The sequence below is a fragment of the Perissodus microlepis genome, chromosome 3 (assembly GCF_051167445.1).
Source record: "Perissodus microlepis isolate ML-2025 ecotype Zambia chromosome 3, ASM5116744v1, whole genome shotgun sequence".
NCBI classification, from domain to species: domain Eukaryota; kingdom Metazoa; phylum Chordata; class Actinopteri; order Cichliformes; family Cichlidae; genus Perissodus; species Perissodus microlepis.
In genome coordinates this window covers 5,591,344-5,735,522 of record NC_140463.1, presented here as the reverse complement: position 1 = coordinate 5,735,522, position 144,179 = coordinate 5,591,344, and the positions used below count along the sequence as shown (strand labels likewise).

At 43.0% G+C, this 144,179-nt stretch overlaps 4 protein-coding genes and 1 long non-coding RNA gene across 10 annotated transcripts in view; all 5 read right to left on the bottom strand.

The window, feature by feature from the left end:
* The window catches only part of LOC146389575 (uncharacterized), a 90,029-nt gene extending 84,845 nt beyond the window's left edge, over positions 1-5,184 (bottom strand). For all 3 annotated transcript variants that reach the window (XR_014797380.1, XR_014797378.1, XM_084910389.1), the window contains exon 1: positions 4,636-5,184. Coding sequence is in view for 1 of the 3 variants with exons in the window: in XM_084910389.1 (XP_084766515.1) it covers positions 4,636-4,672 (37 nt within the window). In the remaining 2 variants the exon portion in view is untranslated. The remainder of the gene's footprint in view (positions 1-4,635) is intronic.
* An 18,687-nt stretch (positions 5,185-23,871) lies between these two features.
* LOC146389574 (butyrophilin-like protein 2) lies at positions 23,872-32,249 on the bottom strand. 2 transcript variants are annotated; one of them, XM_084912238.1, is made up of 6 exons: positions 32,082-32,249; positions 31,817-31,921; positions 30,406-30,732; positions 25,190-25,516; positions 24,640-24,966; positions 23,872-24,565 (listed from the first exon to the last, which is right to left on the bottom strand). In XM_084912238.1, exons 1-6 carry the CDS (start codon positions 32,221-32,223, stop codon positions 24,474-24,476), a joined length of 1,320 nt encoding a protein of 439 aa, XP_084768364.1. In that variant the 5' UTR covers positions 32,224-32,249; the 3' UTR covers positions 23,872-24,473. The 2 variants fall into 2 exon arrangements, with proteins under 2 accessions (XP_084768364.1, XP_084768354.1); XM_084912228.1 differs by having other exon boundaries at positions 31,823-31,921.
* On the bottom strand, positions 32,224-35,291 carry LOC146389573 (uncharacterized). The gene is made up of 2 exons (XR_014797566.1): positions 35,019-35,291; positions 32,224-32,423 (listed from the first exon to the last, which is right to left on the bottom strand). It is a non-coding gene; the product is annotated as an uncharacterized LOC146389573 (long non-coding RNA).
* A 29,734-nt stretch (positions 35,292-65,025) lies between these two features.
* LOC146389572 (butyrophilin-like protein 2) lies at positions 65,026-104,015 on the bottom strand. Of its 3 annotated transcripts, XR_014797467.1 has the most exons (8): positions 103,786-104,015; positions 92,229-92,567; positions 91,952-92,050; positions 89,071-89,397; positions 87,131-87,457; positions 75,509-75,835; positions 69,848-75,418; positions 65,027-69,681 (listed from the first exon to the last, which is right to left on the bottom strand). XR_014797467.1 is itself a non-coding variant. In XM_084911146.1 (7 exons), exons 1-7 carry the CDS (start codon positions 103,820-103,822, stop codon positions 75,327-75,329), a joined length of 1,548 nt encoding a protein of 515 aa, XP_084767272.1. In that variant the 5' UTR covers positions 103,823-104,015; the 3' UTR covers positions 65,026-75,326. The 3 variants fall into 3 exon arrangements, 2 of the variants coding, with proteins under 2 accessions (XP_084767272.1, XP_084767286.1); XM_084911146.1 differs by having other exon boundaries at positions 65,026-75,418; XM_084911160.1 differs by lacking the exon at positions 103,786-104,015 and adding an exon at positions 102,780-103,772 and having other exon boundaries at positions 65,028-75,418.
* A 1,211-nt stretch (positions 104,016-105,226) lies between these two features.
* Positions 105,227-123,551, bottom strand: LOC146389571 (butyrophilin-like protein 2). Its single transcript, XM_084912261.1, has 5 exons — positions 123,292-123,551; positions 120,994-121,332; positions 117,487-117,813; positions 107,679-108,005; positions 105,227-107,576 (listed from the first exon to the last, which is right to left on the bottom strand). The coding sequence occupies exons 1-5, from the start codon at positions 123,434-123,436 to the stop codon at positions 107,485-107,487; spliced, it is 1,230 nt and encodes a 409-aa protein (XP_084768387.1). The 5' UTR covers positions 123,437-123,551; the 3' UTR covers positions 105,227-107,484.
* Between the last annotated feature and the right edge of the window lie 20,628 nt (positions 123,552-144,179).

Genomic DNA, 144,179 nt, shown 5'->3' with positions numbered 1-144,179 from the left:
GTCACTGGTCATGAAAATGTCCTGAGCCAGGGTTCCTCTTCAATTATCATTGATCATTAATAGGACGCGCAAAAGATTTGTTGCATTATCCCCATAAACAACATGCTTTTATAGAAATCATTGTGACACAAATATTTAGATTCTTGCTTCACAATGTGCACGAACTCAAAATCTTTAGTTTCATATTTATAAAGTATCGCAAAGAATACATTTATACCATTGTGTGAGCTACACTTCTTGTAAAAAACTGATTGGTAATGCGTTTGAGAAAAGCTCCTGCTGTGACCTTCCTTCTGTGAGGGCACTCACACACACACACACACACACACACACACACACACACACACACACACTCACACACAGAGAGAGAGAGAGAGAGAGAGAGGGGGGAGATCATTAATACAAAGGATTGGAGCCGTTTTTGGATTTTCACTTGTTGTTGGCTTTAATATGAACGGTCACATAAAATTCATTCCAGTTTTTTTTTGCCTTTGCTTCAATTAAGATGTTTCTTTAAATCTACAACAGCTTCCTTTTCAAAAAGTTTACTGACATAGTAAGGAAGTAGCTAGGGACCTCAGTAAGTATGAGCAACAATAGCTTAGGGACAGTTTCTACAATAAAGAGGATTTCATCATCTGCTGTTCGTCAAAAAGTGCCGTATTAAAAACAATTCAGCAGACCCTCAGAGTGCTGATACAAACTATTTTCAGCTGTAGAGGTAGAGGTACACTTCATGTACTTATCAACATACAGTTTAGTGGAGTGGATTAGAGTGCTTTGGTGCTTGGGCCTCTTTTATTTAGCACGGTTATACCATTGTGAATTTAGCTATATAAATATGCTCAAGAGTCTATCATATGTTTGACATGCAACTAAAAATTCGAAAATATATATTTTTTAAATCAGTAACTTTGCAAATTTAGAGGAATTGTTTTCAGACAACATATGTGTCACATTTTAAACAGGGTTTGAATAATCAGCACCAACATACAGACATTTATGCCCTGGGTATAACAGACGTGCTTACCTTGTGAAAGGCCCTCGGATTTCTTGGAGCAGAGAAACACTCTGTATTGTTGCTTTTCTGTATTGTATAAGCAGCGCCCGACTGTCAGAAACGCTCTGTGCGGGTAGCAAAGTCGGCTCCAACGCACATTCAGGTGAAAAAATAAAAAGTTAAAACGATATACCTTGCGGCAGTTGTGAAGTGCTGAGGAAAATACTGTGTGTCTGATGGGGTGTTTTTATATAGGTGGGGCTACTTTCAGTTGACCTCTGAGATGTAGAGATAAAAGAGCACAATGTAAGGAAGAAAGGTGGAAAGCCTTTGGAGACTCTGTTGGACATGGTTTCTGTTGTTGGCCTCTGACATGATAAGATAAGATAATGGAATTAACTGTTTGTTTGTAATTAAAAATGTGGAACGTATGGAACTACAGTTGGGATGGGTGCTGGGATACTCTTGATAAGGGTGCCTCTTTTGTTTGCTTCATGACTTCTTTTGCAGACTGTTGGGCGCATAAACCACCTCTGGCTAACTGTTACGGAGTGTTGGGAATTAACTGTTTGTGAAGAAACACCTTTGGGATGGGATACTCTTGATAAGGGAGCTTCTTTGTTGGGTCATACCTTTTTTACAGACTGTTGGGAGCCTAACTGCACCCCCTCTGTCTAACTGTTACAGTGTGTGACTATGTGTGAATATGTGTTTTTTAGAAGTATCACACTTTATTTCTAAAAGAATACATGTTGTTTTTTGGTGCTCTATTTAAAACTATTGGCCTGTGAAACTTTTAGAAAAGTGAAATGCCCCTAAAATAGTTAAATCATCTATGTGTTATCATCGAGTCTAACTGTTGCAGACTAGTAGATAATTATAAGACTAGTTGCATTAAAGCCGCATTGGGGTTGATACAGCGCTAGTGTGAATATGTACTTTTAGAAGTATCACAGTTTATTTCTAAAGGGATACATGTTGTTTGTGGTGCTCTATTTAAAAACTATTGGCCTGTGAAACTATTAGAAAAGTGAAATCTTCCTAAACTAGCTAAATTAAATGCTGTGTGGGAATACACTGCTTTTAGAAGTATCACTGTTTATTTCTAAAGGGATACCTGTTATTTGCGGCCCTCTGTTTGCTCCTAAATAGCACTGAAGAAAATGCAAAAGGCTCCTAACTAGTTAAAATACTCCTAAAGTAGTTAAATTAAATCATCTATGTCTAAATAACAGAACTCACTGACTGATGGGGGCTAACTGCAACCCCCTCTGTCTAACTGTTACAGAGTGTGACTAGGTGTGAATATGTGTTTTTTTTAGAAGTATCACAGTTTATTTCTAAAAGAATACATGTTGTTTGTGGTGCTCTATTTAAAACTATTGGCCTGTGAAACTATTAGAAAAGTGAAATGCCCCTAAAATAGTTAAATCATCTATGTGTGATCATCGAGTCTAACTGTTGCAGACTAGTAGATAATTATAAGACTAGTTGCATTAAAGCCGCATTGGGGTTGATACAGCGCTAGTGTGAATATGTACTTTTAGAAGTATCACCGTTTATTTCTAAAGGGATACATGTTGTTTGTGGTGCTCTATTTAAAAACTATTAGCCTGTGAAACTATTAGAAAAGTGAAATCTTCCTAAACTATCTAAATTAAATGCTGTGTGGGAATACACTGCTTTTAGAAGTATCACAGTTTATTTCTAAAGGGATACCTGTTATTTGATCTTCCTAAACTAGCTAAATTATATGCTGTGTGGGAATACACGATTTTTAGAAGTATCACAGTTCATTTCTAAAGGGATACCTGTTATCCGCGGCCCTCTGTTTGCTCCTAAATAGCACTGAAGAAAGGCAAAAGGCTCCTAACTAGTTAAAATACCCCTAAAGTAGTTAAATTAAATCATCTATGTCTAAATAACAGAGCTCTGAGACCTATACAATCCTTTAAAAAGAGTTTAATTAAAACACATAATAGTTTCATTAAATAACACGCTATTAAACACATGTAAACTCATATGACCCCAGGACCCACATGCACGTGCAAAAAGTCCGTTCTCGCGCACGTACACACGCACATGGACGCGGAGGGGGATAGGGGAGGGGGGGAAATGCCCGCGAGGGTGGGGGAGAGGGGTGGGGGGGGGCAAAAAAAGCCATAGGTATATTACTACTCAAGAGGCTTTATCACCTGGAATAAAACCCTGGGGTTGTTCATCTTTCTCCCAGTTCCCATCAGCTCTTCTGCTTTGTGTTTCTATATCTCTGCTGTGATCACTGAGCCATGGAGGGCATTATATTTCTGATGTTCCACCTTCAAAGGGGCGATGTCATCAAGGACAGATTTCCATGTACATATTGAAATGATCTAAGAGTCCCCGAGATCAGGGCTATGAGGGCAGAGTCAGCTAAGAAGCTGCTGCTGACTTTGAGTTTAGACGCTGAGATGGATGCAGGTTTGTGAGCAGGAAACAGAAGCAGGGATGGAAGATTAGATCCTCGTGACCACATACAAGAACATCAAGCATTTCAACATTACTCAGAGAGATGCCAGAGAACAGCACACGCTCAGATCACTGCAGAGTTTCACCTGCAGATAAAAATGTTTGGTGTCCACCAAAGGAAAAGCAGCAGTACTGTGATTTCACTGCATTTTTATAAATGCACTTTCATTTAAGCTTAAACACATTTGAGTTTGTCAAAGAGCCAAAATAACAGGAACACAAACAGACTGGTGTAAATTCAGCTCACACAGACTCTTTGTGTTTACTACATGCAGACCAGCTGTGCTCATATGTGCAGTTACAGCTCATTTAGAGGCAGGAATATCCTGCTATGTCCCTGTTAGGACCTGCTGCTTTGACTGCTCACCACTCAAACAGCTTCATGACATTAGCAGTAAGAGCAGATGTGGATCCACAGCAAACACGTATGTTGGTCAGAATCAATGAAAGAAGCTCAGAAAGCTCTTCAGTAAAACCAGTGTTAGAAATGAAACACACAGCACAGCATGCTGGGTAATTACAAGGACTCCCATCAGGCACAGGGAGGCACGTCCCCCTAACTACTCATGCTGATTAACACAACACACACATGTTACACTCACTTCTCTCCACGACCACTAGATGTCTCCACACTCTGTGCTGACTCCAATGAATGATCAGAGCTGCTGAGCCTGTTTGCAGACAGAGGAGGAGCTCCTGGTGATCCGTGTGGGACTAAAAAGCTCTGATAACGTCCATCCAGCAGCTGATAACAGGGACATTTGGTGCCATATCAGAGCTGCACAGTCAATCATCCGTTTGGCTCTTTAGTTTGAAGAGTTCAAAGCAGCAGCAGAGAATCTAAAGTGTGTCACAAAGCACCAAGTTTCCTTTGGTCACATATGAAATGTGAGTCAGAGCTTCAGCTACACAACAACACACACAGCAGCTGATTGTAACGTGAGCTCATCTGAAAGCCACCAAGAAGAATCCAGTGATTTGAAAGTTGCTGCTTTGGATTGTTAGTTTGATCTGAATCAGAATCCAGTGTTTGATGGAAATCTCCTCCTGCTGCACTTCAACACATTAAAGAGAGAGAGATGAAAGAAAAGCTGATGATGAGAGCAGAGAGAGGAAGGTGTACTTACCGTGCAGGAGGATCACAAACACCACAAACATCTTCATGTTCCTGTCAAACTCAGAGACTCTTTAAAAGCCCTTCAGGACATCAGCTCACAGCAGCTTCACTTTCCTCTGCTGATCATCTACTGACACTCTCACACTGCTCACACTGTCACAGCTCAGAGTTCAGCTTCACACTTTGTTAAACACATCTGTGGAATGAAGTCCGGCCGGCCACAGATCACTTCTGAGGAAAGAGGAGGACGTCGGCTTTCCTCATAGTTTCACGCCCGAGCGCTCCGGTTGGAGGCAGCTGCTGCGGCCTCACCCTGACACGCACAAAGATCCACCTTCAGTCCTGACACTGAAACATCCACTGTAGCTACAATGATGCAGATGTGACCCTCAGCAGCTGGATTTCCTCTCCATAGATGTGTTTCCATGCAGATCATGGACATAAAGCAGCTCCAGGATGAAGAGTGTGAAAGAACTTCTTCCACTACAGTTTTCATTACAGCACTGTGGCACTCCACAAACCCTCACACTGTCTCAATCCCTGTTTCCAGTTTGACTGAGAGAAGGCCTGAAGCTCAGCCAATCACAGGGCAGGAAGTGATCAGCTGACACAGTGATTTGAAACTGTCAGGGTGAGGCTGCTTCATGCAGGTGTGAAACTATGAGGAAGCTGAACGCCTCCTCTTTCCTCAGAAGTGATCTGTGGCAGTCTGCCATCATGTTTGGCTGCACACACTAAATGTGACTCACTGAAAGCTGACAGAGACAAACTCTGATTGTGTTTGTGCTGCTCACACTTTACTGGAACACACTCAGCTGTGAGAAAGTGTCACATGTGTTCAATGTGACAAACACAAAGCTTTGTCTTCGTGTGTTTGTGCTGTTTGAACAGGACCTCCTTTCTTAGTTCAACTCTTCACATGTTTTTTCTTTCATGGACAAAATGAATTTGTGATGAATGAGGATGATATTGAGTCAGAAGCTGTTTGACTGGATTCTGGCTTCATATAGTTGACTTTGTGTTTTTCTACACTTTGAACTTTGTGTGATTGTTGTTGTGATGTTCCACTGTGATGCTTCACACTCTCCTGCTTTGCGTTGGACTGTTTCCATCAATCACTTTGAAGCTCTTTAATGAACACATCAGGACTTTTTCATTAGGATCTGCTGTCAGTAATGGAGTACACTGGAGAACATCAGTCAGTACCACATGACAGGGTCACATGATCCACCTTCAGTGAGTGTTGGATGTCCAGCAGCAGTGAGTCATTTCCAGCACTAAGTTCTCAAAGTCATCAGAAAAATGAGGATCAAAGCAAAGGACTCACAGTTACCATGGTTACCTTCAACTCAACTCTGAGCACTGAAAGTGTGGAAAACATTTGAATGAAATCCAATCAAATGTAGAGGAAATCTCCTGAGTCTGAGTGTTTGTTAGTTTGGTCAAAATGTGATTCCAGCTCGGCTGATGATGCTTTGATGCTCATGTTTACTGAGACTCTGGACGTCTACAAGACTGAGTCACTGCTTTCATAAAGTTCTCTTTTATTCTAATCCCTGCACGGATTTTCATCAATCTGCCCTCCACATAAAAACAAATACAAAGACTCAAAGTGAGACTGAAACCAATCAAAAGGAAACATTTGAAAGAATCCAAACTAAAGTGAAAGAAGTGAAATCCTCTGAGGAAACTCACTGAAACTGAAGTGAAGCCAAAGAAAAAGTCCAAATGAAATCCAAGTAAAAGTCAGTAAAAAATACAAAGTAGAATAAGTGAGCTTTGGATGGCTGCTCTGGGACTTTGTTTAAAGAGGTTCAGTGTGGACTTGAACTCACTGATCCTCCAAACATCAAATGAGTGAACATCAGGAACACATCTGCACTCTGGCTCCATTTATGTGAGAAACAGTCTGAAGGTGTTTGTGCTCCTTCACAGCTCCATCTCAGGAGCTTCATCCACCTCAAACAGCAGGAACAACACTTGGTGAGGACACCAGCCACAGACTGAAGCACGGAGACGTCTGACTGAAGCTCTGCTTTTTGCTGCTTTCTGATAACTCCACATACAGATGCTGCGTAACAGCAGAGACTATGATGGCTCTGTTGGTCACTACAAACACTTTGGATGTTCAGAGTAGAGCCCTGCATTGGGACTGGGACCCAACGCCAATCTTACAAGAGCTGTAGGCGGGAACTAAAAATAGACAGCGGGTCCTGAGAGCCATCGTGTTCACTGTGATGTTCAGCAAGTTTGAATGTGTTTCTTTGAAATGTGTCTCAGGGTTTTCTTTGGTTTTTAAGCTGCTCTTGTTCACAATAATATGATATTTGCACATCTGATTATTGTTGCTGTGTATTTGTGATCCAGAGCTCAGAGACTTTTGTGTTTTTATTGATTCTTTTTTTTTTTTTTTTTTTTTTCTTTTTGTGTCCCGTTTGGATCTTTAGCCATCAGAATTGTTGTCTTAAGGCCAAGAAAGATGCCAAGCGGATTTATTTTACCAAGTGGATCATCATGGCCTTGCCATATTGGTCCATTTGATTGACCTTTATTATAATTATGAATTTATTTTATTTTCGGTTGCTACAAACGGGACAGACGTGACTGGGGGATAGGACAGGGAGAAAGAATGAAAGAAAGAGAGGGAGAGAAAGAAAACCAAAGGGGAGAAAAGACGGTGAGAAGGGGGGGAAGAAAGGAAAAAACAAACAAACAAACAAACAAAACACCTGGATCACCTGTATGGAGAAAAAAAAACAGAAGAGAAAGCAAACAACAAAGAGCAACATAATAAGAACAGCACCATCACAATAAACTAGCTAGCAGTAGATAACAGTAGATACTAAATAATAAACGATATTGTGCAGCACGCAAGATAGACAGCGCACAATGTGCTTTGAGGCAGCAGCCAAGAAAGGTGTAGTCCGCGTCTGTGAACACCCGTGTGTACACCTGTGTGCATACCTGTGTGGATCAGCATGCTTGTATTCCAAAGGTTTCTCCATGTAACGATCTGCTAGGGAGTGTGGGGAGCCATAGCCCCGTCCACCAGGGCATGAAGCAGGCATGGAGGAGATCCAGGCCCCAGACATCCAGAGGCCCCAGAGTACAAGGACCCGAGGAGGACCACCAAAGGGGGGGGGGGAACCGTGCCACCCTCCTGGGAAGAGCTGAGTAGAGCCCCAGACGAGAGGTCACCCCGCAGCTACGGAGCAGAGGCCAGAGGGGGTTGCAGTGGCGTGCCCGCGGGCTCTGCCGGCAGCCAGCTGTGCCAGAGAGGACCGAGCTTCAGGCCCAGAGGCCAGAGGCCTGAGGGCATCCCACCCCCCGGAAGGAGCCCAGCCGGGCCACAGGCGCCCGGCCCCGCCAATCGGCCACCAGGAGTGAGCCGGTACATGCATGAGCGCCCAGCCCCAGACGACAAGGACCACCAACACACCAACGTCTGAGGGCATCAGCCACCGGCAGGGAGTGTGGTGAGGGGAGATAGGCCTCCGTACTTTAGAGGGCCTGAGATGTACCCAGAAAGGTTGAGTCTAAGACCCAACCTGACATAGACACAGACGAACAGGCGCACATGGACACAGACGTGCATTCCCACCCCCATATGCACAACCAAATACTCGGCACTCACCCAACGTGTAGACAGACACAAATAGACACTGCACAGACAGTCGCACTCCCCAAACATACTCTATATCCCAGGTCCAGGTACCCCCGCCCCCAGAGGGGCAAGCCGCACCTAGACCCAGGAGATGTAACCCTTCTCTCTGGGTGGAGGCAAGCGGACCACCTCCTTATCTGCAGTAGCAGGGAGGCCCCGCATCCCAGACCCCAGTCTGACGGCCAGCACCTCCTCCCAGCCCCCCAGCCCTGACGGCTAACAGAACCGGGGTGAGTGAAGACCTCAAACCTCCCTACGCCCGCTCATATGTAGTGTTGCTGTGTGCTGTTCTAAAGTGCATTTAAAACTCAGGAGAGCATGGTACTAGCTTCCTCTCAGAGAGCAGCACGGCTCTTCCCGAAAACCCTTAGTGTCTAAATGCATTTAAAATTGAGGGTAGGGCACCAGCGCCAGAGGTGGGTTGGAGTACAACGACCATCCTCTGGATGCTGTAAAACGTGCCCACCCCCAAGGCCCTATATGTATGTGTTATGTGAGAGTGTGAGTAATGTGGATGTCTAGGTTGCAGAATAAAATTGAGGCACAGGCGGCCAGAAGGGGACAGAGGGGGAGTGCCTCCCCTGCACCCTGGTGACATACCTGCACCCCAAGCCCTGCGTGTGTGGGTGGGTGTGGTAGAGCGGGAATAGGGAGGCAGCTGAGGATGGGGAGGGAAGAAAGGGAGGGGCAAGCGGCCCCTCCCTGGGGCCAGCTCCCCCGCTGACCCCAGTAGGCACCCCCACGCTGTGGAACCCACCAGGGCAAGGGGGCCCAGGCCCATCCGGACCGGGGCCCGCAGCAGCAGCACCGCCCAGCCCCACAGAGTCCGGGGCAGCCCACCCGACTCCACCCCAGAGAAAACTGCACCCACCCCATCATCCAATCATCTCCCAAACTACACAAGACAATAGACACCCAGGTTGAGTTCATTCTCCCCCTCTCCTATATCTCTCCCCCCACCTGCAGAGTGAGCTCCTGTAGTGAGGAGACCACCTGCAAAGATATAAGATATTTTATTGATTCTGTCACGGTCCCCGTGTCTCTCTGGTTGGCTCACGCTGGCTACAGGTTTTGTTGTTGTTGTTCGTTTTTGTTTTTGTTTTCTTTGTCTCTCCTCCTCCTCTCTGCCTGGGTGGAGCTCGTTACGGGCTCTCGCTCTTGGCCCACGCACCTGTGTGATTGTGTCCACCTGCTGTTGATCTGGCTGATTTCCCCAGCTGCTATTTAAGGCAGTGGCACAGAGCAGCTCACTGCTGGAACGTTGAACCTCCTGAGTTCGTGCTCTCGGCATTATCAAAAGAATCCCTTGTATGTATTTTGCTGTGGAACTAACGTTAACTTCTGTGTGTAGATATCCCTCTTCTGGACCAAATCACGGGACCTGCCCGGGTGTGGCAGCGTGTGTGGAGTTTTGGAGCGAGTACGGCTGAAGAGGAGTGCATGTGTGTGGAGGAGCTGTGGCAGTGACTGTGTGTGGATTCCCCCCCCCCCCCCCCCCCCCCCCTCCCTTCTCTCCCTGGAGCCCTGGACCCCCCTCCCAACTCACTGTACATATATATAGCACTGAGGTGATCCCTGTTGTAAATAAATCTCCTTTTGTTCTCTAAGAAAGAACTGTCTGCGCGTGAGTCCGTCCAGTAGCCATGACAGATTCTCTTCTTGTTCTACTGAAATAACACATTCAGTGCATAGAAACATATTTCATCATACAGTATATCTGCAGGTGTGGGCGGGGTCACACACAAAAACAGCAGGAGTGGGATTTAAAAACAGTCCAGCACAGGCTCGAGTTCAGAGCAGCTTCCTCTCTCCTGGCCTTATCTCCTTATCTCCTTATCTCCTTTCCAAATCTCCCTCAACCATCTCAGCTGTCAGCTCTCTGACAACCATCTGTGGCCCTGAACCTAAACCAAGCTGAAGGACTTTCACTCTCTGCTGTCATCATCAGACGGATCAAACTCTCTCCTGGCCCCTGCATCCCTCTGCCCTTTCACTGTCTCCCTTTTCCTTTCTGATTGAATACCAAACATGTCCTGCCATCACAGGGCTGCCTGACACTCATGCTTTGGGCGTCTGTTTCTCAGACCAGCAGGCTGGCCTCTGGACCTGGTCAGGATCTTCCAGACCCTTCTTCAGTTTCTCACCCTTCTCTGTGCTCATGCTTGCTATGCCTTACCTGTGCCATGCATCAGCTTTAACGCTCATGTTCTTTTCCCTGTAGACCAGAACTCTGCTGTGGTGACATCACTTTCTCTCTTTGGGGTCCTGCTCTAATCCTCGTCACAGCTGGGTTCAGTTCTGCTGAGACGGGCCATCGGAGTCCAACCACCAAACATCTGTCTATATTCTGCTCATCAATAACTCGTCTTCATTCTTTCTATTGATCTGTCCTTACTGAAACGACTCCACCCTGATGACTCCACCTGTGGCTCAGCAGGTAGAGTAGGTCGTCTGCTGACTCCTCCCACTGGCGTGTCAGTCTCGTACCAGAAGAAGCTTTGAAAACAAAAATTTAAAAATGTTGAGCAACAAGTGTCACAGCTTTTTGAATGTATCAACTTCTTTAAAACATTTGGGCAACCGTCGAGCTTTAAGTTGCATTTAGTCGATACAAAGTTCCCACAGTGACAAACATGAGGTCGATGACCCCCTACGAGCAAACACTTAACTTAATCATTCAGACTTTTAAGTTAGTTTAACTGGTTTACTTCTCTTCATAATGTTTAATGAATCTTAATGTTTCTGAGCTCCAGTTGGCACAGCTCTCTCTTCTTCTATTCACAATATGAGCTCAGATTTTTCCAGTCACTGTTCTTCTCTCACAGTGAGTTAACCTGACATAGTGTTACAGTCGTCGCCCCACAAACTAAAGACACACACACACACACACATGTGATGGCAGTGAACATTTCTGAATCCCAACCATAAGACAACAAACAAAGTAAACACAGTGATGACATCAGAAGGTCCTTACAGACTGACGTGTCTCCTGTACATGTTCCATATTTGATACTGATCACTGATGTTTAATGACTCACGTGACGCTCTGACAGGAACAAAGAATGTAGAAAGTAGTTCTGCTGCCTGAACCTGACCAAAGTGTAACTGAAACACATTAAAATACTAAACTGACTCTGACTTCTGTGAGTGTTTGAAGAAAACGTCTGTGTTTCACAAAGCTGAGAGGTCAGTGGTCCCCCACAGGCTCTCTGTGATGGTCTGATCAGCTTCAGTCTGACACTACGAGTCTGTTACTGGAGCTCTTTGGTTCTCAGCACGTTTCTCCCAGTCCGACAAACCTTTGTGGACGGCCTTAAATGCATCCCTGTAGCAGGGCGAGGGCGCCCTCTGCTGGTGGACATCAGTGCTCACATAAAGACATTCAGCAGCTTCAGCAGCATCAGTGAAGACTTATTTAAATGTGTGTGACATCACACAGGACACACCTGGAACACTGCTGCTGCATTCAGAGACCGTGGGAAACACAGGACTTTCTTTTAAACGTCATGTTTCACAACACTGTATTTTAGACATGCTGAAAGTCCAAACAAGCTCATATAAAACACAAACACTAGTGCAGGATGCTGAGAAAAGTCCATTATAACTCATAAAAGGTATGAAAATACAACTCACAAGTTAGTTTCTGGTTTATTTTGGTGCTTTCTAGTCTTTAAGTTTTGTTTCTGTGCCTCTCTTCTGTCCCTTGTGTTACGTCCAGCTCGTCTTTGATGTTTGTGTATTTCCTGTTTTACTTTGACAATCCCGTGTCCTGTGTTAGTGCATCCTGTTTTGCTTCCTCTCTGTCTTGTCATGTGTGATTAGTCCCAGCTGTGTGCTGTGCAGTTCAACATTACACTAATCTAGAGAAACACCAACGTGCTAAGAAACACAAAGCTGTGAGCACTTTAAGCGTTCCAGCTGACCAGCAAACATAAAATCACAGTCTTCTGTTTGGAAGGGCGGCAACAGTTGAGAGCGTTGCTGCCTGAATGACAAACACTCAAGTTCAAGTTCAAATTTTATTCGCCACATGCAGGTTGCCCTGCAGCGGAATGAACCCGCCCCCCGACCTTACACACACGACACAGACATCACATGGGGATACAAGTCAGAGAACGGTTGCATTACAGAAAACCACTGAAATGTACACTACAATGGGAAAGTACAAGAGGAAAAAAAGAAACCTCTACTCGTGCTGGGCACTGAGCACTCCTGGGAGGACAGCATGAAAACAGGAAACAAAAAAAACAAAAAAAACCTCCTCTGCACAGAAAGCACATAAATGTCCACAGTACAACATTTGGAGCACATGACCAGCAACAGCGTTGGGTAGGGGGTGAGGAGTAATCCTAGGCAAACATAGCAGCCATCCAGCCACTGCGCCGTCTCTCCTGCGCGGGCCCAGACCCCGCTGTGTTCTCCAGGAGGGAACAAGCATCGAAGGCGTTTGGAAGGGGAGGGGGTGTGAGTGCTTATCAGTGTAAGTGTATGTGTGTGTGTGTCCATAGTTCAGCTGAGACAGTGTCCTTCGCCCTGCCAGGCTAAGTAAACAGTCTTCCAGCCAACCCAGGTGGCCTTGCATGGAATGGGAAGAACAGTCTAAACACAGTCGTTATCAGGGTGTTGTTGTTCAGCTCCAGCCTTGAGCCCACAGCTGGCGCCAAAGGGGTATCCGCATGAAGTGATGGTGGTTTTTACTTTAGTGCGAACAACTCATATGAATTTCAAAGCTGTTTTAACAGACCAACACTGGTCTCTCAATCTCCCGTTGGAGAGCCGCGAGCTTCTCCATGATGTTATCAACCTTGCGCTCTGTGATGTTGTCATTCTTGTGCTCAAAGAGCAGATTCTGAGAACTCATGCCTCGTCCCATCGTTTCAATCCCAGCGGGCAGCCTTGTGGGGGTTTGAACAGCTGGTTCTTAATTCTTCGATAAGTCAGGGCCAAGCCAGCTCCGATCAGCCAGAACCCTGTTACCATGGTTCCGAATAGGTAGATATCTTCAGCATTCAGGCTCACCCAAGCCCAAACTTCTCGTTGAGAAAGGGGTGTCAATTGCATTTAGGGACCAGTTGATCAAATCCATAATTCCTCTTTTAGGTTTTAGAGAACAGACTGTGAGAGAGTGTTCCAGGGAAAAGTAATACAAAAAACACGAGACTAGACAAGGACATAAGAGGCTAAGCAGGGACGCTAAGGGAGAGGAGGAGGAGGAGAGGAGAAAAGTGCGACCGCCTTCGCCAAGAGCCAAACGAGGTGAGGTGAAAGAAGATGGCAATCAGAAAGTAATGGGTATTATTTGCAGCAAACGATTTTCTGAGTATTTTATTAGTAATACTTGGTGTTGTGAATGGTTTCCAGCTCTCTAATAGCTTTTCTTAGAATATTGTTCAATGTCAGTGGAGCTAAAAGTAGAAACATTGTTTGCTAAAACTATTCAACATTCAGGGAACTAGTGAACATTTCCTCAAGGACTTCAACTCTAACTCTGTTGAAAAAACCATGGTAAACTTGTGATATGCAAACTTTAATTTTGTTTTTGTCAAAACTAAATAAAACAGTCTTTACAATCATTGACTCTGTGCTGCTGAATGGCAGCTGGTTGAAACGTTAGCTTGAATAAGAAGAACAAAGTGAATTTGTTTACTTCAAAAAGCTCTTTGTCTATTATGATTTTTGTCTTTTCCTGGCAGGGAAGAAGTTAAGGACAAACAAAAAGCAGAAGCTTGAAAAAGCTTCACCTTCTTTAGAAGCTCTTCTACATATTTTTCTACATACGATGACAGCAGCTCTGAGAAGCCTTGTATAGGACCAGTACAGTAACAGGACCCTGACCAGTTCTTTTCATTTAGTTTTTAACTCTGGTTAGCAAACAGCTTGTAGACGTCTTATTGCAACCTTCTGATAATAACAACCAGTGTTGGGTAAGTTACTTTAAATTAGTAACTTAGTTACATTCAGTGTTGGTCAAGTTACTTGAAAAAAGTAATCAGTAACTAATTACTGATTACTTCCCCAAAAAAGTAATCCCGTTACTTTACTGATTACTTATTTTCAAAAGTAATTAATTACTTAGTTACTCAGTTACTTTTTAAAAACACAATTTACAACCTGAATAGGTGATAAAGCGATAGATCTGTCAGGCCAATTCTACTTTTTCTGCATAATCCATCATACAAAATGTAATCAAATGGAAAAGTCTCTTTTTAAAACTTGTTTTATCAGTTTTAAGCTTTTAACTTTATGCATCAAGCAAAAATTAAATTATATGCACCATTCTCTGACTTGAAGAAATTAGTTTAACATTTAAACCTATTTTCTGCACATTCCAGCACATGAAATAAAATATTTTTTGTTTTTACACTCAGTCTTTCAAATAGATGCAAGTAAAACACAGCAGAAAATAAATAAAATCAAAGACTAGCGGTCCTTTTGCTCTATTTTCACCTGTATAGCAGGAGTGGCGTAGGCGGAGGTGTGCTCTGGTGCAGGTGTGCCGCAGCGGTCAGTTGAAGAATCCGCGAGTTTCTCTGTGAATTTCCCATTACGTCGTTGCGCACTCGGAGCTTGTTTAGGGGGGTTTTCGGTGTAAAAATAAGTTTTCTTCCCACGCACAACGGACGCTAATGTTTTTGTCACGTTTTATGGAATCAAACTCAAAGTAAGGTCAGTACTTCCACGCTTTAAACGCTGCACGCTCATACTCTCTCCCGCACTCGATATATGATCCTTTGTTGATCTGCACACAGCTGTTGTCACGCACGTCGCACTCGCTTACGTCACTGTCATGAGACATTCTCGCAAAAAAATCACGGTTTTAGTAACGCAGTAACGCAGCGTTCCTACGGGAAAGTAACGGTAATCTAATTACCGTTTTTGCAATAGTAATCCCTTACTTTACTCGTTACTTGAAAAAAGTAATCAGATTACAGTAACGCGTTACTGCCCATCTCTGGTTACATTCCTAGTTACTTCCATCAAAAGTAACTCAGTTACTTCAAGTTACTCGTTACTTTCAAAGTAACTAGTTACTAGGGAAAGTAACTTTGGTTTTACTCAGACTTCTCTTGTTAATGTGTTGCTAACTGGATACCCAGCAAGAGTGCCAGTCTTCTAGCTTGCTTACTTGCCACAAGTGCACTGTGCCACCTACCAAAGGAAAAAATAATGTGCATATTTCCACGAGAGAAATCCCACACCTGGACCGTCGCTGACCGCCACCATGATTCTAGCCTACGTTACAGCGCCATGTGCGCTTTTTACATCCAACACAAAAACTGCAGTCGTGGTGCTTTTGATTGTACTCAGAACTCGGAAATTCTGCCTTCTGAATAGGAAGATGTAGGTAACACCAGACTGCAGATGAGCTGCATACAGAGCTGGACTGGGACAAAAAATTGGCCCAGGCATTTTGACTAGAGACCGGCCCACCATTATAGCAAATATCATAAAGCCTTTGAATGAAAACAAACACTGTTGTGACAGTGATGTACACTGTTCTGATGGTATATATGCATCAATCTATCAATCGTTTGTTGTAAGACTCAGATAATTATTTATTAAAAGCTAGACATTTTAAATGAGAATAAGAAAGTATTTCCTTGTGCCCCCCTTTCCCTGTTAATGCCCTACCTGGCCCCCTGGCAAAACTTTGCTAGTTACCAGCACAGTTACCAGCTGTCAGCTACATAGAAAAGGATCCTGGTGTTATTTATCTCTCAGAAACAGTTCATAACTTCCCTTCAACTCATTCATGTGACCTAAAAGGTAAACCTGTTTCTCCATCACCTGTTCAGCTCTGATGATTCAGTAAGGACATCTCCTGGTTTCATCTTCATGTTTCCCTCTCACCACATATCCAAACCGACATCATGACCAGCAGCTTTACAGCTGTGGCTCCAGCAAACATCAGCTGATACTAGAAATTAATATTAAATAAATTCTAACAACAGCTGATCAAACGTGCTGCTGTTGTTTAACGCGACATCCGCTGGTTTCCTCTTTCTGGCGCAAAGTGGGCAATAAACAAACAAGAGAGAAAAGCCGATCAGCTGATCATTGATCAGTTTCATGATTAAAGTAGCAACAGGAGAGGGAGGGTGAGAGAATGAGAGAAGAAGAGGCAGCTGTGCAGCAAAGACACAGAATAACTCCAGCTTTGTGTCTTTTTCATTGTAGCTGAAGTCCGGGACAAACTGTTCCTTTTCACCTCAATACGAAACGCGTAATAATTTCTCTGAATACGAGACGATTCCGTTTTTTAGGGAACGGTTGGCAACTCTAATGATTAACCTATGAACAAAATAAAGTTCAACATCAGTAACATAGCACCCACCCAGCTGTATAGAAACCCCGTCATGCTAGCTAGCACGCAGTACGAAAAAGTCAGCATAACGAAAATAAACTCCAACTAAACTTGGTTTATATCTGACCAGATAGACTGCAGGTCATAACTTCTTACCTGAAGTTCAGTTCACCTGACACTCGGACGGGTGGCCGCTTCGGGTCTCTCCTCTTGCCTCCCCTTTCTCTCATCCACCTGCTGGCCTCCACCACTTGCTAATGTTACTGAATCTGTGGAAGCTCCGCGATGCCACCACACGAAGTAACGAATAACGAGCCTATCTAAATCCCAGTAACGAGTAACGCGTTCCTGATTTTGGCATAATAACTAGTTACCGTGCTCGTTACCACAATAATAACGTAGTTACTGTAACGCGTTACTTAATAACGCGTTAGTCCCAACACTGATAACAACACAACAACAAGTCTGAAGCCCAGGGTTTAGACATGACTCACACAGAGTAGAGACCAGTCAGGAATCATATTATAATATCCACTCTAGAGCGAACAAAGGCAGGTGTTTACTAACCAAAGAAATCTACAGACGGAGGTTAAGTTTGCATCATTTCTATACAGTCAAAGTCAATAGAAAATTATGTTAAATGATGATGAAGTGAGTGAACCAGGCCACAGAGAAATCTGATCCCAAACACTGATTCAGGTAGATTATAATAAACTGATAATACAGATATATTTCTCATTCTAATCCACAAATAGAAAGTACTTCATGTGTTGGTCTGTGGGGCATCTCTGATCTCTGGTGTCAAACAAAACCCTCCATTTGAATTTCATTTTGAAGAAGAACACAAAGCTGTAGAGACACAAATCTGCTGAGTCGGCGGGTAATAAGGGAAGATTTTCTCATCTAAATGTGCCAATGCTCGTCTGTCTCCATGTGTTAGGCCACCTGTGGATCACTTCCTAGTTAAAGGAAGACTCTTCTTAAATCTCTTGTTGTGAGAAGCAGCCCAGACCCACTGATGCACATGGGCACTCAGTCATGTATCAGAGTGGGTAATAAGGTGGAATAAGAAACCAGCAGTAAAACCCTGCATGAACAGACATCTGCTCCAAGCACAGAGACACGTTTTCAACAATGTATTAGCTATTATTGGTTTATGCATGCAGCTGCAACAGATGTTGTACAATGGTCATGATGTAACTGGAGCTGGACTGGACCCACTCAAGGTAACTGCAGAGAATCACTGGAAAAACTTATTTCACAAACTTCTGAATTCAAGCAGATCCATCAAATATACAGGGCTCCTTTTTACCAGCATGTTATAGAATAACTGTGGTCGGCCTGAAAAATAACTATGAACTCATCATTTATTTAAATGCAGACTCCCATTCTGCTTTTACAACATCTGATTATTGTCCACATGAACTGGACTGAATGTGATTGGTGTGAGTAGTTGGAACTGTGACATCAATGGTGTCTCTGCCTCCTCTCTTAAACACAATTAGTCTCTTTAATTCTGACTGAAACTGAAGTCAAGTAAACACAACTACACATATTTGTATAGAAAGCTCACACAGTCACTTTCACTTTAGAATGAAAGAGTAAACTGAATGAATGTGTCGGCTTTATAATGTGCATGTTTCTCACAGAGGGGACAAAAGCCACACAGGTCAGGTTTCACAGAGCTACAGGATGGAGCTTAATCCCAAACTAGTTCAAAGCACTGACATCAAGTTATGAAGAGCAACATGTTTCCTTGGTCCTCTGTCCCAGAGTGCAGTCTGTACCTCTATCCTGGATGATCCTTGTGGCCTTTGGGACACACTCAGGATCCAGAATGACTCCACCTGAAATGAAGCTCAAAGGGAAAAAAGGCTTTGACTGAGCAGCTCAACTTCCAGTTATGCTGCTCTTTACAATACATTATAAAAGTTCCCCCTTTTTTCACTCTTCACACAAATATTTGAAATATAATTTGATAAAAACAGCCGTTGGTTTTTCAGAAGATGGATTTGTAATTAAAACTATTTAACAGTTTGAAAAGATTTTCATATTTCTAAATGACACAGCTGCTCTTAAAAACTGCATTTCTTCTATTAAAGTTCAGTTTTATTTACACAGCGCCAAATCACAACAACGGTCGCCTCAAGCTGCTTTATATTGTAAGGTAGACCTACAATAATACATACATGAGCAGCACTTTGGCAACAGTGGGAAGGAAAAACTCCCTTTTAACAGGAGTTTGAAAAACTGCAAATCCTTTCATGAGTCTGCAGTTGTTCAGTTTGGATTTAAATCAACATTTGTTTTTATAAAATCAAATGTAAAGATGATGCCTGCTAATGGGCGAGGACGTGCTGTCTAGTGCAGCATTACTGTAGCTGCCTACGTGCCTGGAAGCTCAGTTTACTGTCTGCCTTTAATCCACAGGAATCAAACGATTCCAGGGAGATGCTGATTTACAGGTGAACACAAAGCTGCGTCCAATCTGCTGATGCTGATGTAAAACCATGTCAGGTGGAGTTTCATGTGTGAGTTTAGTGTGTGGGGTGATTACGGTCTGTGGGCTGGTGCGGCTTGGATGAGGAGGGAGGACATAGAAGACGATTAGAGAAGAACATGGGGGGAGCGTCACGTTTAGTTCAAATAAACAGCTGAACATTGAGCAGCTGAACAATGAATCATTGATGTCACACATTTGTTACTGTGGTTGGAGCTGTTTTTGCAGGCTAACAAATATTGCTGTAAATGCACTCGTGTCTTCAGCACTCGCAGAAAGAAGGTGTGCAGATTTAGCCGCAGGCAGCCATGACGTGATGTGCATCAGACAAACTGCAGTGACAGGAAATCTTGAACTTCCACTAGAAAAGGTCTCTATAAGCTGCTGGGAGGAGTTTTACCAAATGAACTCAGCAGAACGTCTCATGACTGGAATCTGCTCCAAGGTTAATAAAGATCAACTCTTTGTTTTTGCTGTTTGTGTTTCTGTAAGTGGACAAGCTGTTTGGTTTGACACAGCAGGGCTGAGCAGAAGGATCATCTGTGTGGAAAGAACATCAACACAAATATCTGCAGTTCTAAGGGCTGAAAGAAGAAAAACAATCTTTACAATCACTGACATGAAATGAGTCCATTCAACAACTTTTTGAACTCGCTGTATCAAAGGACCAAGTTGTGTGATGACAGGCCAGCAGTGCTGTGCACTACCAAGTAAATCCATGAGCAGTGTTGCTCATATCAATACTAATACTGCTCTGTTTCACTTCTAATGGCAGTATATGTATGTATGTGTAGGGGAGAGCAGTGTGTCAGGATTTATGAGATGAAGCATCATCAATGTTCTGAACACATTTTAATGACACTAAATCACTGTGATGTTCACATTCTGCAACAATTAGTTAACACAATAAAAACACAGCTTTGAGCTTTTTTGGACACCTTGAATATAAATGTGCGTCTCAGTAAAACACAACGTGCTGCAGGCTACAAATAAAATAGGTGTGATAGTCACACTAAAAGCTTCAGACAGTTTTCATTGTGCATGTTTGACCTACTTTGTTTTCCCCCCAAATATTGATGTAACACAGTCCAGTGTCTGTATAATGAACCTAGAGCATAGAAACAAAGTCTCAGTCCCATCACACTAGTATTGATCCAACACCAATACCAGCGTTGGTATCTATTCGCCACCTTTAAGCTCCAATTCATGCCTTTATTGAACAACTAATTCCTGCCTGTTCAAATGAAGTTCCTGCAGGAAGCTTTAAAAGGAGCAACATGTCAGTCTGTCACACTAACACATGCTGGAGCAGCTATTCATATTTAACATGCACATATTGTTCACAACCAAACAAAGCGCTGCAGTTCTCCCTCTCTGTGAAGCAGCACAGTTACATGGAAAAGATAAAGCCTACAGTGGACAAGCTACTGATCTCAGATCTGTAGGTGATGACAGAGAGCACATTTGGCTGTGCATTTATTAACACTGGGAACTGTGGGAACCAGTAGAAGAAGAAGGCTGCTTGATGATATTAAGGTAAGTGTGGAAACTTCTTCACGCTGAGCATTTAAAGCCTGCTCGCTGCTCAGGTTGTGAGTGTGTGTGTCCTCACTCATCAGGAGTGTGTGAAGCTTTCATGTGCATCCATCCATCTGTTCCTGCATCAGTGTGTGTGTCCTCTATGAAAAGCTTGAGAGCTCCTCAGACCGTGCACACACACACATGAAGACCAGGCTGTGTCACAAAGTTTACACGTTTGATCCGACTGTGTGAGGAACACAACATGTGAAGCTTCAGCTTCTCTGTGTTTAAACACACTCACAGGCAGCCATGTGATTACCAAGCTTCAGCCAATCAGAACAAACTGGTGCAAAGTTCAACATGTTAGAAGTTAGTTTGTGCCCAGTGTGCATGTTTCATGAGTGCTGTGATAACTCTGTGTGTGCGTTTATTGAAATGGCTTTAAGATGCTTTGTTTCACTTTATTGGCAGCAGTGTTGTGACTGCACGAGCTGTGACTGAAAGGATCAGGCTGAAGGTACGAACGCCATCCGTGAGCTTCCTCTGAAGGGCGTCTGGGTGAGGCGTCTGACTGGAAGGAGACCCCGGGACGGACCCAGGACACGTTGGAGAGATTCAGTCTGTCGGCTCATCGGGGAACGCCTCAGCGTCCCAGAAGAGCTGGAGGACGTGGAAAGAGGTGTGAGCGTGTGCGCTGAGACCGCCGCCCCCGTGAGCTCGACCGGGCCGAGCAGGTGTATGAAGAGGGGCGGGACTTAGTAAGGCTCTCTGAGTGGATATGATTGGCGTTTTACAGCCACAGCACCCTGAGCAGCCCCGATCTGACATCATCTCTGAAAATGAATCAATCAATAATCAGTCAGCGAGTTTGTTTGATTTTCACTGTGAACTTTGTGTGTTTCAAAGATGGAGGCCACGCTGCTCTCAGAGGACTGTGTGTGGTTGTGGTAAACGTGTGAGCTGCTGCTGCTTTTCCTCACATGTTTGACATGTTTCCACCTTTTTCACAGATGTAAACGGGTCCAAAAGGCTCGAGTGGTTCTGGATTCGACAGCACGAGTACTTTATGTCTGCTTCCAAACAGAAATGAATGGTGGCAGCAGGATTTCTGTCTCTACTTGGAGTTTGATTTTGGCTGTTTGGTTTGTGTTATGGTTTCTTTCAGTCCATGTCACAGATCCAGACACTGCACATCCCGCTGACTTCACTGAGCTACATGAGTTTGCTTATTTTACTTTTGTTATGTAACATTTTTGCTAAGCTATCATATCTGGCCTCCTCCCTTTGGTCCTTCCCATGAGCTGTCAGATATCAGGATTTTTCTATAAAACCAATTCCTGTAGAAATGACATCATTACTGTGGGAATACTGTCAAATATTCCAGCACGACTGGATTCACAGAGGAACACGAGGAGGAACTTTGTTTGCTGTGAACTCACCAGAACAGGAAACTGATGACATCCATGAGCTGCTGTAATCCTGAGAGCTGATTTCAAAAAGCGTGAAATGTCCCGACGCTCAGACCTGACGGGTCTGTGGACTGTTTGAAGGAAGCGTGGACTGTGATGTTCTCCTCACTGAAGAAGAATCAAACTCACATGGACACAGAACACAACCATGATGTCAGCGTGACCCAGCTCTCATTGCTGAGTGACATTTCCTACTGTTTAATGGTCAGTGAACACGCCACGGTGATGTTGATGTGGGCGTGGCAGCCACACACTGCAGTTGTGGATTTTCCTGTGTGCTGGAACTTTGTTTCAAAGTAGTTATGATGAGTTTGTAAACATGTGTGTGAGTGAAACTGATGAGTGTAATGTGCTGTCAGAGTGAGGAGTCACTTTGAAGCTGTGTCCAGGAGTTATTTGTGATCACACAAACTCCTCTGGTGAGTTGGTCTGATGCACATTCATGGTTAGTGCTGCCCTGTTATACCTCAGTAACAGAACTGCTGTGATGTTCACTGTCAGCCATCCTGTAACGTATGAGTGAGATTATTAGTAGATTATTAGCTCTCTGCCAGCAGATTAGAGGCTAAGCAGGCCTGAGCACTACAGCTGGCTGTGAGTACAGATGTGTAACAGCAGCATGAACACTTAAACATCATCAGATGTTTGAAACCAACCGTTTCTGCCACAACAGAAAATACATTTTCTTTGCTGGATTTGATTTGTTTCTAAATCTGTGTCAGCTCCAGTTATCAGTGATCGGTCTCATTGATTACTGATAATCGTCCACATCAGTCCGTCTTTATTTTTAAGGCTGCTGATATTATGATAAAGAAGCTCAAAGACTTACTGACACAGAGGCAGCTGTCACAGCTGTTTGAAAACCTGAGTTTGTGGAAGAACTTTGCAGAAACAAAAACACACCTCAGTCTTGGATTCAGATTTTGGCTTCAAAGCGACACTTTCATCGGGAAGTTGAAATGAGACGTGTTTAATAAACTGGCACATTTCTTTCTCCTGTTTGTACAAAGCTCTCATTTTGGTGACGTCATCAAAGAAAACACACCTTTCACTTCCCCCTGATGGTTTTTGGGCTCTGACTATTTCCTGGATCCTTTTAATGGACTTAAAGTGGCCACGTTGTGTAACACGGATCCTTTCAGCTCCTTCTGGAGGTGATTCCAGGAAAAAGATGGAGCTCATTGAAAAGACTCTGAGCACAAACATTAAAATCCTGTGAGAGCGAAGCCTGAACTGATTCTGCTTTTTCCTCATGAATGTTCACAGATAAGAGGAGAGATTCAGAGAGGAACCAACCAATGTGAAAGTGAAAGACAGACGGAGACAGCAAGGAAGGAAAGTGAAAGGTTTCCAGGATCAGACGAGTTCAGGTGGATTCAGAAAGAGAGATCAGCAATAAAAGGAATGAAGTGTTTCCTCAGCTGGAGGCAGAACCAGCAGCTGGATGTTTCCCCACAGGTGGACTCACAGGTGAGACACCTGCAGCTTTACTGACACCCAGTGGACGCAGCAGGAAACTGCAGCAGCTCAGACAGTAATTCAAGTGTTTATTCAGGGCTGCTGTGGCTCATTAAAAACTCTGATATTCAAATAAACGAAGGTCTTCAAATGTCTCATATTTCTCCAAAATCATTAAATGGAAGTTTTTTCAGACTGGAAGGAAAAATGAAGCCAAGAAGAATTCACTCACTCACTCAGCGTCTCTCCTCTTATCACCGCTGATCAGACACATTTATTTATTTGAAGATGCAGTTAGCGGCTGACACGCTGATGATGCTCAGTAGATCTGATCTTTGTATGTGGATTTATTTGACAGGGACAGTGTTCATGTTCATGGACATCAGGATAAAAACAGAAGATGGAAACCTGCCAGATTTGAGCTAAACTGCTCATTTCCATGTGTAGTCCATGGGCAGGTCACATGACTCTATCCAACATACAAAGACACACAGACACACAAGAAAAGCCAGAGAAACAAAGACAAATCCAAACAATCCATCATACTGAGTCAAAGTGATCACAGGTCTGCTTTGTTGGAGATGAGCCTTCAAAGTGGAACATGTGGACTGTTCCTTTATTACTACCACTGAAGGCCACGCCCCTCTGGTCATGTGATCATATGGTTTGTAGGAACGCTCCTCTTCCTCAGAGGATCCACCTGTGCTTCCTCTCCTCTCTCCTCCACCTGTTACAGTGAGGGAACGTCCTCCATGATGGAGGAGCTGCTGGAAAGTGCTGAGAGTTTCCTCCAGAGTGAGACCTCTGTCACAGTTCAGAGGATCTACGGCAGCAGAGACCTTCATGGACACTAAAAGTCTCAAACACACAACAACAACATCACACTGACTCCACTCTGACATCACTGATCAATAATCAAAGAACACACAGATCAAACTGATTGATCAGCCATCAGAGGAGTCGGATCAATGGAGCTGCTTCTGTTCCTGATGTCCCCTGTTTGATCCTGGACCTGAACTCTCCCTGCAGAGGAGACACAAGACAGTCAGACACACACATACACACACACACACACACACACGGATAAACAAACAAACCTTTGACGTTGAGCAGCACTGTTTTCTGTCTGATGATCCATATGCTCCTGACGACATTACACACATATTTCCCACTGTCTCTCTCTGTGGGGTGTTTCAGGGTCAGACTGAGGTCTCCAGTTTTCAGCAGGTCTTTATTCATCTTCGTTCGGTCTCTGTAAACCTGGTGCTGTTCTTCAGGCTGCTCAGAGCCGTTCTTATACACGTGGACCTTGTTGTTTGAACTGATGTTCCACCACAACACTCCAGCATCTCCAGGCAGGTTTTGTGTGGTTTTGAAGGGCAGCTGGACAGACTCCGCCCCCTCCTCCACCTCCACCTGACAGTCTGAGAGGACAACAAACACAACATGAGCTGTACAAAGTGTGATTGGTGTTCACAGAGCAGCATCATGTGACTCTTGTTCTGCACTAAATGAAGCGATGGAGTGGCGCCTCATCAAAGAATTTATTTTATTTGAATGAACTGAAAATAGATTCAAAACTAAAAGCTTTTAGAGAATAAACTCGTACATGACCTCTGACCTTTGACCTGTATCTAAAGCACTGACCTCTGACTTTCTGCTCCACTTTTCTATTCAACAGGATTTTTCCCTCCGTGCTGTAGACGTTGCAGGTGTAGGTCCAGTTGTCCCAGTCTGTGGGGTGTTTCAGGGTCAGACTGAGGTCTCCAGTTTTCAGCAGGTCTTCATTCATCTTCGTTCGGTCTCTGTAAACCTGGTGCTGTTCTTCAGGCTGGTCAGAGCCGTTCTCATACACGTGGATCTTCCTGTCATATATGGTATCGTCCTTCCACTCCACTTTAGCGTCTTCAGGCAGGTGAAGTGTGAAGGGCAGCTGGACAGACTCCACCCCTGAATCCACCTCCACCTGGGGGACTGAGAGGACAACAAAGCACAACATGAGCTTGAATGGAGACATTTGTGTTGACTCTAACAGGCTGAATGCTGCTGCTTCACTGGGAGCTCACTGTTAGATAGAAAGTGGTCAGTGTGAAGAGGAGACGCAGCAGAAAGATGAAGACTGACAGGAAGAAAGCAGTGAACAGACTGTTGGAGCTGCTGTTAGTGGGACAGGACTTTATTCAGTCTCTGAGGACCAGATTTGACTTGATGAAGCAGAGAAACACAGTCTGAGTGTTTCTGTCACACTCACTTCATCACACAGCTCAGTTTGACAACATTTGGAAGAATTTGATAGAAGCGTTCCTTTAGTAAAAGCACCAAGAAAACACCATGAAAACACCTCACTACACACAAAACTGCAGTACTGGCAAATTGTACATAAAGTATGAAAAGTCAAAGTACTTATTGTGCAGAAAAATGTTCCCATCAGTGTCTATGGATCAATATTACTGCTGCACATGTTTAAGGCTGAGCTCATTTCAAATCCTTTCTATTGTGTTGAATCTGCAGTAATGCATCATATTCTATAAAATCATATGTTTGTAGTGGCTGTCCTGTGAGGACCACGTCTCTCTAAATAAACAGCTGTTAATGAGCTCACAAACACAGGCCTACAGCTGGATTTGAAAAAGTCCATTCAATAGAAAATCAACAATCACAGCTGGATTCAAAGGCTTGAGCTCTGTGTGACATGGTTACCTGTCAGTATCTACAGGGGGATTCAAATATGAAGGAAACATGAAGGTGGTGCATTAGAAAAACTGCTGCTTTCAAGTGCAGAGCAACAAACTATTTGAACTGATCCAACTTTATTAACACAGACAAAGATTTGTGCATCAGCTGCTGTAACATTTGTAATGAGCATTAATATTAATAAGTGTGAGTGAACAGAGCTGCTGCAACAGTGAAACTCTCACTGACTGATGTTACGTGAGGCCTTGTTGGCTCATTGTTAGTTCGCTGCACTGAAACAGGAAAATCCAGCTGTTAGTCATAATGTTTGTGTTTGTAAAGCACTTTATAACTGAGGACAGTGTGGAGGAGAGTCTGTGTGAGTCAGCTGCACCAGTGCTTCATGCTTTGGTGTTTTTAACATAAAGTCGTCCCTGTAGACTGCTTTTAGTTTCAGTGTCCTTATTTTGCCCTCAGTTATTGGTTCTCACTGTCTCCAGATCAGGTTCAAACACAGAGGAGATCAGGGCTTTGCAGCTGCTCCTAAACTGTGGAACAAAGACCCACGCAACATTAGAGACCTTCAACACCCTCCATCCTCTTCCTCTTCTCCTTATCCCAGCTAACACAGAGAGACACTCACAGCACACAGAGAGGAGTGTCGGGGGAAAGGCCCCACTCAGGTGGTGGAAATGACCTCAGGAACTTGTTGCTGTGAGGCAACAATGATCAGCACCACCATACTGTTTGTTTCACTCATGGTTTCTCATTTTATGTTTGTTTTTAATCTGTTGAATTATTTCAGGACTTTGACTCATTTAAATGTGCATCACTTTGGTCAGCAGCTGTTTCAGTAACACTTTATAACACCACCTGCAAATTAGGGCTGCCACGATTAGTCGACTAGTCACGATTACGTCGACTATCAAAATCGTCGACGACTGATTTAATAGTCGACACGTCGTTTGAAGCTTTGTAAGATCCCAAAAGACGCAGGAATAAGTAGTAGGATTTAAGAGTGTAATAACGGACTGAAACAGAAGATGGCAGCACTGCATGTACAAGGATGCCAGCTGCCGTTAAACCCCGAAGAAGAAGTAGCTCTGTCCCAGAATTCATAGCGCAGACCAGCTCAGTTTCCAACAATGGCGGCAACTAGTTAGTTTTAATATTACTCTTATTATTCTTTCTGGGTCACAAAATAAACGTTTAATATATTTTCAGGCGAGAATGTAGTTGTGTAAACCTCAAATATCTGCTCAGTTTATCAAGACACCACATATTTTCAAAAGCGCTCCGACGTTTTCGGAGACGTCTGTTACCCACTAGCTCGATAGTTAGCCGGGAGCAAGGCTCACTACAGCCGTGAGAACACCGGACTCCAGGCAAATTGTTTTCAAACCCACCGCCGTCTTTCGCTACTCAGGTTAAACATATATGAGTCACTTAGATAACTTCAAAATGTTATTGTTTGGCTTTTTTTTAGTATTTTATTTGTTCCTGAGTAAATCAGTTTGGCTGAGATTAAAGTTATAGTTTTTACACAGCTGAATAAACGTCAAGCAGACAACTGATTATCAGAAGTGTGAGATGCTCGAGAATTTACTCCGGTGTCCTGTTATATTTTAGATAGCAAGGAGTTTATTAAACTTCACCAAACAATCTGCAGATTTCATTAAAATTTAATAAACTATCATCTTGCCTTTATTTTTAGTTAGCACAAACCTTAAACACTTAAAGCTGTAAGCTAATGATAGTTATATAAGAGCAGATGCTGCTGGTGCAATAAGCTGTACGTTTTACGTACAATGGATGATGATCTGATTAGTTGACTAATCGCAAAAATAATCGGTGACTAGTCGACTATCAAAATAATCGTTTGTGGCAGCCCTACTGCAAATAAGGCTCAAGTAGCCTGTAGTTACCTGTAAGTTTGTGTAACAAGTAGGTTTTGTACAGAAAGAATAAAATAACTACACTGTAAGTACATTTAAGTACAGCGTCAGTCATTTTAAGTGCTGGGTTATTTCATGGGAAATTTCCAGAGCAACAAACAATATTCCATCTTTGTACTTTCCGGGCCGCGGCTCATATTATGGAGCGACTCAGCCTCAGCCTAACATCCTGGTATTTTATAGCAAAGGACGCTAAGAAAGGAAATCCAGCCACACTGTAGCCGACTGTCTGCATTGTAATCAGGCTGCAATGTAGGGACGTGTCTACAAAGAAGCTCCAGCTGAAAGGATTACAGCAGGTTAGTGTGATGACAGATAGAGGTGTAAATGTACTGACATGTAAAGAGTGTGTTGAGAAGGTGGAAGAGTGACGTGTGAGCAGCAGCTTCATGACAAGAACAAGCACTTCAGATGTACCGAGAAGGTCAGGAGGAGCTGCACTGTTTCTGTGTGCATGGAAACAATGGTTGGTGCAGTACATGTATGAGGACAGAGAGACAGTGGGAAGGTTTGCAGTAGCAGGGAAAGATGGGTTCCTGCTGGGGCTGGGATTACATCAGAAATCCACTCTGAGCCCCTTCTTGTTAGCAGTGCTGATGGACAGGCTGGCAGATGAGCTCAGGCAGGAGTCTCAGCAGCTCTGTTTGCTGAGGACATTGTGATCTGTAGTGAGAGCAGGAAGCAGGTGGGTGGAAGAGAGCCTGCAGAGGTGGAGGTATGCTCTGAAGAGAAGAGTGTGTGTGAAGAAGCTGGAGATACGACAGTGAAGATGAAGGAGTCGAGGTGGTGATGGTGGATCAGTTTAAATACATGAAGTCCTCCATACAAAGCAGCAAAGTCCAAAAGAGGTGAAGTGACAGTATAGCAGGATGGAGTGGGTGCACACATGTATCAGGTGTGATCTGTGACAGGAGGACAGCAGCTAAAGTCAACATGAAGCTTTACAGCCTAGTGAGGCTGTGATGATGGAGACATGACACAAAGACAGGAGGCGACCTGGAGGTGGCAGAGTAGAAGATTTGAACAAGTGAGCAGAATAGAAAGGATGGAAATGAGTGGGTGACAGGGACAGCTCAGGCTGAGGAGTCTACAGGACAAAGATAGAGAGGAAGGCTGAGACTGATGAACAGCAAACGTGCAGAAGAGGGACGCTGGATATATCGATGCACCATGTTGAACCTGGAACTACCAAACATCAAGTGTTTGTATGGAAAACCTGAAACAGCCCAGGAAACGTGTTCATCCATAATATTTGTGTTATTAGTCTTTCTATAGTCACCTGAACAAAACACAAATAACACACAAACCAACAATCAGCAGTGTTTGTGTTGTTTTACGTTCAGTAACCATGAAGCACGACTGCAAACATTTAGTATCACAAGTAGCAGCTAAAGCATCAAATAAATGTTCCACCTGGTGTATTTACCCACAAATGTTGTGTTTTTTTTCACGTGTGTGTGATTTTGATTTTAGCCTCGTCATTGTTTTCCACAAATATACTGCACAGCATCATTTCCTGCTTCTGGTTTTCACACTAAATCTCTCAGCTTGAAAATAATTGGTTGTTATTGGTAGAAGTTATCAAATGAAATGAAAATGATGAACAGACTTAATAACAGGACTTCAAGAAGCTCAAATCTGGAACCTTTGGTTTGTTACTGGATTAAATGAAGACATTACCTGACCTGACATCTGATACTCTGTTTTAGTAAACCCATCTTTTCTCTACTCAGCAGTTTAGTTCTTTTATTGTTTGAATCAAAGCCTCAGGTGGGATGATGTCACTTCTGAAACTGAAAGTCTCTGTTAGCTGCAGAGCTCTGAAACTTCACACAGCTTTGGATGATAACATGGAGAAAGGATGTGGAGATTTTCACACTTCTGCTAGAAATCATCTTCTAGTTATTGTGACTCAGATATGACTGATTATAGATGAGGACCAAAGAAGGTTTTTACTGAGATTTGAGCTGACTTAGCTTAGCCTGTGTTTTAGCCACATGCTAAACAAACACATGTTCAGAAACTAGAAGATGTTACCTTTCAGATGAAGTCTCACACATGAACTTTGCTCCTACAGTTCATCTGATGAAGCTTTTACATTTGGGTGGAAATCAAATAAAAACCAAAACAGCCACAAACATCAGACATGCTAACACTGTAACATTATTGGAGGGAGCCACTGAGACTGAACCACCATCATGAGTCTGACCTCTGACCTGTATCTACACCACTGACCTCTGACTTTCAGCTCCACTTGTTTCTCCATCAGGATGTTTCCCTCCCTGCTGTAGACGGTGCAGGTGTAGGTGGAGTTGTCTCCATCTGTGGGGTATTTCAGGGTCAGACTGAGGTCTCCAGGTTCCAGGACCTTCCTCTTCATCTTCGTTCGGTCTCTGTAATCCCCATGTTTTTCTTCAGGTCGGTCACAGCCGTTCTCATACACGTGGACCTTCCTGTCGTTTTTGTCCTTCCACTCCACTTTAGCGTCTTTGGGTAGGCAAACTGTGGTTTTGCAGATCAGCTGGACAGACTCCACCCCTGAATCCACCTCCACCCAGGGGACTGAGAGGACAACAAAGCACAACATGAGCTGTAGTAACAACATCTGAAGCCTGTACAACAAAAAGCAGGATTTTGGCTTATCCAGGTAATTTGAGGGTAAACCCTGAGTTTTCTGCACTATGAAGGTTGTTCATTTCTTAGCGCAGTACATCGCCATGGTAACTTGTGCTGTGAACCTTGCCTACTCCAGATCATTTTAAGATCCAGAGATCAGCATTTATAAAATCACCTCTAACTGACTTAACAAATCTCTGGAAGTTTTTTTAATAGCATCTAACGTCTTTGCGTTTCTGTGATGAACATCAGTAAAATATATTGTCAGAAGGAACCTTATTACTTGATTTTTTCCCCTGTTGGCAGCAAAAGATTTTACAACAGTTTTGTTGTCCTATAATCTAATGTATGTATATATATATATATATATATGATCCTACAACAGGACAAGTGCACTGTACTTCATATCATGTCATGTAAACTTTGTATGTAGACTATGTTTGAATTCAGTTTTTATATTTAATGTTTACTCTGAAACCTTAAACACCAGTGAGTCTGCAGCGGAGAAAATAAAGACTGAAGTGTAAGGAGCAGCTGATGTTCAGGGTTCAGATTAAAATCAGCTGGCAGCTTTCACTCACATTTTTATTCACAGCATGTTTTGAGTGTGAAATGAATTTTCTGGTGTGGGAAACTGTTTTATATGTGCAGCACAATACTAAAAACCCAAAGAAGGACAAACACTGTCACAGGAACACCTGTGTATTAATTTAGTGAAGATAATGTAAAAATGTTGTTGTGCTTGATTTTAAACTGCTGCTGGTAAATGGACTGGTTCTTATTTAGCACTTTTCTACTCTCAGCACTCAAAACACTTAATACAACTTGCCTCATTCACACAAACATTTTTTTCTATGTGTTGCGACGTGCTTTTTATCTAACATTCACACACAGTCATACTCTGATGGATGCACCAGAGGTTAGCATGTTGCCCAAAGATATTTGACATGCAGACTGGAGCAGCCAGAGATCAAACTACCAACCAGAACTTCTGCTAACCATCGGCATTATGGGTAGTGTAGTAGGAGACACTCACCTGACATGAAATAGTGCCGGAAATGAAATAAAAGACCTCCAGAAACCACAAGAAGAACCAGGAGAACCAGGAGAGCTTTGGCCCAGGATGGAAACCGTTCTGTGGAGAAACACAAAGAACAACGTGACCTTTGACCTCTGAATTTAATAAATAGGCCTATACTTTAATCATAAAGCTAACATGGTTATTCTGACTGTGTTAAAATAATGTTTTATCTGACTGATGTCAGATGTATCTACAGCAGGTGTTTGTTGCTGACCTTTGACCTGCAGCTGTACATCACTCCGACTCAGTTCACCTATAAAGTCTCTGATGGAGCAGGTGTAGGTGGCGCTGTCAGACAGTTGGAGGTTGGTCAGGTTCAGGCTGAGGTCTCCAGTTTCCAGAGCGTCAGTCTTCATGGATGTTCAGCCGCTGTAACGCTGGTTTTGATCTTTCAGTTCGTCTCCTTGAAGCTGACGCTGGTGGACAGTTGGAGGACTGAGGTCGAAGCGACTCCACACCACCGAGGGGTTGTCTAGTAGAAAAGTGTTAAACTGACAGTACAGCAGGATGAACGAGTTCCCCTCATACGACTCCACAGCTGAGGCATGCTGGGAAACTGAGGACACACAGACAGAGACTCCATGAGTCAGTTTGAGGTAAAGATCAAGTTTAGACACATTTACAGAAACCAGGAGACAGAACGACAGAAACATTCAACATTTTAACAACTCACAGATAAAAACCTGAACAAATAAAGTGAATAGTATGACAGACAAATAAAAACAATAAAAAATAAAAACATCATCAAAGAGTCCAGTCACACATGAGATGGGGGAGGACTGGAGGACTTTTTCAAATGTGTCAGATAAAAACGGAGCTGGACTGAGGTGGAAAATGAGCCCTGGCATTTTTGCATTTTTCCTACAAAAAGTCTCTTTATCCTTTAAGCCTGGATCCTCTACCAGAGGCCTGGGAACTTAGGGTCCTGCGCAGTATCTTAGCTGTTCCTAGGACTGCGCTCTTCTGGACAGAGATCTCTGATGTTGTTCCTGGGATCTGTTGGAGCCACTCGCCTAGTTTGGGAGTCACCGCACCTAGTGCTCCGATTACCACTGGGACCACTGTTACCTTCACCCTCCACATCTTCTCGAGCTCTTCTCTGAGCCCTTGGTATTTCTTAGGCTTCTCGTGTTGCTTCTTCCTAATGTTGCTGTCATTCGGTATTGCAACATCTATCACTACAGCCGTCTTCCTCTGCTTGTCCAACACCACTATGTCCGGCTGGTTAGCCATCACTAGTTTGTCCATCTGTCCCACAGGATCTTAGCTTGGTCATTCTCGACCACCCTAGAGAGCGTCTCCCATTTTGACCTCAGGACTTCCAGGCCATACTCAGCACAGACGTTATTGTATGTCAGTGCTTCTCAATTATTTTCTGTTACTGTGAAGCCAAGTGCTACATATGCTTGGTCATATTTCCTTGTCTTAGTTTTTGGGAGACTTTTGTCTAATTATTTCTGCCTCTCTTTTCATTTTTTCATTTTTCTTGAGGGCTTGTTTACTGCACTTCATATCTCCTGCTCTGTACTGTGTCTGCACACATGCAAAAAACTCTGCACTCACTGCAGTGAATGTGCAATTACACTTTCTAGCACGGCTAAAAAAGCAAGTTCCCCTCGGTGCGCCTCACTATTTGAGAAGGACTGCTGTATACTATATATGCTGGCCACTTGGGTATGGTGTTCTATCAATGCCCTTGCTTACATCTTGCACTCTGCTGTTATGGAAAGTTTTAAGCCTAATCTTAAAAGTAGAGATAGTCTGTCTCCTGAATCCAAACTGGAAGCTGGTTCCACATAAGAGGGGCCTGAAAACTGAAGGCTCTGCCTCCAATATATATATATATATATAATCAAATACTCTACGATATAAAATACTCTACGAACAAGAAGTAAGCCTGCAGTGTTAGAGGAAAGTGCTCTAATGGGAAGGACCCGGCCAACATAGACTGCGAAGGCCGAGTCCTTTGAAGACCGAGAAGGCCCGAAGTGAGAGCCTGTGAAACTAGACGTGGAGTTTAATAAACTCAGCCGTCTGCTCCTTGCTGTCTAAAATATAACAGGACACTGGCGTAAATTCTCTACCATCTCACACTTTTGTTTAATCAGTTTTCTGTTTGACGTTTATTCAGCCGTGTGAAAACTATAATTTTAATCTCAGCCAAACCGATTTATTCAGGAACAAATAGAACACTGAAAAAAGGACACCGAATTTGGACAGCCTTCGTCGCGTCGCTGTGATGTAATCGGCCTACAAATGCAGCCTCGAAATTTGGACACAGCATTTGTGTTTACTACATGCAGACCAGCTGTGCTCATATTTGCAGTTACAGCTCATTTACAGGCAGGAATATCCTGCTATGTCCCTGTTAGGACCTGCTTCTTTGACTGCTCACCACTCAAACAGCTTCATGACATTAGCAGTAAGAGCAGATGTGGATCCACAGCAAACATGTATGTTGGTCAGAATCAATGAAAGAAGCTCAGAAAGCTCTTCAGTGAAACCAGTGTTAGAAATGAAACACACAGCACAGCATGCTGGGTAATTACAAGGACTCCCATCAGGCACAGGGAGGCACGTCCCCCTAACTACTCATGCTGATTAACACAACACACACACGTTACATGCACTTCTCTCCACGACCACTAGATGTCTCCACACTCTGTGCTGACTCGAATGATCAGAGCTGCTGAGCCTGTTTGCAGACAGAGGAGGAGCTCCTGGTGATCCGTGTGGGACTAAAAAGCTCTGATAACGTCCATCCAGCAGCTGATAACAGGGACATTTGGTGCCATGTCAGAGCTGCACAGTCAATCATCAGTTTGGCTCTTTAGTTTGAAGAGTTCAAAGCAGCAGCAGAGAATCTAAAGTGTGTCACACAGCACCAAGTTTCCTTTGGTCACATATGAAATGTGAGTCAGAGCTTCAGCTACACAACAACACACACAGCAGCTGATTGTAACATGAGCTCATCTGAAAGCCACCAAGAAGAATCCAGTGATTTGAAAGTTGCTGCTTTGGATTGTTAGTTTGATCTGAATCAGAATCCAGTGTTTGATGGAAATCTCCTCCTGCTGCACTTCAACACATTAAAGAGAGAGAGATGAAAGAAAAGCTGATGATGAGAGCAGAGAGAGGAAGGTGTACTTACCGTGCAGGAGGATCACAAACACCACAAACATCTTCATGTTCCTGTCAAACTCAGAGACTCTTTAAAAGCCCTTCAGGACATCAGCTCACAGCAGCTTCACTTTCCTCTGCTGATCATCTACTGACACTCTCACACTGCTCACACTGTCACAGCTCAGAGTTCAGCTTCACACTTTGTTAAAGCACATCTGTGGGATGAAGTCCGGCCGGCCACAGATCACTTCTGAGGAAAGAGGAGGACGTCGGCTTTCCTCATAGTTTCACGCCCGAGTGCTCCGGTTGGAGGCGGCTGCTGCGGCCTCACCCTGACAAGCACAAAGCTCCACCTTCAGTCCTGACACTGAAACATCCACTGTGGCTACAATGATGCAGATGTGACCCTCAGCAGCTGGATTTCCTCTCCATAGATGTGTTTCCATGCAGATCATGGACATAAAGCAGCTCCAGGATGAAGAGTGTGAAAGAACTTCTTCCACTACAGTATTCATTACAGCACTGTGGCACTCCACAAACCCTCACACTGTCTCAATCCCTGTTTCCAGTTTGACTGAGAGAAGGCCTGAAGCTCAGCCAATCACAGGACAGGAAGTGATCAGCTGACACAGTGATTTGAAGCTGTCAGGGTGAGGCTGCTTCATGCAGGTGTGAAACTATGAGGAAGCTGAACGCCTCCTCTTTCCTCAGAAGTGATCTGTGGCAGTCTGCCATCATGTTTGGCTGCACACACTAAGGCTACGTCCACACGTACTTTGGAAAACTGAGATTTTCTGTTTTTGTTTTTAAAGAAAATCTCGCCAAAAACGCAGTCAAACACAGTCAAGACCATGTCAAATCCACGCTGTGTAGAAATGTTGGCCAATCAGAAGTCTAGAAGCCTGGGAGGGAAAGAGTAAGCAGGGTTTGATGTAAACCTGAAGTACTTCTGAAAAGTTTTTGTGTTTTCGAGTGACTTCATCATTTCAAATGTTAATAACCAAAAACAGTACTCTGGCTGCTGTAGACTCACAACTTAGGAATGAACAAATACATACAGCATGCATAAATTTAAAGTAAATACAAATTAAATTCATTAAAAACCGACAACGACGTGGCGTCTGGATTTAGGTTGTGAGAGCGTCTGTGTTGACTCTGTTCACTCTGACGTCCCTGTCTTTGTAAATGGAGGGACAGTAACTGTGTGTGTATATGTACGTGTGTAAAAACTGCAGATAGTCAGATTAACAGCAACAGTATTTTGTGTATATTCACCATTGTAGAAATTAATCTCATGTAAACAACATGAAATATACAGCGGCACGTCAAAAAAGGCGCACACCCTTGACGTTGCGTGACTAAATCTCTGTTTTCCTCGTCAACACGTAAAACCAAAAACTAAGTTTTAAAAATCTCAGTTTTCAGTGATCGAAAACGCCGTTTACGTGTGGACGAAAGGTGCAAACACATAGAAAAATCTGCGTTTTCAAAAATACCCGTGTACGTGTGGACGTAGCCTACACGTCTCGTTTGGCTCTCAGCGAAGGCGGTCGTACTTTTTTGCTCTCCTCTCCCTTTTCTTCCCTGCTTAGCTTCTTATGTCCTTGTCGTGTCTTGTGCTTTTCTCACTTTCCCTGGACACTCTCTCACAGTCTGTTCTCTAAAACCTAAAAGAGAATTATGGATTTGATAAACTGGTCTCTGAATGCAATTGACACGCTCTTCTCAACGAGAAGCCCCGGGTCGGGAGAGCCCGAGTGCCCTGGAGGGACTTTCGCTGCCGAGTACATGATGGACGGGTGGCAGACATGGAGGGTCGTGTGCCTGGCGGGACTGTCGATCGAGGATGCTGAAGATATCTACCTATTCGGAACCATGATAACAGGGTTCTTGCTGATCGGAGCTGGCTTGGCCCTGGCTTATTGGAGAATTAAGAAAGCGGAACTGGCTGTTCAACCCCCCCAAGGCTGCCCGCTGGGATTGAAACGATGGGACGAGGCGCGACTTTTCAGAATGGGCCCACTGAGTGCAGCATGGTTAAGACCTTGGAGAAGCTCACGGCTGCAGTGAATACTCAGTCCAACACCTCTGCGCGCATATTAGATCAGCTCACTGTGGTCGTGAGGTCTCAGAATCGGCTCCTTGGGCACAAGAATGACAACACCACGGAACGCAAGCTTGATAACATCATGGAAAAGCTCGCGGCTCTCCAACGGGAAATTGAGAGACCTATGTCGGTGTCGGAGTGTTAAAGAACAGCTCTGAAATTCTCATGAGTTGTTCGCATAAAAGAAAAAAACACCATCACTTCATGCGGCTACCCCTTCGGCGCCAGCTGTGGGCTCAAGGCTGGAGCCGAACAAAAACTCCCTGATAACGACTGTGTTTAGACTGTTCCCCCCATTCCATGCAAGGCCACCTGAGTTGGCTGGTAGACTGTTTACTTAGCCTGGCAGGGTGAAGGACACTGTCTCAGCTTGACTCTGGACACGCACACACATACACACATACTGATAAGCACACACTCATCCCCCCTCCCTTTCCAAACGCCTTCGATGCTTGTTTCCTGCGGGGAAACACGGCGGGTCTGTGTGCCGCGCTGGAATGGTAGCGTTGGGCAGGACGGCTGCTGTGTTTGCTTCGGATTACTACTCACCCCCCACCCAACCCTGTGGCTTGTCATGTCTCTCATAATGTTATGCTGTGGACATTTATGTGCTTTTGTGCAGAGGAGTTTTTTTTGTCTCCTGCTCTCATGCTGTCCTACCATGGAAGCACAGCATGAGTAGAGGTCTCTTTTTTTCCTCTTGTACTTTCCCATTGTAGTGTATATTTCAGTGTTTTTCTGTAACGCTACCGATCTCCGACTTGTATCGCCATGTAATGTCTGTGCTGTGTGTGTAAGGTCGGGGGGGGGGGGGTCCCATTTCACTGCAGGGCAACGTGCATGTGGCGAATAAAGCTTTGATTGATTGATTGATTGATTGATAAATGTGAGCTCACTGAAAGCTGACAGAGTCTCACAACTACACGTGCACAGGTGTGTATCAGGTGACTCATGGAGGTGTATTTAATGTTAAGTTTGGATGAACATGTTTGTAAATCTTAGTTTGTGCCTGTTAAACACATCATACACAGCTGTAACCCTCAAGAGGCAAAACTCATTCAGGTCAATACTCTAATGTTACATTATTGGTGTATATTGATTACAAAGTTTCATAGTAACTGATGACAATTCTAACAGCTAATTCATTTATCAGGCAGGGATAGCTCAGTAGGTAGCCAATGGCTGCCCACTGCTTCACTGAGTGAATGGGTTAAATGCAGAGAGGAACTTACCCACGGGGATCAATAAAGTTTACATTATTATTTACATAATGTGAGTAATAAAAACTTCTCCTCTTCTCCAGAGTTGGGCAGTAAGTACTTAAGTACAATTTTCAGGTATCTGTACTTTACCTGAGTAGTTTTTTTTTTTCGAACTACTTTTTACTCCCTACAATTTTAAACACATATCTGAACTTTCTACTTCATACATGTGTTGGGATTTTCCCAAGTGCATCATTACTGCTTTTGCTATAATGGTCATATTTTATTAGAAATGTATTAGGAGTTTTTATTTTGAGTTATTACAATCAGAACAGAAAAGACCGTCTGAAGAAAAGAAAAAGAAAGAAATTAGTGAGGAAGTTTACAGAAGAAGAGGGAGAGAAAAAAAACACTGAGGGTCTGCTCCAAACCTGCCTAAAAACCAAACAAACAAAAAAAAAAATCAAACAAACAAACACACACACACACACACACACACACAACAAAACCAGGCAAACAGAGAAACTGCAGCCACAGTGCTGAAGTCACACGGGGCCTCAGCGAGGAGCCTGCAGGGTCCCAGCAGCCGGCTGCGCCAGAGCAGAGCGCGCCACAGGCCCAGAGATCTGAGACCCAAGGACTCCCTCACCCCCAAGCAGGGTCCTGACAGAGCCAGGGGGCAGGCCCCGCCAAGCAGCCATTAGCCAGAACACACCCAAGCACCGAGAACCACACTCTCTGTCTGTGGGGGTACCAGCCACAGACAGAGAGTGTGGTGGGGGGAAATAGTGTCTATTTTGATAGTTTATTAGAGATTTCTATCATGAATTCATTGTGGAAACTGAGCACAAGTTAAAAGACCAAACACAACTAAATGTGTTTATCATCCAAATATAAAAGGGTGTTAAAATAATATGTGTCTTACACGCCTGTTAAAACCTGCCTGGTGACAGATGACACTCACAGTAATCTGCTGATGATTGAACTGCAGATTTAATGCAGGGATATTTCCTGTTTGAACTCTTCAGGGACCCGTGTATTTCCTGAGCAAACACTCTTCTCCTCATGCTGCTGCTGTGCTGTCAGCTTTAAGATGGAACAATAAATATTTCTATTGATTTGCACAGAAAGCTTTTAAAAAGCAACAGAACAATAAAAGCAGCAGCAGCTCTGACTGTGTTAATACCAACTTAAATATGTCAAAGTCAGGTTTCTGTTTAAAACAGATCACTGAATATTTGAGTTACAAATACACAGATTTAACTACATTAACTTAACTGTGGTATAAAAACTGGATTCATTGACTGCTATGTAGCAAACATAGAGCTCAGTTTAACAAACAGAGTAGAAAGGTCTGTATAAGAATGAAGCTGCTGATGCAGGACTGTACACATGTTCCTGTTTAGAGGCAAAGTCGCCCTCTACAATGTAGCAACAGGAAATAGAAATATAGTTTTATTTTCCTTCTTTTTCTTCTGGTTCAAGCTGAATACAGTTAGAATAAAAGAGTTAGACTAAAGTTTGTACTCACATATACTGATATGATTTTATCATTATGTTAATACAGCACAAGGTTCAGTTAGCTTTGCACAAAAATACAAACATTGTTCAAATTTCCTGCTCTGACTTGGCCTCAGGATGTCTAGAAGCAAGAATCAAGCGCACCCAAAGGAAACAAGCGCACCAGTGGTCACGTGCTCAGCACACAGAGTGGGAATGACTGAAGGAGCTGCTGTAACGCAGCTATGATGCAGTTTTGTGTGATTGAGTGAGTTGATGAATCTGTAAGTGTTCTTACTTTGGCAGATTCATTAACATGATGCTGATTATAATCTGGCTGTAATCTCCTGCAATGACTACAATCAGCGGGATGAGGAATAAAGGACTTTTCTATGGTTTCCTTTAACTGTTGCTAGCTTGCCATATTTATGCCTCACTATTAGCAACTTGTAAGTCATGCACTATTTAGCCAATTCTGGGTCTGCAGTGACCCCTTGTGGACATTGTGAGATGTTGCTTGTGTTAAGTAGATGATGTGTTGTGATTGTTTTCCTAGTTATCTATGACTCTACTAATTATAAAATTGCCCATTTCTGTTTCCAGAAAACTATGTTTATAGTCACACGTGCTGTTTGCTATAAAACAAGAAGTTCAAGTTTGGCTGCACCGAACTCAGATTAAGCCTCACAAACATTTTCATGTAAACAAATCTTTTGTGGGACTTAATTTAAAACAATTAACCAAACTCCTGGACTGCTGCAGTCGTTCTGACAGAAGACTTAGACCAGACTTGTATCCCCAGTATAAATATATTTTACAAACATCCTTCAAAGAGCTACTTTTTACTTTCTTATTTTATTTTATTGCACACGGCCATAAACAACCAGAAGAGTCTGTTCAGTGACAGGTTGCTTCTCCCAAAGACAAGAACTAACAGACTTAAAAACTCCTCTGTCCCACACGCCATCAAACTGTTTAACTCCTCTCTGGAGGGGAGAGGGAGGGGAAACAGGAGGACAAAGGAGGGGGGAACAAGCAAGCTGTAGTGCCTCTTCACTTCATTGTGCAATACCTTTTGTGCAATACTTTTGTTAATAGTCAACGGTGCAATAGACTTCCATAATTGAAATGTGCAATTTCACTTGTATTTTTATTTTTTATTTTTATTCCTATTTATTCTATTCATCCCCTTTGTATATTTTATTTATATATGTCTCTGTATTTATATATGTGTATATATATATAATATTCTGTAACTCTGTAACTTCTGTCGGTGCTGTGCTTTTTGGAAACCGAATTTCCCAGAGGAACCCACCCGAGGGATTTATAAAGTTTTATCTTATCTTATCTTATCTTTAAGTACATTTCAGAGCCTGTACTTTTTACTTTTACTGGAGTAAAAAAGTTGAATCAGTACTTTTACTGGAGTATTTTTAATAGTAGTATTTGTACTTGTGCTAAGGTACTGAATGTCTGTACTTTTGCCAACTCTCCTCATCTTCTGATGTGTTTACCTGTCCAAGCTGCACAGGTGAGTCGGACTCTGTGAGCTCAGCAGGATTCAGCCTGAAGCCTCTGCAGTGAGACAGCACCCTGACCCTCACACTCAGCTTTTTATTCTGCTTCTTCTTACACTTAATGGTCTGATCTGTGTTTGATATGTGACTCACTTATATATTTCTTATTGTTTTAATCCACAGCTCAGACTGTTCTTTTAAATTAAACCAATCATTTCCCCCTCTTGCTGTCAGTGTGGTTACTGAACATGAACTCTGATCTCTGAGTGAGAGCAGCACAGACTGAATACCAGGATAACAAACTGACATACTGCTTTGTATGGATTTAAATGAATTATAATTATTATTCAGGCTGTCAGCATTAACTCGCTAACACAAATTAGCCCACGTTAACGCACTAGCCACTCAGCAAATACCAAAGCAGACCCCTGGATGGGGCTCAGTCAGCAAGGGGGGGGCTTTTGAAAAATGGACAAACTTTAGACAAACTGCCCAAAATGCATTGACAGAGACATTTCAGGGATTTTGAGTCAGTCTGCGCTCCAGTTGGGTTAATTGCAAATCGCGTTGGTTTTCATGATTGCGTTAACGCTGACAGCCATAATTATTATTATATTTCTCCAAAAGTTGATTCTGTTCATCTGGACGTAGCGTTTTGTGGGAGAAACGTTTCGTCACTCATCCAAGTGACTTCTTCAGTCTCAGCTGACTGCAGGTTTCCCCAAATCTTAAAAACAGTACATTTGCATAATGACTGAAACCAGCCCACTGAAGGAACAATGGGCTGGGAGGTCAGTTCCTTAATCATGATTATGCAAATTCTCATGACCATTGATCAACAATCACTGACCAAAACCCACTGATCAAAGCCCACTGATCAATGGCCATGAGTACCATTCACAGAGAGTTGGGGAATGGCTGCAATCACAGCATTGTAAGATGGCGAAAGATGTACCCTTAGGCCCCCTCCTCGATTCAGAGATGGTCTTTCCCTTTCCACGTAAATGGCCTCCTTGACTCTGCGCTCAAACCAGCGTTCCTCCCTGTCCAGGATGTGTACATCCTCATCCTTGAAAGAGTGTCTACTGGCCTGTAGGTGTAAATAGACTGCAGAGTCCTGGCCTGATGAGGTGGCTCTTCTGTGTTGTGCCATCCACTTCGCCAGAGGTTGTTTGGTTTCCCCGATGTATAAATCCCGGCAATCCTCCTGGCACTTAACAGCGTACACTATGTTACTCTGTTTGTGTCAGGGGACCCGATCCTTGGGTGGACCAATTTTTGGCGCAGCGTGTTTTGGGGTTTAAAAGCCACAGAGATCTTCTCTGTCTAAGATGTGAACATCGGCATCCTCGAAAGAGTGACCTTTGACCTTTAGATGCAGATGGACTCTTCAAGGTTCAAGGTTCAAGGTTCTTTATTTGTCACATGCATAGTTATACAAGTATAACACACAGTGAAATGTGGCCTGACACGCTCCTCGACATGTGCAAAAATGGGGGGGGGGGTAGAGGAAGAACATTATATATATATATATATATATATATATATATATATTCTCCCACCAACGAGGGAGGATAAGAAGGACAGACGCAACAACATTGTCATCCCCTATGTAGCCGGTGTATCAGAAAAACTTAGGAGAGTTTTCTCCAAGCATGACATCCCGGTGCATTTCAGACCCAGCAACACGCTCAGACAAAAACTGGTTCACCCGAAAGACAAAACGCCAAAACACAGACTTAACAATGTGGTGTATGCTGTACAGTGCAGCGAGGAATGCCCAGACCTCTACATTGGAGAGACCAAACAGCCACTTCACAAGCGCATGGCACAACACAGAAGAGCCACCTCCACAGGACAAGACTCAGCAGTCCATCTGCATCTTAAGGATAAAGGACACTCTTTCGAGGATGCCAATGTTCACATTTTGGACAGAGAGGACAGATGGTTTGAAAGAGGAGTGAAAGAAGCCATCTATGTCCACTGTGAGCGACCATCTTTGAACAGAGGCGGGGGTTTACGACACCAACTCTCTGCCATCTATAATCCAGTTTTGAGATCCCTTCCCAGACGCCTTAACGCCCGCTCACATCCTGGGCCATCTGACCTCAGGAATTCGCATGATAAGGTGGGGCCAGGTTTCACAATGAACACACCCGAAACTCTGGCTGATTGGGACCCACACCCAGTTTCACACCTTGGCTCAGGCGATTAGAAGATCATCAGGGGGTCCTTTTGTCCCTCTGTGGGGGGATACTCCCACTAGGTTTATATCTGGGACTCTCCACCATTTGACCTTAGAACTGAAGAAGCTTCTCGGATGAGAGGTGAAACGTCTTCAAGTAAACTTAAAGAAGTCCAGACGCTTTTCTTTGCAAGCTCCTTTGACTACGATGACCTGGATGACTGAGAACCTTCACAGACATTATATATATATATATAGTATATACATTGGGTGAATGTGCAGTAGCAGCAGCAAGCAGGTGAATTCTGTACATTAATATGAATAGACATCTGACTATTTTACAGGATAGACAATATAAACATATTTAAAATTAAAGGAATTTGGAAAGTACATTGTGCCTTGGTTTAGAGTGTCTGGAAGAGAGTCCTGTCTCAGTCAGTTATAGATGATGTGAGAGGGCGGGTGTGTGTGTTTAGGGCCCGGATGGCTTGGGGATAGAAGCTCCTCTTGAGTCTCTCTGTCCTTGCCTGGATGATGCGGAACCTTCTACCAGATTGCAGAAGTTGGAACAGTTTGTTGCCAGGATGGGACGGGTCCTTCAGTATCTGCGCTGCTCTAGTCCGGCATCTCCTGGTGTAGGTGTCCTGAAGCGGGGGGAGAGCAATCCTGCAGCAGCGTTCTGCTGTACGGATCACTCTCTGGAGAGCTTTTTGGTCCTTCACACAGCTGTTCCCAAACCACGATGTCATGTTCTGTGTGAGGATGCTCTCCACAGCGTCTGTATAGAAAATCCTGAGGATCTTTGGAGAGACCCTGAACTTCCTCAGTTGTTGTAGGTGATACAGGCGCTGCCTAGCCTTTTTGGTCTGGACCTGAATGTGGGCAGCCCATGTCAGGTCTGAGGAGATGTGGACACCAAGATACTTGAAGGACTGCACCCTCTCCACTGGAGCTCCATTGATGATAATGGGCTTGTAGTCTCTGTGCTGACCCCTTCTGAAGTCCACCACCAGCTCCTTGGTCTTGCTGACGTTCAGCTGGAGGTGGTTGTCCTGGCACCATGATGCCAGATTCTTCACTTCATCCATGTAGGCCGCCTCATCATTGTTGGAGACGGCACCCAACACCACTGTGTCGTCAGCAAACTTCACAATGGTGTTGGAGCCATGGGTGGCCACACAGTCTGAAGTGTAGAGGGAGTAGAGCAGTGGCGAGAGGACACATCCCTGTGGTGCTCCTGTGTTGATGGTGATGCTGTCGGAGACGCATCTACCCACCCTCACCACCTGAGTTCTGCCAGTGAGGAAGTCCAACACCCACGCACATAGACGGCTGTTAAGTGCCAGATCCCTGAGCTTTGTGAACAGTCTGCAGGGCACTATTGTGTTAAACGCTGAACTGTAATCAACAAACAGCATTCTCACATAGTTACCCTGTTTCTTGTCCACGTGGCTGAAGGTGGTGTGCAGGACGTGGGCGATGGCATCCTCAGTGGATCTGTTGGGTCGGTAGGTGAACTGGAGCGGATCTGTGGTGTCTGGGATGGAGGAGGAGATGATGTTCTTCAGCAGCCTCTCAAACACCTTCATTACTACTAAGGTCAGTGCAACTGGCCGGTAATCGTTCAGGGATGAGGGTTTGCTGTTCTTGGGCACAGGGATGATGATGGATCTTTTGAAGCATGTGGGGACCACAGACTTCGCCAGGAAGATGTAAGTGAACACACCTGCTAGCTGGTCAGCAGAGCAGCGCAGCAGACGGCCGGTGATGCCGCCTGGCCCCGCCGCTTTCCTTGTGTTCACTCTCCTCAATGCCGCTCGGACGTCATGCTCCGCGATGCTGGTCACCGGTCTCTCGCTGATGACGTCACTGTCCTCGGTAGTCAGGCGGTAGATAGCATTAGCCGCCTGGCTAACCTCGAAACGGGCGTAGAACTGATTCAGCTCGTTGGTGAATGCAGAGTCGGCGTTGATCGGCGCAGTGTCCCTGGCTTTGTAGTCCGTAATGGTGCGTAGTCCGTGCCACATACTCCGTGTGTCGCCCTGGTGGAAGCGGGACTCCACACGTTCCCGGTACCGGCGTTTGGCATCTCTCACCGCGCGCCGCACGCCGTATGAGGCCGCTTTGTAGGCGCTCATATCGCCAGTGGCGAGACCCGCGTTGTAGGAGGCGGTCCTGGCGTTTACTGCAGTGCGGATTGATCTGTCCATCCACAGTTTCTGGTTTGGGAATGTGGTGACTCTCGCAGTGGGGATAATCTCCTCCGCTAGCATATTGACGAAGCATACTGCTACTTCCATAAACTCGTTGATGTCGACTGCGCATGCTCTGAACATGTCCCAGTCGACGTCGTTGAGTGCGTCCTGTAGCGTAGCTTCTGATTGGGCAGTCCACCGTTTTACCTCCCTCGTGGTCACGTCTTCCCTCCGTATGTTTTGTTTATACTGGGGAATGAGAAAGATGGCGTTGTGGTCAGACTTCCCAAAAGCCGGGTGTGAGACAGCTTTGTAGCCCTGCTTGTATGGCGTGTAGCAGTGATCCAAAATTCGATCCCCTCTCGTTGGACACGAGACATGCTGGTAAAAGTTTGGCATGACTTGTCTGAGGTTCTCTTTATTAAAGTCTCCTGCTACAATGAGTGCTGCTCCCGGGTCCTTGTTTTGAAGCGAGCTCAGCACATCATGTAATTCGGACAAAGCCATACCTGTGTCCGCTTGGGGTGGGATGTAGACCACCGTGGCGATGACCGAGGTGAACTCACGGGGCAGATAGAAAGGGCGGCACTTAATGCTCAGGAACTCCAGATGTGGCGAGCAGCCGCTGGAAAGAGTGGAAATGCTCCTGGCATCACACCACTTTCTGTTTACCATGAAACACACTCCTCCACCTTTGGTTTTGTTCGACTCTGTCGTTCTGTCCGCGCGGAGCACAAAGAATGAATCCGACGGAGTTACGGCCTGGTCCGGCACGGTGGGGGTCAGCCATGTCTCCGTGAAGCACAGAATGTTGCAGTCCCTCATTTCACGTTGGAAGGTGACTCTTGCTCTTAGGTCATCGAGCTTGTTCTCCATGGATTGTACATTGGCCAGTAGGATACTGGGCAGTGGTGCGCGATGCGCCTGCTGTCTCAGTCTGTTCCTAATGCCAGCGCGTTTTCCCCGGCGCTTCTTTGTTCTGCGCCTCGGATGAGCGGCCCGTCCTTTGTTGTTCTCCGCGCCGCGTAGAATCTCTGGCGGCCAGGAAGGGTCGGGTTTAAAAGTGTCCAAGATTAGATGTGCAACCTTGTCACCAATGTTTACAAGTGATCCGCTGTCGTATACTATAAGACTAGAGGATTTTGGGATGTAAACCAGAGCAAAAAATAAGTAAAAAACAAGAAAAGTGGATAGTCGGAGCGGAGCGGTCAGGAAGGCGTCTGGACGTGGCCGCGCCATCTTGGTTTCTTGTCCCATGGAGGTGGCTCTTCTATGCTGTGCGTTTATGACGTGGCTGTTTGGTCTCTCCTGTAAAGTTTGCCTGCCTCAAATATTAATGATAACAGTGTTTATCAGTTCCATTCTTTAATTCTCACCCATATGGAAAAGATATATATAAATCTTATAAAGTTTGTATCTGTCTTGTATGAAACTTGTATGAAAAGCATACAAGAGTGAAAACACATATAAGATCCCTTGAAAAATTATATAATGAAACTTGTATGTTTTGGATACTTACTAAAAAAATATATGAAAGTAATGAGAAAGTGGCCACTTTCATGAGTAAATCATGTAAGCCTTATATAATTTATATATGATTTACTCATGAAACAGGCCACTTTCAACACTAGAATACTGGTTACAGTGTTAGATTCAGGCACATCAAACATGTTCACACAGCGTAGCCTTCAACTGGTCACTCAGATGTTCAAGTCTTAGATCTGATGTAATCAGACAGATGCATGGGTACGCGTCTGTTAGATCTGACTGGGTATCTGGGCTTGTCTGTTAAGGCGGGGTCGACATGCAGTCCAGGTGGGGCATTTTCAAGTCCATGTCATGTTTTCTTGAAGAATGATGCATTCCTGACAATTGAGTGTCCATCCCTTGTAGCTGTAATTTCAGAACCCTTAACCTTGGTCACTTTGTAGGGTTTTACATTGTATGGTGTGGATAATTTGTTGCGCTTGGGTTGGCGATGCAGCACTGTGTCACCCAAACTTAGTGAGTGTGGTTTAGCGTGACGGGTTGCATCTGCAATCACCTTCATCTTGATCTTGGCACCGTCATCCTTTGCTCTCACTTCAGCATCTGAACACTTGCGTGGAGTGGTGTTAAAGAAGGGGAGTTTGGTGTATAGCTGGCGTTGAAACAATATTTCGGTTGGTGAGCTCGCCATTGTGCTATGAGGTGTAGATCTGTACTCACAAAGAAAGATGTTTAGTTGCTGTTTCCATGGTGTGCCCTGTGTCTCGGCAACTCTCAGTGCTCTGGCTAGGGTCCTCATAAATCTCTCAGCAATGGCATTCGCCTGAGCCCAACAAGGTGTGATTTTGTGATGATGAAATCCTAGTTAGTCTGCAAACTGTGAGAAAGCCTCACTGTTAAAAGGAGGACCATTATCAGTTTTTACTGTCCTTGGGATTCCAAACATGGAGAACACTTCGTCAATGACTGGGATAGCAGAAGATGCCCCGTGTTGTTTCTGATGTGACTGATGACTTCCTGCAGAACCTGGTCTTTCAGAGTCTCTGGTTTTATCTCCTGAAGTGTCATGGCTTTTGGGGCGGAGTGATAAGAGAAGAAATTGACATACTCTTCTGCAACCTTACATGCACGAGCACTTTCATTCTCCTGTGTTGGCACTGGATGACGTGACATAAAGTCAGCTGGATTATCAGCACCTTTTCTGTATTCCACTCTGAAGTTATATGGCTGAAGTCTCAGTCCCATCTTTCTATTCTGGCAGGTGGTTTCGATCGTGGGTTATTCCAGATGATTTTGAGTGTCTTGTGATCGGTCACCAGTGTGAATGAATGTCCATAAACATACAAATGGAAATGTTCGCAACTCCACACAATGGCGAGTGCTTCTTTCTCAGTTTGCAACTATCTCCTTGCCACAGCACTCAGTGCTCTGCTTCTCTACTCTCCTGATTTTCTCTGATAAACCTGCTACATAAGTGATGATGGTGTTGTTCTTTCTGTTGCTCCCTTCTCTGCTTGCGGTCTCAGACTCCTTCCTTTGTGTCTTCACTAGTTTCATAAAGGCCCAGTTTGGATAACCACATGTTTTAATTAGAGATGGACCGATCCGATATTACATATCGGTATCGGTCCAATACTGACCTAAATTACTGGATCGGATATCTGAGAGAAATAAAAAATGTAATCGGATCCATTAAATATCAAAAAAGAACCTCACAAAACTTGCGACCCTGCATAACTCGGCTCATAACTGTAGCACGTGGGAGCAGTATGCATCACGTGATAGAGCGGCTGTGTGTATTTGTAGCCTCGCTACCAAACCGGCATTTCATCTCCAAGGAAGTTATCCCAGAGAGAAGTAAAGCAAGTGTGTAAGTTCATCTCTGAATGTTTGTAAAGCATTCCAGCGTTAAGCTTAACAACCGATATATGGAGCGACTGCTTCTCCCTCTCCTGCTGCTACTTCAATCATGAAACTGATCAATGATCAGCTGATCGGCTTTTCTGTCGCGAGTCCGTCTCTCTTCTTTGTTTTTGGCCCACTTCGTGCCAGAAAGAGGAAACCAGCGGCTGAACAACAGCAGCACGTTTAAGCTTGATAAGCTGTTGTTAGAATTTATTTAATATTACTTTCTACACCAGGATCTTTTTCTACGTAGCTGACGGCTGGTAACTGTGCAGGGGCGGATCTAGCAAAGTTTAGCCAGGGGGGCCGATAGGGCATGAACAGGGAAAAGGGGGCACAAAGACATACTTTTCTTTCTTATTCTCATTTAAAATGTCTAGCTTTTAATTAATAATTATCTGAATCTTACACCCAAAGTTTTAATCTGATGTAAAATGTATAGAAGTCCATTACTGTATATAGTAACTATTAAGTCTAATATACCCTAGTAAGCTATAGTACTTTTTCCTTTGGGAAGGTACCATCTCTGCAGTCTGCAATTCTGTTGAAGAAAGATGTTGAATCTATTTAATTCTTCTTGAAAAATAATTTATTTCTGTGCATCTTTTTTTCACACTGCATCAAATTAAAGTTGATTACGTCGATTAAGCATCATGAGGTGGAGGGTGGGTGGTGGGTCCCTATTTTTTTTTTTTTTTTGCTGGGAGTTTTAGAGCCGTATTAGTTAGGTTGCTTACTCTTTAAATTACCAGAATAGGGAGGATGGTGTAGGTTTAAGTTTATTAGATTGATCAGTATTGCTGAACTATGAAATATTTTGGGTGCAGTGTATTTTTTGCATACAGGTAGAACAGAATAGCTTTAGTGTTTTGTTTTGTTTTTTTAACTTGAGTATGAACTTATACAAAAAGCAGCAAGATATTTAAAAAACAGTTTTATTGATTAAATAACACACTATATCGGTATCGGCAGCGATCCAAATGTATGATATCGGTATCAGACATAAAAAATGGTATCGTGCCATCTCTAGTTTTAATGTTAATTTTCTTTCTCTTCCACCTTAGAGGGAACGTTCCCTGTTGCCTTCAAGCCGTTATGACTGAAAACCTGCACAGACTTAGTAAAACTGTAAAACTTGTAATCTGTAGAGTAAATTGTTTAGAAGTGCCACCTTTTCAGTGATTCTTTTATTTACAGACTATTTTTAACGTAGCATTCTGCACGGTGGTGCAGTGGTTAGCACTGTTGCCTCACAGCAAGAAGATCCTGAGTTCAATTCAGGCCAGAGACTTTCTGTGTGGAGTTTGCATGTTCTTCCAGTGTTTGTGTGGGTTTAAAGCTTCAGACTCACACGTGCAGCCATCACCTCAGAAATAAACAGCAGCACTAAGTTGCTCAGCATTAAATAATGATCACATTAAAATGTTGTTTACCGCTTTGTGCACTAAATCAGCAGATTGATGATTTTCTGCTTTAATCTCGTCTTATTTGTTACAGCTGCTGAATTTTAATTCCATCTTCCTCACAGATTTTTAATTATTTTATCATCATCATCATCAACTGACGTCTGATTGGTGCAGGCAGCAGTTACAGGGATCATTTCTGCAGAAGAAGAAGAGTCATGTGACATGTGACCATCAGGTCAGAGTCTGCCTTCATCCTCACACCTGCTGTGCTGCTGACACTGACAGCAGATGCTCCTCCCTGTGAGTCTGAGAAGATGAAACTTTGAGGTTGTTCTTCAGAGCTCATGATGTTCAGTCTGTTTAATCAGCACTTTGTTCCTCTAACAGGAACTCAGGTCCCTCCTCTTCCTCCATTAGATGCAGCAGCTTCACTTCCTGTCTTCACTGAGCTCTGAGATCACAGATTTATGGTTAAAGTAACAGGAAGTTAACGTGCCGTGGTCACAGAAGATATAAACACTTCACTCTGAGACTCCAGATCATGTAATCTGATCCTAATGCTGGAGAAAAATGCCCACAGCACTGACCCACACCAACATCTGGGCTTCATGTTAAGCAGCTGTTACTTCTCAGTAATGAGACGAAATGTGTTATTCAATCAGTCATGAAATGTACAACAAAAATGGCTGAAATCAGAAATGCAGAGGCTAAAGGCTCCTCCTTTGGCTTCTATGTGATAAACTGTCTTCTCAGACAAAGCTGGACAAAACTTATTACAATCATGTGCAGCTAAGACGGCTGCACAAGGCCATATAACTTAAAGCCTCTTCACAACCATCTCCATAGACCTCATTCTCCCCCATCAGTAATCATATTGATATTCCAGCCCATTTATCAGAGGGTGGCATCTAACATTTTTTTTGAAAAACGACAACAAAAATAAAAATTTATAAATATTTTTTGTATAATTTTTCAGTTAACATAAAAACTTCCACTTACTCATCATCTAAAGACAGTAAGGAGACCTCTTATTTGGTCATCCTTTTTTGTTTTCACTTTCTATCAGTAAACATGAGGGGAGGAGTTTATGTTTATGGAAAAGTACCTTCAGTCTTCTCTTCAAAGTCCTTCAGCAGAGAGGACATTCTTGTTTCCTCTGATGTGAGTTTCAGAATGATACTGGCTTCCCATCTTCATAAAAACGATCCGTCTTTCCTGCTGTGAGCTTGACAAACTCCAAGTCCAGCTTACATAGAGGAGAAAAAAGTATTAACGTTTAAAATAAAGCATAAAATCCATGAAATGAGAAGTAAAGATGATTTGATTTTACATTCTGTCCACTCGGTAGCTGCGTGGCTACAATCACACCTGACAGTATCACCTGGAAACAAGGCTAAAACATTTCTGTTACCCACTTCCACATCAAAGTTGCCCACACAGTGAAACATTTCCATTTATTTGGAGTAGTATTTACATACAAGTCCATGATTCCCTCATTTTAACTCTGATTTGGCTTCAATCAGACCCTGAGAAACATATTAGGTTTTTTAGCTGATGTTCAACTTTCCGGGAGCCATTTTTCTTATTTTCTCTGTCTGCTGTTTGTTCTGTGTGTTCACATGTCTGCAGTTAGACTGTTTAAATGGGCCTATCAGAGCCTGTTGCCGGGCAGATTGTTCATCCTGGAGCTGCAGCTGTGGAACAGACACAGCAAAAGATGTTTGGTGTGACGGGCGCACCTGCAGACACACAACTATGCAGTGAGTGACCCCCGTGCAGCAACACTTTGATGCAGTATGAGTTGTGTTAGTTTCACACACACTGCACACACAAATATAATGACACACACTCCTTGTTCATATATCTCACTCATTCATTTGGACTTTGGTGAAATCCATTAGTTCTATTTGGAGCATTTAGTGAGCTTTTGCACAACACAGTTAAATTCTGTCTTTGTCACATTTCTTTGTTTTCCTGCTGCTGAAGGCTCCATGTGACTGCTGAGGGCTGCTGGTAGTTCTATACAGGAAGTGCTGATTGCACCAAACCCAGCACAGCCCTCTCATTGGGGGCCCATGTTTGTGTTGTTGTTAGATGAATGTTGGTATTTGTGTTGCCCTCATGTCTCACACTGCTCTGATCAGCCAGTATTTAAGTCCTCTTTGTTTCTTGTGGGTCGGCTCACTTTGATTGTGTTGAGCAGTTAGTTTGGAGTGAAGTTGTTTGACTTTAGTTCTGATCAGCTGACCTCTCTGAGGCTCTGTGTCACTTCCTGTTGGATATTTGTGCATTTTTGGTTAAATAAAAGACACTTTTTCCAAAAATGGCCGCTGTGTTCTCACGTCTGAGCGGCTCGCTCCATCACACTCACTCACGCCCCAAAACATGAATGTGATATAAGGGTGCCCTGAAAGCTGAATACAAACATATAGAAGGTCACAGCAGTGTGGAGAATATGAAAATGAGCTCAGACAGTCAAAGATTCTTTTCTATGGATGTTTTTCAGGAGACGTTTGGTCCCTGCAGGAGTTTGAGGCTCAGACCTGAACAGTTCACCTCCTACCTGACGGACAGCGTGGGCTTCAGCTCACACACACCTGTACAGGTACACAGCACACAGCCACAGTGAGGAGACAGATTTGTTCTGCTCCAGCAGGAGATTTATGTCGTAGCACCTCCACAGAAATATAACTACACGTCGGGTCCACGCAGCCCACGGCTGCTGTGATTGGCCCGTTCAGCAACGTCGAGTCCTTCAGTGCATTTCCAGCTACGTTTGCACTTTTTGAATTTATCAGTGAGAGAATAACAATCATGGTCTCAATATAAGAAATAATAATGACAGCATCAATATAAAGACTCACACGTGTCAGCACATAGTTGGAGGGAACTTGTGATGAAAGTGTGATTGTGTTTGTGCTGCTCACACTTTACTGGAACACACTCAGCTGTGAGCTGTGCTCAGATTTAGTGTCAGCAACAGAAAATATTGGAGAAAATCAGTGAGTGAAACAACACGACTGACATGACAGCAGGAAGAAGTGAGGCCTTAAAGACGGAGCTAACAGATCATCACTGGGATGAAGTGTGTGCTGACGTTCCTGATCAGGCACACAGTGTATCTGAAATCCATCCTTAGAATCACATCATAAACTCTGTCCTGTTAGGAAATGTTGCTTAAAGATGAGGAGAAAGAAAAGCTGTGGATGATGTTACGGATTCAAATATTGGGGATGGATACAAGAGGAAAAACCAAAATAACAACACTGGTCCGGCCGGGTTGAGTCAAACGATGATTTTAATGATCACACGCGTGGGAGATGGACACCGTACGCAGACAGCATCAGATCTCAAAATGGTGGAGCATTGATCAAACTCTTATAGCCTCTAGTGGCCCCCACCTAATCATAAAAGCCTAAACATTCACATTCTTTCTCTCACACGGCGCCTAAGCTACGACCTTGGCTCCCTGTTTATCTGCTCCTGCTGAGATGGGGCAGAAAACTCCAGTATGTTCTGTTCTCTTCTAATCAGACAAATAAGGCGATGACTTTCTGCAAACAGTATTTCTCATAACTCAGCAGTATAATGCATCATAAAACAATATCATTCATTCACAATCAATCAGCAGTCTAATGTAATGCAAATCAGTTTAACAAATGCAATAGTTATCACCTTCTTCTAATTCAGGAGAATAATGCAAACTAAAACTACATAATAATTCACAATCTTTAATTAAGGGTCTAACATGGCATAAAATAATATTATAATCTCACAGTCCCCCTGTTGTGCTCTTTAGAATAAAGAGCTCACCTACACCCTGTAATCCAGTGTTGTCGGGTTCATTTCTTGTCACTCCTGAGGCCCTTTGTCCCCCTGTTGGGTGAACCATATGTGAGATGACCTCTGTGTCACAGTTCAGATGCAAGAAAAACTATTATTCCAACAGTAGCAGGTACAGATGACACTCCCCAGTTCTCCCACAGCTTTATTTTGGTGCTACCTTATACCCTTCAGACGTACTCAGACTAGAACCTCTGTCCGAGGAGCTTTTAGCCTTTATTTTATTGCTGCAGTCACCAGTGTCTTCCAGTCGGGTGATCCACTGCTCTTCTTCCTTCAACCTCAGGGGTTAGACAACCCTTCAGTCGTTGCACAGATCAGGGGATTATTCTGCCCCGATTTCAAATAACGATCTGTGTATCCTCGGGTCACAACTGTGTCCCCAGAGAAAGGAACAGGAACGTGTCCCCCTTTTGACCAAGAGCCTCTTGAACCTCGTTGGTCTGGTGTTCCTGGATTTCCGCCAACCCATTCATGGTTATTGCTGTGTTTATGGGATCCATCCTTTTGAGGTGACTAATCAGAGCCCAAACGCCATGACACTTCACCCCAGTTGGTGTCTCGGCAGTCACTGTGTCTGCCTCTGCTGCGAAGGATCCTCGTATATCTGTGACCTCATCTGGTGTCTGTTCCTTTCTCTGTAAGAGACAGAAAACCAAAACACCTCTCTGCCTAGCCCTAATAATCTACTGTTGTTATCTACTGACCTTCTGGTGATTCAGAATTGGTTTAGGACATTCAGAGTGTCCCAGGGACTTATTCTAATCATATCCTATGTGTGTGTAAGCGTGTTTGCATTTAGCCCTCTGCACTCAAAGTCAATACCTGCAATATATCAGTCCGGACCATCACGCCGGACGAAGCTTATGACCTTCAAAAGACCAAGTGCCAACTCATTATAAGCACATTTGCAAGGTGTGTATGAAAATGATTAAAACCACTCATTTTAACAAAAGACATCAAAAACAAATTAGCCATTTTTAATTCTAACCTTTGCCCCCCGTTTTCACAAAAATCATGTGTTTCCTTCCGCCTACCGTCCCACGGTTTCCTCTCCAGTGTGGTACTCAGCTTCTCATGAACACAGGATTTTATCTTCTAAACGCTATTCAATTCATTTCAATGATGAACGCTTAAACATGGAAATAATGATTTATGCTTCTCACTGGTTCTCTAAAAAAAGTCCAGAAACCTTTTGGGTCACTATTAGCTTAAGCTGTACCATACCTAAGTTATTAAAACACAAATGAAGTCATAAAAATGTTCATATAACCCTTGTTTGATGTTAAAACCAACTTCCCCCCTTTTTTGACACATTCCCATGTGTCAAATCAACGGAGCTAGAAAATTAAAGAAAAGGTTAGTGACCTCATCTCTTAGAAAGTATCAGACTTTCTCCTATCCAGTGTCGTTGCTCCAGTCCTGTCATCCTGTGTTAGGGAATGAAATCAATTTAATTGTCATGTTAGATCTGTTCAACTCCTGGCTCCGCCCAGAGCCTGCGTCCGCAGAATTGGCAAGAAACAAAACCTGTAATAATATGAAATTCACTTGAATATGAACTTGTTGACTACTTCTGACACAGCAAAGGAACATTCTCTCTTTCCCGAGGACAGGCACTGACTACCACTTATCTCCTGGAGCCAACTGTCCCTTATGGAGACACAACATTGCAGCTACAAGGTTCTGCAGATTGTTAAGTTGATCTGTGTGTAATGCTCTGAATCAGGTATGTAATATTAAATGAATGTTGTTTAATCAACTGCCACTACGTAAAACTTAACAAACGATATAACTGAATAAAAGATTACAAAGAAAAGCATGATATCAGTGTTATGTAAGCGCGTGCGGCCTTCAATGCCCGAAGTCACACCGGTCCATAGATCAGCCAAACATCGCGTTGACTGTAGCTTTTAACCCTTATTAACTTGAGCACAACTCTATAATGAGCAACAAACTGCAATATGTATAAAAATGATCATGGTTACACCTGCAATGAAAGATCATACGATTATCCTGGCACCTGTAAATAGAAGATTAACCTGAGGTTATAACAATCACCGGAACACAAATGTTAATATAATGTCAAAAGCTTCAATAAATCATTAATGCAATGCTCGTTATATGATTCTGATGCAATAATAATGCTGATGCTAAAATAACAGTAAAACACCCCCTTTTATCCCGTTTACAAACTTCACAAATAAACGTTTATCCATGCCTCTTTTAATTTTATTTCCCCCCGTTTTTCCCTCACTGACCACAGCAGGGGAATCTATGTCTTGATTCAGCCATGAATCCAGCTCACCTGATTCATCACTGAGCCCCACCGTCACTGGCGCCTGACAGGGTGGTGCTGCATATTCTTCCTTTAATGTCACTATTTTCAATCTGTTAATTAGAGTGCTTAAACATGAAGTAGACTACGTCCACAACAAGTCAATACAGCTGTAAATGTGGCCAATTATCAATCTATTACCAATCAATAACAAAAAATAGCTTTTATTTTATGCATGCTTTTAGTCAACCACTCACCCAGAGGATCTCCAATCCCAGAAAATTCCTTCTCCACATTTAATGAGTCTGTCCTCCTTCCATGCCCTGGTAACTGGTCCATCCAGAGCCATATCATCTCGAAATATACATACAACAAGCCAAACCACACCTTGGTCACACCAACCTTTTTCCGCCCTGAAGATGTCCAACGCCATCTTAGTCTGGACCAGGGTTTTAATAGTTTTGCAATTTTCATTAGTTTTTATTTTTATTTAGTTTCGACTTCAGATTTTCAATTTTATATCAGTTTCAATTAGTTTTTACCAATTGTTTGCTAGTTTAGTTTAGTTTTTATTTTTTTGAAAATCCTTAGTTTCAGTTTAGTTTTGATTAGTTTCAGTTATAGTTTTAGTTGTGTTTGCAATAATTAAGTGTAACAAAATCCCAGTTTCATCCTATCAGTCATGCTCTTCTGCTTATCCTTGGGTATTGAGTATTAACTCTTGCAGCACCGGGTGTTCGTAATTTTGGTTCAAGTGAATTGATAAACTTTTTGAAGGCAATTGACTCACACAGTTATGTAGATGTCCCAGTCCTGTTGTCTCGGGATGCATCACGCTGCCTTGCCTGGGGTTAGCTTCTGTTTTCTGGGGATGGGGGTTGAGTGTGCTCCCTTACCTTCTCAAGGTAAGCTAGGTTAGCCTTCTTGTGTGAGCTTCTCAAGCGCACTTTAAGGTTTGTGGGATTTTTCCCCTTAGAAGTGTCCCTCATAATTTGTCTCTTTCCACTACAAGACACTTGCTTTATCCAAAACACAGTCATATTCAAAGTAATCCCACATTGGACTCTGGCGCTTTCTCCTGACTTTTCCTGACATGATTCTGCGCGTGGACGGAGCAGCAACACAGACGACTCGACTAACGTACTGCCACCTGCTGGCATAATGAGACACAGCAAGAAAAAATCTGGAAACTAAACTTCATTTTCACCCTTGACTATTGTAGGACACGCACACATCAATAAAAACTAAACACATTTTTGCTATAAATTCAGTTAATTTTAGTTAGTTTTGTGAACACTCATTACAGTTTAGTTAATTTTCCTTTTTTTGTTTTTATTTTTATTTCCGTTAACGAAAATGTTTTTTTCACTTCTAGTTTTCGTTATTTCGTTAGTTTTCGTTAATGATAATAACCTTGCTCTGCACACTGGAATAAACATAATCAACATGATCAACATTTTACTGCGTGTTATTTCACCATCTTATCGATTCCAACGCTCCATTCGCATGTGGTTTGGCACATTATATTTATCTAGAACTCCACTCTGTCTCTAAATGTTTGAAGAATTTTTCATGTTTGGGGTCAAATTTTGAGAATTTGACCATAAGTCAAAGTTATGGTGTTATCACCCCCTTTGGGGCTTACCTTTCCCAGTTTTGATGATATTCCTCCCTATTCTTTGCAAGTACCCCCTTTTGGTGGCGAGAAACTGTTGGTGTGGACAAGTGGGTGCTGTAAAAACAAAAGCTCAGGACAGAACAGTTGTCAGTCATGTACTTCATACGAAATTTGCATATATTTGATTTCATATTGATCCTCTGAGTGTAATGGTACATTTTAATTTGAATTTGTCAAAGCTAAACACAATATTTTTTCTTTATTTTGCTCTTGTTCTTGTGCAGCACCACCTCTCAGCACATGCCCCTGTCGGTTCTATCCTACTTTTAAATTGCTGACTATTTCAAGAAAGCACCTAAAAGACGGGGACCAGTGTTTATTGTTACATATCTCCATTTTGAATGTGACAAGTCTACCATTTCCCTGTTATCCATAGATATTAATAGAGATTTTGGCTTTTTTTTTCCCTCTATAAAAGTTAATCGACTCTTTACAGTGGCCTGCTATGGTTAATAATAACATGTTCAGTCATGAGTGAAATCAAAGCTTTTCTTCACTTTAGCATTTAACATTCCCAACAATATAATGTGATACATTAATCGAAACACAGCTAATAAAACACAGTTTCCTTAATGCAAACATCAGTAACTCAAAATTAACCACCAAAGGGTTCAGTCTGCAGTTCACACTCATGTGAAGCTACAGCCTCCCCCTTTAGTCTCTGTCATCCTTCTGTTCTTGTAAAAACAAATCAAAGCAAGACAAAACATCCACCCTTCTTTTACAGGCTGGGTGAATTGTTTGTGGACATTTACTAATCCTAAAGTCGGTACCGTTTTTGTCTCAGTATCAAGTCAGTTAAAACTTTTAGTCGTCAGTCCATCACAGTCCAGTCACATGCATACATCCACACACATTCATACCAGAAGTTGCTGATAATGGAGTCTCACGCGCAACCTATTCGAGCCTCCCTCACCAGCAAGATGACGTCATCATTTTAAAGGAAAACAGTTCCTTGTTTTTTGACTGGATTGACTCGCTGCAATCCTTTTAGGCTCAGGACTTCTCATGTGATCAATGTCCCATATAAGTGAATTTCTCCCAAGCCCATTATAATCATGGAGAAAAATACTTTGCGACTGTTTCCAGTAAGAATATTCTATAGCGCTTTAAAGTTCAATCTCTCAGGCCTGGATTAAAGAGCTGATTTGTTAAATCAGGAACTCACAAAATACCAAAATATCACCACCGGTGGATCACACCTCTCAGATGTTCTTATTTCAGTGCACTGTAACAAAAGCAAAAACAAACGTAACCAATAAAATACTAATAAAGTAACAAATACTGGGGCCCATTGCAAACATGTCCAAGCATAAAACCATCTTTCTCTCTCTTAGAGAAAGAAAACAATCCAAACCTCACTGATGAAATCAACCTAGTGTTAAGTAAAACCCAAAAATCAACCAAAACTTCACCAGAAAGTTTTTCTCCCTCCCGGGACAATATTGTGTAGGGATACAGGGACCGTAACTCCTTTTTGCCCTGACAAAAAACATGTTGGATTTACTTGATTCAATAGTGGACACTGGTTGCACACAAATGTTTTGCTTTGGCAGAAACTTAAACAACTGAGTTAAATCAACACAACCTTTTCATATTCAGTAAACCTGCATTTTGTGTTCATAAAACACGATTGAAACATGTTCAGATGGAGTAAGTTGAGCTCTTGGAATATTTTAATCCTTCACAATTCTGTCAGTTTATTTCAACACTATTCAATAACTTTTATCCAAATACTACTTGGTCACTTAAATACTACATGTTGTCTTCATATTGCATACAGTTCAAGAAAGTCTAGATCCTGGTTACCATAAAAATTAAATGGGTCTACAACAACTACCATCCTCCTATCTTTATCCTGGTTGCAACAGGGCTGGGAAATAACCCTGAAGTGATAGGTTACCAGGCAGGGTACACCCCGGACAGCCGACCAGTCTATCAGATAGAAACAACTATTTAACCTTACATTCATGGATGATTTAGAATCATCAATTAACCTAGCTCTAATAACTGCATGACTTTTTCTCTCACACTGGAAACCAGAATTTCGTACAGATCTTTAAAGCCTGAGGCAATTGTGTTAAATACACGCGAGATGCTTACGTAAATCCAAGGGCTGGCCCCCCTTTTTTTTTTTCAGTGTGTTCCTCCTTCAATTAAATCTCAATCACAAAAATGTGGCGCTCCGAAATAAAACTCACACCGTTAATTCATCATTTTCACTCTGTACCACTGCTCCTTATCAGGCTGTGTGAAGCACAGTAAACAATTCAGTCGAGGCCTTGAGCCATAAACAGACATCACGCACAGACATTGTTTTCATAACCAAACTGCTTTAGACCCTGTCCCCTAAACCTACACAAATGCCCTCTGGGTGACATGAAATGCATTTAACCAATAAACAATCAATGGCTTCTTGTTGTTGTAACAGATTCTGAATTTGGATGTTTGTGTGCAGCATTTTGCGTGTCAGCATAAGCATTTGTTAGTAAAGCATTCTTCATTGCAGCAGCGTGTGTGTGTGTATGTGGATCACTTCTCAGTGAATTGAATCAGCATTTCGATTTGTGTGTGTGTGTGTGTGTGTGTGTGTGTGTGTGTGTGTGTCAGTTCTCACTCAATCAACTAGTGCATATGTGTTCATATGTGTGTTTCTCTTCATTCTGAGTCAGTGTATGTAGATGTGTGTGTTTGTGTGTGTTTGTGTTCATCACTTTCCTGTTCTGGTGTTCTGGGTAAACCACGGCCTGAGGCGTGCCCTGGGGTCCTGCCCTCCTCCATTTCAGTCTGTTTGCATCCATTGGTGCTGCTGCTCAAAGTTCTGTCCATACTGGTTCTGGCCCCAATTGAGGCAGTCCTTTTCTCCAGTGTCCTGCATCTTCTCCTTGTTCCGCTCCTCCTTAACTTGACCCTTTTGCTTCTGTAGCTCCTTCAGGGCTTGCTCCTGCTGTTGGAGCTTTTCGTCAGGTTTGGCGACCTCCTGCTCCAGCAAGCTCCGGCCTGGTTTCAAGTCCTGTGTCTGGGACTCCAAGCCTGACTGATGGGTTCGATTATCAGCCAGCTCCTCCTGAGCCATGCTCAGTTTCTGCTCTGATGCCTTGAGCTCTTACTGAGGGCAGAAACCTCAGAGTCTTTTCCGTACACGTCAGATTGAAGTTTATTGATGTTTTCCTTGCTTTGCTCCACGGCCTTCTGCAGCTCTGCTGTCCGGCTCTTCTCAGAGGTCAGCTCCTGGCCGAGCCCCGACACCTGTGCCTTCAGCTTATTGTGTGGATGCTTCTTGGTGTTTCCGTACACTTTTCGCCGTGGATCTACTTCCACAATTTTTGTGCTATTTTCACCGTTCAAATTTTAAACTATTCTGCTATTTCTGCTAATGACGGCTATGTCTTTTGGTATTTTTCAATATTATACTTTTTAAAATATTAAGCTTTTTTCCTTTAATTTGAAATGAATGGAAAACTTCTGCAATTCTGCTAAAATTTGCTTGTTTTTGAAACTTAACTACTTCCTCATATTTTCACCTAGAACAACCATTCAAACTTTAAAATGTTCTCAAATTATTGGGCTATTCAGGTATAAATCAGCTTTTTCAAATCTTTTACCGTTTTACTTTTATGCCTCTTAAAGTTTTCAGTTGCAAAATTGTGATTTTTCACAAAATACATGCGTTGTTATGGTTGCTATGCACTTGGCTTCCAGTGTGCCACTGAAGGTTTCGCAGTCTTCTCTTCATGTCCGAACAACTTCTTGCTACTTGCTCAATTTTCACTCAACTTCCACAAATTATACATCAAAACGTAGGTATTTTTGCTGGCTTTCTGAAAATGTCACTATCATTGTTGTGGAATTTATAGAATTTTGGCAAATCTCCTCACACCAACAGAAAGTCAGAAAACTCTCCATAGAAAGTCAATGGAGAGTTTGTTCAAAATCACCGCTTGATTTCTGTAATGAGAGGCATTTTCGAATCGTCATATCTCCTTAACGAAGCAAAGTTAAGACATGAGGCTTGTCCCAGTATATCTTCAGACACTCCTGACGCTCACAATTCAAGAATTTCTTTCTCACCTATTACTGTTCTGAAATGAGTTAGACTTGTTTGAGGGTAGGAAATTTGTCCTTCGCTCAGATTTCTTCAGATTTCAAACTCTGGAAATGAACCACTTTTTTCTCTTGTCATAACTTTTTGTTGGATTTCCACAGAGACCTGAAAATTTCCATGACTGTTCACCAAAGCCTGCTGTCTCTTACGGTGAAAGAATGATATCAATGCTCCAAATAGATTTAGAGTTACAAAGCGTTGTTTGAGGGCAAGTCAAGGCACTTTTTGCTTTGCTCTACTCAGTTATGGTGCATTACAAGTCAAATATCTTTAATAATTCATATTTTAATGATAAATTGTTAACACTTGAAGATTCCCCCATCTCTTCTGAACAAAACGGTGTAAGAATGACCGTTCTAACCCCTACGGTTAGGAAATTATGGTCATTTGTTTGAGGGGAGTCGTCACTATGAGAAATAGACTGCAAAAATCCTGTGTCTCTCTGTGCTGCGTGCACCTGTTTTGGCGGGAAAAAGTACACAGCCTCTCTGATTGGTGGATTCAAATTCAGCAGCTCCCAGCCTGCTTGACTGAGCTAGAAACTTGCTTCTCTCTCTTTCTGTGGGTGTGTGCGTTTGTGTGTGTGTGTGTGTATGTGTGTGTGACAGAGAGAGAGAGAGAGAGAGAGAGAGAGAGAGAGAGAGAGAGAGAGAGAGAGAGAGAGAGAGAGCCTTTTTATGGGATGATCTCATTGTAAGATTCAAATTCAATATATTTGGACTGGTTGACTGAATTAGATCTTGTGTGTGTGTCTCTCTGTGCATGTGTGTTTCCATATTTGTGATTGTGTGGCTGTTATATTGTTTTTTGCCGATTTTTTTCATTTAACAAGTATATTTGAGGGACCCTCAGCATGTTCAGCATTTTTTCAGCTGTCCATTTTGCCTTTCCAATTTTTCTGTTTAAGTTATTACTATTGTGCTAAATCATACTATTTCTGCTATTTTATAAGATTTGTGCTAAATATAGTATTTCTGATTAATTATAGTTTTTCTGCCAAATCATAGTACAGTATTTTTGCTTTTTATAGGATTTTTATAGCATATTTATATTGCTTAATATAGTATTTCTGCTTTTTATAGGATTTTTATAGCATATTTATATTGCTTAATATAGTATTTCTGCTTTTTATAGGATTTGTGCTTAATATAGTATTTCTGCTTTTTATAGTATTTGTGCTTAATATAGTATTTCTGCTTTTTATAGGATTTGTGCTTAATATAGTATTTCTGCTAAATTATAGTATTTCTGCTTTTTATAGTATTTGTGTTAAAACATAGTATTTCTACTAAATGTAGTATTTATGCTTAATCATACTATTTCTATATATTACTGCCTGGTCCCCAGGCAGCCAATCCTCTGTGAGGACTGAGACATTCAAATTTACAAATCAGGGCCTGCACGGCTCCCCAGCCAGCCAATCATATCTGAGGGCTGAGGCATTCAAATTTGCATATTGAGGCCTTCACGGCCTGTAAGCCAACCAGTCATCCATGTCATATATCTCTAAAAATTCACATTTTTATTTTAAATAGACAACGCTTGACGATTCCCCCATCTCTTCTGAACAAAACGGTCTAAGAACGACCGCTCTAGCCCCTAAGGTTAGGTAATTATGGCCATTTGTTGGAGGGGAATCCTCAATGTGAGAAAAAGACTGCAAAAATCCTGTTTCTCTGTGTGTGTGTGTGTGTGTGTGTGTGTGTGTGTGTGTGTGTGTGTGTGTGTGTGTGTGTGTAAAACCCTGCACTTGGTGCACCAGTTTTGGCGGGAAAAAAGTACATAACCTCTCTGATTGGTGGATTCAAATTCAGCAGCTCCCAGGCTGCTTGACTGACTAAGAAACATGCTGTTAACAGCCCCAGTTCACTTGCTGCTGCTGTGTGTGTGTGTGTGTGTGTGTGTGTGTGTGTGTGTGTGTGTGTGTGTGTGTGTGTGTGTGTGTGTGTGTGTGTGTGTGACAGAGAGACAGAGAGAGAGAGAGAAAGATTATATGTAGACTGGTTGACTGAATTGGATCTTGTGTGTGTGTCTCTCTGTGCATGTGTTTTTCCATATTTGTGATTGTGTGGCTGTTATATTTTTTTTTGCCGATTTTTTTTTTTTCATTGAACAAGTATATTTGAGGGACCCTCAGCATGTTCAGCATTTTTTCAGCTGTCCATTTTGCTTTTCCAATTTTTCTGTTTAAGTTATTACTATTGTGCTAAATCATACTATTTCTGCTATTTTATAAGATTTGTGCCAAATATAGTATTTCTGATTAATTATAGTTTTTCTACCAAATCATAGTACAGTATTTTTGCTTTTTATAGGATATTTATATTTCTTAATATAGTATTTCTGCTTTTGATAGGATTTGTGCTTAATATAGTATTTCTGCTTTTTATAGGATTTGTGCTAAAACATAGTATTTCTACTAAATGTAGTATTTATGCTTAATCATAGTATTTCTATATATTTCTGCCAGGTCCCCAGGCAGCCAATCCTCTTTGAGGACTGAGACATTCAAATTTACATATCAGGGCCTGCACGGCTTCCCAGCCAGCCAATCATATCTGAGGTCTGCCGTTTCTTCTCTCATATCTTCACGACGGATATACAAAGAGCAATGAAAAACGCAGTCAAAGTACACCAAAGTCCGCTGATTCACCCAGTACAAGAATTTTGCTTCTACTCCACCTAGTTTTTGAGTTACACGACGTTTTGTAACTCCAAAAAACGGCGTTTTTCGCCTCTCACCGCGATCTAATTCTGACTCCTCATCACCCTGTTTTCCAGGCATCAGCTCTCTTTCCCAGTGGCGCGGTTGGTAATGACACGGGTCTGCAAACCAAAGGTCGTGGGTTCAATCCCCCCTTGGTCAACATGTTTTTTTCCCTACAAATTAATACACTATCACAGACCAGTAATTCATATTCATCATTTATTACAATTCTGCAAACTTTTATGATTTTACCAGCTTTTCTAATATGGACCTCACATTCTTGTTAACACTCCATGGCACAAATACTCTTCCCTTTAGGCTCTGTGTGTGTATAGTGTGTGTGTATAGTGTGTGTGTATCAATGTGTGTGTGTATCAATATTTCTCCCATTTTAAAGTATTACTCCTCCATAATTGTATTTCTGTTAAATCAAAGTACTTTTACTACATCTTAGTACTTCTGCTCAATCATAGTATTTCTGCTAAATCATAGTATTTTTGCCAAATCATAACATTTGTGTTATGTTATAGTATTACTACTAAGTGGAGGAATTTCTGTCATGTTACAGTATATGTGCTGATTACAGTATTTCTGCTAAATCATACTATTTCTACTATATTATATTTTTCTTTCTAAATATAGCATTTCTGTTATATAATTGTATTTCTGCTATGTTATAATATTTGTGCTAAACCAGAGTATTTGTGCTGAAACATAGTATTTCTGCCAAATGATAGTATTTCTGTCAAATTATAGTATTTGTGCTAAAACATAGTATTAATTTAAAATGACAATATTCATAGTTCATCACAGTGTCTCTGGTAAATCACAGTATTTCTGCTCTGTTGTACTAGTTTTCTAAATCATAGTGTTTCTGTAATGTTTATGTATTTTTGGCTAAATATATTCTTTCTGTTATCTTATACTATTTCTCCTAAATTCTTGTATTTTTGAGAAGTTATCATGTTTCTGGTAAGTTACAATATTTCTGCTAAGTTCTGCTATGCTATTGTATTTCTGCCAAGTATTATGTTTCCTCTAAGATATTGCAGTTCTGCTAAGTTATTACATTTTAGCAAAGTTCCTTTGCTTCTTCAAATTTTTTACAATTTCTGCAACTTTTCAGCTTTTTCAGCTAGTTTTTGCAGACAGCTTCAGCTTTAAAGCATCCACACTGCATTTTCGCAGGAAATGCAAATTTTTCTAGTTTTCTTCTTGTGCTTTTGTCCATTCTGAGGTGCCTCCTGACCTCAGTTACTCCTCCTGTCTCTGGCACGCCCTTTTTGCTGCCCGATCATCCGTGTTGGTCTGTCACTGTCCTGCACAATTTTAATGCAGAGTTGTTAAGGTCAGCATTCTTTTGCTCGCCCTCACTTTTCATCCGGGCTTAATGGGCGTCTCGTCACAGCTCTGTCAGCTGAAGCTGTCTGGAAATCTCCCCCGTGTAGTGAAACGGGCCTTGGATTTAACGCTCTCCGTCTCCGCTGCATGAGATCGTTTTCCTGCAACACTGTTGACATTTTCAGGTTGTTGTTGTGGGTCCAGCTGCTGTAGCATTTGGTCAGGATCACATCAAAGATGGTAGAGGAGAGAGCAAAGATGGTAGAGGGGAGAGCAGGAGTCCAGGTCAGCCTCGGCAAAGCAGCCTGTAATCAAGCATAAAGAGAAAAAACAAAAACAAAACAAAAACAAAACAAAAACAGACGAACAGGAAAATGATGTTGTGTTGGCTGTGTTATTCAGAGAGGGGAGAAACACCGGGCCAGGCCCTGTGTCAGCCTTCTCTCCCCCTTTTTTTGTTTTTTCTCACCATATAATCAACTCATAACCCACCAAGCTGACAGGACAACACAGGTACATGTTAAAATTCTTAAGATCATGTTTAAAAGCCCAAAAAGGAATTTTCTTTCATTCAGTAATCACTTGTATTAATCAATCAGCAGAAAACATGTCACAATTTGAATCTTTTAACCACTAAATTTGTCGTGTCATCACTGGTTGGTCAGACCAGTGTCTTTTTTTTGAAGTTAAGTTGTTGTCCTGCAACCCAGAAAGTTTATTTGTTAGTAGTGGATAAACTTTATCATTCAACAACAGGTGTATGTTAAGTTTCGCTGCTTTAGCCTTGCTGGAAAATCTTCACGTGTTCATGAATGTAAGCTGTTTCTTCATTGCGTGTGTGTGCGTTTGTAGGTGGGTTAATTTAACTTTTTTCTCAAACAAGGCATTTCTCTAACACGTGCCTTTCTCATACATTTCTCTGGTTGTGTGTGTGTTTTTATTTTGTTTCCCAAATTTTGATTTCCCACTTTAAATAACAGCATTTCATGTCTTCAGCCAGGAGTTAGGGCTTGCTTGTGAGATTCAGGGACACATGGTACCAATAACAATTCAGTCAAAAACTTGCCTGCAAATTTCCAGTGATGGTAACCGATAACTGGAGGAGAAGATGTCCTTTAAGCTTGTTTTCAGGGTGGGGACAGAGTGAGGTCAAGCTGTAAACTTTTGAGCCAAAGCTTGGCCTGTCTGTCGTCCCAATTCTGTTCATTTAACCCTTTCGCCGCTGTACTCAGGTTTCCAGGTTGGGAGAAATCCACCTGTATTAAAACACTAAAACATTCACTTAGTATTTCTTTTCTGAAAACATCCATTCGCTTCATCTGCCTAGATTTTACTCTCTCTCTCTCTCTCATACTTCACACAGTCAGGCAGTTGCCTTTTATGGGCATGCAGAGTTCCTGTCACACACACAGCTACTCACCCCGGCAGCTGCAAAGCCGTCTTCACGTCCTCTCTCCACACTCTCCGCCAGAATCCTCCATTAATATGAATGTATAAAACCAGTAATAATTATCCCTAGAAACACACCCTCAAGAAAATTCACTGTATACACACAATTCACTGTTCACCACAAAACTGAAACAAATCACAGCTGTATTTATCACTCAGTCTTACTCTGCCGACTGAAGTGCCGGTCTAAATCATGCACGATTTGTCTCTTCTATATCAAAACCCAGCCATATATCAAACATTCACCGTAGTCATTCAAAACTTTATTTGTAATATTATAATCAGCAAAATCAGCGTCTTATTTACAAGCATGTATCGTTGTTTGCAAATCATAATTATAAAACTCAATAACACGCTAAACAGGAAGCAGAAGTCCTCTGTGTGCTTCACAGCAGCCACCTCATTTGCAGGTTCACACACCGTCTAAAAATAGCTCGCAGCGCTGCAGCGCGCTGTCGTCACACACAGTCTCACACACAGCTCTATTATTTTATATTACAAAGACGTCTTATATTTACAATCACTCTCAGGCCTGACAGATTTAGCGCCTACACAATTTCGACAAATTTAAGTTAACGGTCCAACCGAAGAAAGTCCAACTTTTTTGTGATCAATTAACCAGTATCTGTCCAACAGTTTCTGGCCTCATCTCTAAAGTCCCTAACTCAATTTAAAAGTGTCCAACACCCAAGGTCCAACCTTTACTGCCCAAAAAAGCGCAGATACCGTTCCAAACGGCAAAGTGGTCCAACCACTAGTTATTCTGGAGTGCCCCAAGCTCCACAGTGACCAACTGACTATCCCTCAAAGAGGACAAGGCCTAGGCGTCCCCGGCCTTGGCAAGCGTTACCTCTGAGCACTGCGCTTCTTAGCGGTCCATCGCCGTTCTTGAAAAATTTATAATACTTTGAAACAACAGTCAACACCCCAAAACAAGAGTATGACTGACGCAGGTCCAACCTAAAACCAATGGGGATTCTAACCCACAAAATGACCAATTCCCTATCAAACTAAATTCACTCAGCAGTCCAACTGCTTTAAATACTCAGTACTGTCACTTTCAAAGTTTCATTATCATTACTTCAGCTTCAGTTCTCATGAGATTTTTCATCAAAATCAAAACAGGCCTTCACCAGTAATTTCAGTGAGTAGACTTTAATTTTATCATGTCCAATTTGGCACACTTTGGAAATAGATTCAACAGGTAGTGCCTTACCTTTGTGTAAGCCGGCTTATGCCCACTCACGTCAGACCACTGGCTTGTGCCTGTCCGTTCGACAACCTCGGACCGTCCAAACCTCCAACTTCCACCCCAATACCACAGGACGAGCCCCCAAACTGTTACGGATTCAAATATTGGGGATGGATACAAGAGGAAAAACCACAATAACAACACTGGTCCGGCCGGGTTGAGTCAAACGATGATTTTAATGATCACACGCGTGGGAGATGGACACCGTACGCAGACAGCATCAGATCTCAAAATGGTGGAGCATTGATCAAACTCTTATAGCCACAGCACCATCCACTGGACTGGAGAGTGTTTCTTTCACTAGGAAAGCTGGGAAATGGAGTCCTGGTCAGATGAAGCTGGAGAGTGAGAACTTACCAAGTCCCTGAGCCACAGCAGCAAAACATCTACAAGCCATCATTGTTCCAGAGTCTCCTCATGAATCCTCCACAAAGCTGCTTCTGTGGAGTCTGAGCAAAAGTCTTTGAACACATTGAATCTGCTGGATCCATGACTGGTCAGAGCATCCTGTGATGACAGAGCAGGGACTGGACCTAAAGGTTAGATTAAGGTCAACATTATAAACTCATCTTGTGTTGGTTTGTATACGGAAGTCCAAAGAATACAAAAGAGAAACCAGGAGGACATGAGGGAGGATCACAAGGAAGTGGGAACATCAGCTTTGACAGAGAACAAAGGAAAAATCTGTGAATCACTAACATGTTGGGCAGCTGAAGTTTCACCAGGCTTGTGTTCAGCAGCAGAAATGCTCACGGGGAGTAACTGTGGGTTAAGAACACAGTGGGTCTAAACACTTTTGTTGCTCTGAGGCTGCAGTGACAGTTGATGTGTGGACACATGGAGGTTTGTAATGTCTATTATACTCCCTACAGGAAGTGCTCGACCTATTTTAATGGTTCAGCCCAGATAATGTTAGCTGGGGGAGTTCAGCTCTTAGTTTTATCATCATCACATGTTCTTTATCCGTCTCCACAGCAGCACTAACTAACAGTTTGTAGCCTCAGTATCTGAATTATTTCTCACATGTTATCTCACCATGTAAACCACAGCAGCCACTGGGGACATTTACACACTTCTTCTTACAACCAGCAGATTTTACAAACACAGTTTATTAGAAAACATGTTTTACCTTTGACTGGTACATAAATATGAACATTTCACAGGTTAATGTTGGGAAAACGAGACCGAACACCATCACAGACTTTTGATATAATATTAACAGAAACAGGCTCTTTCTAAAAAAAATTCATCTGGATTTGAACATAGTTTCATACGTCAGGAATATCAGGCTGAAGTTTTCTGTATTTAAGCGTTAACATGTATGAAAGCAGTCTGATGGTTTTTAAAGAAAGTGTCTCGTGTAGAGCTGCAACGATTCATCGAGTAATTCCAATAATTCGATCATAAAATTCTTTGCTTCCATGTTTCACAGACCTCCAATAGAAACGTGTTTATGAGCAGCGTGTGAATAAAAGTCTGAGCACATTAAGCCCACACAGCCTCCAGTGTTAAACACAAACACTGATAACAGCAGCAGTGATGATGATGTTACAGTTTAACATGGAGGCGGAGTCTGTTTACACACTAAAATAATGGATAGCTGCAGGCCTGGTCTCGTGTGTGAGAAGCTGTAAATCAAATATCTTCTACCTGCAAAACTCCTTCAGTTTTATTTCTACAGCAGCAAATGACAACAACAGTCACCTCCAGGAGTTTCTACTGTAAAGTAAAGACTCGACAATAACAGAGAGAAACTCCACCAATCAGACGACCCCCTATGAGAACGGTGACGGTGGATCATCCTCGTGTTCTTACAGCGTGGTTACAGCGTGGCTGTGAAATCTCCACCATGTTAAAGAGTTTTTGGACACTCGATGGGAAACTGCCCGCTCAGGCCCAGCAGTTTGCTTCAATGACCTGGAGAAGAAGCAGGAAATCCTCCAAGGTTTCCAAACATGTTTCAGTCCTGCAAATGTGCAATACTACCTGCTGCATTATGAGCTTCAGTAATGAGCACAGCAGTGGACTCAGTCAGTGTTTCCATCACATCCAGGCCCAGAAGACTTGGAGGAAATGAAGATTTTGTTCTTCCACTTATTTCCTGTCATATTCTGCACTTCTTACTTCTTTCAGCTGCCCATGAAATAATGAAACTTTCTGCAAGAAAGACAATAAAGATCAGTTTGATCGTCAACATGAAGTTTGTTTTTATTTGACAGCATCAGCTGTTGCATCAAGTAAGGAGTCAAAGGCAGCAAAGAGCTGTTTGTGTGTTTTTGGAGTGGATCACTGCGGCTTTATTCACGTGTCCTCTCTACAGAAGCTCACTGGCTGTTGGGAGGACCCGGACATTTCCCTCTGGGTTGTTTGGCTCTGTTGGAACTTTGAGGAAGAATAAATCTTATAAAAGCTGGTCTCTAATAATTCTCTCTGTAATGTTCAGTATATGTGTGCGTGCTGTGATTGGTGTTTTCCCTGTGAGTGTTTGATGTGACACCTGTAGCTTTAGCTCACCTTGAAAACAGAGGTTATGTTTGTGGTAGCGTGTGTGTGCGTGTCGTTCTGTGTGTGAACACGACAGCTCGAATAGTTGTGAATGAACTCTGATCAAACTTTGTAGGGGTGTAGAGCGGGCTCATGTTAACAATCTATTCACATCTGGCTCACATCCACCCAAGTCTTCAAGGTCGACTTCATGATTTATTGATGGAAACTGAGAAAAAGCCTCAAACTTAGAAACCAGGATTGTAACAAGTGTGCTGTGGATCATCAACATGTAGAAAGGAACACATGAAGATCCAAATATCAGCTCACATCTGACCTCTGACCTCACTTCAAGGTCAACAGATGGATCTGAAGGTCAAAGTGATAATAATGCTCTTTAGAGCCATTTTGGACCTCTGAGCTCTTTTTCAAGGTCAAATAAGGTCAAACTTCCATCAAATGTCTCATGTTTCAAACTCTGTTTACAATTCTACTGTCTGTGTTTCTAATGGAACATTTACTTTATTAAACAATGAGATAGTGACATGTTCTACATCCACATCAATCACAATCATAGGAAATGTCACATAAATGTGCTTGTGTTGTGTCCATGATGATGTTAACAAACAAACTGTGACAGAGCCTCAGACGTGATGAAGAAGCTGAATCAGCAGAAAGAGCAGAGCAGGAAGCAGCAGCATCCACACAGGTGTGTCTCAGGTGAGTCCTGCTCCCACACTAAACACATCCACATCATATTAGCATGTGCTAACATGTGCTTCTGCTTTATTTCAGTCTGAGATGTTTCCAGTCAACATGTCTGCTGTGTGTCTCTCAGCACTTGCACTAAATCTTCCCGTGTGTCTGTGATACTGCGTGATGCTGACAGACTGTAACGTCAGTGAGTCTGTGAGCATCTCTGTCACCTACAGCTTCCCCTGTGGAGCTCATTTCAAATGCTCAGGTTTACACTCAGGAACAGGAAATGCTGCGTCTGCAGTTTGTCTCCTTCAAACTAAAGTGTCTCAGACACGAGCAGCACGTGAGCACAAAGATGTTTTTGGTCACGTGGTGGGCACGAGGAGCTCTCAGTGAGTTTGGAGCTGAAACATCTTTGACTCCCAGAGTTCAACTGTGAAAGTGAAACAAGCAAACGTGGATATTTAGGAGCCTCAGACGGTGTGATGATGATCATGAACCCAGGAAACAAAGAGAGAAAAGAACAGATTGGAGATCAGAGCTGAACACACACTTTTTTAAAAGCATGCAGGAGCCGTGAGGACGAGCACGGATTCATTCATTCATATCTGCACTGTAATCTGAACTCTCTCTCTTTCTAATCTCATGTCTGAAGGTGAGAAGGACACCGCCTCCCTAACAGAAAAGCTTCTCCACCCACACAGCTGAAGAAGATATTTACAGTGTGTACACTCACTCTTCCACACACAGACAATCACTTGTTGATGCAGCGTGGTCCAGCTGGGAGTAAGGAGGTAGGAAAGCTGAGCCAGTGTTCCCGCTTTAAAGAAGGCACCTTCAGCCAATCACTGACTCCACCCACAACTCAGCATAGTGACAAATACTCAGTACAGGCTAAACAGCACCACCCTCAGGCCAACATGGAGAAAAGCATCCACACTGAAACAAGACAAATGATGATCTGGGCTCCAAACATTCATATCCAACACATGTAAAGCCTTCAAACGTCATCTGCTAATGTTTCTGTTTATTCTATGATTATTTTAAAATGAGCTCACAGCCACCTGTCGTCCTGCTGAGCTCCACCAAGGGGCCACTTTAAGGACCTGTCAGATAATCTTATTAGTCAATCATCATCTTATCATTTTACAATTCTCTTTAAACTTTCAGCAACAGCCGTTTAACTTCAGTGATCCTCAGAATGTCTTTGATATCCAGGAGTTTTTCCCACGTCCAGTGAAAAATGACGATCAAATGAAAAAATCCACTTTTTCTTCTTTGAGTCAGTTCCTGAAGAGGGTCTTATACCTGCCAGACTCCCAGAAACTCAGTGTGTTCAAGAGTGAGCTGACAGTCAGAGTCCCTTCAGTCTCAGCGTGATCCAACCATATTAGTGTGAACAGCATCACAGAGGATTCAGCTGCTTTAAATGGGACAGTGTGAGTAAATAACAGGGACTAGAAAGAGAGAGCAGAGTTCTCCTCAGTAACACCAGGATACCTGACCCCCTCTGAGTCCCGCTTCCCCGCCTCCATCATTTAGTGACGGCCTTCTCTACCATGTCTGTGCCGAGCGCTTTGGTCAGGGCCAAACCTTGTGTCACCATGGCAACTACAACATGACAGCACTCAGAGAGAAACTTGTGAGGCCACGACTACATTAGATGTTTGCTCTGCTGAATCCAGCCAGCCCCTACCTGGCTTTAGTCATATGGGATAAAACGGTAGGGCCAGAGGTGGGAAGTAACTAAGTACAAATACTCTGTTACTGTACTTAAGTAGGATTTTCAGGTATCTGTACTTTCTACTCCTTACATGTTCAAACAGGCTGGTTACTTTAGGTTTAACACATTTGAGGGGAGTTATTATTTCATCAGTGCGAGCCTTCAAACATCAAAGTGATTTGAGCCTAAACAGAAACACATGAAAGGAAATCCTGTTCATTTATTAATCACATAAAAAGAGACCAAAGAGTCAAACTGTGAGTCACAGTCAGGGCTTAAAGTGGGCCATGTTTTTATTTGATATGTTTTTGGGACAACAGCTGAACGACTGCAGGTGTCTGGAAGTTGTGTTAGCGCTACTTTAGCATCTAGCTAGCCCTGCTGAAGAGCAGCGAGCATAAAGGGAGGAACGTTTTTGAAGTGTCAGCTAATTTCAAATGCAGCGTTTCTATCAGCTCAACAAACATCAGCAAACACACAAACTGTTTGTGTGCAGTTTGTCTCACAGTGTGTTGCAGCTAAAGGTCCAGCTGCTGTATTTCACAGGGAGAGAAAAGAAAGAAAAGAAAAGCTGCTGTAGGAGAGGAACCCAAGCTTTGGCATCGCTCTGAAAACTATCGCTGATCCTTTTACTCGCTGGCTTTCAAATAAAAGCTGAAATGAAATTTGTGGCGTTTGCAGGATCTAATCAATCACACAGGATCAGGGGATAAGACAGCAGAGCAGCTGATTTTACACCTGAAGATAAAACTGTAATATTAGAAACATATGAAGATATTACAGACACAATACAGACTGCAGCTCAGACAGCTGCTGTGTGTGTGTGTGTGTGTGTGTGTACTTTAACTCCTTTATTTCACACAGACAGCTTCAGCATTTGTTCTGCTTTCTCTGCTCTTATTTGAATGTAAGAGAAAAACACGACTAGAATTTACACAAACGTGTTTACAGGCTGACTTTAATGTGTTTCTACACATGCTTGTCCTCTGGTCATGTGATCATGTGGTTTGTAGGAACGCTCCTCTTCCTCAGAGGATCCACCTGTGCTTCCTCTCCTCTCTCCTCCACCTGTTACAGTGAGGGAACGTCCTCCATGATGGAGGAGCTGCTGGAAAGTGCTGAGAGTTTCCTCCAGAGTGAGACCTCTGTCACAGTTCAGAGGATCTACGGCAGCAGAGACCTTCATGGACACTAAAAGTCTCAAACACACAACAACAACATCACACTGACTCCACTCTGACATCACTGATCAATAATCAAAGAACACACAGATCAAACTGATTGATCAGCCATCAGAGGAGTCGGATCAATGGAGCTGCTTCTGTTCCTGATGTCCCCTGTTTGATCCTGGACCTGAACTCTCCCTGCAGAGGAGACACAAGACAGTCAGACACACACACACACACACACACACATACACACACACACACACACACACAAGCACAAGCACAAACCTTTAACTCTGAGGTGCACTGTTTTGAATCTAACCCGTCCGTTCCTCCTGACATCACATATGTATCTCCCACTGTCTCTCTCTGTGGGCTGTTTCAGGGTCAGACTGAGGTCTCCAGTTTTCAGCAGGTCTTCATTCATCTTTGTTCGGTCTCTATAAACCACTTCCTGTTCTCCAGGCTGGTCAGAGCCGTTCTTATACACGTGAACCTTCCTGTATTCAGGTTCTTTACGTTCCCACTCCACCTCAGCATCTCCAGGCAGGTTTTGTGTGGTTTTGAAGGGCAGCTGGACAGACTCCGCCCCCTCCTCCACCTCCACCTGACAGACTGAGAGGACAACAAACACAACATGAGCTGTACAAAGTGTGATTGGTGCTCACAGAGCAGCATCATGTGACTCTTGTTCTGCACTGAATGAAGCGATGGAGTGGCGCCTCCTTCAGGCAGAGAAACAGCTCATGGAGAGAAATAATTATTAGAGCAAAAACAAGAGTGGAGCTGCAAATAAGGCCGAGAGGAACGCTGCAGAAAACTGTTCATGTGTGAATTCATAACTTCATCGATTTCTTTGAGCACTAAAATCAGAGCTGCTTCTATTTCTAATATGACAGCTGTACATTAGAGCTGGAACACTTTAAATGTGAGCCATAAAAACATGATACTCTACAAGTGCATTCAGCTCTGACACTGTCACATCATGAAGGAGACGTGGAAATCACTTTGTTACACAAATCAAAGTCAAATCAATTCTATTGATGGAATATTGTGTGATCAATAGACTGATCAGTTTCTAATCTGTCATCTATCAGCTGGAAATCCAGCATGTCAAACAGACTTGGCAGCAGATTAGGACCAAACACAAACACATGGAGACTTTTTCTTCATCAGCAGTTGCAGGTAAACTGCAGCAACAATGCGACTCAGACAGTTTCTCTATAACTGCAGGGCTTCCTGCGCTGCTGTTAGTCAGATACGGATCAACAGGTTGTGGATAGAAAGCAGATTCCTTCAGCAGAGGATCCATATCACACTTGAAGCATGTCGTCGGGAAACAATCAGTGAAAATGGGAAACTTTGAGCCAATTTGAGCCTCAAACTCTGAACATAACCTGCTGCAGACCAGCTGATGTGTTCAGTTACCATGGTGAGGAATTTCACAATAAAGGAGGCGTACGCTCTGTCTTTTCCCGGCCCGACGCTCTGGGACATTTTAGACAAGTTTCCTGGCAGAATACGATCCCGTCCGGAGGCCGACACCATCCTTATCCACATGGGCACAAACCGGATTCCAAACAGCGCTCCCACTTCCTCAAACTGGACTTTGTGTGTCTTTGTGAGGCTGTGAAACAAGCCCACCGTAGAGTTTGTATCTCCAGCCCCACTCCCACCTGTGGCCGTGGGGCGTTTGGGCGGCTGCTCGGCCTCCACACCTGGCTCTCCTCTGTGTGTGACTCCCACAGCCTGGGCTTTAGAGACAACTTCAATGTTTTCTGGGACAGGAGGCATCTTTCTGCAGCAGATGGGCTCCACTTCAACCAATCAGGAGCCAGATCCTCTCTGCTAACAGATCATATGGAGTCCAGCAGGAAACACTCCATCAAGTACCTGTCCACACCTGTCCACACCTGCTGACCGCTCCGTCACTGACTGACGTCCCCCAGGTCCTAGTCCCTATCATCTCAGTTCCACTCTAAACACTAATACATGTTCAGCTGGACTCGGAGCCTCTGGAGACATTTTGGATGTTCCAGTCATAATAACTAACAGGACAGTTTGTGCAAGGTGGAGAAAATCTGCTGCATCATCCCATTGATGAAGCATTCAGCTCCACCCTACAGTTTCTCTGCTGCCTCCATCCACCTTGGTTCACTTTGCTCTTCTTAATGTTGGAGCTCTGAATAGTCAGGCTTTTATTCTGAAGTAGGGCTGCTCGATTATGGCAAAAATGATAATCACGATTATTTTCACTGAAATTGAGATCTCGATTATTTGACGATATTTATTTAACAATAACAATGAATGAATGAATAATGACTTTAAAGATTGTCAAAAAATAATATAAAATAGTGTGCAAATACTGATAACAGTGCAAATGTGCAAAAATGTAAACATCTATGTTTAGTGAACTTTGCAGTGTTGCTCTGTGGTGCAGCTACGACACCGTAGCAAAGTTTACACACTATGTCTACTTGAGCCACGTCTGACTCCGCGAACCCATAATGTTTCCACACCACTGAAGTTTTTTTTACCTCTCTTTTCAACCAACGGCAGTCACTCTCCTCTTCAAATAACTTCTTCTTAGCTTTCCGAGCTTCCCTCGGGTCCTCTTAATCAGCGGTCCCCAAGCCCCGGGCCTCGGACCGGTACCGGTCCGTGAGTCGTTTGGTACCGGGCCGCGAGAGTTGAGGCTCAGGTGTGAAATGTATCGTTTTCAGGGTTTTTATCGGTTTTCGGCGTTATTTTGTTATCGTTTTTATCGTTTACTCGGTTTTCCTTGGTCTTTTCACGTGTGTTATGAATAAATTTCTTTTTTTCGGTACCGGTACTAGTTTTATTTTGTTGTATTTATCCGCGACACCTTAAAGGCTGGTCCGTGAAAATATTGTCGGGCATAAACCGGTCCGTGGCGCAAAAAAGGTTGGGGACCGCTGCTCTTAATTGTTGTTAATTGTTGCGTTCGATTTGCCACACGGAGCAGTGCGAGAGTAAAGCACGAGGGAGTGGCTAATAATCGGCTCAGTCATTTTTAATGATAGTTGAAAGCCCAGATCGTAATTGAGATTAAAATTCGATTAATTAATTAATTCTTCACTTTCTAAACTTTCTGAAGGATCAAATGAATGAGAGGAAATCCAAAACAGCAGCTCCTGATTCTTTTCTTGATGTCCCCGACCCCAGCCACAATATCTGATCTTCTTTTCTGCCAGTCTCTGTGGAGGAGCTTTGAAGGACTGTGGCACAACTGAAACGCTCATCAAGCTGTGTAGATATGATTCCTCCAAAGTTCCTGAGTGAAGTTTGGGATGTCCCTGCCCCTCGGCTGCTTCCAATAATGAACACTTGTCTGTCCTCTGGCTGTGTCCCAGAATACTTAAAGACAGCCTGTGTGCAAGCACTCATCAAAGATCCAGCCTCCATCCTTCTGACTACAACAATCACAGAGCCAGCTCAAAGTTTCCTTTTAGAGCAGAACTTTTGGAGAACACTGTCTGTCTGAAGCTTCTTGAAGCGTTACGTCCATGCTAGAACTCCACTTTGACTCTGACTGTGGAACCTGCTGAAGCTTCTCCAAATAGTGGAGAAATGAAGACAAGATCAGCAGACCCAGCTCAACAATGTCTGCAGGTGCTAACAGGTCAATCTTTGAGACGCTGAATGTTCCCAGTTTCCTGCTGTGAAACTAGAAGTGATGACTATTATTGTAACAGCACTACAGCTGGAACTGCTGACAGGGCTGGAGATGAACTGGATTCTGATTTCAGGGACAGTTTTGGCTTTCAGTCGTCATCGGATCATTTCCCATTTATATTTGATACTGGCTTATGAACTACATCCTGCGGCTCCCCTTCGCCCGCTAAGTGTAATTAATGCTGAAGCGATGTCAAACTTCTCTATGTCTTTCTTGGATTCTGCATCTGTCACTCTCGACTGTTGTTCTTTTCCCTCGGTTGATGACTGTGCTAATTCCTTGTTATCGCTATTTTCTTCAATCCTTGATACTGTTGCCCCCATTAAGATGAAGCGCCCTAGAACCTACTCTCAGTGTTGGCTTAATGACACTACGCGTGCCTTATGTCGCGTGTGTCGGCGCGCTGAAAGAAGGTGGAAAAAAGATAAACTTCAGGTTTCTCATGACATGCTACGGACTAGCCGCTTAAAATTCCAAAGTGCTGCTAAAACGGCCAAAGCGTCCTTCTTGTCCAAAATCATCCTGGCCAATGACCATAACCCCCATACCTTATTTAAAATTTTTAACTCTGTGGCGAACCCTTCCCCGGACATGCCTTTAATTTATTCTCAGGCTCTTTGTGAGCGATTTCAAATTCACTTTTTAGAGAAGGTCTCATCTCTTAAGTTCTTCCTTCCCCCGTTTTATATCCTCTCCCCATTCCTGAGTGCATTTCAACTTTCCACCAGTTTGAGCCTGTGCCACTTTTGACTCTTAAGCGGCTAGTTGTTCAAATGAATAACACCAATACTGACATTCTTCCATCTCGTTTAGCTAAGGACTGTTTTGATGTAATCGGACCTAGTATCCTATTTCTTATGAACTTTTCCTTGCTCTCAGGCTGTGTTCCTTTGGCCTTTAAGCGTGCTGTAGTCCACCCGATTCTTAAAACAAGAAACTCTGACTGTTATGACCTTTCAAACTACAAACCGATCTCTAAGCTTTCGTTCTTGTCCAAGATCCTGGAGAAACTAGTTCTCTCCCAGCTCCAGGCGTACTTGGACACGAACAATATTGCTGAGAAATTTCAATCTGCCTTTAAGCCATTGCATAGCACTGAAACAGCGTTGGTTAGAGTTCTTAATGATATTCTTGTAATCACTGATACTGGACGCTCTATGGTCCTAGTTTTACTGGACCTCTCTTCGGCCTTTGATATGGTGGACCATAACATTTTATTACTAAGACTTGAGCACACTGTGGGTATTAGAGGCACTGCCCTCGACTGGTTTAAATCATACCTCGCTGATAGATCCTTATCAGTTAACTTAGGCACCTTCTCCTCTTCCTCCGCTCCGGTCTGTTGTGGTGTGCCTCAAGGATCAGTTTTAGGCCCTATTCTCTTCTCATTGTATTTGCTCCCTCTTTGGCACAATCTTTGAAAAATACAATATCGCCTTCCACTGTTATGCCGATGACATACAGATCTATTTTGAACTTACTGACGACCTTGCTGTGTCCCTGCACTACTTTCAAGAATGCATGCGGGAGGTCAAAGAATGGTTCCTGAGTAATTCTCTTGTTTTGAATGATAAGAAGACTGAGGTTGTGGTGTTCAACAGTAAAATCCCTCGTGCCCAACTCTGTGCTGCCCTGGGTTCCTTTGCTAGCTTTTCTTGTGACTATGTCAGTAACTTGGGTGTACTGCTGGATAGCTCGATCAAACTCGATAAGCAAGTGTCTGCTGTAGTGAGATCTAGCTTCCACCAACTGCGCCTTATCTCTAAGGCTAGGCATTATGTTCCGCATGAGAACCTGGAGAAGCTTATTCACGCTTTTGTGACCTCCAGGTTGGATTATTGTAACTCCTTGTACTACGGTCTTCCCTCTTCTCTTCTTCTTAGACTGCAAACAGTCCAAAATGCAGCAGCCCGCCTCTTGACTGGTACCAGGAAATTTTGCAATATTACTCCTGTTCTAGCTAGCTTGCATTGGCTGCCCATAAAGTACCGTATTCAATTTAAAATATTACTCCTTACATTCAAAACTATTAATAAATTAGCGCCAAGTTATCTTAGTGAACTTCTCAAACCACATACTCCTGCTAGAACACTCAGATCTGCCACTCAACTACTTCTGACCCAACCCAGATCTCGGCTGAAGTCCCGGGGTGACCGTGCGTTTGCTCTGGCTGCCCCGGTACTGTGGAATACCCTTCCTCTCGATCTCCGAGCATCTGATTCCATTGCACTGTTCAAATCACGACTAAAAACTCACTTATTCAATCTTGCCTTTCCCTCTAGTTAATATTTCTTTTATGATTTTATATTATGCACTTTTATGCTCATTTAAATTCTTGTTTGCTCTGTACTTGTTGCTTTCCTATGTATCAGTGACAGCTACCTGCTGGCATACTTAGCACTTGCTTTGGTCCTATTTCTATTATCCTCCTCCTATTCTCTATCTTACTTGTTAAGCACCTTGGCATACCCTCAGTTTTTAAGTGTGCTTTATAAATAAAGTTTATTATTATTATTATTATTATCAAAACACTTTGTTTCATTCATGTTGCTCTGAAGCTTTCCTTTCTTCTCATTGACGTGTTAGGAACCAATCACAGCCCTTTCCTTTACAGCGCTCTGCTTTCACCCCTCCCTAAAAGCCCAAATTCACCCTCAGTTTAGTTCAGCTGGAGCCAAGATGACACAGAGAGCCTTTGGTCCATGAGATCTATCTAGGAGACATCAGTAACATCAGGTTTGTGTAAGCCGTCCTGTAGAACGCTTACATACAGCTGCTTCTGTCTCTGATCTCTGAGTATCTCTCAGCTTCAGCTGGGACTCCACCCAGGTGTTGGTTGGTTGTTGGCACAGAGCTGCTGCAGTGACTCACAGCTGCTTTCATCCAGTTTAGATTCAATGGTGACTTTAAGCGTGTTTCATGTATGAAAGCCAATAAAGACAGAATGAGTGGTCAGAGGTGTCATAATGATATTCATGGTCAGATTTACTAACAGTTAAAAAGCTGCTGTCTGAATTTACTAAAGAGCTGCAGGTCAGTCTGGGACTGAAACACGAGGAGCAAACTGGTGCCATGCTGCAGTCACAAACATGAGCTGATGGCTGATCTACCAGCAACGTGCTGCTTTATATACAAACATGCAGCCAATCATGACTGTCAGAGCAGCCAATCAGAGGAAAGCAGCAGATGAGGGAGTGTGAGGCAGAGAGTGATGGAGCAACCAGAATAATCCACAGTAAGCTCAGGTTTCACTGATGAGTTTCTCTGTGGAAACAGATCAATGAGAGGAGGCTGAAGGAGGATCAATATGTTTGTGATATCAGGGAGAACTCTGCTGATAGAAGCTGCTGGGACTGTGTGAGGTCCTGAGGACTGAGACTCAGGTGGGAGTCTTTGACTTTATTTATTTTCTGCTGTGTTTTACTTGCATCTATTTGAAAGAGTGAGTGTAAACACACAAAAAAAATATTTTATGTGCTGGAATGTGCAGAAAATAGGTTTAAATATTAAACAAATTTCTTCCAGTCAGAGAATGTTGCATATAATTAAATGGTCAATGGAGCTTGCAAAGAAATATAATTAAATATTTGCTTGATGCATAAAGTTAAAAGGTTAAAACTAATAAAACAAGTTTTAAAAAGAGACTTTTCTATTTGATTACATTTTGTATGATGGATTATACAGAAAAAGTAGAATTGGGCTGACAGATCTATCGCTTTATCACCTATTCAGGTTGTAAATCGTGTTTTTAAAAAGTAACTAAGTAACTAAGTAACCAAGTAATTAATTACTTTTGAAAATAAGTAATCAGTAAAGTAACGGGATTACTTTTTTGGGGAAGTAATCAGTAATTAGTTACTGATTACTTTTTTCAAGTAACTTGACCAACACTGATGATTACAAACTGAACTGTGAGGATCAGCTGACTGTACATGAACATGATTCAGCATCAGATCTGATCACTTACACACTCTGATAACATCTCCCCCTCTCTGTGCAAATACATGAACACTGCTAGAAGCAACAACCACATCAGGATCAATCACATTTTGATTGCTTTTTGTGTTACATCGAGAACAATCTGCAGTAAAGTGTGCGTCACAGACCTGATTTATTTCAACACTTTACTCCAAACTTTGAAAGTGAAACTCCTACAAACACATATGAAATAATCCAGCCACAGAAACTGTCCACAGCTTTCAGTCTCCACATTTCCTGTGAAGCTCTGCAGGAAACCCTGACAGCAGCTTTTTAGCTCCAAAGCAGGTTTAGCTCTGGTGCAGAGTGTTAGTGACTCTGCCCGTGGACACAGTTATTTCTGCAGGTGACCTTGTTACAGGTGGATTTGGAGGAGATTCCCTTTCAGAGCACTCAAAGCTTTGTGGCAGGGAGTTTACTGCAGACTGCAGCATGTTTAATACCAAGCATGATGTGAGCCTGATGTGGCTGATAGCTGCTTCTAGCAGTCTTCATGTATGTGGAATGAGAGGGGAGATGTTATCAGGACCAGTTGCTGATTGGACGTCTCAAAGCTGTGAGCGCAGTGCTGAAACTTTGGCTCTGTCCTGTAGCTTCACTCAGTCCTCACCCTGAGTGTTTAGAGCCCAGCCCCACATATTCCTGCTCCTCAGGAATTCTGGGATTTGGAGGAAACACAGCTAAACTGACCTGAAGCTAAGGGGGAGGAGCCACAATACAAGCTGCATCCAGCCAATGGGTGCACTGTTGACCCATGGATGTGCAGAGGGTCACATGTTTAGTCCCATTTGTAGAAATGTGTCCATAATGAAGACAAATGCAGTCACACAGCTCTGCAACAGCACAAATCACTTTGATGGAGTTTGTTTGTGCTGCTCTCAGATCTGTACAACACTGACATGTGTGTCAACATGCTGCAGACTCACAAAGATGTGCCGTGTTAGCTTCATGTGTCCATCTGACACTATATTATAGTGACTTGAAGAAATCCCTGCAGCATCACATGCAGAACAAACAGAGGCCACGTGTGGCACAGTTCCTGTAACGGGATGAATCCGTGGATGTGTCGGGATCTGACGCTGAATCACGTTGCTGTTCTTTTCCACATGGTACAGGTCAGCTGTTCCACACAGATTTCAGCTTTCAGGAAGAGTTAGTCTGGAATAAAGCAGCTCTCCTCTGGACCAATCCTGCCTCCAGCTGAGCCGTCACACACACACATTCACACACAGTCCCAGCAGTTTGTAGCACAGCAGTGATCCTTCTATCAGAAACATGCTGCTTCTCCTTCATCCTCCTCTCATTGATCTGAATCAGCTGTTTTCACAGAGAAACGCTGCACAAATCCTTCACTCCACTATTTCTGTCAGCAGATGACTCGCTCTATCATGGCTGCTGCTCCTTTTTCACTCATTTGTGCTTTGAATCAAATCTGTTTCTCATCATCACCATGAACAGGCTGCTCATCAATCAGCACATTAGCTGTAGATCAGCTGCACACTGATGAAGATGCTCAGACAGACGGGCTGGGCACACAGAGGACTTTATGATCTGTTCTTAAATTCAGTCCAACATGGATCATTTCTGCTCAGAGTCCAATCATCTCTGGAAACTTGTGCTTCCATGGCACACGGTGCGCTGGGCTACTTCAACAAATAGCACTACACCTCTGGTTGTCAGCTTCACCTCTCCATCGCTCTCCCCGTGGCTACAGTACAAGTGAGCTGACACATCCATCAGTGGAGACTGTGGGCCAGTAAGGAGCAGCAGCTGCCTGCAACATGGGCTTTACATTGAAAACAGCCACAAGTCTGGGCCTAACCACGCCTTTGGACTTCTTCTTCATTTCAATGAGATTTACATTTCAGGGAGTTCCCCTGGAAAAAGAGCCATTTTGAAAGCTGTTTGCTGACTTCATCAATAATCTGCTTCAATCATCCAGATGAGAATCCTGAGAATGGAGCAGCCCTGATAGCAGCTCATAGGATCACAGTGTTTTTCATTCAGCTGATTGATTTCACAGGTTAGGAGGTGAACAATCTAACTGTGCTCCTCCTTCCACCTTTGGACCACTCATTTAGTGACAGCCAGGATGTGACAATCAGCTGTGACACAGGAAAACATGAGGTGGGAAACTCTGGAGAAGATTTGCTTTTCTCTACAGGGAGGCTCGCACATCTAATCTGCTCACCATCACTCAACTCACTTCAACAACATGCTGACTCAGTCATTTCTGCACGTTTCCTCGTGTTACAGCCCTGACTTCAGTTCAGCTGAGGAGGAGATGAGGGAGGAGAGAGCAGTGGTGGAGGAGGCAGATAAGGAAGAAGAGGAGGAGAAGATCCAAAGAGGAGGCAGGGGGAGAGGCTCAGGAACAGTTAGCATCAGAGACTTTGAGCCATCATGGACTCCCACTCCTTCCATCCAGCCCTGTGTGGATCAGCAGCTCCAAAATGTCTGCTCACTCATGTTCTTACTGTCTGTGCTCTTCTTTCATTTCACTCATTATATATGAACTGCTCCTAAATCACACTGATATGGATTTTTTGTCCATCCACACTAATTCTCTTCATTCTCACCTGATTGTTTGGATGCTCTTTGACAGCACATTGAAAATCCTCACAGTGACTTCTATTGCCACACTGACTGGACAAATACAAAGTTGAAGGCTTCATGTGTTTGGCACAAATAATACTTTGGTAGGTCTGAGTTGTGTTTTGAACCATCTCTCAGGACCAAAGTCTTTTTGCTTCATTCAAAAAGAGCTGAAGGCTTTTTACCTCACAGTTTGTCCTTTGATATTATTGGATGATGGACTATGGAAACACAAATGTGCACTTCTTAATGGCTCATATGTGCTGTGAAAGAGCTCTTTGTGATCTTGAAGCCTTTTCAACAGTTTTTCTTTGGCTGTTTGTAAAGTTTTCTGTGTGAACTCTCAGGAATCTGGAGCAGTCTAATAGAAGTCTACTGGGGTATAGAGGGAGGAGCTTCTGTCAGACTCTTTCTGATGAGGAACTGAAGCCGCTCTCATGGTCTCATCAAATCCATCAGACTCTGCTGAGAAAAACAGTCATGTGACCTCTCAGAACAAACAGCCTGTTAGTTTCCTGCTGCCTCCATCACTCACTTTCATTCACTCTCAATCACACCAACATGTTAAAGCAGCGCTATAGCTCACCTGGCTGAGCAGGTGGGCTGAAGGCGGGGCTTACTACAGGTGCCTGTGTGTCCCTCACTCTCTCCCCACTTTCCTGTCTACTCTCTGCACCTATATAATAAAGGCAAACATGCCTCCAATAGAAATCTTTGCAAACACAAAGTCCCACAGCAGCCCCGTGTTCTCCGGCTAAAATGAGAGTTTTTGTCAGTGGAGTCTGGTGGCTTTAACCACACAAACATTACAGCTGCGCTCAAATATCACAAAGAGCTGTGACAGCAGAGAAACACATGACAATCCTCCAAATATCATCTAGAAATAGAAATATGTCCACTGTGGGACGTGTGAGGCTGACATTAATATGTCTTAAAGTGGGAGATGAAGAAATGATTCCAGGGCCCAAATCATGGAGACAAACATCAATCCACACTTCACTTTGTTTCCTGTCTCTAAAGTGGGAATATTTCAGTGTGATGAACAAACGGCCTCCAACAAATAAAGCTGATTTCCTTTTCCTGTCTTTTCTCCAGCGGCCTCAGCTTCTTCCTCTTTCCCCTGTCTTCTTCTGCAGACGCTCCTCTGTAGCTTCAAGCTGTTTCTCTTTACAAGGAGAGCTACAAACCTTTGCATCCAGCCACAAAGACCCCATGGGCTCCTCTGGATCATCACACTCAGCATTTTCACAATAAAAGCCTCATATTTATGGCTGCTCCACCCTGACATGTGACAACATCCAAATGACTGGATCAAAGTGTTTGAATGATCTCAGCAGCTTTAAAACTATTGATATTTATACATTTACATTGATTTGGACTAAACTAACAAAACTATTGATTTGATCCAAACTCCAATCATGCCAGAGGCTTTTATTTTGAAGTTAGGATCATTTTTAATGGTCTTCTTAGTCTGTTCATTTAAACACACAGTTGCTCCGCCTGACATTTTTGGCTTTTAGATCAAAACATCAAAGAATTTATTTTATTTGAATGAACTGAAAATAGATTCAAACTAAAAGCTTTTAGAGAATAAACTCCTACATGACCTCTGACCTTTGACCTGTATCTACAGCACTGACCTCTGACTTTCAGCTCCACTTGTTTCTTCAGCAGGATGTTTCCCTCCCTGCTGTAGACGGTGCAGGTGTAGGTCCAGTTGTCCCAGTCTGTGGGGTATTTCAGGGTCAGACTGAGGTCTCCAGTTTTCAGCAGGTCTTCATTCATCTTCGTTCGGTCTCTGTAAACCTGGTCCTGTTCTGCAGGCTGGTCAGAGCCGTTCTCATACACGTGGACCTTCCTGTCGTATTTGTCCTTCCACTCCACTTTAGCATCTTTAGGCAGGTGAAGTGTGGTGTTGAAGGGCAGCTGGACAGACTCCACCCCTGAATCCACCTCCACCTGGGGGACTGAGAGGACAACAAAGCACAACATGAGCTTGGATGGAGACATTTGTGTTGACTCTAACAGGCTGAATGCTGCTGCTTCACTGGGAGCTCACTGTTAGATAGAAAGTGGTCAGTGTGAAGAGGAGACGCAGCAGAAAGATGAAGACTGACAGGAAGAAAGCAGTGAACAGACTGTTGGAGCTGCTGTTAGTGGGACAGGACTTTATTCAGTCTCTGAGGACCAGATTTGACTTGATGAAGCAGAGAAACACAGTCTGAGTGTTTCTGTCACACTCACTTCATCACACAGCTCAGTTTGACAACATTTGGAAGAATTTGATAGAAGCCTTCCTTTAGTAAAAGCACCAAGAAAACACCATGAAAACACCTCACTACACACAAAACTGCAGTACTGGCAAATTGTACATAAAGTATGAAAAGTCAAAGTACTTATTGTGCAGAAAAATGTTCCCATCAGTGTCTATGGATCAATATTACTGCTGCACATGTTTAAGGCTGAGCTCATTTCAAATCCTTTCTATTGTGTTGAATCTGCAGTAATGCATCATATTCTATAAAATCATATGTTTGTAGTGGCTGTCCTGTGAGGACCACGTCTCTCTAAATAAACAGCTGTTAATGAGCTCACAAACACAGGCCTACAGCTGGATTTGAAAAAGTCCATTCAATAGAAAATCAACAATCACAGCTGGATTCAAAGGCTTGAGCTCTGTGTGACATGGTTACCTGTCAGTATCTACAGGGGGATTCAAATATGAAGGAAACATGAAGGTGGTGCATTAGAAAAACTGCTGCTTTCAAGTGCAGAGCAACAAACTATTTGAACTGATCCAACTTTATTAACACAGACAAAGATTTGTGCATCAGCTGCTGTTTGCTGCTAAAGATATAATCCAGCTGATGTGGGAGAACTACATGTGACACTTTGATGCAGCCATGAATCTGACTGATTTCTTTCCATTTTCAAAGGTTGATGCATCAGTTAAAGTCCTTAAAAAGCTCAGAAATAAAGAGAAAGGTTGGTTACAGCAAAGAGAGGCACTGGCAGCATTTAAGACACTAAACAAGAGAAACAGATCAGAGAACATCAGACTGAATAAGTGGAATAAAGTGAAACAGAGAACTAACGCTCCCTAAGAATGGAGCTGTCAGAGGAAGAGAGCAGCAAACTGAAAGTCTCTGTTAGCTGCAGAGCTCTGAAACTTCACACAGCTTTGGATGATAACATGGAGAAAGGATGTGGAGATTTTCACACTTCTGCTAGAAATCATCTTCTAGTTATTGTGACTCAGATATGACTGATTATAGATGAGGACCAAAGAAGGTTTTTACTGAGATTTGGGCTGACTTAGCTTAGCCTGTGTTTTAGCCACATGCTAAACAAACACATGTTCAGAAACTAGAAGATGTTACCTTTCAGATGAAGTCTCACACATGAACTTTGCTCCTACAGTTCATCTGATGAAGCTTTTACATTTGGCTGGAAATCAAATAAAAACCAAAACAGCCACAAACATCAGACATGCTAACACTGTAACATTATTGGATGGAGCCACTGAGACTGAACCACCATCACTGACCTCTGACCTTTGACCTGTATCTACAACACTGACCTCTGACTTTCAGCTCCACCTTTGTCTCCATCAGGATGTTTCCCTCCCTGGTGTAGACGGTGCAGGTGTAGGTGGAGTTGTCTCCATCTGTGGGGTGTTTCAGGGTCAGACTGAGGTCTCCAGGTTCCAGTAAGTTTCTCTTCATCTTTGTTCGGTTCTTGTATTTATCGTCCTGTTCTTCAGGCTGGTCAGAGCCGTTCTCATACACGTGGACCTTCCTGTTGTTTGCATCCTTCCACTCCACTTTAGCATCTTCAGGCAGGCAAACTGTGGTTTTGCAGATCAGCTGGACAGACTCCACCCCTGAATCCACCTCCACCTTATAAACTGAGAGGACAACAAAGCACAACATGAGCTGTAGTGAAGGTTACTAATGTTCTCCTTATGACCTGTTACAGTGGACTTGTTCTGTGCTTGCACTGTTAGACCTCAGTGTAGACCACAACATTTTCCTACAAAGACTAGAACACACCAGAGTTATTAAAGGAAATTCACTGCAGTGATTTGAATCATCAGATTCTAGTTTTCTTGAGACTCAAAAATTAGCGCTGGAGTCCCACAGGGTATTGTGCTGGGACCAGTTTTATTTACATGCTTCTGTTAGGTAATACATTTAGAAAACAGTGTATACATTTTCATTGCCATACAGATGATGCACATTAGGTTTTTATTTTTATGTCACCAGTTAAATCAGTTACGGGCATGTTTTAAAGACAATAAGGCCTTGACCGTGGCTCAGGAACCACATCTGTAACCGGAAGGTCGCCGGTTCGTTTCCCAGGCTCTCTGTCCTGGTTGTTGTGTCCTTGGGCAAGACACTTTACCCTACCGCCTACTGGTGATGGCCAGTGATGGTGATGGTGCGATATGGCAGCCTCGCTTCTGTCAGTGTGCCCCAGGGCAGCTGTGGCTACACCTGTAGCTGCCTCCACCAGTGTGTGAATGTGAGAGTGAATGAATAGTGGAATTGTAAAGCGCTTTGGGTGCCTTGAAAAGCGCTATATAAATGCAATCCATTATTGATGACCCCTGCTGCTAAATACATCATATTGATCCTGGACCTGTATATAAAAATAAATCATATTGATTGATAAAAATAAATCATCGTGATTTATTATTAATTAACAATTAATTAAATTGGTTTTTCACTGCAGTCAGACAATTGAAGTGTTTAAACAAGATTTTAAGAATTTCTGTGAGCAAACTTTCTTTTGTGATTTCTGGCATTACAACTGCAACAGAATCCATCTCATTATTGATTTAGATCTAGCATGGAAATACTTTAATGATGTTTTTACCAAAATTATAAATAAACACGCCTCCATCAGCAAAGTACAGAAACAATGCTTGGTTTTGTCCTAAGTTGACCAGTCTCCTCAAATAAAGAGATGCTGTCTGGGCTCAGATCAGAGAAACGGAATCTGAATCTTTACATCAGATTTCAAACAGCTTAATGAACATGAGGCTCTTTCTGCAAACATTCAAACTCAGTCTGTGGTTCAACCCTTCAGCTTTTTACCTCTTAATGTCCTGGAGATCCACTGGACCTTAAATCTGTTGGATCCACATACATCTGAAGGACCAGATCAACTTGGTCCTTACTTTTTAAGCTAGCTGCAGACATTATAGCAGAACTGCTAACCTATATTTCTAATTTTAGCCTTTAAACAGTGAGATCCCTGAAAGATGGAAATCTGCCCCTTTGTTTAAAATAGGTGATCCTTCCTTCCCAGCATCAGTTATGTCACGGCCCGCAGTGGCAGACTGAGTGGAGACTGTGTGGAGGACTCAGGTGCAGACACAGGCGAGGACATGAAACTGAGTTCAAACGAAAAGCGAGCCTTTATTATGGCTGATGACATGGGGTTCAAACAAGTGACACAGTGACGAAACTAAACTATAACTAAACTTGGGAAACTGGTACTATGATGCCACAGAAAACTATGAATACAAAGACTGGCCGTGAAACCTCTGCTGCTGGTCTCTCTTGGAAATCTCAGTTGGACTTTTATGTGGATAAATTGTGGATAATGAAAGAACAGCTTGTCCACATGCAGCCTCTGTGTCAGATCAATGCAGTGAAGCACACACACTGTTTAGTAAAGTCATGTTGTGGAGCTGTTTCACTGATCAATGACTGAGTCTGAAGGAGGTTTTCTGACTTCTGGAACAAACCTGGAAGTTTCTCTTCAGCTCTCTGTATCAGCTGTTTGTAACTCTCAACTCTTTCAGCTTCTGGAACAAGTTTGTGTGAGCCACAGTCAAGGAGCCACCAGAGGACACCTGCTGACCATCGGCATTATGGGTAGTGTTAAGTCTAATTGTTGAATGTTGTCATTGTGGTTCTTAAATTTGTAAAGTCTTAGTTCAAACTATAGGATCAAGACTTTGTCTCTGACCACCTCTCCAGCTACTCTGTGCTGGGGGAGGTTTTATTGTAGATACATCCTATCTGACAGATCTGTTTCTTGTGTTGTAAGCTTCCTGCTTTTATGATCCTTTTGGTGAGCAGGAAGTCACGCATACAGAGAGACACACACACATTCTCACATGCACACACACATACACACACAAAGTGCCTTGTCTTAGAACCATTGGGGGGTTTTACGGTGGGAGGTGCTTGTGCTGTGATGTGTACTGAAACTGTCATGTCAATAAAAAGGCTGCGAGGACAGCTGCTCTTTGAAGGATTTGGGCTGGAGAAAGATGAGGAGCGTGAGCTCCAAGAGCTGGTTCTGACCCAAACTTCCCTCGTTAGCGAGTAAAAAGCCGGTTGAAGATGTTCTGTCTTGTTTTCCGTTCTTCATGAGGAATAAGTCTCTAAACTAGCGGGGCCTGTGGAAACACAGACCCAACAGGTAGTTTAGTAGGAGACTCTCACCTGACATGAAATAGTGACGGAAATGAAATAAAAGACCTCCAGAAACCACAAGAAGAACCAGGAGAACCAGGAGAGCTTTGGCCCAGGATGGAAACTGTTCTGTGGAGAAAAACAAAGAACAACACGACCTTTGACCTCTTCCTGAATGTAATGATGTATTTTACTGAGTATGCTTCAAGAACATCTTTTTTGAGTGAACATATTTATGCAACACTAAAATAGTAAAGTTTTATCTGAGTGATGTCAGATGTAACTACAGCAGGTGTTTGTTGCTGACCTTTGACCTGCAGCTGTACATCACTCCAACTCAGTTCACCTATAAAGTCTCTGACGGAGCAGGTGTAGGTGCCGCTATCAGACAGTTGGAGGTTGGTCAGGTTCAGGCTGAGGTCTCCAGTTTCCAGAGCGTCAGTGTTCATGGATGTTCGGCCGCTGTAACGCTGGTTTTGATCTTTCAGTTCGTCTCCTTGATCCTGACGCTGGTGGACGGTTGGAGGACTGAGGTCGAAGCGACTCCACACCACTGTGGGGTCAGTCAGATCGAAAGTGTCAAACTGACAGGGCAGGATGAACGAGTCCCCCTCATATATCTCCACAGCTGAGGCATGCTGGGAAACTGAGGACACAGACAGAGACTCCATGAGTCACTAAAGATCAAGTTTAGACACATTTATAGAAACCAGGAAACAGAAACATTCAACATTTTAACAACTCACAGATAAAAGAAAGGAAGCAGCAGGAAGTCACACACAAAATTATCAAACCAAAAGTCCAAACTGTGGAAACAAGTGAGCCACATGAGGGCTAAAACTCAGGAACAGTAAGAAGTTCTAAAGAAGTAAGAAGAAGTTCTAAAAATCCGACAGAGACTGAGGGTATGTTCTAATAGTTCAGAACATTACCTCCTACGTTCTTTTCCTAACCACTGTGTTCCACATGTGATTGTCATAATTGCTTCTAGGAGTGTTTTATTTATTTGGTGATTTATTTGGAAAGAGAGGGCAAGATGTTCTCAGCATTAGTTGGTAATTGGTGGGTCAAACCTGTGAGCCAAAACTTTGGCTCTACCCTGTAACTCTTCATCTCAAAAAACTCAAGATTACAATCATAAATAACAAAAACCGAGACACCATGTAAGGCGCTGATCAAGATTTATTTAAAGAAAACATTGTAAAGTTTAACAAAGAGTGTAAAGAGTAAGAGGCTGGAGTTACAGCTCAGATGAAGCTCCTCACTGATAAGATAAGATAAGATAAGATAAGATAAGATAAGATAAGATAAGATAAGATAAGATAAGATAAGATAAGATAAGATAAGATAAGATAAGATAAGATAAGATAAGATAAGATAAGATAAGATAAGATAACCTTTATTAGTCCCACACGTGGGAAATTTGTTTTGTCACAGCAGGAAGTGGACAGTGCAAAAGTTATGAAGCAAAAATTAGAATACAATAAGAATAAATACAGTACAACTGTACAGAATAGAATAAAATAAAATACTATATACAGTAGAATAAAATAGAATAAAATATACAATAAGATAAAAATAGAATACAAATGCTGTATACAACTGAGTAAAAATACAACGATGCCAGAAAAGATTATTTCACATTAGTGTTATTGCACATGTGTGGATGTGTGTGTTTGATCAGTTAAAGTCTTTGTTGTGGAGTCTGACAGCAGTGGGGAGGAAAGACCTGCGAAATCTCTCCGTCACACACCGTGGGTGCTGCAGCCACTGAAGGAGCTGCTCAGTGCTGTCAGAGTCTCCCGCATGGGGTGGGAGATGTTGTCCAACAGGGATGACAGCTTAGCCACCATTCTCCTGTCACTCACCACCTCCACTGGGTCCAGAGGGCATCCTAGAACAGAGCTGGCCCTTCGGATCAGCCTGTTCAGTCTCTTCCTGTCCCCAGCAGAGATGCTGCCACCCCAGCAGACCACACCATAAAAGATGGCTGAGGCCACCACAGAGTCATAGAAGGTCTTCAGGAGTGGGCCCTCCACTCCAAACGACCTGAGTCTCCGCAGCAGGTACAGCCTGCTCTGCCCTTTCCTGTAGAGGGCGTCTGAGTTATGAGTCCAGTCCAGTTTGTTGTTCAGATGAACACCAAGGTACCTGTAGCTGTCCACAGCCTCAATGTCCATACCTTGGATGTTCAGTGGTTGCAGTAGAGAATGCTTGTGCCTGCGGAAGTCTACCACCAGCTCCTTGGTTTTACTCGCGTTGATCTGGAGGTAGTTCAGCTGGCACCAGTCCACAAAGCCTTGGGTCAGTCCTCTGTACTCCTTGTCGTCCCCATCAGTGATGAGGCCGACTATTGCAGAGTCATCAGAGAACTTCTGCAGGAAGCACTGGGTGGAGTTGTGGGAGAAGTCTGCAGTGTAGATGGTGAAGAGGAACGGAGCCAGAACCGTTCCCTGTGGGGCCCCCGTACTGCAGACGACCCTGTCCGACACACAGCCCTGAGTCCTCACATACTGTGGTCGGTCGGTGAGGTAGTCCAAAATCCAGGTAGTGAGGTGATGGTCCACTCCTGAGTTCTCCAGCTTGTCCTTCAGGACCGTGGGAAGAATAGTGTTGAAGGCACTGGAGAAATCAAAGAACATGATTCTCACAGTGCTCCCAGCGGTCTCCAGGTGAGCGAGGGAACGATGCAAGAGGTGAATGACGGCATCATCCGCTCCAATGCCAGTAGAAAGAAAATTTTTCAGATCATTTAAGGTGGAATATTTCTCTGATGTCAGGACACAGTTTGTCACCTGTTTACCTTCTATTATGTGTTCTTTATCCTTATTTTTTAGATTTATTCAAACCACCTTCACATCTTACAAATTGGTATGCTTAGCTCTGATGTGGCAGCTGTGGCTCAAAAAGTGAAAAAGGAAACTCAGAAAGAGCACATCACCTGCTAATCTGAAGGTTCAATAGTTGGCTGGTTATTGACATTAATGTGTAAATAAACATATTAATGCTTGTTGATGTTTAATAACTTTGGGAACTTTGTGAAAGCAGCGATTCACAGTCTTGTAGATGTGCAGTTTCATTAGTCATAAACACCACAGCCAGAATGTCAGTGCATCACTGTGAGAATATACCTCAGCATAGCTGGAAAACAATAACATTGGTAAGTTTTCAAAGTTGTAAAGTTGTTTGGTCCTTCATTTACAATTTCTCAAATATGGATGCTTCACTCTTTTTCTCACATCAAAGTCCCAGATGGAGGAGTCAATGAACAACAAAAAAAGATGTCCTCACTCTGAGCATTTCCTCTTCAAATAAATATGAAGTTTAACACAAATAAACAGCTTTGTTAACTTACAGCTTATTTTCTGGCAGCTCGCCTCCTAATATTAGTTTAAGTAAGTTTGCACACATTAAAATGATTAAACTGTTTTTCTTTGGTTTTTATTCTGAAAGAATTTTCTGATTTCCCCATCAGCTCTTTCTCCTCACAGGTGCACAACTGAAACCAGGTATCAGTATTCAAGCTCCACCCACAGCACCACAACAGCCTCTACACAACACAGCTACAGCTACTTATGACTCAGTTACAGCTCTGACAGGTGTTCTGTGGTCCAGATGTCACAGCACGCCTGACATCTGAACCATGTATAGACCTGTGACTGAACAGAGGAAACAGACTCAAACTGAGTCAAACAGTCTCCCAAAGTCTGTGATCCCTTCATGAGATTACTGTTCAGTCAGAAGAACATCTAATTGATGTAATGCTTTCCCTGGCTGCTGACCCTAATCATGAAAAATGAATGCCTAAACCTAACCATAACCTAGCTGTAACCCTCACACTAAAACTACATTTTGTGTTCAGTGCTCCAGATGTCACAGCACACCTGACATCTGGACCATGTATTATAGACCTGTGACTAAATGACACTCTCACACTGCTCACACTGTCACAGCTCAGAGTTCAGCTTCACACTTTGTTAAAGCACATCTGTGGGATGAAGTCCGGCAGCCACAGATCACTTCTGAGGAAAGAGGAGGACGTCGGCTTTCCTCATAGTTTCACGCCCGAGTGCTCCGGTTGGAGGCGGCTGCTGCGGCCTCACCCTGACACGCACAAAGCTCCACCTTCAGTCCTGACACTGAAACATCCACTGTGGCTACAATGATGCAGATGTGACCCTCAGCAGCTGGATTTCCTCTCCATAGATGTGTTTCCATGCAGATCATGGACATAAAGCAGCTGCAGGATGAAGAGTGTGAAAGAACTTCTTCCACTACAGTTTTCATTACAGCACTGTGGCACTCCACAAACCCTCACACTGTCTCAATCCCTGTTTCCAGTTTGACTGAGAGAAGGCCTGAAGCTCAGCCAATCACAGGACAGGAAGTGATCAGCTGACACAGTGATTTGGAGCTGTCAGGGTGAGGCTGCTTCATGCAGGTGTGAAACTATGAGGAAGCTGAACGCCTCCTCTTTCCTCAGAAGTGATCTGTGGCAGTCTGCCATCATGTTTGGCTGCACACACTAAGGCTACGTCCACACGTACTTTGGAAAACTGAGATTTCTGTTTTGTTTTTAAAGAAAATCTCACCAAAAACACAGTCAAACATGGTCAAGACCATGTCAAATCCACGCCGTGTAGAAATGTTGGCCAATCAGAAGTCTAGAAGCCTGGGAGGGAAAGAGTAAGCAGGGTTTGATGCAAACCTGAAGTACTTCTGAAAAGTTTTTGTGTTTTCGAGTGACTTCATCATTTCAAATGTTAATAACCAAAAACAGTACTCTGGCTGCTGTAGACTCACAACTTAGGAATGAACAAATACATACAACATGCATAAATTTAAATTAAATACAAATTAAATTTATTCAAACCGTCAACGACGTGGCGTCTGGATTTAGGTTGTGAGAGCGTCTGTGTTGACTCTGTTCACTCTGACGTCCCTGTCTTTGTAAATGGAGGGACAGTAACTGTGTGTGTATATGTACGTGTGTAAAAACTGCAGATAGATTAACAGCAACAGTATTTTGTGTATATCCACCATTGTAGAAATTAATCTCATGTAAACAATAACGTGGCGCACAGCGGCACGTCAAAAAAGGCGCACACCTTTGGCGTTGCGTGACTAAACCTCTGTTTTCCTCGTAAACACGTAAAAGCAAAAACTAAGTTTTAAAAATCTCAGTTTTCAGTGATCGGAAACGGCGTTTACGTGTGGACGAAAGGTGCAAACACATAGAAAAATCTGCGTTTTCAAAAATACCCGTGTACGTGTGGACGCAGCCTAAATGTGAGCCCACTGAAAGCTGACAGAGTCTCACAACTACACGTGCACAGGTGTGTATCAGGTGACTCATGGAGGTGTATTTAATGTTAAGTTTGGATGAACATGTTTGTAAATCTTAGTTTGTGCCTGTTAAACACATCATACACAGCTGTAACCCTCAGGAGGCAAAACTCATTCAGGTCAATACTCTAATGTTACATTATTGGTGTATATTGATTACAAAGTTTCATAGTAACTGATGACAATTCTAACAGCTAATTCATTTATCAGGCAGGGATAGCTCAGTAGGTAGCCAATGGCTGCCCACTGCTTCACTGAGTGAATGGGTTAAATGCAGAGAGGAACTTACCCACGGGGATCAATAAAGTTTACATTATTATTTACATAATGTGAGTAATAAAAACTTCTCCTCTTCTCCAGAGTTGGGCAGTAAGTACTTAAGTACAATTTTAAGGTATCTGTACTTTACCTGAGTAGTTTTTTTTTTCGAACTACTTTTTACTCCCTACAATTTTAAACACATATCTGAACTTTCTACTTCTTACATGTGTTGGGATTTTCCCAAGTGCATCATTACTGCTTTTGCTATAATGGTCATATTTTATTAGAAATGTATTAGGAGTTTTTATTTTGAGTTATTACAATCAGAACAGAAAAGACCGTCTGAAGAAAAGAAAAAGAAAGAAATTAGTGAGGAAGTTTACAGAAGAAGAGGGAGAGAGAAAACAAACAAAAAAAAAATCAAACAAACAAACAAACACACACACACACACACACACACACACACACACACACACACACACACACAAATCCAGGCAACAGAGAAACTGCAGCCATGGTGCTGAAGTCACAGGGGGTCTTGGCGAGGAGCCTGCAGGGTCCCAGCAGCCGGCTGCACCAGAGCAGAGTGCGCACAGGCCCAGAGATCTGAGACCCAAGGACTCCCTCACCCCAAAGCCAGGGTGTGATGGAACCAGGGGGGCAGGCCCCGCCAAGCAGCCATTAGCCAGAACACACCCAAGCACCGAGAACCACACTCTCTGTCTGTGGGGGTACCAGCCACAGACAGAGAGTGTGGTGGGGGGAAATAGTGTCTATTTTGATAGTTTATTAGAGATTTCTATCATGAATTCATTGTGGAAACTGAGCACAAGTTAAAAGACCAAACACAACTAAATGTGTTTATCATACAAATATAAAAGGGTGTTATAATAATATGTGGCTTACACGCCTGTTAAAACCTGCCTGGTGACAGATGACACTCACAGTAATCTGCTGATGATTGAACTGCATATTTAATGCAGGGATATTTCCTGTTTGAACTCTTCAGGGACCCGTGTATTTCCTGAGCAAACACTCTTCTCCTCATGCTGCTGCTGTGCTGTCAGCTTTAAGATGGAACAATAAATATTTCTATTGATTTGCACAGAAAGCTTTTAAAAAGCAACAGAACAATAAAAGCAGCAGCAGCTCTGACTGTGTTAATACCAACTTAAATATGTCAAAGTCAGGTTTCTGTTTAAAACAGATCACTGAATGTTTGAGTTACAAATACACAGATTTAACTACATTAACTTAACTGTGGTATAAAAACTGGATTCATTGACTGCTATGTAGCAAACATAGAGAGTAGAAAGGTCTGTATAAGAATGAAGCTGCTGATGCAGGACTGTACACATGTTCCTGTTTAGAGGCAAAGTCGCCCTCTACAATGTAGCAACAGGAAATAGAAATATAGTTTTATTTTCCTTCTTTTTCTTCTGGTTCAAGCTGAATACAGTTAGAATAAAAGAGTTAGACTAAAGTTTGTACTCACATATACTGATATGATTTTATCATTATGTTAATACAGCACAAGGTTCAGTTAGCTTTGCACAAAAATACAAACATTGTTCAAATTTCCTGCTCTGACTTGGCCTCAGGATGTCTAGAAGCAAGAATCAAGCGCACCCAAAGGAAACAAGCGCACCAGTGGTCACGTGCTCAGCACACAGAGTGGGAATGACTGAAGGAGCTGCTGTAACGCAGCTATGATGCAGTTTTGTGTGATTGAGTGAGTTGATGAATCTGTAAGTGTTCTTACTTTGGCAGATTCATTAACATGATACTGATTATAATCTGGCTGTAATCTCCTGCAATGACTACAATCAGCGGGATGAGGAATAAAGGACTTTTCTATGGTTTCCTTTAACTGTTGCTAGCTTGCCATATTAGCAATATTAGCAACTTGTAAGACATCTGCTATTTAGCCAATTCTGGGTCTGCAGTGACCCCTTGTGGACATTGTGAGATGTTGCTTGTGTTGAGTAGATGATGTGTTGTGATTGTTTTCCTAGTTATCTATGACTCTACTAATTATAAAATTGCCCATTTCTGTTTCCAGAAAACCATGTTTATAGTCACACGTGCTGTTTGCTATAAAACAAGAAGTTCAAGTTTGGCTGCACCGAACTCAGATTAAGCCTCACAAACATTTTCATGTAAACAAATCTTTTCTGGGACTTAATTAAAGACAATTAACCAAACTCCTGGACTGCTGCAGTCGTTCTGACAGAAGACTTAGACCAGACATGTGTCCCCAGTATAAATATATTTTACAAACATCCTTCAAAGAGCTACTTTTTACTTTTACTTCAAGTACATTTCAGAGCCTGTACTTTTTACTTTTACTGGAGTAAAAAAGTTGAATCAGTACTTTTACTGGAGTATTTTTAATAGTAGTATTTGTACTTGTGCTAAGGTACTGAATGTCTGTACTTTGCCAACTCTCCTCATCTCCTGATGTGTTTACCTGTCCAAGCTGCACAGGTGAGTCGGACTCTGTGAGCTCAGCAGGATTCAGCCTGAAGCCTCTGCAGTGAGACAGCACCCTGACCCTCACACTCAGCTTTTTATTCTGCTTCTTATTACACTTAATGGTCTGTGTTTGATATGTGACTCACTTATATATTTCTTATTGTTTTAATCCACAGCTCAGACTGTCCTTTTAAATTAAACCAATCATTTCCCCCTCTTGCTGTCAGTGTGGTTACTGAACATGAACTCTGATCTCTGAGTGAGAGCAGCACAGACTGAATACCAGGATAACAAACTGACATACTGTTTTGTATGGATTTAAATGAATTATTATTATTCAGGCTGTCAGCATTAACTCGCTAACACAAATTAGCCCACGTTAACGCACTAGCCACTCAGCAAATACCAAAGCAGACCCCTGGATGGGGCTCAGCCAGCAGGGGGGGGGGGGCTTTTGAATGGCCACGATGGGTGAAACTGGGGAGCCCATGGCACACCCATGTTTCTGCCTGTAGAGCTGACCCTTGTATGTTAAGTAGGTGGAATGAAGACAAACAAACAACCTCTAGTGAAGCGGATGGCACAACACAGAAGAGCTACCTCGTCAGGCCAGGACTCTGCAGTCTATTTACACCTACAGGCCAGTGGACACTCTTTCAATGATGAGGATGTTCACATCCTGGACAGGGAGGAACGCTGGTTTGAGGGCGGAGTCAAGGAGGCCATTTACGTGAAAAGGGAAAGACCATCTCTGAATCGAGGAGGGGGCCTAAGAGTACATCTGTCACCATCTTACAATGCTGTGATTGCAGCCATTCCCCAACTCTCTGTGAATGGTACTCATGGCCATTGATCAGTAGTCTTTGATCAGTGGTCGTTGATCAATGGTCATGAGAATTTGCATAATCATGATTAAGGAACTGACCTCCCAGCCCATTGTTCCTTCAGTGGGTTGGTTTCAGTCATTATGCAAATGTACTGTTTATAAGATTTGGGGAAACCTGCAGTCAGCTGAGACTGAAGAAGTCACTTGGATGAGTGACAAAACGTTTCTCCCGCAAAACGCTACGTCCAGATGAACAGAATCAACTTTTGGAGATTTACTTTCCTGGATGATTGAGATGCATCAAGACGTTATTATTATATTCTTTTTTTTTTGCCTGTCCCGTCCGGCAGTGTAGCTGCACAGGACAAGACGAGAATGAGAATTTTTGTCTGAAGGCCAAAAAAATGCCCAACAGAATTATTTTCTCAAGTGCATCATTACAATGTAGCTGCCATCACCAGTGTGTGAATGGGTGGATGACTGAATGTAGTGTAAAGCGCTTTGGGGTCATTAGGAACTAAGTAAAGCGCTATACAAATACAGGCCATTTACCATTTACAGGCCATTACTGCTTTTGCTATAATGGCAGTTATATTTTATTAGAAATTTATTAGGATTTTTTGTTTTGAGTTATTACTATCAGAACAGAAAAGACCGTCTGAAGAAAAGAAAAAGAAAGAAATTGGTGAGGAAGTTTACAGAAGGAGAGGGAGATAAAAAACACTGAGGATCTGCTCCAAACCTGTCTTAAACAAACACACACAAAACCAACAACAGAGAAACCGTGGCAACAACCAAGATATGTACAAGTACCAGTAAATGATAACATTAAATGTTACTGAGCAGCACACAGGACTACATGATATGTTTAGAGGCTTCAGCCAACCAAGATAGTGTGTGTCTGTGAGTATGTGTGTGTGCACCTGTGTGTGTGAGCATGCTTGTGTTCACAAGGTTTCATCATGTAAATATGTAAATGTCTAATAGTGGATATGTGGAGCCATAGCCCCCGCCCCCCAGGAGATGAAGCAGGCATGGAGGAGATGCAGGTTTCAGGCATCTAGATGCCCCCAGAGTACGAGAGCCCAAAGAGGCTCACCGCAGGTTCAATCGCACTACCTACTCAGAAAAGACTAAAGCAGACCCCTGGACGGGGGTCAGCCAGCAGACACAGTTCAGAAGCCCCAGGGGGCCCCGGCAGCTAGCTATGCCAGAGCAGACCACGCACCAGGCCCAGAGTCCTGAGACTCAAGGGCCTCCCCACACCCCAGCAAGGGCCCGACAGAGCCAAGGGGGCCAGGCCACACCAAGCAGATGCCGGGAGTGACTCAGTCCACACCCGAGCACCCAGCCCTGGACATGTGGACTGAAGGTCCACCAGTGAGACATGAAGTTAAATACACAGGATCCTGATATCCATTCATTGATCCAGCTCATTCTTTGGATATAATCAAAACTATTAATCAGCATCATTTTGTATTTTTTTTGAAAATCAGACAAACACAAAAACATTATTATATTTTGAAAAATACTGACAGCCACCAGTGCTCCCCTCAGCCTCCCAGTAGATGCAGCTGTGGTATAAATGTCTAAATCCTGCATCGACGTTGATCAGGTGCACCTATGCTGTGTTTAGTGCGGAGAAACGGAGCTCAGAGGGCTGAATGAGCTCGCCTCAGACCGGAAACAGCGCAGACACGAGGCTACTTTAGCATGGTTAGCTAGCTCTGCCATACCAATCTGTGGCTACAAAGTCCACAGTCTGTTAGTCTGGTCTGTTTCTAACCTTCCCTCATACTTTTACTATTAAAGTCTCGTCATTAAATCTGTATTTCCAACACGGTGTGAATTTCCATGACATCAGAGGCGCGAGCTGCACCTGAGTGTAGCACTTCCGCTCACAGAGGACTGTCTGCGGAGCTGCTGCAGGTTAAACAGAGACTTTCTTACCGTTCATGAGGAGCAGGAACACCACCAGCGTCTTCATCCTCCTTTAAAAACAACTCAAACCAACACAAAGTCCCGTTAAATCCTCTGCTGACCCAACGAACCCACACCCGGACACACCTGCAGCTCCAAACACGCCCACGCACAAAGTTTACTTTCTGTTTAATAGGAAGTCTCCGTGTGTCGCAGATATCAGATAATAAAATGTGTGTGAAGTAGATTTGAAATTAAACGTATAAATGTGCCACATGAACACAAACAGCTGGATCATTGTGGTCTGACAGGCCTGTTAAAGAAAGTCTGAGGCTCAGTGATGTTTGTGGGAATAGTTCATGGAGCTGTGGATCACCTTCATGCAGGAAGTGAACTTTGTTATGGTGAAATTATAAAAGCGTTTCCATTTAAAATATGTTTTATAAAGATAAAACATTATTATAATTATTATATTATTATAATTTAAAGCTTCAGCCTTTAAAGTGGTGAGAAAGTGAAACTGAACACATCCTGTTAAAATCTGATTCACGAGGCAGTAATAAGATCTGCAACAGATTAATAACATTATGTGAGTTATGGCATAGCCTCAATAAATTAAGAGTAATATAATAGATTTATATATAGAATAGAATAGAATAGAAAAGTGTCACCACTGACAATGTTACACACAACTGGCAACACAACCAATTTTCATCTGTATCATTGGACAAGTTTTTTTTCTTCTTTTTTTTTTTTTGCCATAGTCGTTAATCTTGTCAAACGTCACTACTCTCTGGGAGGTTTGTGGTTCTATCAGTAAGAAACAGAGACGTCTGGAACACACAGATAGTTCGTCTTAAACAGATATGAACTCAGCTGTAACCCTGTGAGCGCCCTGCATGAAGTCCCAGAGGGGGTTATAAGGAATAAAGTCAAGTAGAGTCAGTTTACATCCAGTAAACTCATGTTAGACTTTATGTTGTCTAAAAGCACAAACAGCTGTGTTGTTGTGTTTGCATTCAAAGAGCGCTCTTACCGAGTACGAGGAGCAGGAGTGGCAGCAACATCTTCATCTCCAGTTAAAGTCCTGATAACAACAACACGCAGCTGCTGCTGCACTAAAGGTTTGGTCCTCTTACATTAGACAGAGAAAACCTGATAATTTCCTTTTGATCCTTCAAAATAAAATATTTTTTATAGCAAATGACTTTCACAATTAAACTCAAAGGAGAAACAACATGCAGCGAGGATGTGTAGTGCTGTTTGAGTCATGTGTCATATTTTGAAGACATAACTTTGTTTGTTTCTTCAGTTTTTATGTATTAAAGTAAAAAAAAAAACAGTGCTGAACACAGAGTCATAAAAAGAATATATATGCATTCTGATTGAGCTAAAAGTAAATCATACGATATTGACAATGAATCAGAGTTTTAAAACAGAAAAATAAGTAATAATTTTGTAATAATTGTTCTAGATTTTCAATATCAGTGTTTAAGTGACTCATCAGGAAGTTAGACCGTGACCGTTTGGATGTGGTGAAAAGAGGAAAAGAACATAACAGGAAAAGTGTTAGAAGTAAGAAGAGTGGGGTAAGAGTGAGAGGCGGAGGAAGGAGGGACAAGCGTGGACAACCGTATGAAAACACTGTAAGTATAGAACCTACGCATGTGTTAACCACACCTTACACCACAGGGGAGGGACCATGCTGGAACACAGCTGGCTCCTTTAAATACAGAGGACTTACAGTGGTTTATAGTGGTGGTTACTCACCTCTGTATGGTCAGTCTGCTGTTTCTGCGTTTGCCTTCTTTGTCCTCTTTTCCTCCCAGGAGCCAGTTTTAGCCTGACTTACCTGCTGAGATTGTTGGACATACAGACCGTGGATTTTCCCTTAAAGTTTTTTGAGTCCAGCCTGTAACTTCAGTTAAGAAGTTTTTTTTTCTCAACCTAGACTCTGGTCATTTATAGATTTGATCATTCTTTAAACCTCAAACAGATTTTATTTTCATCTCATTATATTTGTTATGTTCTGTATCACTTTGAATTTGTTTCCTCCTCCATTGTGAACATGACTGAGACGTGTTTGAGTCTTCAGGTCAAGCTGTCCTTTGTTTCCTTTGTAAGACACAGGTAAGCAATAAGTGCCTGACTTAACCCAGAAGACGACGAAACCACTTAGATCTGTGTTTATGAATTACATGATGATTTGTGTTAATGCAGGAGTAATGTTCCATAATTAAATGAAGAGTTCATTATGCCCTGATACCTTACTAACGCCTCATGGTGTGTATTTATAGTTGACGTGCATGCATTTTCTTTTGATAGCCTCCAAAGCATTGTGGGAGCTGAAGTTTCACAACTCTGAGCATGTTCATTTAATAAATGTAATTTGCCCAAAAACAAACAAACTAAGAAGAAACATGTAAATATGAAACCATGAATATAAATCTGAAATCAGTGTAACTACAGTACGATTTAGAAGTAGTTCAACTTACTCCGTTTCCTTGCAGTCAGTCAAACTAATCAATGACTGATGCACCCTAGTTTATTACTGATATCAAGTTTCACATAGACCAGTGCTTCTCAAACTTTTCACAATGAGTACCACCTCATAAAATATATGGCTCTTGAAGTACCACCCTTATGACCAACATTATAGTACAGTAGTATAGGCCTATTTAACACCACATACAGTTTACATGAGACAATTTTATTTCTTATATGAATGTTATTTATTTTAACTGTCATAAACAGGATGTGACATAATGATAATAACAACAACTGTACTGCATTAAAACATTCACAGCAGGTGGGATAACCAATTTTTAAACAATGACCTGATGAATCCTGCTTCCGGGTTCAAACTACTTTGAGTTTTAATAAGGCCGTTGTGTTTTTAACATGTTTTAATGCTTTGGATCTTAAACAAGCCCCTACAAAAGGTCAGTGATCACTGTCGGCCTCTCTCGGTTTTTATTACCATTGTTCATTTTAAAGCTCAGTTTTTAAACCCTTACGATTTAACTACAGCCCAGCCCATGCAGCAGTATATTAATGACTAACCTCGTATTGTGGATGGATTAGCTCAGTCGTTCTCCTGACTGAAGTGTGATCCGTTCACAGCATCCTGCCATGCGATTACATTTGTCCCTGACCTTTGGGAACCCTCACGTTAGCTTTTATCTAGTGGGAAAAAAAGTTAGCGTTCACCCTCCAGCTTCACTGTGTTTATATTATGCTAACCATAGCTGTGTAGCTAGCCACCACATACCAGCTAGCCCAACTTCAGTAACACTACAAACACCACTGCTGTTTAGTTTTTCAATTCAATTTATCTATCGCCAAATCACAACAACAGTCGCTCAAGGTGATTTATATGTTTTCTGTCTTCATTTAACCTCGCTGGATCCACTGTCCACCTGCCGTGTGATGACCCTCCTCCAGGAACCCCCCATCCAAGGGAAATACACCACTCTCAAGGCGCTGCTTCTGCGGTGCTATTTCCTCTCCGACGCAGAGCGGGCCGAGTAACTCCTCTCTTTCTCGGGCCTGGATGATGGTACCGCTCTCGAGCTCATAGAGAGCACGCTGTCCTTGTTAGGAATGGATGATGCTGGATTCCTCTTTACTCATGTCTTCCTCTGACAGTTATCGGCACCAGTGCGAGCTGGCCTCATCAACTCCCTGCTGCTGGCCTCGAAGGATTATCGCTCTTCTGGCTACTAGGAGCTTCAGCATCCAGGTGATAGTTCCGACGGCATCTCCCACCGATTCTCCTGGGGACTCCGACTCATCGATGGTGGTTGGGATCGCGGCACGGCGGCACCGTGGAAAAGGGCTGTGTTTTTACCACCAGCGTTTTGGCTGCCTTGTAGTTTTAATGGGGAAATGACTCCGCCCCGCCAGCGCTCTGTAGCGGCCGTGACTGCTGGCGATAAGAAAAGGCTGCTCTTCATAGAGGACTCACATACGGGGAGACTCTCGTGTCATCTTTGCATACCTCCACAATGGTATATTGTTTAATCTTAATTTTGGGGGGCGGGGGGATATTTCCCACGTTCCACCACAGGGAGCCCAAGTACCACCACTGTTACGCGTACCACGGTTTGAGAATGACTGTCATAGAGTTTATCTTCTTACACCAGCTGCTTTTAACTGTGAAGAATGATTATGTCCAGCAGAGATGTGGAGAAGATGAGAGAGCTCCATCGAGGAAACAGAAACTGTTAGCATCCACTCGTCACCTCAGTCAGAGTCAACACCAGGAAGTCCAAAATAACTACATCAGTTCTCATCTGTTCGTCTCAGTCCTGTGATAATTTTTCAAATCTGATCCTTACTGTGCTCACCTTTGTTCTAAAGAAAACACAACACGGCTCCATTTACAGCAGAAAAACTCATGATGAGTTTACAGGCTGACTTTAATGTGTTTCTGCACATGCTTGTCCTCTGGTCATGTGATCATGTGGTTTGCAGGAACGCTCCTCTTCCTCAGAGGATCCACCTGTGCTTCCTCTCCTCTCTCCTCCACCTGTTACAGTGAGGGAACGTCCTCCATGATGGAGGAGCTGCTGGAAAGTGCTGAGAGTTTCCTCCAGAGTGAGACCTCTGTCACAGTTCAGAGGATCTACGGCAGCAGAGACCTTCATGGACACTAAAAGTCTCAAACACACAACAACAACATCACACTGACTCCACTCTGACATCACTGATCAATAATCAAAGAACACACAGATCAAACTGATTGATCAGCCATCAGAGGAGTCGGATCAATGGAGCTGCTTCTGTTCCTGATGTCCCCTGTTTGATCCTGGACCTGAACTCTCCCTGCAGAGGAGACACAAGACAGTCAGAGACACACACACACACACACACACACACACACACACACACACACACACACACACACACAGACATAGACAAACAAACCTTTGACTTTGAGCAGCACAGTTGTATATCTAAATCGTCCTTTCCTCCTCACTTCACATTCATATCTCCCACTGTCTCTCTCTGTGGGCTGTTTCAGGGTCAGACTGAGGTCTCCAGTTTTCAGCAGGTCTTCATTCATCTTTGTTCGGTCTCTATAAACCACTTCCTGTTCTCCAGGCTGGTCAGAGCCGTTCTTATACACGTGGACCTTCCTGTATTCAGGTTCAAAGCGTTCCCACTCCACTTCAACATCTCCAGGCAGGTTTTGTGTGGTTTTGAAGGGCAGCTGGACAGACTCCGCCCCCTCCTCCACCTCCACCTGACAGACTGAGAGGACAACAAACACAACATGAGCTGTACAAAGCGTGATTGGTGTTCACAGAGCAGCATCATGTGACTCTTGTTCTGCACTAAATGAAGCGATGGAGTGGCGCCTCCTTCAGGCAGAGAAACAGCTCATGGAGAGAAATAATTATTAGAGCAAAAACAAGAGTGGAGCTGCAAATAAGGCCGAGAGGAACGCTGCAGAAAACTGTTCATGTGTGAATTCATAACTTCATAGATTCCTTTGAGCACTAAAATCAGAGCTGCTTCTATTTCTAATATGACAGCTGTACATTAGAGCTGGAACACTTTAAATGTGAGCCATAAAAACATGATACTCTACAAGTGCATTCATTCAGCTCTGACACTGTCACATCATGAAGGAGACGTGGAAATCACTTTGTTACACAAATCAAAGTCAAATCAATTCTATTGATGGAATATTGTGTGATCAATAGACTGATCAGTTTCTAATCTGTCATCTATCAGCTGGAAATCCAGCATGTCAAACAGACTTGGCAGCAGATTAGGACCAAACACAAACACATGGAGACTTTTTCTTCATCAGCAGTTGCAGGTAAACTGCAGCAACAATGCGGCTCAGACAGTTTCTCTATAACTGCAGGGCTTCCTGCGCTGCTGTTAGTCAGATACGGATCAACAGGTTGTGGATAGAAAGCAGATTCCTTCAGCAGAGGATCCATATCACACTTGAAGCATGTCGTCGGGAAACAATCAGTGAAAATGGGAAACTTTGAGCCAATTTGAGCCTCAAACTCTGAACATAACCTGCTGCAGACCAGCTGATGTGTTCAGTTACCATGGTGAGGAATTTCACAATAAAGGAGGCGTACGCTCTGTCTTTTCCCGGCCCGACGCTCTGGGACATTTTAGACAAGTTTCCTGGCAGAATACGATCCCGTCCGGAGGCCGACACCATCCTTATCCACATGGGCACAAACCGGATTCCAAACAGCGCTCCCACTTCCTCAAACTGGACTTTGTGTGTCTTTGTGAGGCTGTGAAACAAGCCCACCGTAGAGTTTGTATCTCCGGTCCCACTCCCACCTGTGGCCGTGGGGCGTTTGGGCGGCTGCTCGGCCTCCACACCTGGCTCTCCTCTGTGTGTGACTCCCACAGCCTGGGCTTTAGAGACAACTTCAATGTTTTCTGGGACAGGAGGCATCTTTCTGCAGCAGATGGGCTCCACTTCAACCAATCAGGAGCCAGATCCTCTCTGCTAACAGATCATATGGAGTCCAGCAGGAAACACTCCATCAAGTACCTGTCCAGACCTGTCCACACCTGCTGACCGCTCCGTCACTGACTGACGTCCCCCAGGTCCTAGTCCCTATCATCTCAGTTCCACTCTAAACACTAATACATGTTCAGCTGGACTCGGAGCCTCTGGAGACATTTTGGATGTTCCAGTCATAATAACTAACAGGACAGTTTGTGCAAGGTGGAGAAAATCTGCTGCATCATCCCATTGATGAAGCATTCAGCTCCACCCTACAGTTTCTCTGCTGCCTCCATCCACCTTGGTTCACTTTGCTCTTCTTAATGTTGGAGCTCTGAATAGTCAGGCTTTTATTCTGAAGTAGGGCTGCTCGATTATGGCAAAAATGATAATCACGATTATTTTCACTGAAATTGAGATCTCGATTATTTGACGATATTTATTTAACAATAACAATGAATGAATGAATAATGACTTCAAAGATTGTCAAAAAATAATATAAAATAGTGTGCAAATACTGATAACAGTGCAAATGTGCAAAAATGTAAACATCTATGTTTAGTGAACTTTGCAGTGTTGCTCTGTGGTGCAGCTACGACACCGTAGCAAAGTTTACACACTATGTCTACTTGAGCCACGTCTGACTCCGCGAACCCATAATGTTTCCACACCACTGAAGTTTTTTTTACCTCTCTTTTCAACCAACGGCAGTCACTCTCCTCTTCAAATAACTTCTTCTTAGCTTTCCGAGCTTCCCTCGGGTCCTCTTAATCAGCGGTCCCCCGGTACCGGTCCGTGAGTCGTTTGGTACCGGGCCGCGAGAGTTGAGGCTCAGGTGTGAAATGTATAGTTTTCAGGGTTTTTATCGGTTTTCAGCGTTATTTTGTTATCGTTTTTATCGTTTACTCGGTTTTCCTTGGTCTTTTCACGTGTGTTATGAATAAATTTATTTTTTTCGGTACCGGTACTAGTTTTATTTTGTTGTATTTATCCGCGACACCTTAAAGGCCGGTCCGTGAAAATATTGTCGGGCATAAACCGGTCCGTGGCGCAAAAAAGGTTGGGGACCGCTGCTCTTAATTGTTGTGACACGTGTTCGAAATGCAGAGAGGTGCGTTCGATTTGCCACACGGAGCAGTGCGAGAGTAAAGCACGAGGGAGTGGCTAATAATCGGCTCAGTCATTTTTAATGATCGTTGAAAGCCCAGATCGTAATTGAGATTAAAATTCGATTAATTAATTAATTCTTCACTTTCTAAACTTTCTGAAGGATCAAATGAATGAGAGGAAATCCAAAACAGCAGCTCCTGATTCTTTTCTTGATGTCCCCGACCCCAGCCACAATATCTGATCTTCTTTTCTGCCAGTCTCTGTGGAGGAGCTTTGAAGGACTGTGGCACAACTGAAACGCTCATCAAGCTGTGTAGATATGATTCCTCCAAAGTTCCTGAGTGAAGTTTGGGATGTCCCTGCCCCTCGGCTGCTTCCAATAATGAACACTTGTCTGTCCTCTGGCTGTGTCCCAGAATACTTAAAGACAGCCTGTGTGCAAGCACTCATCAAAGATCCAGCCTCCATCCTTCTGACTACAACAATCACAGAGCCAGCTCAAAGTTTCCTTTTAGAGCAGAACTTCTGGAGAACACTGTCTGTCTGAAGCTTCTTGAAGCGTTACGTCCATGCTAGAACTCCACTTTGACTCTGACTGTGGAACCTGCTGAAGCTTCTCCAAATAGTGGAGAAATGAAGACAAGATCAGCAGACCCAGCTCAACAATGTCTGCAGGTGCTAACAGGTCAATCTTTGAGACGCTGAATGTTCCCAGTTTGCTGCTGTGAAACTAGAAGTGATGACTATTATTGTAACAGCACTACAGCTGGAACTGCTGACAGGGCTGGAGATGAACTGGATTCTGATTTCAGGGACAGTTTTGGCTTTCAGTCGTCATCGGATCATTTCCCATTTATATTTGATACTGGCTTATGAACTACATCCTGCGGCTCCCCTTCGCCCGCTAAGTGTAATTAATGCTGAAGCGATGTCAAACTTCTCTATGTCTTTCTTGGATTCTGCATCTGTCACTCTCGACTGTTGTTCTTTTCCCTCGGTTGATGACTGTGCTAATTCCTTGTTATCGCTATTTTCTTCAATCCTTGATACTGTTGCCCCCATTAAGATGAAGCGCCCTAGAACCTACTCTCAGTGTTGGCTTAATGACACTACGCGCGCCTTATGTCGCGTGTGTCGGCGCGCTGAAAGAAGGTGGAAAAAAGATAAACTTCAGGTTTCTCATGACATGCTACGGACTAGCCGCTTAAAATTCCAAAGTGCTGCTAAAACGGCCAAAGCGTCCTTCTTGTCCAAAATCATCCTGGCCAATGACCATAACCCCCATACCTTATTTAAAATTTTTAACTCTGTGGCGAACCCTTCCCCGGACATGCCTTTAATTTATTCTCAGGCTCTTTGTGAGCGATTTCAAATTCACTTTTTAGAGAAGGTCTCATCTCTTAAGTTCTCCCTTCCCCCGTTTTATATCCTCTCCCCATTCCTGAGTGCATTTCAACTTTCCACCAGTTTGAGCCTGTGCCACTTTTGACTCTTAAGCGGCTAGTTGTTCAAATGAATAACACCAATACTGACATTCTTCCATCTCGTTTAGCTAAGGACTGTTTTGATGTAATCGGACCTAGTATCCTATTTCTTATGAACTTTTCCTTGCTCTCAGGCTGTGTTCCTTTGGCCTTTAAGCGTGCTGTAGTCCACCCGATTCTTAAAACAAGAAACTCTGACTGTTATGACCTTTCAAACTACAAACCGATCTCTAAGCTTTCGTTCTTGTCCAAGATCCTGGAGAAACTAGTTCTCTCCCAGCTCCAGGCGTACTTGGACACGAACAATATTGCTGAGAAATTTCAATCTGCCTTTAAGCCATTGCATAGCACTGAAACAGCGTTGGTTAGAGTTCTTAATGATATTCTTGTAATCACTGATACTGGACGCTCTATGGTCCTAGTTTTACTGGACCTCTCTTCGGCCTTTGATATGGTGGACCATAACATTTTATTACTAAGACTTGAGCACACTGTGGGTATTAGAGGCACTGCCCTCGACTGGTTTAAATCATACCTCGCTGATAGATCCTTATCAGTTAACTTAGGCACCTTCTCCTCTTCCTCCACTCCGGTCTGTTGTGGTGTGCCTCAAGGATCAGTTTTAGGCCCTATTCTCTTCTCATTGTATTTGCTCCCTCTTTGGCACAATCTTTGAAAAATACAATATCGCCTTCCACTGTTATGCCGACGACATACAGATCTATTTTGAACTTACTGACGACCTTGCTGTGTCCCTGCACTACTTTCAAGAATGCATGCGGGAGGTCAAAGAATGGTTCCTGAGTAATTCTCTTGTTTTGAATGATAAGAAGACTGAGGTTGTGGTGTTCAACAGTAAAATCCCTCGTGCCCAACTCTGTGCTGCCCTGGGTTCCTTTGCTAGCTTTTCTTGTGACTATGTCAGTAACTTGGGTGTACTGCTGGATAGCTCGATCAAACTCGATAAGCAAGTGTCTGCTGTAGTGAGATCTAGCTTCCACCAACTGCGCCTTATCTCTAAGGCTAGGCATTATGTTCCGCATGAGAACCTGGAGAAGCTTATTCACGCTTTTGTGACCTCCAGGTTGGATTATTGTAACTCCTTGTACTACGGTCTTCCCTCTTCTCTTCTTCTTAGACTGCAAACAGTCCAAAATGCAGCAGCCCGCCTCTTGACTGGTACCAGGAAATTTTGCAATATTACTCCTGTTCTAGCTAGCTTGCATTGGCTGCCCATAAAGTACCGTATTCAATTTAAAATATTACTCCTTACATTCAAAACTATTAATAAATTAGCGCCAAGTTATCTTAGTGAACTTCTCAAACCACATACTCCTGCTAGAACACTCAGATCTGCCACTCAACTACTTCTGACCCAACCCAGATCTCGGCTGAAGTCCCGGGGTGACCGTGCGTTTGCTCTGGCTGCCCCGGTACTGTGGAATACCCTTCCTCTCGATCTCCGAGCATCTGATTCCATTGCACTGTTCAAATCACGACTAAAAACTCACTTATTCAATCTTGCCTTTCCCTCTAGTTAATATTTCTTTTATGATTTTATATTATGCACTTTTATGCTCATTTAAATTCTTGTTTGCTCTGTACCTGTTGCTTTCCTATGTATCAGTGACAGCTACCTGCTGGCATACTTAGCACTTGCTTTGGTCCTATTTCTATTATCCTCCTCCTATTCTCTATCTTACTTGTTAAGCACCTTGGCATACCCTCAGTTTTTAAGTGTGCTTTATAAATAAAGTTTATTATTATTATTATTATTATCAAAACACTTTGTTTCATTCATGTTGCTCTGAAGCTTTCCTTTCTTCTCATTGACGTGTTAGGAACCAATCACAGCCCTTTCCTTTACAGCGCTCTGCTTTCACCCCTCCCTAAAAGCCCAAATTCACCCTCAGTTTATTTCAGCTGGAGCCAAGATGACACAGAGAGCCTTTGGTCCATGAGATCTATCTAGGAGACATCAGTAACATCAGGTTTGTGTAAGCCGTCCTGTAGAACGCTTACATACAGCTGCTTCTGTCTCTGATCTCTGAGTATCTCTCAGCTTCAGCTGGGACTCCACCCAGGTGTTGGTTGGTTGTTGGCACAGAGCTGCTGCAGTGACTCACAGCTGCTTTCATCCAGTTTAGATTCAATGGTGACTTTAAGCGTGTTTCATGTATGAAAGCCAATAAAGACAGAATGAGTGGTCAGAGGTGTCATAATGATATTCATGGTCAGATTTACTAACAGTTAAAAAGCTGCTGTCTGAATTTACTAAAGAGCTGCAGGTCAGTCTGGGACTGAAACACGAGGAGCAAACTGGTGCCATGCTGCAGTCACAAACATGAGCTGATGGCTGATCTACCAGCAACGTGCTGCTTTATATACAAACATGCAGCCAATCATGAGCAGACTCTGTCAGAGCAGCCAATCAGAGGAAAGCAGCAGATGAGGGAGTGTGAGGCAGAGAGTGATGGAGCAACCAGAATAATCCACAGTAAGCTCAGGTTTCACTGATGAGTTTCTCTGTGGAAACAGATCAATGAGAGGAGGCTGAAGGAGGATCAATATGTTTGTGATATCAGGGAGAACTCTGCTGATAGAAGCTGCTGGGACTGTGTGAGGTCCTGAGGACTGAGACTCAGGTGGGAGTCTTTGACTTTATTTATTTTCTGCTGTGTTTTACTTGCATCTATTTGAAAGAGTGAGTGTAAACACACAAAAAAAATATTTTATGTGCTGGAATGTGCAGAAAATAGGTTTAAATATTAAACAAATTTCTTCCAGTCAGAGAATGTTGCATATAATTAAATATTTGCTTGATGCATAAAGTTAAAAGGTTAAAACTAATAAAACAAGTTTTAAAAAGAGACTTTTCTATTTGATTACATTTTGTATGATGGATTATACAGAAAAAGTAGAATTGGGCTGACAGATCTATCGCTTTATCACCTATTCAGGTTGTAAATCGTGTTTTTAAAAAGTAACTAAGTAACTAAGTAACCAAGTAATTAATTACTTTTGAAAATAAGTAATCAGTAAAGTAACGGGATTACTTTTTTGGGGAAGTAATCAGTAATTAGTTACTGATTACTTTTTTCAAGTAACTTGACCAACACTGATGATTACAAACTGAACTGTGAGGATCAGCTGACTGTACATGAACATGATTCAGCATCAGATCTGATCACTTACACACTCTGATAACATCTCCCCCTCTCTGTGCAAATACATGAACACTGCTAGAAGCAACAACCACATCAGGATCAATCACATTTTGATTGCTTTTTGTGTTACATTGAGAACAATCTGCAGTAAAGTGTGCGTCACAGACCTGATTTATTTCAACACTTTACTCCAAACTTTGAAAGTGAAACTCCTACAAACACATATGAAATAATCCAGCCACAGAAACTGTCCACAGCTTTCAGTCTCCACATTTCCTGTGAAGCTCTGCAGGAAACCCTGACAGCAGCTTTTTAGCTCCAAAGCAGGTTTAGCTCTGGTGCAGAGTGTTAGTGACTCTGCCCGTGGACACAGTTATTTCTGCAGGTGACCTTGTTACAGGTGGATTTGGAGGAGATTCCCTTTCAGAGCACTCAAAGCTTTGTGGCAGGGAGTTTACTGCAGACTGCAGCATGTTTAATACCAAGCATGATGTGAGCCTGATGTGGCTGATAGCTGCTTCTAGCAGTCTTCATGTATGTGGAATGAGAGGGGAGATGTTATCAGGACCAGTTGCTGATTGGACGTCTCAAAGCTGTGAGCGCAGTGCTGAAACTTTGGCTCTGTCCTGTAGCTTCACTCAGTCCTCACCCTGAGTGTTTAGAGCCCAGCCCCACATATTCCTGCTCCTCAGGAATTCTGGGATTTGGAGGAAACACAGCTAAACTGACCTGAAGCTAAGGGGGAGGAGCCACAATACAAGCTGCATCCAGCCAATGGGTGCACTGTTGACCCATGGATGTGCAGAGGGTCACATGTTTAGTCCCATTTGTAGAAATGTGTCCATAATGAAGACAAATGCAGTCACGCAGCTCTGCAACAGCACAAATCACTTTGATGGAGTTTGTTTGTGCTGCTCTCAGATCTGTACAACACTGACATGTGTGTCAACATGCTGCAGACTCACAAAGATGTGCCGTGTTAGCTTCATGTGTCCATCTGACACTATATTATAGTGACTTGAAGAAATCCCTGCAGCATCACATGCAGAACAAACAGAGGCCACGTGTGGCACAGTTCCTGTAACGGGATGAATCCGTGGATGTGTCGGGATCTGACGCTGAATCACGTTGCTGTTCTTTTCCACATGGTACAGGTCAGCTGTTCCACACAGATTTCAGCTTTCAGGAAGAGTTAGTCTGGAATAAAGCAGCTCTCCTCTGGACCAATCCTGCCTCCAGCTGAGCCGTCACACACACACATTCACACACAGTCCCAGCAGTTTGTAGCACAGCAGTGATCCTTCTATCAGAAACATGCTGCTTCTCCTTCATCCTCCTCTCATTGATCTGAATCAGCTGTTTTCACAGAGAAACGCTGCACAAATCCTTCACTCCACTATTTCTGTCAGCAGATGACTCGCTCTATCATGGCTGCTGCTCCTTTTTCACTCATTTGTGCTTTGAATCAAATCTGTTTCTCATCATCACCATGAACAGGCTGCTCATCAATCAGCACATTAGCTGTAGATCAGCTGCACACTGATGAAGATGCTCAGACAGACGGGCTGGGCACACAGAGGACTTTATGATCTGTTCTTAAATTCAGTCCAACATGGATCATTTCTGCTCAGAGTCCAATCATCTCTGGAAACTTGTGCTTCCATGGCACACGGTGCGCTGGGCTACTTCAACAAATAGCACTACACCTCTGGTTGTCAGCTTCACCTCTCCATCGCTCTCCCCGTGGCTACAGTACAAGTGAGCTGACACATCCATCAGTGGAGACTGTGGGCCAGTAAGGAGCAGCAGCTGCCTGCAACATGGGCTTTACATTGAAAACAGCCACAAGTCTGGGCCTAACCACGCCTTTGGACTTCTTCTTCATTTCAATGAGATTTACATTTCAGGGAGTTCCCCTGGAAAAAGAGCCATTTTGAAAGCTGTTTGCTGACTTCATCAATAATCTGCTTCAATCATCCAGATGAGAATCCTGAGAATGGAGCAGCCCTGATAGCAGCTCATAGGATCACAGTGTTTTTCATTCAGCTGATTGATTTCACAGGTTAGGAGGTGAACAATCTAACTGTGCTCCTCCTTCCACCTTTGGACCACTCATTTAGTGACAGCCAGGATGTGACAATCAGCTGTGACACAGGAAAACATGAGGTGGGAAACTCTGGAGAAGATTTGCTTTTCTCTACAGGGAGGCTCGCACATCTAATCTGCTCACCATCACTCAACTCACTTCAACAACATGCTGACTCAGTCATTTCTGCACGTTTCCTCGTGTTACAGCCCTGACTTCAGTTCAGCTGAGGAGGAGATGAGGGAGGAGACACAGTTGCTCCGCCTGACATTTTTGGCTTTTAGATCAAAACATTGAAGAATTTATTTTATTTGAATGAACTGAAAATAGATTCAAAGTTTTAGAGAATAAACTCCTACATGACCTCTGACCTTTGACCTGTATCTACAGCACTGACCTCTGACTTTCAGCTCCACTTGTTTCTTCAGCAGGATGTTTCCCTCCCTGCTGTAGACGGTGCAGGTGTAGGTCCTGTTGTCTCTCTCTGTGGGGTATTTCAGGGTCAGACTGAGGTCTCCAGTTTTCAGCAGGTCTTCATTCATCTTCGTTCGGTCTCTGTAAACCTGGTCCTGTTCTTCAGGCTGCTCAGAGCCGTTCTCATACACATGGACTTTTTCCCCATCACTGTCCCTCCACTCCACTTTAGCGTCTTCAGGCAGGTGAAGTGTGGTGTTGAAGGGCAGCTGGACAGACTCCACCCCTGAATCCACCTCCACCTGGGGGACTGAGAGGACAACAAAGCACAACATGAGCTTGGATGGAGACATTTGTGTTGACTCTAACAGGCTGAATGCTGCTGCTTCACTGGGAGCTCACTGTTAGATAGAAAGTGGTCAGTGTGAAGAGGAGACGCAGCAGAAAGATGAAGACTGACAGGAAGAAAGCAGTGAACAGACTGTTGGAGCTGCTGTTAGTGGGACAGGACTTTATTCAGTCTCTGAGGACCAGATTTGACTTGATGAAGCAGAGAAACACAGTCTGAGTGTTTCTGTCACACTCACTTCATCACACAGCTCAGTTTGACAACATTTGGAAGAATTTGATAGAAGCGTTCCTTTAGTAAAAGCACCAAGAAAACACCATGAAAACACCTCACTACACACAAAACTGCAGTACTGGCAAATTGTACATAAAGTATGAAAAGTCAAAGTACTTATTGTGCAGAAAAATGTTCCCATCAGTGTCTATGGATCAATATTACTGCTGCACATGTTTAAGGCTGAGCTCATTTCAAATCCTTTCTATTGTGTTGAATCTGCAGTAATGCATCATATTCTATAAAATCATATGTTTGTAGTGACTGTCCTGTGAGGACCACGTCTCTCTAAATAAACAGCTGTTAATGAGCTCACAAACACAGGCCTACAGCTGGATTTGAAAAAGTCCATTCAATAGAAAATCAACAATCACAGCTGGATTCAAAGGCTTGAGCTCTGTGTGACATGGTTACCTGTCAGTATCTACAGGGGGATTCAAATATGAAGGAAACATGAAGGTGGTGCATTAGAAAAACTGCTGCTTCAACTTTGTACAGTCAGCCAACCAAGTGATTGCTCAGAGATTTTAATGTGAAAGTCCTGCTGAGTCTCCACCTGTTCAACTTCCTGTTTTATTAAATCAGTCATGACAGGAGCTGACTTCTCCTTTCCTTCATCAAGGCTTTCTTTGCTAACGTGCTAAAGGAGTTATTCAAAGCTTCTTCACACTGCACTCTGACTCCACTACATCACACACAGTGCTTAGTAAACGGAAACTGAGCTGTTACCATGACAACACACACACTCACCTCACTAACACATTGATCTGCTTCGTAGCCCTCAATGCTGTTTCAGTGAAACTTTCAAAGGTGCAATAATGCAAACTCAGAGCCACAGGAAGTCAGAGTGGAGCTGCAGCATTTTAAAGCAGAACAAACAGCTCCACCTTCCCTCCACCTTTAATGCAGCTTCATCTCCAAGCACAAAGCTTGTTAGGATGAGATGTGCTGTTGCTCAGCATGTACAACATGTGTCCATGTAGCAGAGTGAACTTTACTTTCAGCCCTTTGCTGTATGTCCACTCATCAGTCTGTCTCTCTGCTTTCCTTTCTCTGTCTCACTGTTCTGTCCAATAAAGACCAAACATCTTTAAGCTGACAACAGTCGCCTGTTTATGCTGATTTAAGATCAAACCTAGAAATTTTCACACAGGTTTTCTGAGTCCTGTAGATACAGAGCAGAATGAATTTTTTACACATGAGTGAGAAAAATCATGATGAGCGATGAAATTACACACAGATGCTGATTTTTAGAGACTTTAAATTTTGAAAGTTGTTAAGAGAGATTATTAATATACTCAGCAGTAAAGCCACTGCTGCAGATTTATTCATGTTTAGCTGCTTTTATTCAGAGAACCAGATCTGGCACAATAACCACCTTCTGCTTCATTTAACTGATTCATATTTGAGACAGAGTCATAGCAAAGAGAGTTTGATGGCAGAATTATTCATACTTGAATTATAAAGGTTACTGTAGAAATAAGCTCATTACTTTAATATCTTTGTATCATCAGTGACTGACACATTATTTTCACTGCTTATAGAGTTTTATTTCTATTTGATGCATGTTTTCTCCCTCTTTGAGACATTTACTCTGTGATCTGATAAATGCTCCTTCAGCTTCATACTGCTGTTGATCAATTAGCTCTGCCTTTCTAACTCACTGAGGACCTCCACTGGTCTGGAGAACACAATCCTTGTATATTTTCACTATTACTCTGCACATTTTCAGTATGAGGTTTGTTCTAGTAAAGTCTGCTTATTACCAGGATCCCTGTTTAACTGCTGGAGGCTCAGAGTGTAAATGTTAATGGTGGAAAATCTTCCACAACATCTTCACCATGTGCCGAGTGGAGATATTTGTGTAAGTTTCAAAGAGATGTTTCTCAGTACATTTAGCGTTCATTAGCTTCTTCTTTTCTGGATTAATGTGCATGTTGTAACTGTCACACTGAAGAAAGAGAAGCTCTCTTATTTTCACGCACAGAAGAAAAACTGGTTGTTTGGAGATGTTTTGGAGGGGCAGAGCCACTAGTGATGTCACAAACTGTATCACAGTCTCACATAGTTAACTGCACAAGTCTTAACATTTGGAAATTAAGCTGAAGACAGTATGCTGAGATGTCTAATGCTTCTGCCGTTTTATGTTTCATAGTCCTGCTGAAACATGTTATAGTTATTCTGACGGAGCTATGACTGTTTTTGCATCAAGTTAAATATATAACTAGAAAGTGCATTTTCTGAAGAAACTGCAGTGTGAATGCTGAAATTTGAATGTATGCACTGAAATTAATTAATTGCTGAATTTTAAGTTAAAAAGTTTGAATGAGATAAAAAAAAACAACAGAATTTAACATGAAAACAAAAGTGCTGAACTGCTAAACACTGACGTTTACACGAAAGAAGAAAAAAGCTGAAAAGGTTTTAATTGTAAATTAGAAAAACCTAAGAAATGAGAAAAGAAAATTTAGAGTCAGAAAACATCTGAATGAATATTAAAAGTTCATATTTGAATCACTGAACGACTAAAATGTGATCCCTCCACTTGGATCCACACAGTTTAAAAAGTTTACATCTCTGAGCTTTGAAAGACACGCTGTTGGAAAGAAAACAACAATGGCGACGTTTTGAGGGTAAAATGATGGCTGTAGAGCAAACACTGTGGGCACAGCAGCAGTTGAAAGAGAAGTGTTTAAGATGAATCTTGGCAGAGTGAGAGACAATAATAAAGAATAGAAGAACAATACTGCTTTTCAAGCATTCACACTAATAAATAACATCAAACTTCCTAACACTGTAAAATACATTGAATAGATGGATATTTTGATCTGATCCCACTGTCAACTGACCTGTATCCACAGCACTGACCTCTGACCTTCAGGGTCACTTTTTTCTCTATCAGAATCCTCTTCCACCTGCTGTAGACGGTGCAGGTGTAGGTGTGGTTGTCTCCATTTGTGGGGTATTTCAGGGTCAGACTGAGGTCTCCAGTTTTCAGCAGGTTTATTTTCATCGTTGTTCGGTCTCTGTAAACCTGGTCCTGTTTGTGAGGCTGGTCAGAGCTGTTCTCATACACATGGACCTTCCTGTTGTACCAGTGGTAGTAATTATCCTTCCACTCCACTTTAGCATCTTTGGGCAGGTAAACTGTGGCTTTGCAAAGCAGCAGGACTGACTCCACCCCTGATTCCACCTCCACCTGGGGGACTGAGAGAGAGAGCAAGAGAGAGAGAGAGAGACTGCATAAGAGAAGCAGAATGAGGAGGAAGGTAGTTCATCTTTGTGTTGTAGGTTTTGAGATTTATGGTGGGAAATTGTTATAAAAACCCTTTTTATTACAATAAAAATGATGTTCCACTTAATCACATTCAATTGTTATAATGAAGACATTTTTTTTGCTATTCTGAGGGAACAGCACATTTAGGCCCTGTTCAATCTGATCTCTGCAGGCTACCACCATGTTTAAAGTTTACTGAATCCAGAAGTTGAGTTATATAAAGGAGACTGAGAGCTGCGTAATCCATTACTGTATCTTGTAGTTTCTACAAAATGACCACAGGAGGGCAACAGATCCTGGCTGAGTTCTTCTTTGAGTTTCTCCTGCATGCTGTTGGGTTACTCACCCTCTTTTTTCATTTTAATCTCCTCACTGTCCTCCTGTGTTTACCTGCTCCTCTCTCAGGTGCTCCACCTGCATCGAGCTGTGTGTCTTCCCTCAGTTTAGTCTTAGAGTACAGTGCTGCAGTATTTGTCCCTTTCCAGACTCCACATAACACAAGTAAATACCAAACATAGTTTTGAAATGTGGATTTCATTAATTAAAGATCAAAGCTATCCAAAGCTATCTGGCCATGGATCAAAAATCCTGAATGAACTGTGATGAAATACATTTCACTGCCACAAGCTGCTCTGATTACTGACAGACCTGCTGAATCAAGGATTCACTTAAATAGAAGCTGTCAGACAAAGTGAATCTCAAACAGCAGCACATCATGACACGATCTAAAGAAACAGCCGAGAAACAAAGACAGTGACATCTGTCAGTGTGGAAATGCTTACAGAGATATTTCTATGACTTTGGGACTCCTGTAAAGTCACAGTGAGGACCATCATCATCCACACATGGAGAAAACTCAGAAACAGATTAGTTCAAGAGCACATCAACGACTCATCCAGGAGGTCACAGAAGAACCCAGAACATCTAAAGATGAGATAAAAGCTGAACTATATGGAAGGTTTTAGTCCCGTTACATTAAACTAACAGCATTTCATAAAGAGAACAGCAACAGTCAGACATGGTGGTGTGATGGTCGGGGCTGCTTTGATTCAGAACGACTTCCTGTAACTGATGAACCACGACCTCTGCCCTCCAACAAAACATCCTGAAGGAGAACATCAGGACATCAGTTCATGCCCTGAAGCTTAAGAGCACTCAGGCAGCAGGACAATGATCTGAAACATACCAGTAAGTCGACCTCTGAATGGCTAATAAACAAAACAAAATGAAGGTTTTGGAATATTTGATAAAAGGGCCTAAAACGCACAATATTTCATAAAAAGCTGCATTTTCTATTTCCTCAGGTTGTCTTTCTCTAATAGTAAAATTAGTTTGATGGCCTGAGACATTTAATTGTGACAAATATGGGAAAAATATGAAATCGGGAAGGAGCCAATAGTTTTTCACAGCACTGTATGAACTCGGCAGTCCAATATTTTACTGTTGGTTGTCATTTCTGTTTCCTGGGTTTTACTTTAGTCTTCTTCTCATCTGTCTGCTTGGTTGGATTGATCACTTGTGCATACAGCTCACCATTACTTCAGTAATACTCTGATTACATCAGTAAATACTCTGATTTCTTACTTCATCTCTGGACTTATACATTTGAAGCTCATTCTGTATCTTGCAGGACTTATAAGAGAGCACCAGGACATTTTGTGTGTTTTCTTGTTTCTGAGTGTTGAACCAAACTGGGTTCTAAAGCCCTGTTGGATTTCTGTTTGGATAGATTCACAACAGTCAAAGGGTCAAAAGTAAATTTAGTTTTAAAAATGTAGTTTGCATTTTTAAAGGTTGAAAGTTCTAAACATTTGTCTCAGAAAATGGATAAAGTGTGTAGCACATGGAAACATGTGACACTCGTTTCCTCTCAGTTCTACAGCACTGACCTCCGACATAGAGCTGCACTCTTTTCTTCTTCAGGACTTTTCCCCTCCTGCTGTAGACGGTGCAGGTGTAGGTGTCTGCGTCTTCTTCTGTGGGGTATTTCAGGGTCAGACTGAGGTCTCCAGTTTTCAGCAGGTCTTCATTCATCTTCGTTCGGTTTCTGTACACCTGGTGCTGTTCTTCTGGCTGATCAGAGCCATCCTCATACACATGGACCTTCCTGTTTCTTCTGTCCGTCCACTCTTTTTTTTTTTTTTTTTTTTTTTTTGTGTCCCGTTTGGATCTTTAGCCATCAGAATTGTTGTCTTAAGGCCAAGAAAGATGCCAAGCGGATTTATTTTACCAAGTGGATCATCATGGCCTTGCCATATTGGTCCATTTGATTGACCTTTATTATAATTATGTATTTATTTTATTTTCGGTTGCTACAAACGGGACAGACGTGACTGGGGGATAGGACAGGGAGAAAGAATGAAAGAAAGAGAGGGAGAGAAAGAAAACCAAAGGGGAGAAGAGACGGTTAGAAGGGGGGGAAGAAAGGAAAAAACAAACACACAAACAAACAAAACGCCTGGATCACCTGTATGGAGAAAAAAAACAGAAGAGAAAGCAAACAACAAAGAGCAACATAATAAAAACAGCACCATCACAATAAACTAGCTAGCAGTAGATAACAGTAGATACTAAATAATAAACAATATTGTGCAGCACGCAAGATAGACAGCGCACAATGTGCTTTGAGGCAGCAGCCAAGAAAGGTGTAGTCCGCGTCTGTGAACACCCGTGTGTACACCTGTGTGCATACCTGTGTGGATCAGCATGCTTGTATTCCAAAGGTTTCTCCATGTAACGATCTGCTAGGGAGTGTGGGGAGCCATAGCCCCGTCCACCAGGGTATGAAGCAGGTATGGAGGAGATCCAGGCCCCAGATATCCAGAGGCCCCAGAGTACAAGGACCCGAGGAGGACCACCAAAGGGGGGGGGAACCGTGCCACCCTCCTGGGAAGAGCTGAGTAGAGCCCCAAACGAGAGGTCACCCCGCAGCTACGGAGCAGAGGCCAGAGGGGGTTGCAGTGGCGTGCCCGCGGGCTCTGCCGGCAGCCAGCTGTGCCAGAGAGGACCGAGCTTCAGGCCCAGAGGCCAGAGGCCTGAGGGCATCCCACCCCCCGGAAGGAGCCCAGCCGGGCCACAGGCGCCCGGCCCCGCCAATCGGCCACCAGGAGTGAGCCGGTACATGCATGAGCGCCCAGCCCCAGATGACAAGGACCACCAACACACCAACGTCTGAGGGCATCAGCCACCGGCAGGGAGTGTGGTGAGGGGAGATAGGCCTCCGTACTTTAGAGGGCCTGAGATGTACCCAGAGAGGTTGAGTCTAAGACCCAACCTGACATATAGACACAGACAAACAGGCACACGCGGACACAGACGTGCATTCCCACCCCCATATGCACAACCAAATACTCGGCACTCACCCAACGTGTAGACAGACACAAATAGACACTGCACAGACAGTCGCACTCCCCAAACATACTCTATATCCCAGGTCCAGGTACCCCCGCCCCCAGAGGGGCAAGCCGCACCTAGACCCAGGAGATGTAACCCTTCTCTCTGGGGTGGAGGCAAGCGGACCACCTCCTTATCTGCAGTAGCAGGGAGGCCCCGCATCCCAGACCCCAGTCTGACGGCCAGCACCTCCTCCCAGCCCCCCAGCCCTGACGGCTAACAGAACCGGGGTGAGTGAAGACCTCAAACCTCCCTACGCCCGCTCATATGTAATGTTGTTGTGTGCTGTTCTAAAGTGCATTTAAAACTCAGGAGAGCATGGTACTAGCTTCCTCTCAGAGACCAGCACGGCTCCTCCCGAAAACCCTCAGTGTCTAAATGCATTTAAAATTGAGGGTAGGGCACCAGTGCCAGAGGTGGGTTGGAGTACAACGACCATCCTCTGGATGCTGTAAAACGTGCCCACCCCCAAGGCCCTATATGTATGTGTTATGTGAGAGTGTGAGTAATGTGGATGTCTAGGTTGCAGAATAAAATTGAGGCACAGGCGGCCAGAAGGGGACAGAGGGGGAGTGCCTCCCCTGCACCCTGGTGACATACCTGCACCCCAAGCCCTGCGTGTGTGGGTGGGTGTGGTAGAGCGGGAATAGGGAGGCAGCTGAGGATGGGGAGGGAAGAAAGGGAGGGGCAAGCGGCCCCTCCCTGGGGCCAGCTCCCCCGCTGACCCCAGTAGGCACCCCCACGCTCTGGAACCCACCAGGGCAAGGAGGCCCAGGCCCATCCGGACCGGGGCCCGCAGCAGCAGCACTGCCCAGCCCCACAGAGTCCGGGGCAGCCCACCCGACTCCACCCCAGAGAAAACTGCACCCACCCCATCATCCAATCATCTCCCAAACTACACAAGACAATAGACACCCAGGTTGAGTTCATTCTCCCCCTCTCCTATATCTCTCCCCCCACCTGCAGAGTGAGCTCCTGTAGTGAGGAGGCCACCTGCAAAGATGTAACAACCTCCCCACCAGTTAGAGAGCCCCCTAGTTGGGCCGATGCACCAGAGGTCCCCTGCACTGGGGCTGAGCCCCCCTGCACCCACCCGCCCACTGCTCCGGCGACACAACAGCCAGGACCCAAGCCCCCAAGGCCCGGCCAGCACCCCAGACCGGGGGGCGGAGCACCCCCAGACCCCCAAGCCTCCACGCCCGTCCCGGACCCTCCCAGGGGCAGCCAGGCTACCAGGCCAGTAACCAACGTCCGCCAGCACAGACCCTCCCCCATCTCCGCTGTACGCAGCCACAAGGAAAACACCATCCAAGAGCCCCAGAGCTTCTAACCAGGTCATGGCCACAGCCCCCAGGTTAGGCCCTCCAGGGGAACGTCCCTAGGGACTCCCCAGACGCCCTAAGGCCGTCCCTACCCCTACATCAACCACAATAGCGAAGGCAGGACCAAACCATGACCCCCCACCCCCACTAGGTGATGAAGCCGATCAAAGGAGCCCAAAGGGATTGATCAAACGTGATGGCAGAGGTTGTATCAAGACTAATGTGATCTATTAGATGGTTTTTATATTGGTTAGAATTAAGATTATTTTTATTTTTCCAGTTAATGAGGACCATTTTCTTGGCAATGCATAGGGCCGTAAAAACAACGTGGGCTGTGTTTATTTCTGCAGTGACCTCATCCAAGTTGCCCAGCAAGCATACTAAAGGGGAGGCTGGAATGTTACATTTCAGACACTTTGATAAGTCTTCACATATCTCACGCCAAAATTTCTGAACTGGTGGACAGAACCAAAGAGCGTGGATGTAATTGTCCGGTGTATTTGCTGTGCAGTGTGAGCAGTTGTTGGAAGGCGTATAGCCCATCTTGAACATCCTATGACCAGTATAGTGCACTCTGTGTAATATTTTGTATTGTATTAATTGCAAACTGGGATTTCTGATCCATTGAAAGGTTTTTAAGCATATCTGAGACCAAAAGTTTGGGTCTAAGTTGATTGATAAATCTGCTTCCCATTTTGCAATAGGAAGGGATATTGATTCATCTATTTTAGAAAGAGTTCTGTATATTTTAGACAATAATTTGGGGGGTTTTAGACTAAGAAATTGTACCACACTTGGTGGTGTTTGTAATTCAGCTTCACTGGGATTAAATTTCTTTTTTACTATGGATTTAATTTGTTGATATTCCAAAAATCGTTTCTTGTTGATCCCATATTGTATAACTAGTCTGTCAAACGAAATAAAGTCTGTTCCTTCCAATATATGTTCCAAGTATTTAATTCCTTTGCAACTCCAATCTGAAAAGTTTATCATATTATTGTTTTGTAATATGTCCGGGTTGTTCCAGATAGGTGTACGTTTGCATGGGATTAATGAAGACTCTGTCATTTTTAGAAACTCCCACCATGCTGTCAGAGAAGAGCTAATATTGATGCTTTTAAAGCATTCATGTCATTTGATGTTTGAGCTGATAAATGGTAGGTCTGAAATTTCTAGGTTATTACATAGTGCCTGTTCTACATCTATCCAAGGTTCATCTAAGAAGGTGTGTTTAAACCATCTAGAGATGAACTGAAGCCTGTTGGCTAAAAAATAGTGATTAAAGTTAGGCAGATCTAATCCTCCTTTATCCTTGGTCCTTTGTAGTGTTTTTAAACTGATACGTGGGGGTTTATCTTTCCAAAGGAATTTAGAAATGTACGAGTCTAGAGATCTGAACCAATCTTGTGATGGCTTATTTGGGATCATTGAAAATAAATAGTTTATTTTTGGCAAGATCATCATTTTTATAGCGGCGACCCTTCCCATGAGTGATATGGGTAAAGATTTCCATCTAGCCAGGTCGCCTTCTACTGTCTTTAAAAGTGGGATGTGGTTTAATTTAGTTAATTCTGAAAGTTTAGGAGAGACATTAATACCTAAATATTTTATATTTCCACATTGCAGTGGGGAAGGAGAAGAATTATGGAAGGAGCAATTAATCGGAAGAACTGTTGATTTCGACCAGTTAATTGAATAATCTGAGACACTTGAGAAGGAATTTATCAATGCAATTACCCCAGAGATATTGGTTTGTGAGTTTTGGAGAAAAAGTAACACATCATCTGCATAAAGGCTGATTTTATGTTCTATATTCTTACATTTTATGCCCTTAATTGTTGTAGCCTGTCTAATTGCTGCTGCTAATGGCTCAATAAAAATTGCAAACAGTGAAGGGGAGAGTGGGCATCCCTGTCTGGTGCCCCTCAGAAGAGAGAAGCGGGAGGATGTTTGGTCATTTGTTCTGACACAAGCTGTTGGGGAGTTATATAATATTTTTAACCAGTTTATGAAACAGGGTCCAAAACCAAATTTATGTAAAGTTGCAAATAGAAATTTCCAGTTAACTCTGTCAAATGCTTTTTCTGCATCTAAAGAAAATATTATGGTTTCAGTGTTTTTACTGCATGAGTAGTCTATTAAATTAAGTAATCTACGTGTATTTGTTGATGAGTGCCTACCTTTTATAAAACCAGTTTGGTCAGGATGAATTAAAAGGGGGGTTATTTTCTCTAATCTCTTTGAGAGAGCTTTGCAGATTATTTTAAGGTCTACATTAATAAGGGATATTGGACGATAGCTTGAGGGATATACAGGGTCTTTGCCTGGTTTTTGTAAGAGACTGATATTTGCAGAGTTCATATTTGGTGGTAGTCTACCATTTTTTTTGATTTCCTGCAACATCCTGTGAAAAACTGGTGCCAGAATTGTCCAGAATTCTTTGTAAAAATCTGTTGGAAAACCATCTGGACCTGGAGCCTTATTATTGGGCATACTTATCAGAGCTTCCTGGAGTTCACCTGGCGTCAGTGGCGAATCCAGTGCCATTGCTTGGGTGTCTAATAATTTTGGAAGAGTTATGTTGTCGAGAAATTGATCAATTTCGTTTTTAGATGGGTTTATTTGTGGTGTATATAAAGTTTCATAGAAATCCCTAAAAATGTTATTTATTTTTTTAGGATCATATATTGTATTCCCAGATAAATCTTTAACAGCACATATAGTTGTTTTTTCTTTATTGATTTTTAACTGGTTAGCAAGAAATTGTCCGGATTTGTTACTGTGTTCATAATTTTGCAGGCGAAGTCTTTGTACTAAGAATTTAGTCTTTTTATTAATAATTTCATTTAATTCTAGTTTTGTCTTGCGTATTTTGTTTAATATTTCTTGATCTTGGTGTGACACATAGGCTTTTTCTAAGGATTTGATGTTTTTCTCTAGTTCCTGAATTTTTTTTGTTTTCTTCTTTCTTCTTATGTGATGAGAAAGAGATTATTTTACCTCTCATCACGGCTTTCCCTGCTTCCCAGAGGACAGATGCTGATGTTCCAGGAATGTCATTAAAGCCTAAATATAGAGTCCATTCTTTTTTAAAGTATTTGATAAACTCTTCGTCTTTGAGCAGTGATGTATTAAATCTCCAGTTTTTTCTTGGTGTAGTATTATTCATCTGTATTAGTGTTAAAGATACAGGAGCATGATCGCTGACAGCTATAGGATGAATCTCAGTGTCTGTAATGTTACTCAGCAGTGAGCTGCTGACCAGAAAATAATCCAGACGAGAGTAGGAGTGATGGACATGTGAGAAGAAAGTATATTCCTTACTATTGGGGTGAAGGGAGCGCCATGCATCGCAAAGACCAAAGTCGCTCATATACTGTTTGATTATATTTGTGGACTGCCAGTTACGCTGAGTTCCTGCTGTATTGAGCCTATCCATTTCTTCATTTAGTCCCAGGTTGAGGTCTCCCCCCAGAACAATTGTGCAGTCTAGGTGTTCGGATTCATTATGTAACCTCAATAAAAGAGCAGTGTTACGGAGGAGCGGACGAGAGCGACTGGGGTCAAGCGAAGGAACGGCGCTTGTCGTGGTTCTCTCCCTCATGCATGAGTAACACGAAGAACTTTGCCTACTTGGTGTTCAATGCTTTTTGCTGTGTAGTTGAATTGTCCTTAACGTTCCAGCGAATAGGTTTATGCTACAAACCTATCATTAATTGGTCCTTCGAGAGCCGGAGCCCTGGAGTCGACATTCACCGAGGGGAGAAGAGACACACTGAAAGACTGACGTCAGCCAGGAAGTTCCTGTAGTAAAAGTCCCAAGACGTGAGAATTTGTCATCGGGCCGGTGGATTAGCTGTCTGTTTTCTCTCCTCGATGAATGACGATCGGCGGGATTCGAGGCTATACTACATGCTAAGCAACACCGAGTAAGTTCAAAGAGCCCGACTCTATAACCGTGTGGTTGTGTAGTTCCTTAGCCGCTTTGTGGGGCTAGGAACGGTGTTTTTCGCTGCTTTGTGGAGCGATAAGTGAGTTTTTCGCTGCTTTGTGGAGCAATAAATGAGTTGTTCGCTGCTTTGTGGAGCGAGAAGTGAGTTCTCCGCCGCTTTGTGGGGTGTTGAGAAGTTCCGCGGGGTCCAGATTGTGCTGGACAATAGGCCTATTCGTTGTTGTTGTTGTGTTTATGTGAGTGGGTGCGGAGCAGAACACGTGGTCTGTGACAACGGCTGTTGTTGTTATCATGGGTTCCTAAGCAACCAAGAGTGCGTCAGAGGGTGACAGACGTTTATGCTGGACTTTGCTCCTGGCAGCGCAAAGTATTTAAATAAAAGAGGGTGACGGCTCCTTAGCTGCGCGGGTTCACGCGAGCACGGTCGCGCGGGTTTCACGCGGACCTGAGCCATGCGGTTAATCGCAGGCTTATGAATGGAAGAGATTCAAATGTTAGAAGTTTTCAGAAAACACACCAGCCTTGAAGAGCGTGTGGAGAAGGCCAGCCCACATCAGCAGCACTTAAGATATGCTCTGGTGAATGGCTTTCCCCCACCCCTTGCTGACACAAAATGTTTATTCTTTAGCTTGCCCTGATCGACAACAGCCTGTGCTCCAGACCATAGATTTAATTGAGGTGGATAACTGTTAAAAGTAATCTGCATTAAGCTTAGGGTTGCTCACATTCGGTACAATGACATATGAGGTGAAGTGATATAGGTAAATATTTTAACTAATGATGTGCATAGAGGCACTTGACCTGTTTGAAAGACTGTCGTCTTATTATGAGCCATTGTTGAGATATAGAGCACACCTGTGAAAACAACTAATATGCTGAACCCTGTATAAAACATCTAAAAGTACATGATGGAGAAGCTGAATTGAATATGAAAGTGCAAGTCTTTGCCACTGTGTGGGGAAAAGCACGCAACCACTGTGTGAGGTTGCGTTGCAGTCTCTTCTGAGCTGATGAGCAAGCTACACATTATCAGATTGAGAGCTGGCTGAGAACTCATCAAAGAGAGGGAAACAGAACTATGATAACTATGATAACTGGAGTGTGCAGCGTTTCCGTGAGTTCAGCTTCTTCTTTCAGATGCGCAGCAGTTTTTCTGCATCTTGACTCATGTGTGTAGAGTGTTCATAGCATCAGCATCATGTTTTTGTTTATTTGTTTTGTTGGGTTGAAAAATAATTAAATAAACTTGTGCTCATACTTATGGATCACCATGGCACATGCCATTGGCCATATGATTTATTTACGCAGATGAAAAAAGTGAGTGTGAATGTGTCTGACGTCACAGTGTTTTTGCGCGCTGTGTAAAAGTAATTGCCTCTGATTGTGAGAGCGGTGATTCTGCAGGTCACCAGCTATTGTAAAGAAGAAAAAAAAAAAGGAGTAACAAACAGACAAAATTTACATTGTAAATGAAAAATAATCATAGGAAAAAGGTTTTGCGTGTCAGCATAAGCATTTGTTAGTAAAGCATTCTTCATTGCATCAGCGTGTGTGTGTGCATCACTCTTCATTGCACAAGCGTGTGCATGTGTGTGAATCACTTCTCAGTGAATTGAATCAGCATTTCGATTTCTGTGCGCGTGTGTGTGTCATTTCTCAGTGAATTGACTCGGCGCGTGTGTGTGTGTGTCAGTTCTCACTCAATCAACGAGTGCATATGTGTTCATATGTGTGTTTCTCTTCATTCTGAGTCAGTGTATGTAGATGTGTGTGTTTGTGTGTGTTTGTGTTCATCACTTTCCTGTTCTGGTGTTCTGGGTAAACCACGGCCTGAAGCGTGCCCTGGGGTCCTGCCCTCCTCCATTTCAGTCCGTTTGCATCCATTGGTGCTGCTGCTCAAAGTTCTGTCCATACTGGTTCTGGCCCCAATTGAGGCAGTCCTTTTCTCCAGTGTCCTGCATCTTCTCCTTGTCCAGCTCCTCCTTAACTTGACCCTTTTGCTTCTGTAGCTCCTTCAGGGCTTGCTCCTGCTGTAGGAGCTTCTTGTCAGGTTTGGCGACCTCCTGCTCCAGCAAGCTCTGGCCTGATTTCAAGTCCTGTGTCTGGGACTCCAAGCCTGACTGATGGGTTCGATTAGCAGCCAGCTCCTCCTGAGCCATGCTCAGTTTCTGCTCTGATGCCTTGAGCTCTTACTGAGGGCAGAAACCTCAGAGTCTTTTCCGTGCACGTCAGATTGAAGTCCATTGATGTTTTCCTTGCTTTGCTTCCACGGCCTTCTGCGGCTCTGCTATTCGGCTCTTCTCAGAGGTCAGCTCCTGGCCGAGCCCCGACACCTGTGCCTTCAGCTTATTTTCTTCTGGTGCTTTTGTCCATTCTGAGGTGCCTCCTGACCTCAGTTACTCCTCCTGTCTCTGGCACGCCCTTTTTGCTGCCCGATCATCCGTGTTGGTCCGTCACTGTCCTGCACAGTTTTAATGCAGAGTTGTTAAGGTCAGCATTCTTTTGCTCGGCCTCACTTTTCATCCGGGCTTAATGGGCGTCTCGTCACAGCTCTGTCAGCTGAAGCTGTCTGGAAATCTCCCCCGTGTAGTGAAACGGGCCTTGGATTTAACGCTCTCCGTCTCCGCTGCATGAGATCGTTTTCCTGCAGCACTGTTGACATTTGCAGGTTGTTGTTGTGGGTCCAGCTGCTGTAGCATTTGGTCAGGGTCACATCAAAGATGGTAGAGGGGAGAGCAGGAGTCCAGGTCAGCCTCGGCAAAGCAGCCTGTAATCAAGCATAAAGAGAAAAAACAAAACAAAAACAGACGAACAGGAAAATGATGTTGTGTTGGCTGTGTTATTCAGAGAGGGGAGAAACAACCGGGCCAGGCCCTGTGTCAGCCTTCTCTCCCCCTTTTTTTGTTTTTTCTCACTATATAATCAACTCATAACCCACCAAGCTGACAGGACAACACAGGTACATGTTAAAATTCTTAAGATCATGTTTAAAAGCCCATAAAAGGAATTTTCTTTCATTCAGTAATCACTTGTATTAATCAATCAGCAGAAAACATGTCACAATTTGAATCTTTTAACCACTAAATTTGTTGTGTCATCACTGGTTGGTCAGACCAGTGTCTTTTTTTTTTGAAGTTAAGTTGTTGTCCTGCAACCCAGAAAGTTTATTTGTTAGTAGTGGATAAACTTTATCATTCAACAACAGGTGTATGTTAAGTTTCGCTGCTTTAACCTTGCTGGAAAATCTTCACGTGTTCGTGAATGTAATAATTATAATACTAATAGTAATGGATTGGATTTATATAGCGCTTTTCAGGGCACCCAAAGCTGTTTTTTCATTGCGTGTGTGTGCGTTTGTAGGTGGGTCATTTTCAGTGTTGGGTAAGTTACTTTAAATTAGTAACTTAGTTACATTACTAGTTACTTCCATCAAAAGTAACTCAGTTACTTCAAGTTACTCGTTACTTTCAAAGTAACTAGTTACTAGGGAAAGTAACTTTGGTTTTACTCAGACTTCTCTTGTTAATGTGTTGCTAACTGGATACCCAGCAAGAGTGCCAGTCTTCTAGCTTGCTTACTTGCCACAAGTGCACTGTGCCACCTACCAAAGGAAAAAATAATGTGCATATTTCCACGAGAGAAATCCCACGCCTGGACCGTCGTTGACCGCTGCCATGATTCTAGCCTACGTCACAGCGTCATGTGCGCTTTTTACATCCAACACAAAAACTGCAGTCGTGGTGCTTTTGATTGTACTCAGAACTCAGAAATTCTGCCTTCCGAATAGGAAGATGTAGGTAACAGCAGACTGCAGATGAGCTGCATACAGGGCTGGACTGGGACAAAAAATCAGCCCGGGCATTTTGACTAGACCACCATTATAGCAAAAATCATAAAGCCTTTGAATGAAAACAAACACTGTTGTGACAGTGATGTACACTGTCTTGATGGTATATATGTATCAATCTATCAATCATTTGTTGTAAGACTCAGATAATTATTTATTAAAAGCTAGACATTTGAAATGAGAATAAGAAAGTATTTCTTTGTGCCCCCCTTTCCCTGTTAATGCCCTACCTGGCCCCCTGGCAACACTTTGCTAGATCCGCCCCTGCACAGTTACCAGCTGTCAGCTACATAGAAAAAGGATCCTGGTGTTATTTATCTCTCAGAAACAGTTCATAACTTCCCTTCAACTCATTCATGTCACCTAAAAGGTAAACCTGTTTCTCCATCACCTGTTCAGCTCTGATGATTCAGTAAGGACATCTCCTGGTTTCATCTGGTTTCCCACTCACCAGATATACAAACCGACATCATGACCAGCAGCTTTACAGCTGTGGCTCCAGCAAACATCAGCTGATACTAGAAAGTAATATTAAATAAATTCTAACAACAGCTGATCAAATGTGCTGCTGTTGTTTAGCGACATCCGGTGGTTTCCTCTTTCTGGCGCAAAGTGGACGATAAATAAACAAGAGAGAAAAGCCAATCAGCTGATCATTGATCAGTTTCATGATTAAAGTAGCAGCAGGAGAGGGAGGGGAGAGAATGAGAGAAGAAGAGGCAGCTGACAGCGTAAAGACACAGAATAACTCCAGCTTTGTGTCTTTTTTTATTGTAGCTGAAGTACGGGACAAATCGCGTTTATTTTCAGCTCAATACAAAACGCATAATATTAACTCTGAATACGAGACGATTCCGTTTTTTAGGGAACGGTTGGCAACTCTAATAATTAACCGTATGAACAAAATAAAGTTCAACATCATTAACATCATAGCACCCACCCAGCTGTATAGAAACCCCATCATGCTAGCTAGCACGCAGTACGAAAAAGTCAGCACAACGAAAATAAACTCCACCTAAACTTGGTTTATATCTGACCCAGATAGACTGCAGGTCATAACGTCTTACCTGAAGTTCAGTTCACCTGACACTCGGACGGGCGGCCGCTTCGGGTCTCTCCTCCTCCTGCGTCCCCTTTCTCTCATCCACCTGCTGGCCTCCACCACTTGCTAATGTTACTGAATCTGTGGAAGCTCCGCGATGCCACCACACGAAGTAACGAATAACGAGCCTATCTAAATCCCAGTAATGAGTAACGCGTTCCTGATTTTGGCATATTAACTAGTTACCGTGCTCGTTACTATGGCAAGCCATTAGTGCCAAAATTCGCCACTTTCCTAATCCGTTTGGTTAAGAAATGGCGTAAAAAACGCCGTTTAATTATTCAAAACGCCGAAAAAACCGGCGTTCTGTTCCGACAAACGCCGCTTTTTCCGCCACTCGGATGGCACCCTGAACGCACCATCCGAGTGACGTAAAAAGCGGCGTTCAAAGACAGACGGAAACGCCGTTTTTTACGCTACTCGGCACAGAGCGCCGTTTTTAATGCATCTTTGAACGGCGTTTTTTACGGCGTTCTCTGCCAGCTGTAATGGCGTTTAAAACGGCGTTTTATTGAAATTATGCAGGGCACTCCCCATGGTTCCCTCATCCAATTACTTTCAACTCATTTCACCCAATCAAAGAAGAGGAAGTGCAGACCACACTAATGCATCACCGATTCACCTTGCTGCTAAGTGATTGCCTATTCAGTACCAGTGCGCTAATAGCGCAATGTCTGTGTTGCAGAGTTGTTCTTTCACAGCGATGTGCCCAGAGATACCACAACCGTCTTTAACAATCACTGCCAGCCCCCCTCCTTTCCTCTCACCGCTGTCTTTCGTCTTGTCCGCCCGCAGCAGCTGGAAGCCGGGCAGCCTACTCACAGAGGGAGTACCGGGCAGTGCCGGGATACTGCCACTGTGACCGGGTTAGCGTCATTAGCTCCTCAATCATATCAGGGAGCGATCTCACATTTAAAGTGATTACAGGAAGGAGAGATGGTGTGTGAGGTGTCCTCGGGAGACATCACCCCCGTTTCTTCCCTCACTGGGGATGTAGGGTCTGTCTGCCGGTAGCGCAGCTGCAGGGCGCAGCGCTAACAGCTGATCCCTAATGTAAACAAAGGAGCCATGCGCCGAGTGTCCAAACACGGGTGAAAAAAGTGGAGCCAAAAGAAGAGAAAAGTCAACATAACTAGCACGAAGCGGTAATGCAAGATGGCAGGATCTGATTGCTAAGACATAAGTTAAAGGTTAAGAGAAGTAAAGAGGAAAATAAGAAAGAAGCTCAGAAATGAGCAGAGCTAGCTCTGCTCATTACCTGTTAGCTGCCATAACAGGTAACACAGTTAAGGTTTCAGAAAAAGTATTCTGTCGTTTGTTTGCTCGATCATGCCTTAAACACATCAAAATGCATAGTGGGATTATAATACAAGTGAATACTGTGACAAGCACTGGTACTGAATAGGCAATCACTTAGCAGCAAGGTGAATCGGTGATGCATTAGTGTGGTCTGCACTTCCTCTTCTTTGATTGGGTGAAATGAGTTGAAAGTAATTGGATGAGGGAACCATGGGGAGTGCCCTGCATAATTTCAATAAAACGCCGTTTTAAACGCCGTTACAGCTGGCAGAGAACGCCGTAAAAAACGCCGTTCAAAGATGCATAAAAACGGCGTTCTGTGCCGAGTAGCGTAAAAAACGGCGTTTCCGTCTGTCTTTGAACGCCGCTTTTTACGTCACTCGGATGGTGCGTTCAGGGCGCCATCCGAGTGGCGGAAAAAGCGGCGTTTGTCGGAACAGAACGCCGGTTTTTTCGGCGTTTTGAATAATTAAACGGCGTTTTTTACGCCATTTCTTAACCAAACGGGTTAGGAAAGTGGCGAATTTTGGCACTAATGGCTTGCCATACGTTACCACAATAATAACGTAGTTACTGTAACGCGTTACTTAATAGCGCGTTAGTCCCAACACTGGTCATTTTAACTTTTTTCTCAAACGAGGCATTTCTCTAACACGTGCCTTTCTCATACATTTCTCCGGTTGTGTGTGTGTTTTTATTTTGTTTCCCAAATTTTGATTTCCCACCTTAAATAACAGCATTCCATGTCTTCAGCCAGGAGTTAGAGCTTGCTTGTGAGATTCAGGGACACATGGTGCCAATAACAATTCAGCCAAAAACTTGCCTGAAAATTTCCAGTGATGGTAACCGATAACTGGAGGAGAAGATGTCCTTTAGGCTTCTTTTCAGGGTGGGGACAAAGCTGGGGTCAAGCTGTAAACTTTTGAGCCAAAGCTTGGCCTGTCTGTCAGGTTGAGAGAAATCCACCTGTATTAACACACTAAAATATTCACTTAGTATTTCTTTTCTGAAAACATCCACTCGCTTCATCTGCCTAGATTTTACTCTCTCTCTCTCTGGGTGCATACTTCATACAGTCGGGCAGTTGGCTTTTATGGGCATGCAGAGTTCCTGTCACACACACACAGCTGAAATTCGTGCTTGATCACACCCTATATTATGATCAAACCAACAGTAAATCAGATGTAACCGCTTATATTATTGAACTGAAACAAGAACCACTTAAAAAATCTTATAAATCCTGCTTCACACCACAAAACTGAAACAAATCACAGCTGTATTTATCACTCAATCTCACTCTGCCGACTGAAGTGCCGGTCTACATCATGCACGATTTGTCTCTTCTATATCAAAACCCAGCCAAACATTAAACATTCACCCTAGTCATTCAAAACCTTATTTGTAATATTATAATCAGCAAAATCAGCGTTTCAATTACAGGCATGTATCATTGTTTGCAAATCACAATTATAAAACTCAATAACACGCTAAACAGGAAGCAAAAGTCCTCTGTGTGCTTCACAGCAGCCACCTCATTTGCATGTTCACACACCGTCTAAAAATAGCTCGCAGCGCTGCAGCGCGCTGACGTCACACACAGTCTCACACACAGTCTCTCACACAGCTCTATTATTTTATATTACAAAGACGTCTTATATTTACAATCACTCTCAGGCCTGACAGCTTTAGCGCCTACACAATTTTGACAAATTTAAGTTAACGGGTCCAACCGAAGAAAGTCCAACTTTTTTGTAATCAATTAACCAGTATCAGACTCTAACTGTATCTGGCCTAATCTCTAAAATCCCTAACTCAATTTAACAGTGTCCAAAAAAGCGCAGATACCGTTACAAACGGTAAGGAGACTCTAACTCCTAGCTTATTCCAGGATGCCCTGTACCCCACAGTTAAGCCAAACTGAACTAACCCTGTTCGCCGACAGGTCAAGGTCGTGCGTCCACGGCCAGGAGGGAGCGTAACCTCCGGGCTATGCGCTTCTTAGCAGACTCCAACTGCCGTCCTATAATAATTTATAACACTTTGAAACAACAGTCAGCACCCCAAAACAAGAGTCTGACTGAGGCAGGTGCAACCTAGTGGTCAATGGGGACTCCAACCCACAAAATGACCACTCAGGTCCACTCTTATGACTAATTGGGACTCCAACCCACAAAATGACCAATTCCCTATCAAACTACTTGGGACTCTAACCCAATTTCTTAGCAGACTCTAACTGCTTTAGCAGACTCTAACTGCTTTAACTTCTTCTTAGCAGACTCTAACTGCTTTAGCAGACTCTAACTGCTTTAACTTAGCAGACTCTAACTGCTTTAGCAGACTCTAACTGCTTTAACTTAGCAGACTCTAACTGCTTTAGCAGACTCTAACTGCTTTAACTCATGAGATTTTTCATCAAAATCAAAACAGACATCTACCAGTAATTTCAGTGAGTAGACTTTAATTTAAACATGTCCAATTTGGCACACTTTGGAAATAGATTCAACAGGTAGTGCCTTACCTTTGTATAAGCCGGCTTATGCCCACTCACGTCAGACCACTGGCTTGTGCCTGTCCGTTCGACAACCTCGGACCGTCCAAACCTCCAACTTCCACCCCAATACCACAGGACGAGCCCCCAAAACTGTTACCGGATTCAAATATTGGGGATGGATACAAGAGGAAAAACTCTTCACAATTCACAATCTTTAATTAAGGGTCTAACATGGCATAAAATAATATTATAATCCGACACAAACAAAAAGCAGAAGCTTGAAAAAGCTTCACCTCCTTTAGAAGCTCTTCTACATATTTTTCTACATATGATGACAGCAGCTCTGAGAAGCCGTGTATAGGACCAGTACAGTAACAGGACCCTGACCAGTTCTTTTCATTTAGTTTTTAACTCTGGTTAGCAAACAGCTCGTAGGCGTCTTATTGCAACCTTCTGATAATAACAACACAACAACAAGTCTGAAGCCCAGGGTTTAGACATGACTCACACAGAGTAGAGACCAGTCAGGAATCATATTATAATATCCACTCTAGAGCTAACAAAGGCAGGTGTCTACTAACCAAAGAAATCTACAGACGGTGGTTAAGTGTGCATCATTTCTATACAGTCAAAGTCAATAGAAAATGATGTTAAAATGATGATGAAGTGAGTGAACCAGGCCACACAGAAATCTGACCCCAAACACTGATTCAGGTGGATTATAATAAACTGATAATACAGATATATTTCTCATTCTAATCCACAAATAGAAAGTACTTCATGTGTTGGTCTGTGGGGCATCTCTGATCTCTAGTGTCAAACAAAACCCTCCATTTGAATTTCATTTTGAAGAAGAAAACAAAGCTGTAGAGACACAAATCTGCTGAGTCGGCGGGTAATAAGGGAAGATTTTCTCCGTGTGAGCCGACGGGTTTGAACCCACCGTCGGGCCTTTCTGTGAGGAGTCTGCATGTTCTCCCCACGTCTGCGTGGATTATTTGCTGAGTCTAAATGTGCCAATGCTCGTCTGTCTCCATGTGTTAGGCCACCTGTGGCTCACTTCCTAGTTAAAGGAAGACTCTTCTTAAATGTCTTGTTGTGAGAAGCAGCCCAGACCCACTGATGCACATGGGCACTCAGTCATGTATCAGAGTGGGTAATAAGGTGGAATAAGAAACCAGCAGTAAAACCCTGCATGAACAGACATCTGCTCCAAGCACAGAGACACGTTTTCAACAATGTATTAGCTATTATTGGTTTATGCATGCAGCTGCAACAGATGTTGTACAATGGTCATGATGTAACTGGAGCTGGACTGGACCCACTCAAGGTAACTGCAGAGAATCACTGGAGGAACTTCTTTCACAAACTTCTGCATTCAAGCAGATCCATCAAATATACAGGGCTCCTTTTTACCAGCATGTTATAGAATAACTGTGGTCGGCCTGAAAAATAACTATGAACTCATCATTTATTTAAATGCAGACTCCCATTCTGCTTTTACAACATCTGATTATTGTCCACATGAACTGAACTGAATGTGATTGGTGTGGGTAGTTGGAACTGTGACATCAATGGTGTCTCTGCCTCCTCTCTTAAACACAATTAGTCTCTTTAATTCTGACTGAAACTGAAGTCAAGTAAACACAACTACACATATTTGTATAGAAAGCTCACACAGTCACTTTCACTTTAGAATGAAAGAGTAAACTGAATGAATGTGTCGGCTTTATAATGTGCATGTTTCTCACAGAGGGGACAAAAGCCACGCAGGTCAGGTTTCACAGAGCTACAGGATGGAGCTTAATCCCAAACTAGTTCAAAGCACTGACATCAAGTTATGAAGAGCAACATGTTTCCTTGGTCCTCTGTCCCAGAGTGCAGTCTGTACCTCTATCCTGGATGATCCTTGTGGCCTTTGGGACACACTCAGGATCCAGAATGACTCCACCTGAAATGAAGCTCAAAGGGAAAAAAGGCTTTGACTGAGCAGCTCAACTTCCAGTTATGCTGCTCTTTACAATACATTATAAAAGTTCCCCCTTTTTTCACTCTTCACACAAATATTTGAAATATAATTTGATAAAAACAGCCGTTGGTTTTTCAGAAGATGGATTTGTAATTAAAACTATTTAACAGTTTGAAAAGATTTTCATATTTCTAAATGACACAGCTGCTCTTAAAAACTGCATTTCTTCTATTAAAGTTCAGTTTTATTTACACAGCGCCAAATCACAACAACGGTCGCCTCAAGCTGCTTTATATTGTAAGGTAGACCTACAATAATACATACATGAGCAGCACTTTGGCAACAGTGGGAAGGAAAAACTCCCTTTTAACAGGAGTTTGAAAAACTGCAAATCCTTTCATGAGTCTGCAGTTGTTCAGTTTGGATTTAAATCAACATTTGTTTTTATAAAATCAAATGTAAAGATGATGCCTGCTAATGGGCGAGGACGTGCTGTCTAGTGCAGCATTACTGTAGCTGCCTACGTGCCTGGAAGCTCAGTTTACTGTCTGCCTTTAATCCACAGGAATCAAACGATTCCAGGGAGATGCTGATTTACAGGTGAACACAAAGCTGCGTCCAATCTGCTGATGCTGATGTAAAACCATGTCAGGTGGAGTTTCATGTGTGAGTTTAGTGTGTGGGGTGATTACGGTCTGTGGGCTGGTGCGGCTTGGATGAGGAGGGAGGACATAGAAGACGATTAGAGAAGAACATGGGGGGAGCGTCACGTTTAGTTCAAATAAACAGCTGAACATTGAGCAGCTGAACAATGAATCATTGATGTCACACATTTGTTACTGTGGTTGGAGCTGTTTTTGCAGGCTAACAAATATTGCTGTAAATGCACTCGTGTCTTCAGCACTCGCAGAAAGAAGGTGTGCAGATTTAGCCGCAGGCAGCCATGACGTGATGTGCATCAGACAAACTGCAGTGACAGGAAATCTTGAACTTCCACTAGAAAAGGTCTCTATAAGCTGCTGGGAGGAGTTTTACCAAATGAACTCAGCAGAACGTCTCATGACTGGAATCTGCTCCAAGGTTAATAAAGATCAACTCTTTGTTTTTGCTGTTTGTGTTTCTGTAAGTGGACAAGCTGTTTGGTTTGACACAGCAGGGCTGAGCAGAAGGATCATCTGTGTGGAAAGAACATCAACACAAATATCTGCAGTTCTAAGGGCTGAAAGAAGAAAAACAATCTTTACAATCACTGACATGAAATGAGTCCATTCAACAACTTTTTGAAATCGCTGTATCAAAGGACCAAGTTGTGTGATGACAGGCCAGCAGTGCTGTGCACTACCAAGTAAATCCATGAGCAGTGTTGCTCATATCAATACTAATACTGCTCTGTTTCACTTCTAATGGCAGTATATGTATGTATGTGTAGGGGAGAGCAGTGTGTCAGGATTTATGAGATGAAGCATCATCAATGTTCTGAACACATTTTAATGACACTAAATCACTGTGATGTTCACATTCTGCAACAATTAGTTAACACAATAAAAACACAGCTTTGAGCTTTTTTGGACACCTTGAATATAAATGTGCGTCTCAGTAAAACACAACGTGCTGCAGGCTACAAATAAAATAGGTGTGATAGTCACACTAAAAGCTTCAGACAGTTTTCATTGTGCATGTTTGACCTACTTTGTTTTCCCCCCAAATATTGATGTAACACAGTCCAGTGTCTGTATAATGAACCTAGAGCATAGAAACAAAGTCTCAGTCCCATCACACTAGTATTGATCCGACACCAATACCAGCGTTGGTATCTATTCGCCACCTTTAAGCTCCAATTCATGCCTTTATTGAACAACTAATTCCTGCCTGTTCAAATGAAGTTCCTGCAGGAAGCTTTAAAAGGAGCAACATGTCAGTCTGTCACACTAACACATGCTGGAGCAGCTATTCATATTTAACATGCACATATTGTTCACAACCAAACAAAGCGCTGCAGTTCTCCCTCTCTGTGAAGCAGCACAGTTACATGGAAAAGATAAAGCCTACAGTGGACAAGCTACTGATCTCAGATCTGTAGGTGATGACAGAGAGCACATTTGGCTGTGCATTTATTAACACTGGGAACTGTGGGAACCAGTAGAAGAAGAAGGCTGCTTGATGATATTAAGGTAAGTGTGGAAACTTCTTCACGCTGAGCATTTAAAGCCTGCTCGCTGCTCAGGTTGTGAGTGTGTGTGTCCTCACTCATCAGGAGTGTGTGAAGCTTTCATGTGCATCCATCCATCTGTTCCTGCATCAGTGTGTGTGTCCTCTATGAAAAGCTTGAGAGCTCCTCAGACCGTGCACACACACACATGAAGACCAGGCTGTGTCACAAAGTTTACACGTTTGATCCGACTGTGTGAGGAACACAACATGTGAAGCTTCAGCTTCTCTGTGTTTAAACACACTCACAGGCAGCCATGTGATTACCAAGCTTCAGCCAATCAGAACAAACTGGTGCAAAGTTCAACATGTTAGAAGTTAGTTTGTGCCCAGTGTGCATGTTTCATGAGTGCTGTGATAACTCTGTGTGTGCGTTTATTGAAATGGCTTTAAGATGCTTTGTTTCACTTTATTGGCAGCAGTGTTGTGACTGCACGAGCTGTGACTGAAAGGATCAGGCTGAAGGTACGAACGCCATCCGTGAGCTTCCTCTGAAGGGCGTCTGGGTGAGGCGTCTGACTGGAAGGAGACCCCGGGACGGACCCAGGACACGTTGGAGAGATTCAGTCTGTCGGCTCATCGGGGAACGCCTCAGCGTCCCAGAAGAGCTGGAGGACGTGGAAAGAGGTGTGAGCGTGTGCGCTGAGACCGCCGCCCCCGTGAGCTCGACCGGGCCGAGCAGGTGTATGAAGAGGGGCGGGACTTAGTAAGGCTCTCTGAGTGGATATGATTGGCGTTTTACAGCCACAGCACCCTGAGCAGCCCCGATCTGACATCATCTCTGAAAATGAATCAATCAATAATCAGTCAGCGAGTTTGTTTGATTTTCACTGTGAACTTTGTGTGTTTCAAAGATGGAGGCCACGCTGCTCTCAGAGGACTGTGTGTGGTTGTGGTAAACGTGTGAGCTGCTGCTGCTTTTCCTCACATGTTTGACATGTTTCCACCTTTTTCACAGATGTAAACGGGTCCAAAAGGCTCGAGTGGTTCTGGATTCGACAGCACGAGTACTTTATGTCTGCTTCCAAACAGAAATGAATGGTGGCAGCAGGATTTCTGTCTCTACTTGGAGTTTGATTTTGGCTGTTTGGTTTGTGTTATGGTTTCTTTCAGTCCATGTCACAGATCCAGACACTGCACATCCCGCTGACTTCACTGAGCTACATGAGTTTGCTTATTTTACTTTTGTTATGT

Bases quoted from the DNA above. Each gene is read 5' to 3' on its own strand.
- LOC146389574 (XM_084912238.1), bottom strand. From the start codon at position 32,223: ATGAAGACTGACGCTCTGGAAACTGGAGACCTCAGCCTGAACCTGACC. The intron at 31,922-32,081 runs GTCAGCAACAAA...GTTTCTCCACAG, and splicing joins TGTACAGCTGCAGGTCAAAG to AACGGTTTCCATCCTGGGCC. The intron at 30,733-31,816 runs GTCTCCTACTAC...TTGTCCTCTCAG, and splicing joins CTATTTCATGTCAGGTGAGT to TCCCCTGGGTGGAGGTGGAT.
- LOC146389572 (XM_084911146.1), bottom strand. From the start codon at position 103,822: ATGAAGATGTTGCTGCCACTCCTGCTCCTCGTACTCG. The intron at 89,398-91,951 runs GTGAGAGTCTCC...TTGTCCTCTCAG, and splicing joins CCGTCACTATTTCATGTCAG to TTTATAAGGTGGAGGTGGAT. The intron at 75,419-75,508 runs GTTTGTGCTTGT...TCTCCTCTGCAG, and splicing joins AGTGCACCTCAGAGTTAAAG to GGAGAGTTCAGGTCCAGGAT.
- LOC146389571 (XM_084912261.1), bottom strand. From the start codon at position 123,436: ATGAATGAAGACCTGCTGAAAACTGGAGACCTCAGTCTGACCCTGAAA. The intron at 117,814-120,993 runs GTCAGTGCTGTG...TTGTCCTCTCAG, and splicing joins AGTGACCCTGAAGGTCAGAG to TCCCCCAGGTGGAGGTGGAT. The intron at 107,577-107,678 runs GTTTGTTTGTCT...TCTCCTCTGCAG, and splicing joins TGTGCTGCTCAAAGTCAAAG to GGAGAGTTCAGGTCCAGGAT.